This window comes from Cervus canadensis, chromosome X, assembly GCF_019320065.1.
Source record: "Cervus canadensis isolate Bull #8, Minnesota chromosome X, ASM1932006v1, whole genome shotgun sequence".
Classification (NCBI taxonomy): domain Eukaryota; kingdom Metazoa; phylum Chordata; class Mammalia; order Artiodactyla; family Cervidae; genus Cervus; species Cervus canadensis.
Window position 1 is genome coordinate 6,619,629 of NC_057419.1, and position 144,179 is coordinate 6,763,807.

Genomic DNA, 144,179 nt, shown 5'->3' on the forward strand with positions numbered 1-144,179 from the left:
GTCCACGGGGTCGCAAAGAGTCAGACACGACTGAGCGACTTTCACTTTCATAGGGAGACAGTCCTCGGAAAACATCAACCAAATTCTAGGCAAAATTTTAATAAGCACGAGATTGGGTATCCAAGCCCAAAGACCCGCAAAGGATCGAAGTGGGCAGAATGCAACAGCCTTATGTCCAAAATGCCAAAGAATTTACGGGGTTCAGAAGTCGGCAGAGAACATTGTAGAGAAGGTGGTTTGGAGAGGCTGCAAGAAAAGACCCAGCACAGGTTGAACACGCAGACTCCCAAAGGCTAGACCAGTGGTGTTTTCTGGTGCTGTGACACTGGGTCTTTGTCGCTTTGAGCAGGCTTTCTCTAGCTGTGGCAAGCGGCGGCTACCCTCTAGTTGCGATGCTCAGGCTTCTCTCTGCAATGGCTTCTCTGGTCGTGCAGCATGGGCTCCAGGCACACGGGCTTCACTTTTGGGACGTGGGCTCAGGAGTTCCCGCTTCTGGGCGCTAGAGAGTGGGCTCAGCAGCCGTGCTGCTCGGGCGGAGTTGCTCGGCAGCATGTGGAATCTTCCTCGGCCAGGGATCAAACCCGTGTCCCCTGCACTGGCCGATGGATTCTTATCTGCTGGACCACCGGGGAAGTCCCTAGAATAGCGGTATGTACTTTCTGGGTGAAGACAGCACAAAGAAAGCTCCCTCCGCAACCAATTTCTGTAAACACAGGAAGGAAAAAAAAACAAAACAAAAAACTCCCCATCCAAAGGAGGAGGGGGTGCTGAAGGACTTCAGAAGGTGAGAAGAATTGGTCATTTCTGGAACACACCTACAGGAAAAGCATGAGAAATGTTCTGAGAACAGGGTGGAGCGCATGCACGCATGCCAAGTCACTTCAGTCGCGTCCGACTCTGCGCGACCCCATAGACGGCAGCCCGCCAGGCTCCCGTGTTTGCAGGATTCTCCAGGCAAGAATACTGCAGTGGGTTGCCACATGACAACCCAGACCCATGAAAATGAGTGACCGCAGAGTGGAACACATCTCAGATCACATCCCACAGAAAATCACCTCCGAGAGGCTGAAGACAAACTCAGACGGAACTGTAGAGCCCAGAGGAAATGTTTAATGCAGAGAAAATGGCAAGAGATGTGTTGTTGTTTTTGTTTGAATATAGAGAAGAGATTGAGCACCTCTGTGTAAGAGGAATCACTCAAGAAGACAAGCCTATTCAACCAAAAGACAGTCCAGGAAGCATAATCCAAGAAAACCTTCCTGAGCTGGCAGACATGAACCCACAGATGAAAGATGTCCACTGAATCTAAAGAAGTGAGAAATAAGTTACCCATTAATTCTGCCCCACATCAGACAGCTGTCCAGCCCGAAATGTCAGGAGTGCTGAGGCTGAGAAACTGTGACTGACCATGAAGTCAAGATTTTATCCATCTAATCCATCCATCCATCCATCCATCCATGTCTATTATGTATCCATTCATCCATCACCTATCCATCCATCTATCCATCCATGTCTACTATCTATGCATCATCTATCACTACTATCTATCTATGTAGCTATCTGTACTATCAATCCATCATCTATCAATATACCTGGCTCTACTATCATCTATCCGTCCATCATTTCTATCAACCCACCCACCCATCATGTATCTATCCATCCATCCACCCATGTCTACTATCCATGCATCATCTATCTCTACTATCTGTGTATCTGCCTATCTATCTATATCATCTATCAATCTCTATTATCTATCCATAATAACAACCAATCTACCATCTGTCAAGCTATTTAGCTATACTATCTATCATCAATCTATCATTTTCATCAATCCATCCACCCATCATCTATCTATCGATCCACCCATGTCTACTATCTACCCAATGTCTGTCTCCACGATCATCTATGAATCAATCTCTATCCACCATCTACCAACCTACCATTTCTATCAATCCATCCACCCATAATCTATCCATTCATTTATCTCTACTATCTATCTGTTCACCCATCATCTACCTATCATCTCTCATCTCTATACAACCACAATCAATCTATCCATCTATCTATGTCTACTCCCTGTCAATCCATTATCTAACTCAACTATTTATCCATCACCTATCTCTACTATCAACATATCTATCAATAGGTCTGTCTGTACTCTCTATCACCGACCAACCTATCTGCACTATCTGTCATCCATCAATCTACCATTTCTATCTATCAGTGCAGCCACCCATCATCTATCTATCCATACATCTATCCCTCCATTGAACCATCCTCTGTCTATCATGTCTATCTATCCACCCATTCAACCATCATCTATCATGTCTCTCTATCCATCTGTCTCTACTACCTACCTATCATCTATTTCTACTATCAGTCTATGAAGTCTACCATCTATCCATTTATCTGTCTCTACAACCTACCCATCTGTATGTCATCTACCTATCTGTATCAATCTATGTATCTACCTATCATCTATCCACGTGCCTACCTCTCCTATCTGTCTATCTTTTTATCTATCCATGCATCTACAGCTGCGGTTCTCAACTGGGGACGACCGTGCCCCTCAGAGTATGTACGATAAGGCATGGAGACATTTTTTGCTGTCAGAACTAGGGCAGGGGGGTGCTCCTGACACCTCATGGGAGGAGACCAGAGATGCTGCTCCACAACCCACAACACACAGGACAGACCTTCCCCCCCCTCCCCACAAAGAACTACCCAGCCCCTAAACATTAGAGGTTCCAAGGTGAAGACACTCTGAACTAGATCTCTCATGTTCTCTTAACCTCCAACCTCTTTTCTGCCTCCATTCTGAGCTGACTTGGCCAAATGCCAGTTATGCATATATTTTTGTGGTTGTCATCAGCTGGACCACAGTGTCAAGAGATAAATGACTGTCCTTTAAAACTGGCATCACCCAGGATGGAGATTCCTCAAAAGACTCGAAATAAAACTATCTTATGAATCAGCAATCCCATTACTGGGCACACACCCTGAGGAAACTGCTAATAAAGACATATACAATCCAATGAAAAAGACATTGGGTTGAAAGAGACATATATAATCCGATGTTCACTGCAGCACTATTTACAATAGCTAGGACAGGCTGCTGCTGCTAAGTCGCTAGGACATGGAAGCAACCTAAATGTCCACTGAGAGATGAATGGATAAATAAGATGTGGTTCATATATACAATGGAATATCACTCAGCCATGAAAAGGGACACATTTGAGTCACCTCTGATGAGATGGATGAACTGAGAGCTTATTGTAAAAAGTGAAGCAAGCCAGAAAGAGAAGAACAAATACTGTATATTAACGCATATATACGGAATCTAGAAAGATGGTACTGACGACCCTATTTGCAGAGAAGCAGTGCAGACGCAGACAGAGACCAGACTTCTGGACATGCTGGGGGAAGGAGGGTGGGATGAATAGAGAGACTAGCATGGAAACACAGACATATGGCATATATAAAACAGACAGCCGGTTGGAAATTCCTGTGTGACTGCAGGGACTCAAAGCAGAGCTCCGTGACAAGCTACAGACGTGGGATGGGCCGGGAGGTGGGAAGGGGGTTCAAGAAGGAGGGGACGTGTGTACACCTGTGGCTGATTCATGTGGATGCATGGCAGAAACCAACACAGTTTTGCAAAGCAATTAGTTACGCTTCAAGCCAAAGCAAGTAAAATTTAAAATCGGCCGCCACCCACGGCAGGATCACTCCCTTCCTGACGTGTCTTCAACCTTCACCTGATCCCTGCTCTCAGCCCCCACAGCCTGCATTTCGCCCCCCTTCCCTTGCAGTCTGCTTGACACATGTCTTCCACGACGCCTGTGGCTTGTCAACCCCATCACGGCGCTCTGCGAGGACGTGGTTCTCATTTCTATAAATAGGACGGTGCAGTAAATCTCACCCTGTTTTCTAAACGCCTCTCACTCAGCAAAATGCTTTTAGGGCCTCATCATGGAGCCGAGCCTCCATCTGCGGGGCTCGACGTCCGTCTGCAGCGTCCGGCTCACACGGCCTGCGAGGGTTCACGGGGTGAGGACCACCCTCAGGCAGCCTGGAGTTCCCGAAGCCCGGGAGAGACCTGAGATGTGTCTGTTAAAAACTCCTGCACACACATCTGTGAAGAATTCCTCTGGGCTTTAGACCTACACAGGGTATGGCTGGGTCACGAGACAGTCCACTGGGGGAAAAACTCTAAAGTCTGGCCGGAATGCTCTCCACGAGGGCAGCCACAATACTGACCGTCACCCTCGCCGTAGGGGTGTTCTCAGCTTCTCAGACCCTTGAGAAGGTCAGGTGTGTTTCCATCATGCACATTCTGCAACATCAAGGCGCACAAAAATCTCTCTCGATGTTGCTTTCCGTCTCCAATCCTCTGCGCATTAACTCATCATTGAATAGGGCTTATTCTTTTCTGCAATGGAAACAGTGACAGACTTTTATTTTCTTGGGCTCCAAAACCACTGTGGGTGGTGACTGCAGCCATGGAATTCAAAGACGCTTGCTCCTTGGAAGAAAAGCTATGACCAAACCTAGACAGCATGTTAAAAAGCAGAGACGTTACTTTGCCAACAAAGGTCCGTCTAGCCAAAGCTGCGGTTTTTCCAGTAGTCACGTATGGATGTGAGAGTTGGACTCTAAAGAAAGCTGAGTGCCAAAGAATTGGTGGCTTTGAACTGTGGTGTTGGAGAAGACTCTTGAGAGTCCCTTGGACTGCAAGGAGATCCAACCAGTCCATCCTAAAGGAAATCAGACCTGAATATTCATTGGAAGGGCTGACGCTGAAGCTGAAGCTCCAATCCTTTGGCCCCCTGATGAGAAGAGCTGACTCACTGGGAAAGACCCCGACACTGGGAGGGATTGGGGGCAGGAGGAGAAGGGGACAACAGAGGATGAGATGGTTGGATGGCATCACCGCCTCGATGGACATGAGTTTGAACAAGCTCCAGGAGATGGTGAAGGACGGGAAGCCTGGTGTGCTGCAGTCCACGGGGTCGCAGAGAGTCGGATATGACCAAGTGACTAAACAGTGACAATTCCTTTGTTCATTGTCTGTTCCTATATTTCACCTGTTTCTTTCTTTTCTTTTTAAATAGGGCTTCCGGTGTTCTTCCCCCATTAATTTGCAGCAGTCTCGTGTCTTCTAGATAAGAATCTCTTTTTTTCATTTTTTGAGCTCAAAAGAAAGCCCTAATTAATTTCATGGCTGCAGTCATCATCTTCAGTGATTTTGGAGCCCAAGAAAATAAAGCCTCTCACTGTTTCCATTGTTTCCCCATCTATTTGCCATGAAGTGATGGGAACGCATGCCATGATCTTCGTTTTCTGAATGTTGAGTTTGATTAAGTGAAATGCCTCTAGTTTTTTGTTTACTCATAACCTGCATTTTTAGGATTTTTTTTTTAAGAAATCTTCACCGAGGGACTTCCCTGGTGGTCCAGTGACTAAGACTCTGAGCTCTCAATGCAGGGGGCCCAGGGTTCAATCACCTGGTCAGGGAACTAGACCCCAATTGCTACAGGTAAAGGGTCCTGCATGTCAATATAAGTACATATAGAAAGTGAAAGTGAAGTCGCTCAGTCGTGTCTGACTCTTTGCGACCCCAAGCACTGTAGCCCACCAGGCTCCTCTGTGCATGGGGTTCTCCAGGCAAGAATCCTGGAGTGGGTTGCCACTTCCTTCTCCAGGGTGTCTTCCCGACCCAGCGGTGCAACCTGCATCTCCTGCATTGGCAGGCGGGTTTATTTTTAACCACTGTGTCACATGGGAAGACCCAGACCCTGAATACCTCTCACCAATATTTATCTCCTTTCCATTCCTTTTATAAAGAGCGGGAAGGTGGGCAGACAGACAATGGGGAGGTGCATACTACTGTTTGGCTTCCCTGCTTCCTAGAATCTCCATCAAAGTGTGGTTGTCTCCAGAGTCCCGTGGATACACACGTTTTTATCTGTTGCAATGATGTTGACTACAAAGCAAACTATACACAGGTAACCTACACAATTTAACAACAAGTACCTAGTGGGTTTCTACATTTGCAACAATATGACAGTTGGATCATAAAGAAGGCTGAGCACCAAGGAACTGATGCTTTTTCACACTGTGGTGCTGGAGAAGACTCTTGAGAGTCCCTTGGACTGCAGGGACATCGAACCAGTCCATCCTAAAGGAAATGAGTCCTGAATATTCATGGGAAGGACTGATGCAGAAGCTGAAGCTCCAATCCTTTGGCTACCTGATGTGAAGAGCTGATTCTTTTGAAAAGACCCTGATGCTGGGAAAGATTGAAGACGGGAGGAGAAGGGGACGACAGAGGATGAGATGGTTGGATGGCACCACCGACTCGATGGACATGACTCTGAGCAAAGTCTGGGAGACGGTGAAGGAGAGGGAAGCCTGGCGTGCTGCAGTCCACGGGGTCGCAAAGTATCAGGAGATGACCTGTGCGCCTCTGTGTTTGCAGAGACGGCGCAAGGTACCGCTTTCAAGACAAAGTGATAAAACCCCGTGACTCAGCGTAGACTTTTGCCTTCGAGGTCGCTGCTTCATGAAAATAAAATGTCTCAGAAGATGGAAAACCATCGCATGTGTTCATTCAAAACGTTTTCCTTTGCCTGGAGAAACAACTCCCATCTGTGTAAATATCAGATGGCCAGGACAGGACTGTTTACTTATCATTAGAGAGTCTTCAGGACTCCAGGAAGAAGGATGCTGCGTTTATTTTTCAGCACAAAGAAACACTTGAAAGCCGCTGCCATGGCAGGATGAGACGGGATAGGAATAGTCACAAAACTGGTACAAGAGCCCAGATGTATCATCTGGTCGTTACTCTTTATGATGTTGAAACCACTTACGGTTTCTCCTGGGTAGGACGATGTCCGGCTCAGAGAACAGCCGGCCGGCCCTGACACAAACTGAAGCCCCGTGTATTTTTCTTTCTGCTCTCCGGCATTCAGAGTGTTGCCGACCGGGGTAAACGCCAACCCCGGTCAGCCAAGATTGGAGATTGTCAGCCAAGAACCATGAGGATATCTTGGGTGGACCGACAATGTCATTTCAAGCTATTTTAAAGGACTCTTTCTTTCTCTGCCAGCCCCCTCTCCTGCGATGAATGGGAGCCTTGTTCTCTTACTTGGAAGGATTGTTTTCTTTAAGCCAATCCTATTGAGAGCTCCTTCTGAGTAAAAGCATCTGGGGACGGTGACATGATTATGCATCTCGTCACGGACGATTTGCAGTAGCAGCGCCCTTTACCGACGGCGGCTGGTTTAGCGAACTAAATTACAGGACGCCCACGAGGACAAGTCTGTCGCCGACATTGCGTGTAGGACACATCTGAATTTACCAGCAGCGGTGACCACCAGTTAAATGTGAAGATGAGATAAACAGTGAACACTTTTTCTTAAGCACGTATGTCAATCGGGGACAAACTTAGGATTTAAAAATTCATTCAAAGAGATATGGAACTTGAGATGGACATGGACACACGGCTGTGTGTAACATGGGGAACCAGCAAGGACCTGCTGGACAGCACGGGGAATTCTGCTCAGTACTCTGTAATAACCTTATGGTCACCAGGGGGAAGGATGGGGGAAGGGATAGTCAGGGAGTCTGGGATGGACGTGGACACACTGCTGTATTTACCATGGAGAACCAGCAAGGACCTGCTGTCCAGCCCAGGGAACTCTGCTCAATACTCTGTAATAACCTGATGGTCACCAGGGGGAAGGATGGGGGGAAGGGATAGTCAGGGAGCTTGGGATGGACATGGACACACGGCTGTGTTTAACATGGAGAACCAGCAAGGACCTGCTGGACAGCACAGGGAAGTCTGCTCAATACTCTGTAATAACCTGATGGTCACCAGGGGGAAGGATGGGGGAAGGGATAGTCAGGGAGTCTGGGATGGACATGGACACACTGCTGTGTTTAAGATGGAGAACCAGCAAGGACCTGCTGGACAGAACAGGGAAGTCTGCTCAATGTCACGTGGCAGCCTGGATGGGAGGGGAGCTTGGGGGAGAGTGGGAACGTGTGTATGTGTGGCTGAGTCCCTTCCTGTCTATCGGAAACTATCACACTGATAATCAGCTATACTCCAAAACAAAGTAACAAGTTTAAAGATAAAAAAATCATTCACCATTTACCCCAGCTTGAAACGTAAGCACGTCTCTTGTATTGTTATTGGGCTCCCCTACTTCTATGAGCTGAAAAAATACCTTTTTCTTTTTCTGGTAAGTAGATTTGCTGTTCAGCCGTTCAGCCGTGTCCACCTGTTTGTGACCCCATGGACTCCAGCAGGCCAGGCGCCTCTGCCCTTCACCATCTCCTGGAGTTTGTTCAGATCCATGTCCATTGAGTCGGTGATGCTACCGAACCATCTCATCTTCTATCATCCCCTTCTCCTCCTGCCTTCAATCTTTCCCAGCATCAGGGTCTTTTCCAGTGAGTCAGCTCTTTGCATCAGGTGGCCAAAGGATTGGAGTTTCAGCTTCAGCATCAGTCCTTCCAATGAATATTCAGGACTGATTTCCTTTAGGATAGACTGGTTGGATCTCCTTACAGTCCAAGGGACTCTGAGCTAGATTCAAATACACATATTGTGGTCCAGGGGCTAAGACACCACGCCCCCAATGCAGGGGACCTGGGTTCCATCCCTAGTCAGGGAACTAGATGCCACATGCCTTAACTAAGAGCTCATAAATCTATCTGCCAGTGCAGGAGACGTGGGTTCGATCCCTGGGTCGGGAAGATCCCCTGGAGGAGGGCATGGCAACCCACTCCAGTATTCCTGTCTGGAGAATCCCCTGGACAGAGGAGCCTGGCGGGCTACAGTCCATGGGGTCGCAGAGAGTCAGACACGACTGACCCCCTCAACACAACACACGCTGGAACTAAAGGTCTCACGAGGTGCAACTGAGATCCAGTACGGCCAAATAAACAAATGAATTATCTTAAAATTAAGAAAAAAAAAAGCCAAATACACATCTGATGGCAGTCCCCACTGCAGAGGTTCCTGGAGGAGGTGCAGAGGTGATGGAAGTATAAAGAACTGAGAAGATGCCTTGTCCCCTTGAGGCTGGTTGCCGTGGCAACCCATTCATAGCAGAGGAATAAAAGAGGACCAAGGCCGGCTTGACGGGGACAAGAGAAAACAGACTCACATCAGTTGATCTGCGTTCTCTTCTTGGACCCAAACACATTAAACCACTTTGCTTCTGGGTATGGATGTGAGAGCTGGACTCTAAAGAAAGCCGAGCGCCGAAGAATTGATGCTTTTGAACTGTGGTGTTGGAGAAGACTCTTGAGAGTCCCCTGGACTGCAAGGAGATCCAACTAGTCCATCCTAAAGGAAATCAGTCCTGGGTGTTCATTGGAAGGACTGATGCTGAAGCTGAAACTCCAGTACTTTGGCCATCTCATGAGAAGAGTTGACTCATTGGAAAAGACACTGATGCCGGGAAAGATTGAAGGTGGGAGGAGAAGGGGACAACAGAGGATGAGATGGTTGGATGGCATCACCAACTCGATGGACATGGGTTTGAGTAAACTCTGGGAGTTGGTGATGGACAGGGAGGCCTGGCGTGCTGCGGTTCATGGGGCCACAAAGAGTCGGACACGACTGAGCAACTGAACTGAACTGAACTGAGTAATATCAAATAAATGGAACAGAGATACTTCTAATAAGCTTCTCATTCTAAACGGGGAAAACCTGCTTTGGGCCTTCCAGGGGCAAGCTTTCTAGAATTGGATCTGATGAGAAATAGCAGATTTTTTAATAAAACAGGGGAGAAATGAGGCTTTGGGTCCCACCTTATATTGTTATATAAGACATGGGCGAGACGCTGGGTACGTGCGTCCTGCCACGACCAGCTAACCATCCAGTCCCGAATGGAAGAAATATGCCTCGGGGCTTTTCTGGATTCCCCAAAGTGCTGGAAAACCCAGCATTTTGCCCACATTTATAAATAATGATAGGGTGTACTGGTGATGTTGAAATTATTTATTTACATGTTGTCCCTAGCAGCCTAGGGGCGTTTCTTCAATAAGTCCATTCCTGGACACGGCTAATCCTTTTGAAATTAGCTACACAGACCTCTTGGGATCAGCCCTGTCCGTGAACCCCACAAATAGTACACTGCTGTTTTATTTTTCAATAAGTGTGATTCTGGTCTCTCTGACTGATGTTTGATCTTTATTCTCTTTTTTGGCTATGATGGGTTTTCACTGCTGTGCATGACTCGTTGTAGAGAGCGGAGGCTACTCTTGAGTTGTGGGGGTACTCTGTATTTGCGGGGGCTACTCTCTAGGTGCAGAGCATGGGCTTCTCATTGCAGGGGCTTCTCTTGTTGCAGCACGCGGGCTCCGAAGTCGTGCACAGGTTTAGTTGCTCGGTAGCATGTGGAATCTTCCTGGACGAGGGATCGAACCCACGTTCCTTCCACCGGCAGGAGAATTGTTATCCACTGGAACGCCAGGGAAGCCCTGTCTTTGTTCTTTTGTATCCAGTTTTCCAGTGAATGGGGCAGAAGAGAATTGTGGTTAGGAAGGTTCTTTTGCCTAATGAAAGATGATAAACTCGATCATGGAAAGGTCTGCATGTTCCTTTGGCTGGTAACGGCTCCCCGATAGGTCAGTTGGTAAAGAATCTGTCTGCAATGCAGGCGACTTGATTCCTGGGTCGGGAAGATCCCCTGGAGAAGGGTTAGGCTACCCACTCCAATATTCTCGGGCTTCCCGGGTGGCTCAGCTGGTAAAGAATCCGCCTGCAATGTGGGAGACCTGGGTTCCATCCCTGGGTTGGGAAGATCCCCTGGAGAAGGGAAAGGCTGCCCACTCCACTACTCTGGCCTGGAGAATTCAGTCCACAGGGTCGCAAAGAATCAGACATGACTGAGCAGCTTGCACTTTTACTTGGCTGGTAAATATTCTTTTGAAGTTGTCCTCGTTATCTACTGACTGTTAAATTGCTCAGCCGGGCTTGGCTTAAAAATAAAGGCTTTTCACCGTTTCCAACAGCCAAGACAATCTAAATGTCCACTGACAGAGGAATGGATAAATAAGACACGGTACCTATATACATCAGAATATTACTTGATCATTAAAAAGAATGAAATAACGCCATTTGCAGCAACATGCTTGGATCTAGAGGTTGTCACGTTGAGTGAAGTCAGTCAGACAGAGAAAGGAGAAATATCCTAAGGTATCCCTTAGATGCAGAATGGAAGAAGAAATGACACAAATGAACTCATTTGCAAAACAGAAACACAGTCACAGACTTAGAGAATGAAACTTTGGTTACCAGAGGAGAAGGATGGGAGGCAGGGATAGTTAGGGAGTCTGGGAGGGACATGGACACACTGGTGTATTTACCATGGAGAACCAGCAAGGACCTGCTGGACAGCCCAGGGAACTCTGCTCAATACTCTGTAATAACCTGATGGTCACCAGGGGTGAGGCTGGGGGAAGGGATAGCCAGGGAGTCTGGGATGGACACGGACACACTGCTGTATTTACCATGGAGAACCAGCAAGGACCTGCTGGACAGCACAGGGAAGTCTGCTCAATGTCACACGGCAGCCGGGATGGGAGGGGAGTTTGGGAGAGAATGGATACATGTACATGTGTGGCTGAGTGCCTCCACTGTCCACCTGAAACTAAGACAACATTGTTAATCAGCTACAATATAAAACAACACTTAAAAAAAAAAATAAAGGCTTTTCTATCCAATTCCCTAATGAGAGATACTGTGGAGCAATTACATATTGATACCTGCAAATTTCACTCCCTTTCTCCAGGTAACAGTAACTTAGAAAGTGATCGCACATATTTTGGTTTTTTACACCGAGACCGTGTATGCCCTCCTCAGCTGCAAAAAAAGGGTGGAATTCAGAATACACTCAAGCCCAGGCCCACGTCAATTTTTCACTCACATCTCAGAGGGCTGGCTCAACCACCGCAAAGAGAAAACCACATCTTCCAACCACATGAGTGAAGACTTGAGATGCAGTCAAATGTATTTCAGAAATATACGATGCCTTGGAGTTCTAGAATTTTCCAAAATAAATTAAAACATGCGACGTGTCTCACATGCCACAGAGACCACACTATAACCTCTAAATAGATCCTACAATGGTCTGGGCAAGAGGCACTTATGAAATAATGAGCAGACTTTAGATCTGATGGCCCCATAAAAAAAATCAGAAATTGTAAAAACCTATAATAATAATTCTCTCTTTCGTGAGCCAAAAATCAGAGTGGAATCACTCCCCACCGCCGATAATTTGTAATAAGCACGTTGCAAACCGTCTCTTCTTACGTGAAATCTGTCATCATTTGGACTGAAATTTTTAATAATAGTCATTTTCCTATTATTCTGATTGAAGCGGGGTCCAATGCCTATTTTTAAGGATTGTAATTTATCTTTTTTTAAAAAAAAATTTCTCTGTGCATGCATGATTATAATGCCTAACACATGTGCATCTCTCAAACCTCCCCCCCCACCCGCCCCCAGAGAAGATGACAGGTCTGTAAAAACAAAGTAGGTATTCAGCTCAACTCTGCTAACACCGAACAAAAAACAAGTCATCAAATAAGGTCACAGGGTATTTTTAGAACGCACAAGGGGTTCACAGCACGAGGCAGGGGCCACACAGGAGGGAAGGGTGTGATATCTTCCAGGAAGAATCTTTCGATCTCAGACAAAGAGCCCTCAACCCAACTCTTGAGAGAGAGAGAGAGAGAGAGAGCCCATCAGGGTCGTGGGGAAGGAGCTGCTGAAGGCGAGGGGGGGATATTTCAACGCAAAGGGAGGCTTCACGGAAAAACGCGACCGAATTGGAAAGCAACTAGACTTCAAGAAAAGAATCTGGAAAGGTGGAAGGGATGAACCTACTTGTAGGGCCACCGGGGGAGATGCAGACATAGAGAACACACGTGTGGACCCTCTGTGGGAAGGAGAGGGTGGGATGGATCCAGACAGCAGCATGGGAAGGTATGCAGGACCGCGTGCAAGAGAGATAGCCAGTGGGCATTTGCTGCGAGACTCAAACTGGGGGCGCCCTGTGACCACCCAGAGGGGCGGGATGGGGTGGGAGGTGGGAGGGGGGCTCAAGAGGGCGGGGAGACCCGTGTCTACCTGTGGCTGATTCATGCTGGGGCGTGGCAGAAAGCGACACCATATTATAAAGCAAGCATCCTCCAATTAAAAACAAAGACACTCAAATTAAAAGGCAAGGAAAACGCTGTACCAAGAAAGGTTATCTACTCTTGGGAGATGATCAGGGACCAGCCGAGCTGCACGCTGGAATCCTACGTGCCAGGAGAAACGAATCCGCCAGAGAAAAACAAGGGACGTGAAAACAGGCCCTTCGAATGCTACGGCGGTGTAAATTCTGGTGGGCATATTTGAATATGGGGTTTGGTTTCCAAACTGAAGCCACAGAGGCATAGAAGGGAGTAAGCCGAAGTTTCTGTTTACGATCGACTTCAATTTTCCCCTAGCTCGAAGTGTATCTTCCTAGATCTTCCCTACCGATCTGGGTCTACAGACACATTTTGTTTGTTTAATTTTCAGTCGATAACTCATGGCTGACTCCCTTGCGACCCCATGCATGACGGTAGCCCGCCAGGCTCCTCTGTCCACGGGATGCTCCAGGCAAGAAGACTGGAGTGGGTTGCCAGGCCCTCCTCCAGGGGATCTTCCCCACCCAGGGGTGGAACCCACGTCTTCTCCACTGCTGGCAGATTCTCTACCGCTGGGCCACCAGCAAAGTAAAGTCCCGCCGTTGTGTCCGACTCTTTGTGACGACATTAACTGTAGTTCACGGGGTTCTCCAGGCAAGAATACCGGAGTGGGTAGCCTATCCCTTCAACCAGGGGATCTTCCTGACCCGGGGATTGAACCGGAGACTCCTGCATGGCAGGTGGATTCTTTACCAACAGAGGTATCAGGGAAACTCAAGCTACCAGGAAAACCCCCCTCCCCAATAAATGTATGAAGATGCTGAAAAATGTGTCGTTTCCCAAGACACATCACTGTCACTCCCACACAGCGTAGTCATTATTCTGCAAGTTGCTTTTCGACATACCAATATGTCTTAGAAATCTGCCCTCAAAATACAGGGCTTCCACCAATTTTTTTTTTTTTTAGACTCTTGAAGTTTATTCTGTAGATTGGTTACACTCTGATTTATTTTCAAATCCCACCTGAATTGGGTGATTACTTCTCAGGACACTTTTCTCCTGTTTTGCTTGCTAGTCTATTTCTCAGTACGCTTCATAGAAAAGAGTCACACAGCTCAAGCTCTATGGCAACCGCATCACAGAGAAATTTCTGCTGCCGTTGTTGAAAGTAAGTCATGCATGCCCCTGGCCAGAAAACTCCAACTGTATGGAATTCCTTCTTTATCATATGTTGCGCATACATCAATTATTAGGAAAAGATAATTAATGGAAAGAGCAGATGGCTTTCTACCCCTTTTAAAAGCCACATGAACAAAATAATACGTTACAGATGGGCAGTGCGGTTCATCTAAAAATGTACATTGCGGAGGAGGAAATGGCAACCCACTCCAGTATTCCTGCCTGGAGAATCCTACGGACAGAGGAGCCTGGCGGGCTATACAGTCCATGGGTTCAAAAAGAGTTAAGACCTAAGTCAGTACACACACACAACAGAAGACAGGATCACAGAACATATGGGACAGGACGTTAGAAGATATGGAAACTGAATAACAGATAAAATGGATAAATGGGAAAGACAATGCAAGAATGCACAGACAAATAAATCCCCCCCCCAAAAAAAAGGACATCAGTGACTTGGAGGACACTGTGCTGAATGAAATAAGTCGCAAACCAGAGTCCCTTGGCCAGCAAGGAGATCCAACCAGTCCATCCTAAAGGAAATCAGTCCTGAATATTCATTGGAAGGACTGATGCTGAAGCTGAAACTCCAATACTCTGGCCACCTGATGCAAAGAGCTGACTCATTGGAAAAGACCCCGATGCTGGGAAAGATTGAAGGTGGGAGGAGAAGGGGACGACAGAGGATGAGATGGTTGGATGGCATCAGCGACTCGATGGACATGAGTTTGGGTAAACTCCGGGAGTTGGTGATGGACAGGGAGGCCTGGCGTGCTGTGATTCACGGGGCTGCAAAGAGTTGGACACGACTGAGCGATTGAACTGACTGACCATGTATATGTGGAATCTAAGAAACACAAGGCACTCATGAACAGAACAGAAAAGAAGCAGTCTCAGAGATAGAGAGCAGAAACTAGCCGTGACCAGTGAGGAGAAGGAAGGGGCAGAAGCGACACGGCATGAAGGGACTCAGAGGCACAAGTTACCATGTGTAAACAAGGATATCCTATGTATATACAAGGATATACATTGTATATCACGGGAAATACAGGTGAGACACATGTGCATCCCAGGAAACGTAGCCAATACTCTGAAATAACTGTAAGTGGGGTATAACCTTTAAAAGTTGTATAAAATGTAAAAACTCACACAGAAAGCAGTTGAGAGAAAAATAAAAACTGCTTTAAATGCCCATCAAGGGAATTTCCTGGGAGTCCTGTGGTTAGGACTCTTGTGATTTTGCTGCCAAGGGCCGAGGTTCCATCTCTGGTTGGGGAACTTAGACCAGTCCTGGAACGGAAGATTGCTGTTCTTGTTCAATCCCTCAGCCGTGTCCGACTCTCTGCGACCCCATGGACCACAGCACGCCAGGCCTCCTCTGTCCATCACCATCTCCTGGAGCTTGCTCTAAGTCATGTCCATCGAGTCGGTGATGCCATCCAACCATCTCATCCTCTGTCGTCCCCTTCTCCTCCTGCCTTCAATCTTTCCCAGCATCGGGGTCTTTTCCAATGAGTCACTTCTTTGCATCAGGTGGCCAACGTATTAGAGCTTCAGCATCAGTCCTTGCAATAAATATTCAGGACTGACTTCCTTTAGGATGGACTGGTTGGATCTCCTTGCAGTCCAAGGGACTCAAGAGTCTTCCCCAACACCACAGTTCAAAGGCATCAACTCATGATTAACTGTACCTAAAACAATCAAGATGACATTGGTCCGACCGCCGATGACCGATTTCAAGATGCCTGTCGGAGCTGACCATGTTGTTTCTGCAAGGAGCCCCCTACCTCCGCCCATGGCCCCCCTGAAACTCCCCCTCAAAAGTTCCTGTCCACTGCTGGGCAGAGGGGGAGATGGCTTTTGGACTTGAGTCTGTTTTCTCCCCCAGGTGGCCAGCATCCAAAATAAAGCAAACTTTCCTTCCAACCAACACGTACGTCTTGAGAACTGCATTTTGACCCGTGAGCCTGACTTCAGTAACACTGCTGCTGGGTTCTCAAGAGAACCCAGAATAGTTATTGGGGGGGAGGGTAGTATTTATGGCGTTCCTTATGCCTGGAAAGCCACTTAGATGGTTTTCTAAACGTGATCAGGATGCGGCTGATGGTGGGGACCGATGGAAAAAATAAACGAGGAACAGAACTCCGGAAGGCTTCCAGGAAACACTCTTGAGTTTGTTGAAATTCGGAAACCAAAGTAGAAGACCCAAGACCTTCCATGTAAATTCAGGAGGCAGCTGCCTCCCATGGGCAGCTTTCAGGTCAACGGGAAACAGAAGAGTCAACTCGAGAACAGGAATCGTCTCAATATGGAAAGAGGACACAGCGGAAACTCCATTGTTCAGAACAATCGGCAGGAACAACAACCACCCATCTGAAAACATCTGCCATATGACTTTCACATGTTATAGAAAGATCTTAGACCTACATCTGCTCCCGTGTATTCAAACGCTGCCCATGGACTGTAAGAAGCTTAAAGTGGGTGCTAATAATAAAAATAAATAAATAAATTTAATACAAGTCTTATGCGGCATTACTAACCTAAAGTAACAAGAAAGCTCCTTTCCATGGGATCATTTACCAAGTTCAGAAGTGGAAGAAAGAGTGAAGGGTGACTTTTAATGATTTCTTTAGAAGTTTTCGCTCCAGCGGAGAAGGGGATGGCAACCCACTCCAGTACTCTTGCCTGGAGAATTCCATGGACAGAGGAGCCTGGTGGGCTACAGTCCATGGGATCGCAGAGTTAGACACGACTGTTGCAACTTGCACTTTGATTAATTAAACTGATTTTTACTATACTTTCTTTTATGAATAACCGACTATCTCATGGTGTACCCTAAATTGGTAAATACATATTTTCTTTTCCCTTAAGGGAAAAAAAGTCATATACTTACATTCAACCATATGAAAATATGGTTTTGTGTGTGAAATGTTGGCTGTCTTTAAACTGGGCAAGCTATGTATCTTATGTTGAATAAACTTAAATGTAATTTCAAAAAAATAAAAAAATTTTGCTCCAAAACTGGACTCCATTTGAATGCAACTATTTCAAGGAAAGAGAAACAAACTCTCAGATTTGTTATAGGCACACACTACAGACAGACTCATGGAAGCAAATACAGAGACTTAAATACATCAAGAAGCTGGAATGTGGGAAAAGTTGGTTCCTTACTCGACAGAGAAAAGATGGGACTATTTAATAAATGGATTGGGAAAAGCCATCCATCAAAAAAAAAAAAAAAAAAATCCCTACCATACTTCACCGTATCAATAAATGACAAAGGCTTTAGCATTTTGATGTAAAAATAAATAAAACCAGAAAACATATTGCACAAAAAATAATCTGGATGAAACCCTAAGCAACACCCAAGTGTGAGAAAAGTTAAATTTGATGAAGTTACATTTTTTTAGAATTATATATATCTTGTTACACACATGCAGAGATACATAAAGATACATAAATATTTAGAGAAAAAATATGTATATATATATGCTGTTGTTTAGTCTCTCAGTTGTGTCTGACTCTTTGTGACCCCATGGACCATAGCCCGCCAGGTTCTTCTGTCCATGGGATTCTCCAGGCAAGAATACTGGAGTGGGTTGCCATGCCCTCCTCCAGGGGATCTTCCCAACCCAGGGATCGAACCCGTGGCCCATGCATTGGCAGGTAGATTCTTTACCACTTACTACCACCTGAAGAAGTGAAGTGAAAGTCATTCAGTCGTGTCCGACTCTTGGCAAGCCCATGGACTATATGGTCCATGGAATTCTCCAGGCCAGAAGACTGGAGTAGGTAGCCTTTCCCTTCTCCAGGGCATCTTCCCAACCCAGGAATCGAACCCACGTCTCCCGCATGGCAGGTGGATTCTTTACCAGCTGATCCACCAGGGAAGCCCAAGAATACTGGAGTGGGTAGCCTATCCCTTCTCCAGGGGATCTTCCCGACCCAGGAATCGAATCGGGGTCTCCTGCATTGCAGGCGGATTCTTTACCAACTGAGCTATGAGGGACGCCTAGTACCACCTACAATGTATAAAATAATGAATGAGAACCTACGTTTAGCACGGAGAACTCTAATCAATGCTCTGTGACCACCTAAACGGGAAGGGAATCCGAAAAAAAGAGGGAACATACGATTACACACAGCTGACTTGCTCTGCCATACAACAGACACTAACAGAGCGTCGTAACGCAACTACATACTCCAGTAAAAATTAATTTAAAAAAAGAAGAAATGAAAAGAGAGCCCTCCCAGGCACACAGTACTCCGAGGTCTGCACAGACCTTCAGTGAGAGCCGGAGACCTCTCGTGGAGGGGCTGGCTGCCTCGTCCCCGGCCGCCAAGAGCTGACAAAGACCTTCCACCATCGTAAGGAAGGCAAATCCGGCCAGCCAGGATCCCAGAGCGGGTCGTAAAAATTTAACGGCCGCAGGCGACGGCCCTGGCAATTTTGACCCAACAGTTATAAAAGAAGAAAAAGAAAAAGAACTAATCAAAAAAAAAAAGAAGAAGAAAATCAACGCTGGACTAACTTTTGGTCAAAGTACAGATGTTGCGAGATTGTGAATATAGGCTGGAGAAAACCATGACTCCCCACAAAGACAGCGCGGTCATAAACGTGCTCCAAAACTCATAGATGACCGGTGCGTTGTCACGGTGAACAATGTGAATGAAGAGAAGAAAAGGATCACGTTTTTAATGCACAGATGTGCTGGGAAAAGAGATCCACGGCTGTCTTCCGCACGTGTGCTAGGCTGCCAGAGTCGTGTCTGACTCTGGACGGTAGCCCACCAGGCTCCTCCGTCCATGGGGTCTTCCAGGCGAGAAACACTGGAGTGGGTTGCCATGCCCTCCTCCGGGGGATGTTCCCGACCCAGGCATCAAACCCACGTCTCCTGCATTGGCAGGCGGGGTCTTAACCACGGAGCCACCCGGGGGAGCCCACAGCCTTCTTCAAGCCCCTGCCTAACACTCGGGCCCTGGTGAAATCGGAAACGCAGAGCTCGGAGTTTATGTGGAAAAAGAAATCGATTTGGAGCAGTCAGGTAGAGCGTTCGCACAAACACGAAGCTAGGTCCACGCCTGCGTCCGGAACGGTTCTGCCAAATATGCCAACGCGGTCTCTCACCGGGACCACAGTCAGAGGTCTGGAAAGCACGAATTAAGGGGTCTCTGATAAAAGGGATGACAGAGGATGAGACGGTCAGATGGCATCACCGACTCAATGGACATGAGTCTGAGCAAGCTCCGGGAGTTGGTGACGGACAGGGAGGCCTGGCGTGCTGCAGTCCGTGGGGTCGCAGAGAGTCCGACACAACTGAGGGACTGAACTGAACTGATAAAGCCCTGATTCTGAGAAAACAGCATAAAATTCTCACTGTTAGGATACCAGAGGCCCCCTTCCTCAGGGGTAGCAGGAAAAGACATGAAATCCCAAGAAAAGAAAGCCAAGGACCTAAACATCTGGCTACCGGGAAAGGGAGAGTTCTCGGGTATCAGGATGTCCTCTGCACGAAGTGAATCCTACTTTCCTGCCTTTCAGGCATCTGGGCCGAGATTCTCTACGTGGACAATAAAAAAGGCACAGTGGCCAAGAACTGCCAGAATTCAGACCTCACTGGGCCAAATTAGTCTTTGTTCCTCCCTCACTTACTGGAATGACATCATTTAAAAAGCGCTGCCTTTTCTGGATTTCTTCCCCACCACCCCCCACCTTCCTCCAAGACACTGCTGTTTAAACAGCCTGCACACACAGACTCTGATTCATGAGGAAGAAAGATTGTTCAGCCAGTGGCTTTCCAAGACACGGCCCACCCCCCTCCACCCAGGGGAACCGTAAACGCTAAATCTGCAACCGGCTCCAAGCCAGACCTTTGTAACCCAGATACCAAAAGCTGGAGCCTATTCTCCGCGAAGTTCTTGAGAAGCGAAAAAAGGTTTCTGGGGAAATGAGAAACCCAGCCCCAGGGTCAGCGGGTAGAGGGGAATGGGGCGGGGAGGGAATGGGTCACTCACTGCTTGACGGGTATAAGGTTTCAGTTCTCTGAGTACAATGGATCCTCAAGAGATGCTGGCCAACACACAGTCTATGAAACCGGGAAGAGCAAATCGGATTCCATAATAAATCTGTTCTTTAACTTTTGTGTTTCCTCTGCTTACTCAGGCAGTCTCTGCACCTTCTGTGAAAGAATGCTGTCCCTAGCCTGATATATATACATTGTAGCGCATCCTCCTTTCAGAGTCTAACTGTTTTCCATTCCTCTAGAGATAAAACCTTGCAGAACAGACAGTAACATTTGTCCCTATTAGAGGTTTACAAGAACTTGGGGCCTGCTGTGGACAGCTCTGAGAACAAAGGATTCCAGCTCCGACAATTTTGCAACAACTCAGCACACTTTCCCTCCTCCTGCTTTTAAAAGTGCTTTGCTGACACCATTCCCAGAGTTAGGGGGATTTTTTTGAGCACAAGCTACTGGTCTCCTTGCTTGGCCCTGCAATAAAATCCTTCTCAACTCCAAAGTCTGAATTATTTTTTTTCCGTTTGTTTCGCCTCACTACGCCTCGGGCACATAAACTTGTGTTCAGTAACATCTATACGTAACAACAGTCAATCCCAAAGGAAATCCAACCCTGAATATCCACTGGAAGGACTGATGCTGAAGCTCCAATGCGTTGGCCACCTGATGTGAAGAGCTGACTCATTAGAAAAGACCGTGATTGATGTTGGGAACGATTGAGGGCAGGAGAAGAAGGGGGTAACAGAGGATGAGATGGTTGGATGGCATTACCAACTTGGTGGACAGGAGCTTGAGTAAGCGCCGGGAGATAGTGAAGGGCAGGGAAGGCTGGCGTGCTGCAGTCCATGGGGTCACAGAGACGGACACGACTTAACGGCTGAACAACAACAAAAGTTAACAAGACTGTACTTCTTGCACTTAACATTTTATTGAGGGTAGATCTCATGTGATGTGGTCCTTACCGATTCTTTCCTCAAACCGTAGGAACACTTCAGGTAATTTTAACTAGAAATAAGCAAAAACAAAAAAACTAGGACATATTCAGACAGAGAAAGAGAAATATTCTAAGAACTCCTTATATGTGGAATCTAAAAAGAAACGATACAAACGAACTTATTTACAAAACAGGAACAGACTCACAGACTTAGAGAAAGAACTTCTGGTTATGGGGAAGGATGGGGGAAGGGATAGTCAGGGAGTCTGGGATGGACATGGACACACTGCTGTATTTAACACGGAGAACCAGCAAGGACCCGCTGGACAGCTCAGGGAACTGTGCTTAATAGAAAATAAGAAGCCTAATTTCAAAAGTTTAATCATATACACATTACTAAACATAACACAGGCAATCAGGGGCCTACTGTATAGCCCAGGGAACTGTACTCAATACTCTGTAATGACCTCTATGGAAAAAGAACTTTAAGAAGAGTGGAGATATGCTGAACAAAATGTAAATACTAAAGTGTGGGCTGATGGAAAATCCGTGGGCCGAGCACAAAATAACTGTTTCTGTCCTTACCAGCCTCTCCTATTCTCACATCAAAAGCAGTTTCCATTAAAGCCTGAGGTGTTAGAGAAGGGTTAAAACCATCATTGAAAATGTAAAGGAACAGGGGCTATTAATTCCCTGCAAAAGTCCCTACAACACTCCTATTTTGGGGTGTAAAGAACTCAAATGATAAATGGAGAGTTGCTGAAGATACACGAATAAGTAGTGTCTAATCCTTATACTTTATTGTCTGAAATTCCTGGACGAGCCAAATATTTTTCAGCCGTTGATTTGAAGTTTGCTTTCCAGAGTTGAACCTATACTAAATCATCCTCTACCTAAGACTTTTAAGACAATTGAGAGGATTCTTGGCCATTATAGGCTATGGCCTCATTTGGATTCCGGGTTATGGGGAACTAGCCCGGCCTTTATGTAAACTTCTAATGGAGACTCAGCAGCTCCAAACGCAAACCGGTTTGGTCCCCAGAGAGACGCAAAAGGCTTTTAAGGATCTTCAAACCACTCTCTTGCAACATCCTGCTTTCAGCTGGCCCACAGGATCAGAGTTTAGTTTGTTATTGAAAAAAAAAAAAAAAAGGACTATGGCCACAGGGCTCAAGGGTAATTGCCGCTATTGTTTTGCTAATGACTAAAGCTCCGAAGTTTACCGTTGAGCAAAGTCTTACAGTACTGACTTCTCAGGATGAAAAGTGGGATCTTAAAACTCTAGCTCCACCTTTAAAGCTACTGTTAACTCAAGGGGTGTCAGAACTCAAGGGGTGTCAGAATAGAAAATCCCTTACACTGGTCCCAGAGACCCCAATCTTCAGGAAAAGCTAAAAAGGCCGATTACATTATTAAGAGGCATCTGTGTAAGCTAACTCAGGAAACGCAAGATAGTTTCAAGTTTTACCCGTAGTTTTAATGAGGGCTCAGATTGTCCCTAAGAAGGGGCTGTCTTTATGACAGAACGTTTTCGTGAGTAGTTACTGTCACAGATCCTGAAGCCTTAAAATTAACTATGTGACTCAGCTTGGGGCTTTTCAACCACCCCATCAATCGACGGCTTCCCGTGGTGGGTTTCTCTGCTTCAAGGAAAGGACTTTCCTCAACTCCGTGATGACATCTAGCAATCCTAGGATGGGACTGGTATAACATATTGTACCTTAACTATGGACATAATGTCACTTTTAATTCTGATTATGCTTTAACGTGGCTTAATGATTATTTTGCCTTACCTCTGTAACTATAACATGGTTTGTCTGTAACTGTTTGAAAGCTGTGAAGTCACAAATGGTCTGTCCAGGCTCCTTGGAGGACCGCAACCTCCTCCAAATTACCATCTTGGGGCCCCTGGATCAGAGACCCTCAGCGTGAGGGTGAGGAGAATATGTTGCCTCAACGATTTAGGGACGACGCCCCTCAACAGCAGGAAGCAGTTACAGAAGGAAAATGACTCCCCTTTCCCTTGACAATATAATTCTCCTAAAGAGAAAAGGAGGGGTTGAGAGAGTCAATTCCTAGGCAGATTGATAAGTCTGGGGTCCCCAAGAAGGAGATGGGTTCTGGGGCTCTTGAAGAGGAGATAGGGGTCTGAATTCTCAGCGGGGAGGAAAGGACAAACGCCTTTTTTATTTCTACATTCCTTAGCCTTAGTCACATAAAATGTTTTTTTTTTTTTTCTCTCTCTCTAAGCCCAGAACTGATGGTTTACACAACAAACAACTCAGTTTAATTCGGCAGTAAGGGATTATATAACCACCATGTATGTATCCTGCTTGAGGACAGTTTCTCCTTCCTGAAAACCTTCTGACAAACCCTGATATCTCAGAATGTGTATAATGGGAGTGGGTCTGGTAAGATCTTTCAATTGCTAAACGCTAATCCTCTCATCTTGCAATGTAAACTGTGGGAGTGGGTCTGGTAAGATTTCGATTGCTAAGCTCTAATCCTCTCATCCTGAAATGTAAACTGTGGGAGTGGGTCTGGTAAATTTTTTTTACAACCTTGAGACATTCTTTTGATTTATTGTAATACCCTATTAAAAAAGTACATCACTCCCTTGCTAACACTAGCAAGGTGGGGCACTCTCCCTCCCCCTTGTAATTTCTACATCAGAAGCTTTCTCAGTCACTTTTCATAGTTTAATAAAAACTCTGCTGCACACACACACACACACACAGAGTGGATAAATGTATATATATAACTGATTCACTCTGCTATGCACCTGAAACTACTACAATATTGTAACTCAACTATACTCCGATTTTTAAAAAAAAATTGTTTTTAATGTTTATCCAAACTTGTAGCCTCACAAGTTTATAACACAGCCTCTGGTCTGTATTTTTGGAAGGTAATTTGCCGGTGATGAATCTGACTCTCAAAAGCATTGACGGACCCGGGTTCAAGTAGATCAGAGCTTTTTGCCTTCAGTTCAGTTCAGTTGCTCAGTCGTGTCTGACTCTTTGCGACCCCATGGACTGCAGCACGCCAGGCCTCCCTGTCCATCCGCAGCTCCCTAACCCTAACCCAAACCTACGTCCATTGGGTCGGTGATGCCATCCAACCATCTCATCTTAAGACACACCAAAGCATCCAATTGTCCGTATCAATACAGTGACTGGAGATCTTTAGCCTCCAATGCTTTCATCTGAATACAGAGAACTTAGCTCTTCACTTCTTCAACGACTGTCCTAACATTTTTATTATTGCGATGCGTGGTACAATGGAATGAGCAGGGATCAGAGAAGCGTTTGAATCTCAGCTCCACGATTTATTAACTGCGAGACGTTGCATGACTAACTTAGTCTTTCTCAGCCTCAATTTCTTTGAAGGAGACAGGGGGAGGAGAATATCCTATTTCTAAATGTTAAATCATAGCGTCCGCACCGGAGTGGAACTGCTGGATCTCATGGTCGTTCTTGATCGCCTGGAGAAGGGAACGGCAGCCCACTCCAGTGTTCTTGCCTGGAGAATCCCGTGGACAGAGGAGCCTGGCGGGCTGCAGTCCATGGGCTCACAGAGAGTGGGACATGAATCAGCACCACAACAACGGCACTTCTACTTTTAATTTTTGAGGCGCCTCCACGCTGTTTCCCACAGACGTTGGACCAGTCTACATTCCCACCCGAGGCTCACGAGGGTTCCCTTTTCTCCACGTGGTCACCAACATTTGTCACTTCCCGTCTCGTCGAGAAAAGCCACTCTGACAGGTGTGAGTTAATATCTCACGGTGGGTTTGATTTCCATTTGGAAAAAGATATCTGGAGTCGCGTGCTCACTGCGGCATGATTCATAACAGCCAAGATATGGAAACACCCTCAGCGTCTGTACGTAGATGGATGGATAAAGAAGGTGCAGAAGATACATACCATGGAATATTACTCGGCCATAAAAAAGGAGATCCGGCCATTTTTCCACAACGGAAATGGACCTGGAGGGTATTAAGCTAAGGGAAATAAGTTAGACAGAGAGAGAGAGACAAATACAGTATGATCTCATTTATACGTGGAATCTAAAAAGGCTAATTAAAAAAAAAGAGTAAAATAGTGGTTATCAAGGGTTCTGTGTGTGCTGACTCAGTCGTGTCTGACTCTCTGCGGATCCCATGGACTGTAGCCCGCCAGGCTCCTCTGTCCATGCGATTCTCCAGGCAAGAACACTGGAGTGGGATGCCATTCCCTTCTCCCGGGGATCTTACCAACAGCGAGACAAACGGACGATTCCTGCAATGCAGGCAGATTCTTTACCGTCTGAGCCATCAGGGAAGCCCTGTGATGTTTGACACTCAGCTGCGACAACGTGATTCAAGTATTAAAAAAATCACACATGGGTTTGATTTACAGTGAGAAAGGCAACAATTTTTTTCTTTTTTTTAACCAAACTGCAAAGGTGACTTGGAAAGTCGGCTGTCAAGCCAAGCTATGTGAGCGAGTGAGGAGAATGAAATTTTAAAATATTTTTGTGATGACAATGACGAAGCCACACTTGGAACCAGCTCCAAAGGCGACTTGGTAAAGACACCACAGGGCCGCAGATGAGAGGCCGGCAAACCCGGCGGCCCCCCAGCCTGCGTGTATAAATAAAACTTTATTTCAACACAGCCACACCCCTTCGTTGTACACATTGCCTGAGGCTGGTTTTGCACACTACACAGGTAATGCCCAAAAATACTGGCCATCTGGCCCTCTGCCGGAGAAATTACAAGGCTGTATCATATACCTGCCACTTGTTTCAAAGGAGCAGAGTGTGCAAGTTCTCAGCACAAGAAAAACACTTTGTCACTATGTAAGGGGATGGATGTTACTGAGATGCACAGGAGGGTTTTTTCCTTTTGTTTGTTTTGCTTTATATACATATGTAAATCCGAAACGAAGATAATTTTGTGGTCACTTACATCTCAGCAAAACATAGAAATTTAAAAAGACTGCTGACACTCGGGGCTAGATGAAAGCAGAGAAGCCTATAGCTTTTCCCATGACCAAAGAATCAAACCGGAGTCAGACTTCTATCTTAAAAGATACAAAGTTTTATTAAAGGAACCTGGAATCAATGGTATCATTCCATAAATTAGACAGCAGTAAAATCTTCCCAGGGTGTATATATATATATATGTATATACAAATCACAGTGATTTTCATTGTGCAAGGAATGGAGAGGTGTAGAAACAGGGTTTTTTTTTTTTCTTTCTTTCTTTTTTAAACCACTTGAGAAGCTGAAACGATCAGGGTGGGGCTCCCCGTATGACTTGAGCAGGAAGGAGGAACACCAGCCCTGGATGCTTCATCCCTGGAGCAAAGAAGGAACCTCTGACCGCCCCGCAGAGCCAGAGAAAGCGTCTCGGGGAGCCAGGAAAGGCAGCCGGTGAGTGGAAACGGTTCTGATCCCAGTTGCAAAAAAAAAAAAAAACAAACACACGTGCCATGAGTTTTATTTAAATAACACAGGAGTCCACCACGGAAGATCAAAGAGAGTGTCAACAGAAAACGAATGCAGACACAATAACTTAGAGGGAATGGTTCCAGAATATTTCCTTTCTGATTATCAAGGGTAGCGTGTGCTGGTGACCACACGGGGTCAGCAGGAACAAGCTTGGTATGAAAACGTGACGCTTGGTGGAAGCATCGCCCACCACTCAACCTCCACCAAGACACAGACGGACACACACACAGACTCAAATATATTATTTAAGACAATCGTACAATCGCTTTTTCTCTTTTGTTCTTGGTGAGTCAGCAACGCCCACTCAAGCTGAGCTGATTAGTCAGAATCTGATAAAGGAGTGTACAGTATACACGATGTTTCAGCAGGTACAGAATACGCGCCAGGCAGAGGGGCCACGGGAAGAAAAAAAAAAAAGAACAAGACAGGCACCTCATTTTAATCTCAATCGGGAGCGACGGAAAGACTTACATGATGCAGTCAATTTTGTGATGCAAAATCAAAGGGCTAGGGACCAAAAAAAAAAAATACAATTCCAATCCTTCCTGCAGCTGAAGCTACACCAAAGATTCTGTTGTTACGATGAGGAGTAAATGCAGCCTTCAGGGCTCCCCCGGAGGGGGGTGCCTATCATATCACTCAACCGCCTGGTGCTTCTGCTGACTCGGACGGGTGGCAGGTTGGTCTTGATGTACAGGTGGAGAGAAGGAAAGAGACGGTGAAAAATAGGTGATGCCAAACCTGCTCCAGGAGCAAGACTGGGAGGAGTTTTAAAGCATCGTGATGGGGTGACGTGCACGCCGGTTATCTGTTACTGGTTTTTTTTGTTGTTTTTTTTTTTCCTTTGCATATTTTGACAAATCGCCAGCAGAAATCATGGTTTTTGTGTTTTTTATTTGTTTTTCCACTGCTGGCCAATGATACATCACTGCTGAGTGGGATATCCCAACTGCCGGGACCACGGGTCATATGCCGTGACGACTGGCTAGCATTTTATCTCCTTCTGCATTTTCACAGATGGCTCTCCAAAGCAGGCTGGCTTTATTTTTTCCCTGAGGAAACCAAGACCCACCCCGATCCACCTCTTGAAATCAATGCATTTCCTAAAGACTTTATAAGAATTTTTTTTCGGGAGGGGGGGACGATAAGGGCCATTTTTAAAGTCTTAACTGAATTTGTGACATTGCTTCTGCTTTATATTTTTGGCTTTCTGACAGTAAGGCATGTGGCATCTCAGCTCCCCCGACCAGGGATTGAACTCACACCCCGCCCCCCTCAACATTGGAAGGTGAAGTCTTAACCACTTGTCCACCAGGGATGGGGTGGGGGGAGTCCCAAGACTTCTTATAGAGTATTGTCATTTAAGGAGATATTGCCAACTTGTCAAATGGCAGCAAACAAAAAACAGATCTCTCCTTTTCCGGTTCGGAATGTTGTCACGGTGGCCGTGAACTTTCTTCAAAACCTAGCACACCCTGATTACTTTTGATCCAAGACTCCAACATCACAGAATGCCTCCAGGGAGTGAACGATTTTCTGGTTGTATACGGCGAGCCGTCCATGTCTTTAAGACTCATTTTGATCACGCCCAGCATTGCATGATGTCAGACCATTTAATTTACGGCCCAGGCACCAGCACATGAAGCTCTCGACGACTAAATGGGCACCAGGGGTGTCAAAGGTGAGGTAAACCCCATCTGGCAGTGTTGGAATTCCTCTTCCTTTCCAATCTGCTTTGCATGGCTGAGGGTCAACGACCATGGTTTTATAAAGCAGCGAGCCATCCATGGTATTTGAACCTTTGTTTGCCCTGCATAGTTCTTCAAAATTAAGGCAACGCATTTTCATGCGTTCTTGTGCTATTTTCATCTCATAAATTACAACCTGGACAGGAAGAAGCAAGCCAAAAAAATATGCATCGGGATCAATGTCTGTATTTACAACTTTTGTATTGTGTTCAAGAAAGGTGTTTCATTTATTTTGTATTTTCTTAAGCATAAGGCTCCAAATAACAGTCATTTATTTTTACAGTCAGAGGACACAAGACTTAATGCTTTTCCTCATGGGTCTCTATCTCTGTGCAGGTTCCCGCTGCTCATTTAACCTTCTAACATTCAACGACGTAATAGCTCAGAAATGGCATGATAAAATTTTAGTCCCAGCTGGCTCACCGTTGAATCCAAAGAGCGCGGTGATGGGCAAGCACAGACTCAAAATAACAGCTCTCCGGGAACATCTGTCCAAGTGCACCGTTTGAAAGTAAATTTTTAATGAGTTGCCCATTGTAAGGTTTATTTTACTTAAATCTTGGACTCACTCTTGCCTACGGAATGGACTGCTCTTTGAAGACGAGGTCATTTACGAGAAGGGGGTGATTTAGCACCTTCGGCTCAAAGCTTTTATAGGTGTCATTTCCCTTCGTATCTCCTTCAAGCACACACACCCCTTGTCTTCTGATCCAGGAGTTGCTTCTTGCTGTTCAGTCGCTCGGTTGTGTCCGACTCTTTGCGACCCTGTGGACCGCGGCACGCCAGGCCTCCCTGTCCATCACCAATTCCTGGAGCTTACTCAGACTCATGTCCATTGAGTCGGTGATGCCATCCAACCATCTCATCCTCTGTCGTCCCCTTCTCCTCCTGCCTTCAATCTTTCCCAGCATCAAGGTCTCCAATGACTCAGCTCTGCGCCATCAGGTGGCCAAAGTATTGGAGCTTCAGCTTCAGCATCAGTCCTTCCAATGAATATTCAGGGTTGGATTCCTTTAGGATGGACTGGTTGGATCTCCTTGCAAGTCCAGGGGACTCTCAAGAGTCTTTTCCAACACCACAGTTCAAAAGCATCCATTCTTCAGGGTGCAACTGGTCAAATCTGACATACACGTGTATGTCCCCTGACATTTGTGCTACGTTAAAAAAAAACTGTTATGACTTTCCCAAACAGCAGCTCTCCACACCCCTAGGTGTGCCTGCAGAAGCGTGGGAAGGAAAAGCTGAGAAAGACACAGCGTTCCGGCCCCCAGCACAGGAAAAAACAGTGTCGACAGCAAAGAACTGACCAGGTCACCCAAGGATACCTGAGTTGCAGAGACCTGAGCAGCTGAGAGCTGAGGGCGCACCCAACGCTTTGCAGCAACACATCCCGAGGGCACACTCCGCCTGCAACCCTGTGGGCCGAGGAACGGAACCTCTCCGCACGGGGAAAGCGAGGGTGCAGGGCCTCGGGGGACGGGGGGTCTCGGAGGTCCAGTGGGCGATCCCCCGCAGCCACTGAAGGCTCGAGAACCGACTGCTTAAACGCACAGACCTCCGCCGGGCAAGGGCCTGGCTGGACCCTACGACCGGATTTTACACAACGGGTCCGAGCCACGCTTGTCTTTCCAGCTGAGTCGACAGAAGAAGCACGGCCCACTTAGGTGTCTTTCACAGCAAAGCTCAGCATCAGAAAGCATAAGGAAAAGAGGAGGGTTAAGAAGGCATGGAGTGAGGCGCCTCTGACCAAGCCCTGCTCCTGGGGGGACGCAAACGTCAACAGCAACCCTCGCCCACAGCAACACGCTCAATACCTAGCGTTCGTGATCCACAGGGTCCACGGTCGCACCCCCCCCCCCCCGGCCCCTTGGGTCCAAAGGGAAAAGGAAAGCTTCCCCCAGGCTTGTTCGGCACAGGCCCGGTGTATCTGTGAAACCAGAAACACAGCGAACGCTGAGGAGGAGAAGTGAAAGCAAGCAGAACTGAGGAAGGGTCAAACGGCTCCATCGTGTCCCTGCCGTTCCTTGCTTTTCCCAAAACCAAAGGGGAAAAGGAAAACATGTGCTTTAAGTTCCTCGAGCCAATGCTGAAAAGAGACTCTTCCATGTCAGGAGATGCACGTTTGGTCCAGGAATTGAACCTGGAATACGAACAGCTAGCCATCTCCCTACAGAGTCTGAAATTTTTTTTAACGCCACAGACAAAATTCCTCGAAAAGCATTTGCGGTCAGTGGCTTAGTCTTGCAGTAAAATTCAAACTCACATCTCCTTCCTTTGCATTCTGGTTTCAAGACCCCAGGCTGCCAAACATAAACCACTAAACATACTGGATACAGACCGTTACAGGATATAACCATAAAATGCATATAAGATGATACAAAATGCATATATCATAACTTTTAAAATTGTGTCCGGCAAGAGAACAGATTCATTAAAAAAAAAAGAAAGAAAAAATCTGAAACATAAATATTATCTCTGGAAAGTAGGAACATGTACATCACTACACAATTTCTGAGCTCCAAGCATACCGCCTTTTTTATACACAGACATGAGCAAACGCACACACACACACACACACACAATTTGTGGTTAAATCTGAACAAGTTCAGCTCAAACATAAAAAGTCAAGTCTATGAGGGAAAAACAAAAAAAAAACGAAACCAAGATATTCCAGTAGGAACACACAGGGCTAAAAAGCAGAAAACCTACAACCAAATGAAATGTTCAAAGTGTCCTACTGTGCAGTCGATTTCCAGTAGATTAAATAATTCCAGGGCCACGAACGTCAACAGCTCTGCAATCTCTTTATACACATCCGGGCATATACAAAGGTGGAAATATCCTTCCTCCAAGAAGAAGATGCTTCCTCGGGCTGGCCATGGGGGCCGACCCTGACCCATGGCGGGGGCCACTGTGTGTCCCGGCAGGCTCAGATCACCCTGTGTCTGGCATGAAATAAAACAAAGGGCTTGGTTACTTTTATTCTAAATGTTTATTCTTTTTTATCTTCTGCTTACCCTGTGTAGCACAGGGGGTCTTCTTTCCCCAATCAAGGATCGAACGTGCATCACTGGAAGCAGGGAGTCTTAACCCACGGGACTGCCAGGGAAGTCTGGATTTTGTTAAGTTTCCAAAACACCCGGGGAACATCTGTCATCTCAACAGTAACAACAAACAACGGTAGCGCAGAAGAAGCCAAAGATGCCTTTCACGCTCTTATGGCAAAGACCCCCAAGCCTGAATTCTACGGAACGAGAACGCCGGATGAAGTAAAATTGAAAGGGTTTTTTTAAAGGTGGGCTCTCGAGGTTCCATAGAACTAGCCCGAGTTCGTCCACAATTTGAAAAGAGATTCATGACAGAAACAAAAGTGGGTCCCAGTTTCCTGGTACCTTGCCATAGGACCTCACCATCAGACAAAACATTCTGTGACGAAGAAAATCTACAGGGGCCCAGACTCACAATCTAAGTGTGCTTCAACCCACCAAGACCCACTGTTCTAGCACAGGGAACTCTGGTCAGTACTTGCTAATAACCTATATGGGAAAGGAATTTGAGAAAGAAGAAATACATGTATATGTAAAAAAAAAAAAAAAAAAACTATATAAGAAATTTAAAAATAAACAGAATTCAACTGATACAGGGCTTCCTGGGTGGCTCAGATGGTAAGGAATCCGCCTGCCAATGCAGGAGATGCAGGTTCGATCCCTGGGTTGGGAAGATTCCCCTGGAGGAGGAAATGACAACCCACCCCAGTATTCTTGCTGGAGAATCCCACGGATGGAGGAGCGTGGTGGGCTACGGTCCACGGGGCCACACAGAGTCAGACACAACTGATCGACTTACACTTTGACATACTTTCAAGTGATAGAATGAGTGAATGAAATAAAAGAGGCCTTGATATTGCAAAAATCAATACATAAAATACAGATCTACCTTCCAGGCGGGGGAGTCCCGAGCTCAGAAATTCTTGAAGACATCCAGCTCTTTCTCTGACACGGGCGGGGCAGAAGCCCAGTCGTTCTCGGGATACGCTTCGAAGTTGGAAGTATCGTCTTCACCGCACAGCTTGGGGACGATGGGGGGCTGAGGGACCAGCAAAGACACAGCGCCGTGGTCAGAGGGGAACTGTGCTCACCAGGTGATCTTACATTCAGCCACGCTTCAGTGTGACTGCACTTTGCAGATACTGTTTTTTTTTTTTTAAACAAATCAAAGCTTTGCAGAAACATTGCCAGTCTGTACCAGGAAGTTGTTAACGTCCAGGCAAGCCCGAGTTTTTTTATGGCACTTTTAACATACTATATTTGTTTTGTTTTGTTTTTAATCAAAGCTTTGCAGAAACCTTTGCATGGATCAAGCCTGCACCAGGAAGTTGTTACATTCAGGCACGCCTAGTTTTATTGCACTATACAGATACTATGTATGTTTGCTTTTTTTTTTGAATAAATCAAAGTTTTGCAGAAACCTTGCAAGGAGACAGCCTGCACCAGGAAGCTTGCTACGTTCAGGCACGCCTAGTTTTATTGCACTTTATAGCTCAGCTAGTAAAGAATCCGCCTGCAATGCAAGAGATGCTGGTTCGATTCCTGGGTCGGGAAAAACCCCAGGAGAAAGCATAGGCTACCCACTCCAGTGTTCTTGGGATTCCCAGTGGCTCACCCTGTAAAGAATCCACCTGCCATACGGGAGACGTGGGTTCCATCCCTGGATCAGGAAGATCCCCCGGAGGAGGAAATGGCAACCCACTCCAGTATTCTCGCCTGGAGAATCCCCATGGACAGAGGAGCCTGGTGGGCTACAGTCCATGGGGTTGCAAAGAGTCGGACAGGACTCAGTGATTAAGCTTGCGCACACACACACGCCCACACACACACATACATACTCCCTTTTTTTAAAAAAATGTAATCAAAGTTTTGCAGAAATCTAGCATGGGGCAAGTCTGCCCCAGGAAGTTGTTACATTTCGGCACGCCTCATTCCATTGCACTTTGCACATACTGCGTCTTTTGCAAGTTGAAGCTTTGCAGAAACTGAACATCGAGCAAGTCTATCTGCGTCCTGTCTCCAACAACACTGTCGCACTTCTTGCTCTGTTAATTCTGATAATTCTCACATTTCAAACTTTATGATTAGACTTGTTGGGTTGAACTGGGACCACTGATCTTTACTGTAACCACTGACCTTGGTATATCTTTTGTTTTGTAATTTTTCAATTAAGGTAGAGATGGTTCTTTTAAGACTCTTCGCCACTCCATGGACTGCAGCCCGCCAGGCTCCTCTGTCCATGGGATTCTCCAGGCAAGAAGACTGGAGTGGTTTATCAGTCCCTTCTCCAGGGGAATCTTCCTGACCCAGGGATTGAACCCGGGACTTATGCATCACAGGAGGTCTCTTTACCAACTGAGCCTCCAGGGAAGCCCGCGACTCTTCAGCCAAGGTCTTCCCTCAACAGTGTGAACTTAGTAACGATTTGAATCACTCCATTAGGTATTCATCCCAAGGAATTGAGCCACAGACTCAGAGCCCGAGTTTGCACTCAGGAGAGCCTGAGGCCTCCCCGGGTACCAGCCGGCCGACTGACGTCTGGTCGTACCTTCAGCTTCCTTTCGGGGACCGCGCCCCAGTCCACGAGCCGGAACCACCGGTGCTGTTTGACGTCTCGGCTCCGTTCTGCAAAAGGAACACCCGTCATCAGCGCAGAGAAGGCCGGCAGGACAGGAAAGCCCGTGTCACAGAGAGGCGCCGTACGATTCCACACAGAGGGAAACACGGGTTCGCTAGGGCTTGAGCCACTGTCCCCGGAGAAAACTGCCAGTGAAGGCATCTGAGCGTCATTATATGCTTTTCTTCATTACAGACAGAAATTCAGTCATGGTGTTCAAGGCTTACCTGCTGGCTCAGTAAAAGAACCCGCCTGCCAACGCAGGACACGTGGGTTCCATCCCTGGGTCGGGAAGCTCCCCTGGAGAAGGAAATGGCAACCCACTCCAGTATTCCTGCCTGGAGAACCCCACGGACAGAGGAGCCTGGCGGGCCACAGTCCACGGGGTTGCAAAGAGTCGGACACGACTGAGCAATTAAACGACAACATGGTGTTCACGCGTATAGAGCTCTGGACCACAAAGACCAAAGCGTAACTATGGTCCAGGCCCTCCCAACGTGAAGTGGGATTTTCACCTTGACATTTCCTTCAGCTGAAGCTGTGGCTCATTATGTGTGTGTGTGTGTGTGTTAGGCCCTCAACCGTATCTGACTCTTTGTGACCCCATGGACTGTAGCCCTGCCAGGCTCCTCTGTCCATAGGGATTGTGTAGGCAAGAACACTGGAGTGGGTTGCCATTTCCTCCTCCAGGGGATCCTCCTGACCCAGGGATCGAACCCGGGTCTCCTGCATTGGCAGGCAGAAGCTTCACCACCTGAGCTACTTTTCCAAACACATAAAATGAGGTTCATAAAGTAATGTCATCTGCTCACCACTGCCCAGAGATTAAGCCACGTGACTACGATGCAAACTGAGGATGTCTCACTTGAGAGATGGGTTTTTTTTTTTTTTTCCTCAAGACCTTGCAGCGTGTGGGATTTTGATTCCCCAGCCAAGGGGTTGGAAGCGGGCTGCCTGCAGCGGAAGCCTGGAGTCTTAACCACCGGACCATCAGGGAAGTCTGCAAACCTCAGAGAAGTGGCAGCTACAGGGTACTGGCTTCTTTTGGAAGCAACGAGCCTGCTCTTTAAAACGGTGGTGACTGGTGCACCATTTTGCAAACACAGCACAAAAGCCGTCCGACTTGTCGGATATAAAGGGGTAAACCATGTGCTATGTGAATCACAAGAGGGAGATTCAAGGGGGAGGGGACATAGGTATCCCCATGGCGGCCTCGGGCTGGTGTGTGGCAGAAAAACCAACGTGATATCGTAAAGCAATTATCCATCAATGAAAATTAAAAAAGAAAAAATAAACATAAGTAAATAAAGAAAGCGATGATTAGTTAGCTTATAGATCACTGCTGAGCCACTGGCTTCTTTGCAGGGATGTGGAGACCTGATTCTGGGTGAATCAAATCTGAAATCTGGCCAAGGAACGGGCAAGACTGTTCTGCCGTTGTTGACATGTCTGAAGTCAGATGAGAGGCATTTAAAGTGAGTACCACTTAATGCGTGCTGAGATGCTCAGCCATGTCCGACTCTCCGCAACCCCCGAGGACTGCAGCCCGCCAGGCTCCTGTGTCCGTGGGGAGTCTCCAGGCAAGAATACTGGAGTGAGTTGCCATTTCCTGCTCCAGCGGCTCTTCCCAACCCAGGGATGGAACCCGCGTCTCTTACGTCTCCTGCAGTGGCAGGCAGACTTTTCACTACAAATATCGAGTAGGAAGCCCCTACCGTTCCACATATGCGGACGCAAATACTGACCTTCATGTTTCCCAGTCTTTTTGTCCTGTCGGTAACAAGCAGTTTCTTGATGAGGTCTCTGTTTCAGAGGGGAAGGAGACAGACACAGAGAAACATTGAAATGTGGGAACACAGCAGGTCAATAGCAATAAAATCCAGTTTGGCAGGGACACCCGCCCAGCGGGTCGGTCTGCACGTTGGCTAAACATCTTCTGGCGCTCCTTTCTCACCACTCTTGACTGCTAAGTCACTTCAGTCGTGTCTGACTCTCTGCGACCCCGTGGACTGCAGCCCGCCAGGCCCCTCCGTCCGTGGGAGTCTCCAGGCAAGAACACTGGAGTGGGTTGCCATTCCCTTCTCCAGGGGATCTTCCCCAACTCAGGGGTCGAACCCGCGTCTCTTGTGTCTCGTGAATGGGCAGGCGGGTTCTTTACCGCTAGCTCCACCTGCGAAGCCCCTTTCTCACCATTATCTGTTCCTAGACAACCTAAACAATTTATGCGATGCAGAGCTGCAACCCAGCTAAGGTACAGAGGTTGATCAAATCAACGTAGAGACAAACAGCCTTTGAACATGAGCAGAAGAAACTCTGTCTGCCCTGGGGATGTCTGACCTTCATTTCAAATATACCTGCCAGGCCAACCCCGGCCAACTACACAACATGTGATTTTACCAAAATCAGTCATCACGCTTTGCCTGGTGGGTCTACTTATCTGTGGGATTCCTGTCTGGACGTCCTTGCCTTCCCAGAAGCAACGGAAGTATTTTTGTGTGTGCTGGGTCACAGAGATTTTCCTTCTAAATAGCCGATGATATCAGAATACTGACTCACTGGACATCAACCCTGAATATTCACCGGAAGGACTGATGCTGAAGCTGAATCGCCAATATTTTGACCACCTGATGCAAAGAGCTGACTCATTAGAAAAGACCCTGATGCTGGGAAAGATTGAAGGCAGGAGGAGAAGGGGACGACAGAGGATGAGATGGTTGGATGGCATCACCGACTCGACGGACATGAGTTTGGGTGGACTCTGGGAGTTGGTGATGGACAGGGAGGCCTGGTGTGCTGCGGTTCATGGGGTCCCAACGAGTCGGACACGACGGAGCAAGTGAACAACAACAACAAAAAATCAGAACCCAGAAGGACAGAGAAGCCTGTATTCACACAGCAGACGAGGATTCAACACAGTTACGTCACAGCGTGTTTCAAGAAATCATTTCCTTCTATTTCCCCCTTAAAAATTCTATTTAAGTAACGTAATCACTCACAGTACTTACACATCATACAAGGGCTTCCCCGGCGGCTCAGCAGTATAAAATCTGCCCGCCAGTGCAGGAGATGCAGAGACCCGGGTTCGATCCCTGGATCGGGAAGACCCCCTGGAGGAAGGCATGAAAACCCACTCCAGTATTCTCGCCGGGAGAAAGAATCCCACGGACAGAGGAGCCTGGCGGGCTGCAGTCCATGGGGTCGCCAAGAGTCGGACGCGACTACAGCGACTTAGCAGGCAAAGTCGTGGACGCCTGCACCAGCCGCCAAGCTTGCTGGGAGGAACAAGGCCCTTCTTCTCGAATAACAGAACTGCTTCCTTATTCAATATGATGATGAACGACCTTTATTTGCTAATGATACACACACCCGTTATCTCAAAAGATGTAAAATACGGCTGCGACTCATGGAGAGGTGAGGTGTCATCCCTCCAAGGACGCCTCCACTGGGCCGTTTCTCAGGGGCTTTAGAAATAAACGCCCCCACTGACCGGAGAAGACGGCTGACTTACTTGACAGTGAACTCCAAATGTCTGGGGAAGTCTATCTTGCCAGCAAGAATCTTCTGATAAATGCCAAAGGCGTTGTCATCGAAAAACGGAGGAAACCTGTTAGAAACATAGAAACGGCTTATTTTTAGCGGCCAGTGGGGGGAACAGCCCCAGGCTTTATATGGATGGCTCCTTCCACCTGGCATGGGCAGAAGAGAATTCTATTTTTCCGTGTGCACTTTCCTCTCTCACCCGGGAGTCACGGATGACTCAGGGCCAGCTATGAAGGCATGGTTCCCAGGGGCCAAGCGCGGAGCACTCTGTCCCAACAGCAGAGGGCAGGCAAATGTAGAAAATGCAATGACCACGATGAGCCTTTGTGACCAGCTGTGTGGCCACTCGCTGACGGCTGTTTGGTCACTGAGGTGCGTCCGCCTCTCTGCAACCCCGTGGACTGTAGGCCCACCAGGCTCCTCTGTCCATGGGATGCTCCAGGCCAGAACACCAGAGTGGGCTGCCATTTCCTCCTCCGGGGGAATCTTCCCAAGCCCAGGGATCCAACCTGCGTCTCCTCTCTTGGCAGGCAAGGTCCTCACCCCTGAGCCCACCTGGGAAGCCCACGACGGTCTCTTAACTACAACTAGCCCGGCCAGCTGCGCTTCTAGAGTAAGCAGCTTCCGTGGATCTCGAACCTACTCAGGCCCAGAGACACCCAGTCCTCGCTGAGTGTGAACGCCTTTGAGTGAACAAACCCCTGAGTCGGGCCTCCGCCCGTGAGCCAGAAGCCGGTTCCAACAGTGGCCGGGGGGGTTGGTGTTCCTGCCCTGAGTGGAGGCTCTGAATGAGCACACGCCGCGGGACGGTCTCCATGAAGAAGCGGGCCCGGGAGAAAACGCGTCATATATTCCTCCACGGGCTCCCGGAGAACGCGGCATACGGAGCTCCGAGGGAGCTGGCGTGACACGCCACCGTCATGGGAGAGGTATTCTAGCAGTAGCTTTAATGAGCGGAAAAAACTCATCACGAGGGAGCGCCCACAGATCCAGCCGGAGAGAAAAAGCAGAAGGAACGCATATCTGAGACGTCGGAGTGCAGAAAGCGGCCAAAGACGGTGCCCAGATCCAACGTGTGTGTTTATTCACTCGGTCGTGTCCAACTCTTTGTGACCCCAAGGACTACTACAGTCCATGGGATTCTCCAGGCCAGAATACTGGAGTGGGTATCCTTTCCCTTCTCCACGGGATCGTCCCGACCCAGGGATGGAACCCAGGTCTCCTGCATTGCAGGCGGATTCTTTACCAACTGAGCAATCAGGGACGCCCGCCCAGATTTGAAAGTATCTTCAAACGTCTATCTTTAACCCAACAGAAACCTTCCAATTTTTTTTCGCCAATTTTCTTTACTTACTGGCTGCACGACATGGGATACGGGGTAACACTTCCCTGACCGGGGATCAAACCCACGTATCTCACAGTGGAAGCTCGGCGTCTTAACCACTGGACTGCCAGGGAAGCCTCCTTCTAAGTATTTTTTTTTAATTGACTATAACTGGAGGATAGTTACTTGACAACATGGCGAAGGTCTTAATAAAGCGGGCAGGGAGTCAGCTGTGGCGAGCTGTAGACAGAGGGACCGCCTGTACTGCCCCACGAAGGCAGGCTCCAGCAGTTCATCTTAGAAAAATGCACGGCCAGGAACTTTGCTGGCGGTCCAGTGGTTGAGAATCTGCCTCACGACACGGACGACGCCGGTTCCATCTCTGGTCGAGGATCTAAGACCATGATGAAGTGAGCCTGATGTGCTGGATCCACAGTGTCCAAGCAACACAACTTGAGGGTCTGCAGGCCACCATGAAAGAGCCGGCGGGCTGCAACTGACAGCTGACCCCCAATTCAGCCAAACAAACGTTCTTTTTAAAAAATGCACATCAGGGCCTCCCTGGTGGGTCAGCGGTAAACACTCTGCCTGCCAACTCAGGAGACACGGGTCCGAGCCCTGACCCGGGAACATCCCACATGCCTCAGAGTATCTAACCACCTCCCCCCGCCACACACAAAAAAATACATGCCAATTTTGCCGTTTTCTTCCCCCCATCATCTATCCATGATCTTTTTTTTTATAGACATCTTTGACCTACCTCAACGTTCCTGGTGGCTACAGACCCCATGGACTGTAGCCCGCCAGGCTCCTATGTCCGTGGGATTCTCCGGGCAGGAATACTGGAGTGGGGTTGCCATTCCCTTCTCCAGGGGATCTTCCTGACCCAGGGATCGAACCCCGGTCTCCCACATGGCAGGCAGATTCTTTACCGTCTGAACCACCAGGGAAGCCCCATATGTTGTAATAATATGCCATTATCTTCCAACAACATACGTTCCAATCGTATACTATATTCCAACATGATCTTTGCTACGACGTTCCATATTATTATATTCCGTGAAACGACAGTATTTTTTTTCCCCCATAATAATAGAGACAAAAGAGAAGACACAGCAAGTCATTTCTAGTAAAAGTGCTCCGGCCGCTGGGATTCAACGGTTGGGCAACGCTACCCTCTGCTGGTCAGAAACAGTCAAGAAGGAACACACCCACCCGCTGCTGGGACACGGGTGGAACACCGATCACGCACAGGTGCAGAAAGATGTACCATTTTACATTTCTTTTTACATTTCACGTTTCTTTAACATCTTGCATTTCTGGTAGCGTAGGGAATGCCTTTCAGCCTTCTGTTTCTGACCGGGACTTCCTGGGCTGCGGTGCACGGAAGGGCTTTTTTTGGTCTATGTGATTGACTACAGAGGCGTCTGAGCAGAGAGAGAGAGAAAGAAGAACTGGGGAAGGGCAAGGGGATGGAGGAGGGGCAGGCGGGGAGGAGAGACCTGGGCGGGCCGCCCCACCTGCCCGCCAAGCACAGCGTCCAACAAAAGAGCCTGGTGAGCGCAGGATGCCAGGAAGCATCGGGTCCACGGACATCTGCGGGGAAGATGCTTGTGCTGTCTGCCCTGTGGGGAAACGGTGTGCGTGCGGGCTCAGTCGTATCTGACTCTTTGTGACCCCATGGACTGTAGCCCCGCCAGGCTCCGCTGTCCATGGGATTCTCCAGGCCAGAATACTGGAGCAGGCTGCCATTCCCCTTCCCCAAGGGGATCTTCCCGACCCAGGGATCGAACCCATCTCTTTCTTCTCCTGCCCTGGCAGGCAGATTCTTTACCGCCTCATGGAATTCCTAGCAACACCTCACAGCAATGCCAGACTTGAGTGGTTAATCATGCTGATATAGGGTGCCTCTCTCCGGAATCTGGACCGGGGAGGTCAATGGAATTCCAAACATCCCCCGAGGCACATTTGGGGTTTTCAGGAAAGAACACACTCTTTCCTTTCTGGAACACTGTTCCTTCCGAACGTCCTGAAGAGGATTTCTTTATCCACACGCCCGCTACCCAGCTCGGGGCTTCCCTGCTAGCTCAGATGGCAAAGAATCTGCGTGCAATGCAGGAGACTTGGGTTCCATCCCTGGGTCGGGAAGACCCCCTGGAGGAGGCACGGCAACCCACTCCAGTGTTCTTGCCTGGGGAATCCCAAGACAGAGGAGCCTGGCGGGCAGCAGTCCATGGGGTTTCCAAGAGTTGGACACGACTGAGCGGCTAACATCACACCCAGCTCTGGGGATCACTCCACAGTGATGGGTGGGTAATGAATCACATGTTCACGGCAGACAGGGACACTTTGAGACAAAAGATCGCACCAGACGTGCCCTGCTGGTCCTCCCAGCTCCTGCTGTTTCCTCTTTTGAAAGCAAGCCGAATGGTCATTCATAGCATCATCACCCACAGTGGGAAACTGTCGGAAGACGCCACTCCAAGTATGTCCGTCCGCTGACCCCCTTGCATCAAATCCCGGGGGCTGAGCCCCCCCAGAACAAGCGAACAGGGCAGGGAGCCGCAGGCATCTTCCCCACGCAAGCGGTACTCACCCCGACAGCATCTCGAATATCAGGATGCCGAGCGCCCACCAGTCCACCGCTCGGCCGTGGCCCTTGCTCTGAATGACCTCGGGGGCCAGGTACTCGGGGGTCCCGCAGAGGGTCCACGTCCTGTGGGAAGAGAAGAGGGAGGTGGGTGTCCACAGAACTCAGCTGTGATTGGCCGACGCGTGCATCTCAGGAGCGGGGAGGTTACGTCACTGAAGTAACCTACGCAGAGACCTAAGACCCCAGCCCCGGAGATAAACATGGCAACACTGTTCTCTGTGACTTCTTTCCTTTTATAAACACTTCTTTTCCAATTGAAGGTTTTTAACTTTCACTTTGTGTTGGCATATAGCCTATGAACAATGCTGTCTGTGATGGTTTCAGGTGGGCAGTGAATGGACTCGGCCACACATACACATACATGTATCCCCTCTCCCCCAAACTCCCCTTCCATCCCGGCTGCCACGTGACATTGAGCAGAGTTCCCTGTGCTGTCCAGCAGGTCCTTGTCTTTATCCTACCCCATACATAAAGACAGTAACCTTGTCTCCCCTGACTATCTCTTCCTTTTATGATCATGACGAAATGATGAATGTCACTCAGTCGCGTCCAACTCTTTGTGACCCTGTGGACTGTAGCCCACCAGGCGCCCCTGTCCCTGGAAATCTCCAGGTAGGAATACTGGAGTAGGTGGCTGTTCCCTTCCCCAGGGGATCTTCCTGACCCAGGGATCAAACCCAGGTCTCCTGCATTGGCAGGTATTCTTCACAGTCTGAGCCACCAGGAAAGCCCTGCTTCCTTTTATAAACACTCATTAAGCAAAACAGACTCGAAGTCACAGTCCTGTTATCACAGCCGTGTGTTGTTCTTGGTGATCCCCTTCACTGCTCAGAAGCAAAACCCTCACAGTCCTGATTCCCCATAAAACGATATGAAAAAAGATTCAAGCCACCGACTCATGAAGCCCGCTGTGCCTGGAAGTGACTGTCAGGAACCCGTATGTCTGCTTTATAAATAAACGACCTGGCTCTCTTCTCCGAGAGGAAAAGCAAAACATCAGTGAAGTATCTTTTCTGCCCTCTCTGCAAAAGGTCTGAAGTGTGTGCTGACCTTTTGTGGGTTCACTGTCCCGCCAGTATCGGCAGCGGCTTTTAAAAATCCTCAGGTTAAGGGGCTCTGGGATGTTTGCGGTAGAAACGGGGCTGAGAACTTTAGAAAGGATTTTCTCCCCCAGATGAGCTGAGATCTGCAGAAAAGTTAGCTTTTGGCCCCACCTAGAGGACAGCAGGGAGAAGACCCTGATGCTGGGAAAGACTGAAGGCGGGAGGAGAAGGGGACAGCAGAGGATGAGATGGCTGGATGGCATCACCGACTCGATGGACATGAGTTTGAGTAAACTCTGGGAGTTGGTGATGGACAGGGAGGCCTGGCGTGCTGCAGTCCGTGGGGTCACAAAGAGTCGGACAAGACTCAGCGGCTGAACAACAACACAGCACATTGGGCTGAAAGCTGGAGATCCAACCAGCAAAGACAGACCCAGCAGAGAAACGGTCTCCTAAATTCTCCTGCACCAGCAAGCTTTTTTTTAAAAAAAAAAAAACAAAAAACCCACTATCATCACCTTGTCGCTTTGACTCACTGAATTCTTTAGTTCTGCTGTCCAATCCCATTTGTGCTCTATTTCCAGCCTGGGGGGCACATCCAAGGTTGCCTGAATACAGCTGCAAGCCCGGGGCTCAGCTGTGAGGTCCAGAGCAGCTGGAGGCGGTAGCAGGTAAGTATACCCGTGTCTCCGCTTACAGGCGGAAAGCTGAGTCTCTGTCTGGCGGCAACCTCAGGTGAGGGGCCCACACATCGAAGGCTGTATGACTTAGCAGTTTTCCAAGTAGACTCAGGTAGCCTGACACCTTTTTCCTTTTTTTAGTTCTAACAGTTTATTGCTACCAACCCATCTCCCTCCAACCTCAGGCACACATGCTCAGTCATGTAACCCCACGAACTGCAGCCCGCCAGGCTTCCCCGTCCATGGACTTTTCCAGGCAAGAATACTGGAGTGGGTTACCATTTCCTTCTCCATATCTGTTTGAAGCAAAACCTTTTTCCAAAAAGGCTCCAAGCTTCCTGGGAGCTAGAGAGGCATACATTTTCTTTAAAGAGCTCCAAAATGCAGCAAAATTTCTTAAAACTTTACATCTCGAAGCAGTATTGCAGTTCCGTGAAACGTTACAACAGAATTTCCAAAAGGCCCAGAAATGTCAGTCTTCAGTTAATATCCCTAAGGAAAACAGAAACCTGGGAGTTGAACAGACTTGCGTACACCCACGTTCGTAGCAGTTACTGAAAAGCAGGAAGATTTGTCTTCTTAAGAGAATTCTCTTTATACTTAAAAACTTTTCCCAATCCTCTTGGGCACAGACGCATACACCGATAGAAACAAGCTTCTGACTGCAGGAAATATGGAAAGCCAACGACAGAAACAGCTTTCGATGCTGGTGGAAAAGTGCTGGTCCAGGCTGTGAATTATCGATGCTCTGGTGTTCTCTTTTTCACTCACTCAGCTCGTGGAGAGAAGGCAAGGTGATACCCACCGGTGTTACTTTTCTCTGTGTTAGCATTTCCACTACGACAGGGGGCTTCCTGGGCGGCTCAAACATTAAAGAATCTGCCTGCAATGCAGGAGACCCGGGTTCGATCCCTGGGTGAGGAAGATGCCCTGGAGGAGGGCATGGCAACCCACTCCAGTATTCTTGCCTGGAGAATCCCACGGACAGAGGAGCCTGGCGGGCTACAGTCCATGGGGAATGAAATGACAACACACTCTAGTATTCTTGCCTGGAGAATCCCATGGACAGAGGAGCCTGGCGGGGCTACAGTCCGCGGGGTCTCAAAGAGTCGGACACGAATAAGCGCTAACACATTCACGGGGTAGGAGGCTGTTATCCAAGGAGAGAGACGTTGCCCTGGAAAACAGATGTCCAGCTGGTGCTACGTTCATATTCCCAAGTGCCCACCATGGCAGCCATACTGGGATGAGCTGTGTTCAACCACAAAGTCCTAACGAAAGCCTGGTACCCGTGAATGTGATCTTGCTTGGAACAGGGTCTTGCAAGATGTAATCAAGAGAAGACTGGGACTAAGCCCGTGACTCATGTCCCTGTTAGAAGAGGGAGGCGGACAGAGATTTCTCTTTACCACGGGAGGACACGGTGAGGATGAGCCGGAAAGAGACCAGCCTCAGGAACTCAGGTCAGCCAGCAGGCTGATCGTGGACTTCCAGAACTGGGGGTGGTAATAAACATCTCACAGGGTCACACGTCCTGTAGTTTTAAGACCGCACTGCCGTGACGTCACCTGACCTTAATTTCCCTGGCAACAAGACTATCTCCAAATAAAGCCACAATGGGGGTGGGGATAGAGCTTTAAGACAGGAATTCTGGAGGAACATAAATGCAGTCCACAGCAAAGGAGAGTGATCACGATGGTGGTCATGATGACGGGGGTGACGATATTGATGGTGGTGATGTTGATGGTGATGGTGGTGGTGACCTTGATGGTGATGATGGCGGTGATATTGATATGATGGTGGTGATGTTGATGGTGGTGATCCTGACATGATGGTGGTGGTGTTGATGCTGATCCTGACATGATGGTGGTGATGTTGATGCTGATACTGACATGATGGTGGTGATGTTGATGCTGATACTGACATGATGGTGGTGATGTTGATGCTGATACTGACATGATGGTGGTGATGTTGATGCTGATACTGACATGATGGTGGTGATGTTGATGCTGATACTGACATGATGGTGGTGATGTTGATGCTGATACTGACATGATGGTGGTGATGTTGATGCTGATACTGACATGATGGTGGTGATGTTGATGCTGATACTGACATGATGGTGGTGATGTTGATGCTGATATTGACATGATGGTGGTGATGTAGACAGTGATGACGGTGGTGATATTGATGTGATGATGGTGGTGACGATGGTGGTGGTGGTGATGTTGATGGTGATATTAATGATGATGCTGCTAATATTGACATGATGGTGGTGATATTGACATGATGATGGTTATACTGATATAACCATGTTGGTGGTTGACATGATGGTGGTGATGTTGACGGTGACGATGGTGGTAATATTGATGCGATGGTGGTGACGATAATGATGGTGGTGATGTTGATGGTGATATTGATATGATGATGGTGATGATATTGACATGATGGTGGTGATGTTGACGGTGATGATGGTGGTGATATTGACATGATGGTGGTGATGTTGATGGTGATGATGGTGGTGATATTGATAATGGTACTGATGCTGATGATGCTGGGAACAGTGATGAAAGTGACGGTGACAATTATGGAGATGATGTTGGTGTCGTGAGGGTGGACGTGATAAACTCAGAAGCACTGGCTTTCTAGTTGATGTTCACTACCTGATTGGAACTGTTTTTAGGAAAGACTTTCCAATGAGCAGATCCATCCATCCTTACCTGTCACCCTACACAGTAGGAATAACTCTCATTTCACAAATGAGATAAGCAACGCAAGGGAACACAGGGGTGACCACAACCTAACCTACAGCACACTCAATCCGATCTGCTAGAAATGGGCAAAAACACAAGTCCAAGGCATACGAGTGGTCCCCGTAGCAGCACTTCATGCCTCACTGCCCCTCTGAGGTGCTTCCATTAACAGAGGCTCTTGGTAAGGGAAATAAACTTAACCAGAAACTCATAAAGCACTCTCGCTTGGCAACTGTGGGGATGTGGGCAGACCGTCTCACCTCTCAGAACCACAGATTTCTCAGCTGGGAACCGGTGATGGTCGGGCAAAGTTATCACCCAGCACATCTGTGAAGCATTTTACTGACAGTTTGTTGGCATCAGGCGTCCAAACAAACAAAATGACTTTGGAAAAAAAAAAAAGGACATTCGTGTGGATGTTTGGTAGACACCAACACAAGACTATAGAGTATTATCCTTCAACTAAAAATACATAAATTTAGAAGAACGAAATTCTGTAAAGCAATTGTCCTTCAATTAAAAAATCAATTGTGGAGAAGGAAATGGGCTCCCGCTCCAGTAATCCTGCCTGGAAAAGTCCACGGACAAAGGAGCCTGGCGGGCTGCAGTCCATGGGGTTACCTGACTAAGCGTGCGTGCATGGCGATTCAGGGAGATGGGCTGGTATCAATAAACTGGTAGAAGCAAAAACAAATAAATTAATTAAAATTTTAAAGGTAAAATTAATTAATTGATTTAAAAAAAAAAAAACTGGCCTTCCCTGGAAGTTCAGAGATTGGGAATCCACCAGTGGGGGTGGTCACAGGTAATCATCACCCCTGATTCCTTGCTTTGTCCCCTGGGTCCCATCCCTGGTCCAGGAAGATCGCACATCACTCAGGGCAGTGAAAAGCCCGTGTGCCATCGTGAGCCAGCCCGCTCTAGAGCCCGCCCTCCACTACGGGAGAAGCCACTGCAGGAGAAGCCCACGGATCACAACCAGAGAGGGGCCCTGCTCGCCACTAGAGAAAGACCTGTGTAATCTGCTCAGTCGTGTCCGACTCTTTGCGACCCCATGGACTGCAGCCCGCCAGGCTCCTTCTGTCCATGGGATTCTGCAGGCAAGGACACTGGAGTGGGTTGCCATGCTCTCCTCCAGGAGATCTTCCTGATCCAGAGATGGAACCCAGTTCTCCCGCATGGCAGGTGGATTCTCTACCAGCTGAGCGACCAGGGAAGCCCAAGAATACTGGTGGGTAACCTATCCCTTCTCCAGCAGAAGTTCCCGACCCAGGAATTGAACCGGGGTCTCCTGCATTGCAGGCAGATTCTTTACCAGCTGAACCACCTAAGTACAGCAATGGAGGCCCAGTACAGCCAAAAAGAATAATTTTTTTTTTTAAAGGGTGGACTTTATACCCAACACTGCCAATAGGTGGCATCACCACTATCATAGAATAAAACCAGTGTTTAAAGCTACCTGCACGCTTCTACATAAACTGAAAGTGAAAATCACTCAGCTGTGTCCAACTTTGTGACCCCGTGGACTATACAGTCCATGGGATTCTCCAGGCCAGAATACTGGAGTGGGTAGCCTTTTCCTTCTCCAGGGGATCTTCCCAACCCAGGGATTGAACCCAGGTCTCCCGCACTGCAGGCGGATTCTTTCCCAGCTGAGACACAAACCACCCCATTTTATTCTTAGCCATGTTAGGTGATTAAATTCTATAGGGGAAGATGACATTGACTTTTAACTGCATCAGAAAAAGTAACCCCAGGATGGCCCCCGTCTAAAAGCCATCAGATGTGAGTTATTTAATGTAAATCAGCTCAGTTCAGTCGCTCAGTCGTGTCCGACTCTTTGCGATCCCATGGACTGCAGCACTCCAGGCTTCCCTGTCCCTCACCAACTCCTAAGCTTGCCCAAACTCATGTCATCGAGTGGGAGATGCCATCCGACCATCTCATCCTCTGTCGTCCGCTTCTCCTCCTGCCCTCAATCTTTCCCAGCATCAGCGTCTTCTCCAGTGAGTCAGTTCTTCACATCATGTGGCCAGAGCATTGGAGTTTCAGCTTCAGCATCAGTCCTTCCAATGAACATACAGGACTCATCTCCAATGACTATTCAGGATTAATTTCCTCTAGGACTGATTTCGTTTAATGTAAAACTGCTCCCCCAACTGTTTGCCATAAAATGTTTCTGCGACGTGAGGAACAGTTCTCACATGAACCAACCCCAATTCGTCACAGGAATGGACACCATGGGTGTTTGTTCCAGATCTAGCTTCTGATACGGGAGTCACCAGCTGCACTTTCACCGTACAGAGTGAAATTCTAACCCAGTTTTAATTTGAATTTACATGTAACAACCCACACTCAATGCACCGACTGAAAAACGGACGTGAATCTGCTTTCTTTCCAACCGTTTCAAACGTCACGGGCAATAAACACACATCTAGAGTTTCTGATGGGAAATATCAGTGCCCTCCTTAAAGATACACCAAAGGAGAAAAAGTGTTTGGAACTTCAAAACCTGAGTACCAACGATTCATGGAGAACTTCCCTGGAGGTCGAGCGGTTCAGACCCCACGCTTCCAAAGCAGGGGGCACGCAGGTTCCATCCTTGATCGGAGAACTAAGATCGCACATGCCGTGTGGTGTGGACAAAAAATATTCACGGAGAGTCTCTCAACGCGGATATGGACAATATGCTGAAATGGTCCCATTTGGGACATCCTGAATTAAACCAGCTTGTGAATGAAATCATGTACACCTGGTTTGACTTTTTGAAACACAGCTCCTTAAAAATGTGGAATAATACAAGAGGTCTGTGTCAAACTTGTTTTGGACAGCAATGCTCTCGATAGCAACCTTAGGAATTTAAATTAGTAAGATCGTGCAGAGGAAGGGAACACACATCTTTGTCCTCGGAAATACAGTACTGCATGCTCCTCTGCGTGCTAAGCTGTGTCCGACTCTGTGACCCCCAAGGACTGTCAGAAGGACTCGGTCCTGAGGCTCTCTGTAAGATTGGGGGGACCCTCCAGACACTGGGGCTGTCTGTAAGATTGTCCTGGGCTTGTGGGGGCACACCTCTACCTCTTAAAACTTCATCATCCTTACTACAGACAACAGCCAAGGCGTGGAAACTTCCACATTGTCCATCAGTAGAGGAAAGAATAAAGGAGATGTGGTACATATGCGCGATGGAATATTACTCAGCCATGAAAGAGAAAGAAAGAATGCCATCTGCAGCTATATGGATGGGCGTACAGACGGAAGTCTGTCAGATAAAGACAAATACTATACGATAACATTTATAAGGGTGAGGGTTAGTTGCTCAGTCATGGCCAACTCTCTGCCATGAATTGTGGCCCGCCAGGCTCCTCTGTCCATGGGTTTCTCCAGGCAAGAATACTGGAGTGGGTAGCCATGCCCTCCTGCAGGGGATCTTCCCCACCCAGGGATCACACCCAGGTCTCCCGCATTGCAGGCGGATTCTTTACCAGCTGAACCACCAGGGAAGCCCAAGAATACTGGAGTGGATAGCCTTTCCCTTCTCCAGGGGGTCTTCCTGACCCAGGGATGGAACCCGGGTCTCCCACATTGCAGGTGGATTCTTTACTCTCTGAGCCACCAGAGAAGCCGCCCATCACTTCTGCCGAGATGCGGAATCTCATCAGAAAGGAGCTCCCCGCAGAGAGGACGCAGTGGAGGCTGCCCCAGGCAGAGGGCGGGGAGAGGGGGGGACACGGGGGAGAGCAGCGGTCACTCACTTGTCCACCAGCTTCTTGGCGAACCCAAAGTCGGTGAGCTTGACGTGGCCGTCCCTGTCTAGCAGGATGTTCTCCGGCTTCAGGTCCCTGTAGACGATGTCCCGGGAGTGCAGGTACTCGATGGCGCAGACAATCTCGGCCGCGTAGAACAGCCCGGTGTTGCTGGTGAAGCGGCCGCGGTTCCGCAGGTAGCTGAAGAGCTCGCCGCCCGGCACGAACTCCATCAGCATGTAGAGGAAGCGGTCGTCGTGGCCCGTCCAGAACCTGCACCGGGGGAGGCGCGGGGGGATCACAGTGAGACCAAGCGCAGCGCCTCGGCCGGCCGGACGGACAGAGCTGAGGTGGGGAGAGGACGGAGGTCTGCTGCGTGAACAGGTCACGTGAAGATACAGCCACAGGGGCTGTCCAGCTGTCCAGACCCAGACATTCAGGGTCTGAATGTGAGAGCTGGACCAGACAGAAGGCTGAGCATCTGAGAATGGATGCTCTCCAACTGTGGTGCTGGAGAAAACTCCTGAGAGTCCCTTGGACTGCAAGGAGACCCAACCAGTCCATCCTAAAGGAAATCGGTCCTGAATATTCATTGGAAGGACTGATGCTGAAGCTGAAGCATCAGCCAATACTTTGGCCACCTGATGCAAAGAGCTGACTCCTTGGAAAAGACCCTGATGCTGGGAAAGATTGAGGGCGGGAGGAGAAGGGGACCACAGAGGATAAGATGGTTGGATGGCATCACTGACTGGATGGACGAGTTTGAGCAAGCTCCGGGAGTTGGTGATGGAGAGGGAAACCTGGGGTGCTGCAGACCATGGGGTTGCAAAGACTCAGACACGGCTGAGCAACTGAACAACAACTTCCTTGGTTCTGCAAGTCCTGTTTTCATCACATAGGAGGGTGACGGACTCTAAGCAGAGGTGACAGAGGTGTTGGAGAAAGGGAGAGAAGAACAGAACAGCCTGGCAGATTCAGCAGCCGGCGCAAGGCCCTCAGTCATGGGAAAGTGGGTGCTGCAGTCCCTGGGTTCACAAAGCGCTGGACAACACACATAGTCACAGACATGTATTCGCGTCTGTGTATACACATGATGAAAAGTGAAGTCGCTCAGACGTGTCCGACTCTTTGCAACCCCATGGACTGTATGTAGCCTGCCAGGCTCCTCCGTCCATGGGGTTTTCCAGGCAAGAATACTGGAGTGGGCTGCCATTCCCTTCTCCATATACTGGAATAAATACAATTGTATAAGATACGGCCCTGGAAAAGGTACCCATAAGAAAGAGATGATCCTACTAAGTGAAGCCAGACAGAATCACAGAAATACTATATGATCTTATATGCGGAATCTAAAAAACAATGACAAAGCCCCCTAAACAAAACTTTTAGACACACTGGGAAACCTAAAACTTCTTGTGACTTGCTTTACTGCACTCATCTGCTTTACTGACGGGTTCTGCCACTAAACCCACTGTATCTCTGAGGTCTGCCTATAGTAAACAGTGATCAATATATAGACGAAGCACTGGAGATCGCTTGCAATGACCCAAAACATAACTGGAAGGAAAATCACAAGTAATCAAGTGCAGTGGTCAGGAAAGTATGTGTGCTAAGTCACTCAGTCATGTCTGACTCTTTGTGACCCCATGGACTGCAGCCCGCCAGGCTCCTCTGTCCATGGGATTCTCCAGGCAGGAATACTGGAGTGGGTTGCCATGCCCTCCTCCAGGGGATCTTCCCGACCCAGGGATCAAACCCAGGTCTCCTGCACTGCAAGCAGATTCTTTATCGTGTGAGCAACAGGGAAGTATAAGTTTAAGCAAAAAAAGATGAGGGAATTCACCGGCGGTCTAGCGGTTAGGACTCTGCTTTCACTGTTGAGGACGTGGGTTTAAAGCCTGGTGTGACAACTAAGATCCCACAAGCTGCACAAGGTAGGCAAGTTAAAAAAGATGGGCTGCAGAGAGGAAAAACTTTTCTATGTCCAAGGAAAGCCTTTCAAAAAGGAAAAACAACATACTGTTCTGATGTTCAAATGAATGTCTATTTCGCTCATCACCATGGTTATCCGTTAGAGGAAAGTATGGGTCCTGCATACAAGAGGCTTTCTCTAAATGTGCATTTAAATGTGTAGACTCTGTGAGGCTAGGCTCAGATGCGTAGTCGCTCAGTCCTGTCTCACTTTTGGCAACCCTGTGGACTGTAGCCCTCTAGGCTCCTCTGTCCACGGGACTTCCCAGGCAAGGACACTGGAGTGGGTTGCCATTCCCTTCTGCAAGTGGATCTTCCAGACCCAGGGATTGAACCTGCGTCTCCTGCATCGGCAAGCGGCATTCTTTACCATCTGGGTCACTTGGGGAACCCGCTACGCTCAGATGGAGCTGCTGTTACCGTAAACGCAAGATAATTTGCCTGATACCCAGTGAGACCAAACAATACTAGAATACTGGAGTCCGGAACACAGAAAAGTTTGTTACAGGGCTGTGCAAGGAGAAGGGTGCTTCGTGCCTTAAGAAACCCAAAGTTACTGCCAGCTTTCAGCAAAGCCCTTTTGTATGGAAGGTGAAGGGTGGACGTGCTTAGCTCTTGCCAACTTCTTCACGTCAGAATCTTTACTCAGGCTTCCTAAGTGGTTCAGGGGTGAAGAATCTGCCTGCGATGCAGGAGACACAGATTGATCCCTGGGTCACGGGGTCAGGAAGATCCCTCGGAGGAGGGCGTGGCAACCCACTCCAGATTTTTGCCTGGAGAATCCCATGGACAGAGGAGCCTGGCAGGGTGACAGTCCACGGGGCCGCAAAGAGTCAGACATAACTGAGCACATTCACACGCACACACATCCTTCGCTCTTGAGGTCACGTCATGGTCAGTGGACAATGTTCCGCTAAATCTCTACCAGACACATTATATTCTCTGTTCTGAAAAGAAAGGGCCAGGTCCCCAGGCACAGGTTTCACCCTCCAGGGTCCCAGGCCTGGCTCAGAAGGGTCAGAACTCAGCGGGCAGCTCCCTGAGGGCCAGGTCCCCAGACCCTGCCCAGCTGTCATCACTGAACTGACCCTCGGACCTCTCAGGGAGCCCAGATGGGGGGAGACGAGGTCCCATGGAGGTCCCTGACTGCACGGTAGCCAGGACAGACGCCCGCTATAGTTAGATCATGGACGCAGGGATGGGCGGAGACCCCCAGGCTTCTCAGGCCCAGATGGGGGAGACGGCTCCCATTGGGGTCCCTGACTGCAGGGTAGCTAGGACAGACACCCGCTGTAGTTAGATCACGGACCAAGGATGGGCAGAGAACCCCAGGCTTCTCAGGGTGCCCAGATGGAGACGGGTCCCATGGCGGTCCCTGACTGCAGGGTAGCTAGGACAGACGCCCATTGTAGCTACATCACAGACCCAAGGATGGAGGAGAGGGTCACCGCGGCCTAAAGCCACGGGTCCAGCCAGTGGGTGGCCGTGGCAAGCACCCTGGAAGGCCCCCTCCTCCCAAGTCAAATCCCACAGCCTGTTCTCTGGGTGCTCCGGGCTCTCCCGCTGGACCAAGGCTGGGTGAGCTGGAGGGCCCCCGGGGGAAGGCCAGGACCCGCGTCTGTGCTCTCTGTCCACCCGATGACCACCAGTCCACACACCTTTGGATGAAGGCCCTCACTAAAGGCAGATCACTGAATGACAGCTGCTGGCCTGTGGGCGGGGCCCCCTGCAGCACTGTCCAATGGCTGAGCAGCATCGCTAAGCTGTTCTTTGATGCTTGCTTGCCATGGGTGGGGCCCACTCGGTTCTGTCCAATGGCTGAGCAGAACCACCAAAGGTCACTCATTGGCAGTTGGCTGCTTGTGGGCGGGGCCCACTGCGGTACCGTCCAATGACTAAGCAGCATAACTAAGGGCTGTTTATTGATGCTTGCTTCGCAGGCCACTGCTATGCCGACCAATGGCTGGCCAGGACCACTAAGGATTGCTCATTGGCAGCTGGCTGCTTCTGGGCGGGGCCCACTGCAGAGTCAACCAATGGCTGACTGGATCCATGAAGCGTTGCTCATTGCCAGAAGCTTGTGGGCGGGGCTCACTCAGGCGCTGTCCACTAGATGAGCAGGACCACTAAGGGTTGCTCATTGGCAGTTGGTTGTCAGTGGGCGGAGCTCACCAAAGCATCAACCAATGGCTGGGCAGGGCCACTAAGGGTCGCTTATTGACGATTGTTTCTGGGCGGGTCTTTCTGCAGCACCGACCAATGGCTGAGCGGGACCACTGATGGGCGCTCATTCATAGTTGGTCGCCAGTGGGCCAAGCCCCCTGAGGCCTCAACCCATGGCTGAGCAGGACCACTAAGCGTCGCTCATGGACAGTTGGTTGCTTGTAGGCAGGGCCGCTGCAGAGCTGACCAATGGCTGAGTGGGACCTGTTGCCTAGTAACGGTGTAGAGTAGTGATACACATTGAGGGCTGCATGCTAAGTGATATACTAACGTCACTTTGCTGCACTCCTACAAATGCCTTTCTTTCTGCATTGCTAGATTTCTGCCTCTTGCGGCCAGAGCTACCCAGGGACCCGCGTCTTTAGGAAGCACAGTGGCAGCCACTTCCAGGGGTTTCTCTTTCCCCAGTTCCTGTGTATCTTTGTCCCGCTCCCAGTATCAAGGCTTGAGATCTGCAGTGTTGAGATGTGACGGAAGGCAGGGGGCAGGAAGAGGGCTTGGGGTGGGGTGGGGGTGGTTTGTGGCTTTTGTTACTGGAAAAGGAACAAAACCTGCCCTCCCCCAGTATCTCTCTAGCATGCAGATTATCTCCAGCTGAAAACAATCAAGAGAAAGTCAAGCAGACTCCCGAGAAAACTTGGAGCTTCTCGCTGAACTGCCTAAAAGAACGTAGATAGAGGAGTTGGTCCTGGAATCTCTAGTTTCAGCAGAGATGTCTGCATAGGATACGGGCCCCCCTGTGGTGGGGCGAACAGAGCCTGGAGGCCAGAGTTCATGCTAGGTCTCTACGTCTCTCCTGGCCCAGCAAACATTTATTTATAAAACTCTTGTTTTTTATCTGTTTCTATGTCAACTGCCCTTCCTCCTCTTTGATATCTCAAACCACTACCCCCAACATCCTCTTTTGTCTTCAGCTGAAGACGGTATTTAAGGGGAGGGTTAGGGCCATGTGGGGAGTCCCAGCTGGCTCAATAGTAAAGAGTCCACCCGCCGATGCAGGAGACGCATGAGACGCAGCTTTGATCCCTGGGTTGTGAAGATCCCCTGGAGGAGGAAATGACAACCCACTCCAGGATTCTTGCCTGGGAAATCCCATGGACAGAGGAGCCTGGTGAGGCTACAGTCCATGGGGGTCATGAAGAGTCGGGACACAACTGAACATGCAGGCTACACGTTGGGCCATTTTCATACCTCTCTCCCATGTATATGTGAGATTAAATTTTTGTGTGCATGTTCTCCTGGTTCATCTGTCTCACGTCCATGTCATTCCTAGACCAGCCAGAAGAGCCTGGAAGGATCAGGAACATGTCTCCCTCCCTGGCATCACTGTCTAGAGAAACCAGGTGACCAGACGCCCGTCTTTTTTCCATCACTTATAATCGAGACAAGTCTCTTTCTCTGGGCTGCATGCACTCCTTCTCTGGGTCACATCATGACATGTCTCAGTCTAGCCAGCCTGTTCCTTGCCGTGAGGCTCAAACAGAAGCACACAGTATCCCAAAGGCATGACAGCCTCGCTGTTCTTTTATGGGAGAGCTTAGCACTCAGAGAGGGCTTTTCTGATGGGGAAATGTCTTCGAGGGTCCCAATGATACGTGACTGATGACCCTGCACAATGAACCTCTATGGAAACTCGTGAGAAATGGAATTATTTCCAGCCTTATCAGTAAACCAAGGATGTCACAGTCATGAGTGATAGTTCCTAAGGGAACTCAGGAAAGAGCACCTGCCTTCTAGCAGCCAGCAGACTACAGCCACTCCCCACGGGGAGCCCTGAGGAAACTCAGGAGGTGAACACACAGGACGCTGGCCCCAGGTAGCTGAGATGCAGAATAAAAGAATGTCTTCAGCAAGTCCAGATTCTTAGCATCTTCCTACACATCAGTTCAGTTCAGCTCAGCTCAGTCGTGTCCGACTCTGCAACCCCATGGACTGCAGCATACCAGGCCTCCCTGTCCATCACCAACTCCCAGAGCTTGCTCAAACTCATGTCCACCGAGTCGGTGATGCCATCCAACCATCTCATCCTCTCTCATCCCTTTCTCCTCCCGCCTTCAATCTTTCCCAGCATCAGGGTCTTTTCCAATGAGTCAGCTCTTCTCATCAGGTGGCCAAAGGATTGGAGTTTCAGCTTCAGCATCAGTCCTTCCAATGAATATTGAGGATTGATTTCCTTTAGGATGGACTGATTGGATCTCCCTGCAGCCCAAGGGACTCTCAAGAGTCTCTCTGACACCACAGTTCAAAAGCAGCAACTCTTCAGCGCTCAGCTTTGTTTATAGTCCAACTCTCACATCCATACATAGAAAAGCACTAAATTCCTTAACTTCGGATATCTGATTTCTTTCATTAACAACCACCTTCTGATGTTGACACGACCTGCTCTCTGTTGCAAAACTTCTATATAACCTTGCTCCGTCCTGCTTCCTAAGAGCAATTCTCAGGATTAAGAGAGATGCTGCCTCCTGGGCTTAAGTCCTAAAAATGTCAGCAGTGCTGAGAACACCTGTCCTGGTGCCACTCTTGAAAGAACAGGGAAGTGTTTGTCACTCAGCCGTGTCTGACTCTTTGCGACCCCATGGACTGTAGCCCACCAGGCTGCTCTGACCATGGGATTCTCCAGGCAAGGATACTGGAGTGGGTTGCCATGCCCTTTTCCAGGTCCCACTCTTTGATGCCAGCAATGTCTATATGGCAGAAAGGGCAGAAAGCAGACACAGGGTTGCGTTCTTCAGACAGGACCAAAGCCTTCCCTGGGAGATCTTGACAGCGTCACAATCCTTCTACACCCTGGACACTGAGTTACTCGGCTCTTCTAAAATTATCTCTCCGCAGGCCGCACTGACCTTCGGAATGGCTTTATCCCAGAACAGAGAAGTGTTGTCTGACTATCTATGTAATGAACCTCCTGGCTGGTCTTCAGAAAAATGCAACCAGTAGCACTTCAAATCACAAACTTGCTGATAACACCCCGAGCAAATGTGCCAAACCACTCAAGAGAAAGTTCAAACTGGAGTCTTTCTTCAGCATGATCTTCCGTGCTCCACGCAGCTTCATGTAAATGCAAGGAAAACCCTACTAGGGGTTTCTGGACAGTGTTTGAAAAGGCAGATGTTGGGAGAAGTGACTCCTTCCAAGAGAAAACTGCGCATCTGGGAGGATTCAACACCTGCTGGCCTCCTGGTTTCTTCCCACTCAACTGGGTGCTCCACCCTGTGGGCCCTGGGCGTCCCCTGCCGTCTGTTCCCAGGGCTGGTCACACAGATCCCTCTCGCCGCAGCTCTGTATAGGGGTGCACCCAGAACCTGCTGGCCCTGGATCAATGCAATCACAGTTTTCAAATACAACCTGGTCTCTGAAGTGATAAGCCATGGAAAACATCCCAAGCCTCAAGGACCTTATGACAACACCCTCATGGGCCAAAAGACCTGCACTTAGCAAGTCAGTAAGCTGGTGTTCTGGGCTGGATGGTGAAAGTGTCAGTCGCTGGGTCATGTCCGACTCTTTGGGACCCCATGGACTGCAGCCCACCAGACTCCTCTGTCCACGGGACTCTCCAGGCAAGAATACTGGAGTGGGTTGCCATTTCCTCCTCCAGGGGATCTTCCCAAGCAAGGGATGGAACCTCGCATCTCCTGCCATTTCAGGCAGATTTTTTTTTTTTTTTTAACCGTCTGCATCATCCCAAATCTGTATGTTGAACTGCTAACCCCTCCAGGACCTGATGATATCGCTGTATTAGGAGATGGGTCTTCAAAGAGAGCATGAAGGCCGAATGAGGTCACTAGCGAGGGTCTCGATCGCATGGGACTGGGGTCCATACAGGAGGAGGAGGTCAGGACACAGACACACACTGAGGGACAGCTGTGTAGACTGAATCACAGGGAAAAGTTCCCACTGCCTTCTCCTGGGGATCTTCCCGAGCTAGGCCTCTTGGTATAAGGCCACCCATCAAATTGGATGAACAACACATTTCTACAGCACCTCAACAGCTTAATTCTTACCTGCAATGACCCAATTTCCAAACAAGGTCACTTTCACGGGGACTTACGGCATCTTTCTGGGCTTGGGTGCTACTTGACCAGTCATGTGTATCTCTTTGTGACCCCACGGACTGTTGCCCGCCAGGCTCCTCTGTCCATGGGGATTCTCCAGGCAAGAGTACTGGAGTGGGTTGACATTCCGTCCTCCTGGGATCATCCCGACCCAGAGATCAAACCCAGGTCCTCTGCATTACAGGCAGATTCTTTACCATCTGAGCCACCAGGGAAGACCCATCTTTGGGGGAGGCAGACACAATTAAACCCACAAAGAGGTGGAATATCCAGAGCTGGAATCCCCCCCACCCAAGATTCACAAGAGCATCACCCTAATGTTTCCTGAGCCCAGAACACACACAACGAGGTCAACTCAGCATCTGCACCCCGCCACCCCCAGCCCTGAAAAGAGCTTCTCCAGCCGGCTTCTTGCCTCTTTTGCAAACTCTTGTCTGCTCAACAACATCACCTCGGACTTTTCCTATTCACCATCAAGTCTATCTGCTTCTCTTCCGTGTAAGCGTTAAGTCACTCAGTCCTGTCCGACTCTCTGCGACCACATGGACCACAGCCCGCCGGGCTCCTCTGTCCATGGGATTCTCCAGGCAAGAACACTGGAGTGGGTTGCCTTTCCTTCTCTTGTTCCCGACCCAGGGATTGAACCCGAGTCTCCTGCATCGCAGGCAGATTCTCTAACCATCACATAAGCTACCACAGCAGCTCAACAGACCACTAGGTCTCCAGAACAAACAGGAATCCGGCCACCGGGAGGCCTGTCTTCCTGGGAAAACTGGGTCACAAAGCATCCTTAGGGACACACCCTGGGGTTCTGGTTTGAGGACTTCCTGTATTTGGTTAAAAAAAAAAAAAAAAAAGGCTCAAGCCGGTTCTCCTAAATCATGTGAGAATGCCTTGGCCACAGACAGAACATGAGACTCTAGTGACCCGGCCACACGGACCCCAGACTGCCCTCTGGCTCCGTAAAAGGAAAGTCAGACACACTAAAAAAGCCAGTTGCTCCCTTCTGTCTCCCATCAAACATGCCCCGACTCGTCTCGAGACGCTGGTCCACTGGTTTTGACTTTACGGGTGTTTTCGTCCGTGCGTGGCGGCGGAGAGGGGGGGAGACACACAAGAAGCTCTGAGACCACAGTAAATAGTCCTATGTCTGCATGCCCGGGCGGTGGATCGTGGAAGAAAGGCAGGTGTGGGTGGCTGAGGCGGGAGGGGGTGAGGGGCAGGGCAGCGGAGGCAAGCACCGCAGCGGAGGGGTGATCCTGGGCTGACCACGTGGGTGGCACCCCATCTTCCACTGCGGGTCACTGTGCTGGGATGATGGAGGGAAGGGCATCTCAAAACAGTCACCGTGCCCGCGGGCTCAGTCGCTTCCGTTGTGTCCGACTCTCTGCAACCCCATGGACTGTAGCCCGCCCCACCCCAGGCTCCTCTGTCCATGTGGATGCTCCAGGCAAGAATACAGGAGTGGGTTGTCATGCCCTCCTCCAGGGGATCTTTGCAGAGCGGGGATAGAACCCACGTCTCCTGCATTGGCGGCTGGGTTCTTTACCCACTGAGCCACCTGGGAAGCCCGAAAAAAGAGTCAAAGCCAAGGTCAAAGCCACAGCCCGTGACCAGCGGTCTCGAGGACATGATTAAATAAAACCCCTGGGGTCATTCTCTACAGAACTGCAAGTAGAAACGCAGATGGCCTGCAGGGCACGTTGTGGGTGGGTGGACCCCGACGGCTGCAGGAAAGCGAAGGATGCCTTGAAAGCAGGCAAGTCGGGGAGGCCAGAACAGGTGTTTACTCGGAGTCTCAAGGAGGAGGCTGGGCTGGGGAAGAAGCCGGGTTGAGAGGAATACAGTGGAGGTAGGAGGTGGGAATCGGGAATGAAGCCCCTTCCGCCCCCCGCCCGGGAGGGGGACAGAAAGCCTCCCGTGGATGCTGACACCTCTGGGCCGTGGGCCAGGGGCGTACCTTTCAATAGCAAAGAGCGCGGGAGAGCCGCTTTCCTGCTGGCTCAGCGGTCAAGACTCCACCGGCCCGTGCAGGGGAGTGAGTGAGTGAGTCAAAGTCACTCCGTCGTGTCCGACTCTTTGCGACCCCGTGGACTGTAGCCCACCAGGCTCCTCTGTCCGTGGGGATCCTCCAGGCCAGAATACTGGAGTGGGTCACCATGCCCTTCTCCAGGGGACCTTCCCAACCCAGGGACTGAACCTGGGTCTCCCGCATTGCAGGCAGATTCTGCACCCTATAAGCTGCCAGAGAAGCCCAAGAATACTGGAGTGGGTTTCCATGCCCTCTCCAGGGGATCTTCCCAACCCAGTGATTGAACCTGTGTCTCTCGGCTCTCCTGCACTGGCAGGCGCGTTCTTCACCACTAGCAACACCTGGGAAGCCCAACAAAGACGCACCAAATCATGAGTCAACTAATAAATCAAACTTTAAAGAGCCTGGGAGAGAGAGGAATGTATCCACCGCATGATGGGCACCATCAACTGGATGAGGCCAGGATCTATCGGAGGAGAGGACACTCGGAGAGTCCACGAGACACCCCAGAGAGGATGGGAGTGAGCAGATGTGAGCGGGTGACTGAGGTCCCAGGAAAACCCAGGAGATGAGCGCTCTGGCGATGGGAGGCGGGGAGCCCACGTGGATGTCTTGCTGGGGCCAGCCAGGCATCGCTTCTCCCCGCCGACCTTGGGCAGGCACTTGGTGGGAACAGCACCCTTCCTCGGGTAAGATGGGGAGCTTGAGGTGTGTCAGGGCCCGCCGGGAACACGCTCCATCCCCGGCACACACAGGAGAACCCCACGGTGCGGGCTCTGGGCGGGCGGGCGGGAGGGGGACCCGGAGCAAAGGACTCACAGTTTGACCAGGAACGGGTGGTTGACTTCCTTGAGCACCGACTTCTCATTGTGGACGTGCTGTTCCTGCTTCAGGCGGATGATGTCGGGGATGGTCATCACCTTCAGGGCGAAGAAATGCTTGCTCGTCTTCTCCTGGACTAGCTGCACGCGCCCGAACGTCCCTGTCCCTGCATGCGGACGGCAGAGAAGGGGGAGAGGCGTGCTCAGCGACCACGGATCCCCCGCACCGGGAACATCAGACAGCCCGGCAGGTTGGACGACTCGATACCCTACGAGACGCCAGGCAACAGACACTCCTCTGGAATGGTCAAGTTAAATTCGCGCGCACACACAGCATCACTTCACTCTACGACAAAGCTACATACAGTCACAGCTGTGGTTCTTCCAGGAGTGACGCACGGACCTGAAAACTGGACCATAAAGAAGGCTGAGCGCATCTAGGCATTGATGCTTTCAAACCGTGGGGCTGGAAAACACTCTTGAGAGTCCCTTGGACCCCAAGGAGATCCAACCAGTCCAGCCTAAAGGAAATCAGTCCTGAATTATTCATTGGAAGGACTGATGTTGAAGCTGGAACTCCAATCCTTTGGCCACCTGATGCGAAGAGCTGACTCACTGGAAAAGACCCTGATGCTGGGAAAGATTGAGGGCAGGAGGAGAAGGGGACAACAGGGGATGAGATGGTTGGATGGCATCACCGACTCAATGGACATGAGTTTGAGCAAGCTCCGGGAGTTGTTGATGGACAGGGAGGCCTGGCATGCTGCAGTCCACAGCGTCGCAAAGAGTCGGAGACGACTCGGCAACTTAATGACAAGAAGCGTAACCTGCCCCTGAATTGTCCTTCGACGAGCATGACTGACCATCGTTCCTGGAAATGAGTCACCCCAGAGAAAACACACACACACACACACACACACACACACGCAGGTGAAGGCAGAATGGAAAAGCGTGCCAAAATACATTCCTTCGACGCGTCTTTTTCCTGACGCTTTTCCAAATCAGGATGAGGCACAGATAACAAACTTAGGGTGACCGAAGGGGAAAGGGTTGGGGGAGGGTTAAATGAGGAGTTTGGGATGAACAGACACACAAGACTAGATGGAAAACATTAGACAAGCAAGGAGCTGCTACGGTACGGCCCAGGGAAATCGAGTCCACATCTTGTAACAAGCGTATATGGGGAAAGAATGTGAAAAAGCGCAGACACGTAACTGACTCACTCTGTCGTACACGTGAAACTAACGCCACGCTGCAATTAACGCCTGCTGCCGTAAACTCGCTCAGCAGTGACGGACTCTTTGTGACCCCACGGACTGCGGCCCGCCGGGCTCCTCTGCCCGTGGGGATTCTCCAGGCAAGATTACTGGAGTGGGTTGCCGTGCCCTCTCTCCAGGGGATCTTCCCGACCCAGAGATCGAACCCCAGCCTCCTGCATTGCAGGCGGACTCTTTACTGAGTCACCGGCGGTGGCCCTAAACCCAGGGACAGAGTCCTTATAAGACACAGAGGAGAAGCCGCGTGGAGACGGAGGCAGAGACGGGAGGGAGGCGGCCACCAGCCCAGGGACGGACGCCTGGAGCCCCCAGAAGCTGGAAGAGGCGGGAAGGACCCTCCCCTGGAGACTCTGCAGGGAACTCAGCCCAGGGACCCCTTGACCTCAGACGTCTTGTCCCCGGGATTCAGAGAAGATGAATGTCTATGGTTTCAAGCTTCCCAGTTTGGTGGAAATTTATTATGGCTGCACCAGGGGGTATGAATTCAACCCAACAGTGCTCAGGAATTCTCCGAGCATCCTTGTTGTTTAATCACTTAATACCACACATTCATGTTTTTGCATATAGAACCTAACACAACTTTAATCTTCCTCTGGTTTGAGAACAGGTCTGGACATGGAAACATACATGTTTCAAGTGCCCCAGCAGATCTCCGCTCAGGTCTTCTGATAACGCTGGCATGGTCTGGGAAAATTAAAGGCCAACAGTGAGGACACCACGCTCAACTGTCTTTGTCCAGATTAATGCTGATGAGGACAAATTCAAAAGAAAGACAATCAGAAATCATTAAAAAGAGAAGCCAGCCTGTTCTGGAAAAGTGATGAACTTTCCAAAAGCTTATCAAAAGAAGCAGGCACAAGCAGTGTGTCTGCTTCTGGCTAATAATAGCAACATTTTCTTGGCAAAGGAAATGGTGCTGAGTTTCTGCTACCCGTGGGGTAAGCCCCTGGGCGGTCCTCACTGGGAACACGCGCTGGCTAGAAAGGGGAATTACTCTCAGACTTCCTAGAAGAGGAAGTTTCTCCAAAAAGGCTGCCACAGTCCACATTCCTTTTCACGAACTTCACTCGCCCTGTTCTTTTTAATTATTGGAAGGGAAAGGATTCCTCATCTTATTAAAAAATGTTTCTACACGTGTCTCTGCAGGGTGAATCATGCAGAAAATGGACACAGTAACACTTCTCTTAAGACATAAAGTCTTGCTTCCCCAAAACTGTATTTTTTATCCTTGAGACTGCACGAATGAAATGTGTGATGACATTGTATCTTTTTTTTTTTTTTTGATACCTCTGACACAATTTGGAAGAAATCGCATTGGTTTTCATTGTTCCACATCATGGAGACGATCAGGGGCATTTTCTTACATGCTTACACCTTGTGTTACATTTTTTACCCTTGAGACTGCAGGAATCAAATAAAATATGCGATGCCTCTGTATCTTTATCCAGATACCTCTGGGACAATTTAACTTGGAAGAATCACAGAGCTTTTTTTTTTTTTAATACCTTTAACATCAAGGAGGCCAGTAGTAGCATTTTCTGACATATTTCTCTCTTTGTTTAAGAACGAAAAGACCCCGTGATGAAGGACATATTCACTCTTTCATGAAGAAAGGAAAATGAGAGTAATCAAAGAGTTATCCGATCAGTTGTGCCCAACTGTTTACCACCCCCGTGGACTGCAGCCCACCAGGCTCCTCTGTCCATGGAATTCTCCAGGCAAGCGTTCTGGAGCGGGTTCTGATGAGGAAAGGGGCAGAAACAAACCATCTGAAGACACGTTTAAAAAGAAACGTTATTTCACCAATAAAGGAAAAGACAACGGGAAACAACAGGATGAGGATAACAACTGGTGAATTTAGAATCAACAGAAACCCCATCAAGGCAGACATTTACCAAAGCCTGGTTAAACGTACAAGAAGACCCTACACACAGGAATTTCATCTCCCGTGATCTGCTGAAAAACAGGGAACTCAACTATTAGTTTCACCCGATGAGAAATCACCTTTTCTTCCTGTTTCAGAAATTCAGAAGCAGTGGGTGGGCCAAAAAGTTCATCCAGGTTTGAGTAAAACATTTTTCATTTTCACACCAAGAATTTTACAGAACAATGGAGTCGCTAGGCAAACGAACTTTTTTGGGCAAGCCAATAGCACTGGTTCCTTGAAGATGACCGAGATCATGCTTTAAAGGGGCTTCTCCGGTGGTTCAGACAGTCAAGAATCTGTCTTCAATGCTGGAGACCCAGGTTCGATCCCTGGGTTGGGAAGATCCCCTGGAGGAGGGCATGGGAACACAGCCCAGTATTCTTGCCTGGACAATCCCATGGACAGAGGAGCCTGGTGGGCTACAGCGCACGGGGCGGCAAAGAGTCAGACACGACTGAATGGCTGAATGCACACACACACACAAGATACAGAAGACAGATAATGAACAAGGACCTACTACATAGCACAGGGAACTCTCTTCAATACTCTGTAACGACCTATATGTGAAAGAATCTAAAACAAGGGGGAGAGATGTATGTATAACTGACTCACTTTGTTATATACCTGAAACTAATAATACAACATTGCATATCAACAATACAAAAATGAACTTACATACAAAACAGAGAGAGACTCACAAGACTTAGAAAACGAACTCATGACTGCCAGGGAGAAGAGATAGTCAGGGAGTCTGGGATGGACGTGGACACACTGCTGTCTTTACCATGGAGAATCAACAAGGACCTGTTGTCCAGCCCAGGGAACTCTGCTCAATACTCTGTAATAACCTGATGGTTCCCAGGGGGAAGGACGGGGGAAGGGATAGTTAGGGAGTCTGGGATGGACATGGGCACACTGCTGTATTTAACATGGAGAACCAGCAAGGACCTGCTGGCCAGCACAGGGAAGTCTGCTCAATGTCACGCGGCAGCCTGGATGGGAGAGGAGTCTGGGGGAGAATGGATGCGTGTACATGTATAGCTGAGGCCCTCTGCGTCCGCCTGAAGCCACCACAACATTGTTAAGTGGCTATACTCCAGCATAAAATAAAAAAGATTAACACAGAACAAAATTTGGCTTCTGGAAATTATGGCTACAAAGCAGTACAAAACTCCTGTTTCATTCGGGCCGGGGGGAACCTTCAAGTGTTCTGTAAAGAATGTGCGCTAACTTTGATTAAATTTAAAATCACGGAACTGGACCCTTCCAACAGGTGAATTTTATTGATTTGGGAATTCTCTCTTAATAAGCAAAATCTACCCTCAAAAAAATGTGTGCTTTGGATAAAGTGATGAAGGTTTTTTTATTTTTTTAAGCTTGGAATCTTCAGCTTCAAAGATCAGCTGAATAAGCTGGACACAGTTCAGCTGGGCGCTGGGTGGGGCAGACCGCCCTTGTGAGTCCACTCGTCTAGACAGGCTTTCTAAAACAAAAACCAGTCATTCCCTCAAAATGCAGCAGAGTCAAGCCACATTCCAGTTGCACAGTGCCCTCCTTGCTTCTATAAGATATTTACTTTTAAAGGATAAAAATAGAACAGATACTTCAGCGCCCACCCAATTCCTCTAGTTGCAGGCTATTTAAGTTATGCTGTCTCCTATCAAAGATACAAAGTATATAATCACAAAAGAAAACCAGGAACACAGGAAGTCAGCCAGGCTAACTCCCACTTGCTAACAAATGTTACACAAGGAGATGCCTGGAATTCCTGGTCTTGCACTGGGCTCCCTGCAAGGAGATATGAGGTGCTCTGAACCTCACCTGGTAACTCTTGACCCAGAAGCAAAGGTTGGTCTCTGTAATTTGATAACACGAGCTGGCCACTTTCAAACTCAAAGCAGTCAACTGCATCCAGGGTGGGAGGTGACGATGTCGTATGGTCCGTGCTTAGTCGTGTCCGACTCTTTACAACCCCAGGGATTGCAGCCCGCCAGGCTCCTCTGTCCATGGGATTGTCCAGGCAAGAAAACTGGAGTGGGTTGCCATTTCCCCCTCCAGGGGATCTTCCCGACGCAGGGATGGAACCCGAGTCTCCCGCACTGCAGGCAGATTCTTTACCGACTGGGTCACCAGGGAAGCCCTCCCGGAGGCTAGACTGATATTTAGCTGTTCTGTATCACAGTTTCAGCACGCAGTACGTTCAGTCGTGGCGTGCGGGATGTAGTTAGCTGACCAGGGCTGGAACCTGCGTCCCCCTTACACTGGCAGCATGGAGTCTGTAACACTGAAGCACCAGGGAAGTCCCAAGACACTGTCTTTGGAGGAAGCCAGTCCTAAAGCAAATGAGTCCTGAATATTCACTGAAAGGACTGATGCTGAAACTCCAATCCTTTGGCCTCCTGATGCAAAGAACAAGACCCTAATGCTGGGAAAGATTGAAGGCGGGAGGGGAAGGGGACGACAGAGGATGAGATTTTTGCATGGCATCACCGACTCAATGGACATGGGTTTGGGTGGACTCCGGGAGCTGGTGATGGACAGGGAGGCCTGGCGTGCTGTGGTTCATGGGGACGCAGAGAGTCGGACACGTCTGAGCGACTCAAGTTTGCGGTACAAACCGGGGAGGAGGGAGAAGACTGGAGCTTGCAGTCTCGTTGAAATCAACGCGGGGTGCCGGCCACAGACAACAGCTGAGATTCAAGAGGGCGGGGGAAACGGGGCTGGAGAAGGGCCGGGCCTTCTGAAAGCCTTCCGTCGCATTCTGTGCAAGAGACGGGTTCCAGGAAGTCACGAGGCACAGAGGAGGGAAGTGGCCCGGCTGATCCGAGCTCTGGCGTGCTTTCCGTTTGTTTCAGAGATTTCCCTGTGGCCGCAGGGAAGAACCGAAAAAGAGGGCCTTGCAGACTCAAAGAGAAAATGCTGCTTTGGGGACGGGCGGGGATGGGGCTGGCAGAGGGAGGCAGGGCAAGGAGGACCACACGGTGTGGCTGAAGCATCTGAGAAGGTCCTGACGGTCCCCTCGCAGACAGAGGAACCCTGGCGGGTGTCCAGAGGGGTCTGCGGAGTTGCTTTGTTCTGGGGGAGAAATGGCGACAAGTTCCGTGCGGAGGCTTCGGACAAGCGGAGGATGTGGGATACAGTGGACGGAAGGATGTTCGTCCCCGAAACAAGATACACATCCGCCTGAAACCTTTTTTTTTTTTTTAATATTTATTGAATTTGGTTCAGCTGGTAGAGAATCCACCTGCCATGCAGGAGACCCAGGTTCGATCCCTGGGTCAGGAAGAGTCCCCCGGAGAAGGGACATGGCTACCCACTCCAGTATTCTTGCCTGGAGAAGAGGGGCCTGGTGGGCTACAGTCCAGGGGGTCGCAGAGAGTTGGACGGGACTGAGCGACTGACACACACTATTTTCCCTTACCTGGCTGCAAATGGTCTTACTAGCTGCATGTGGCAACTACTTCCCGGACCATGGATCGAACCCAGGCCCCCTCTGCTGGGAGCGTCGGATCTTAACCACTGGACCACCTGGCAAGTGCCCACCCAGAACTTTAGAATGGGGAGTTACTTGGAAAGAAGGTGTTTGCAGACATTGTGAAGAGAAGGGTCTGAGATGAGGCCCTCCTGGATGGGGGTGGCCCTAAACCCAGGGACAGGGTCCTTATCAGACACAGAAGAGGAGAGACAGGGACACAGAGGAGAAGCCGCGTGGAGACGGAGGCGGAGACGGGAGAGAGGCGGCCACCAGCCCAGGGACGGATGCCTGTAGCCCCCAGAAGCTGGAAGAGGCAGGGAGGACCCTCCCCTGAAGAGGCTGCAGGGAGCCCAGCCCAGGGATGGACGCCTGGAGCCCCCAGAGGCTGGAAGAGGCGGGAAGGACCCTCCCCTGAAGACGCTGCAGGGAGCCCAGCCCTGGGACCCCTTGAACTCAGACGTCTGGTCTCCAGGGCTGGGGGAGGGGGGATGGGTGTGGTTTTAAGCCACCTGGTTAGTAATGGTTTGTAACAACAGCTCCAGGAAGCTAACACAAGGGGATCCCTGGATGTTCACAGACAGAGACGGACCCCCAACAAACACCGCCTTGGGGACAGCCCCTCAAGCCCACAAGAGAAAGCTGTGGATGCAAGTGGTGCCTTTGGGAGCCCCCAGCCCCAGAACGATAACAAAATTCACCAGGATGAATAAGCCCCTTCTCCTCTGTCATGTCCGTGCAGCCTGTCAAAAACTCTGTGACTTACTGCCACTTCCTACTTTTGTTCATGAACACAGCATCTTGTCAAACTGCTCTGAAAATATTAGTCAAAGTGAGACTTGTTTAAAAAAAAAAAAAAAAATTCCTCTCTGGTTCCCCTCTTGGTTCTTATCGTCTCTTAGGTTCCCTGAATTCTTTGTCTGTTCTGGGATCTCAAGCCTTCTGCTATCTCGAAGCCTTGGACAGTTGTCAGCGTACCGGTCACAGTGAGGTTGCTGGCCTTTTCCTGTTAAGAAGGAGAGAAAAAGGACTTCCCTGGTGTTTCAGCGGGTGAGACGTCACCTTCTCACACGCAGTTTTGATTCCCGGTCAGGGAACTAAGAGTGAAAAAGCTGGCTTAAAACCCAACATTCAAAAAACTAAGATCACGGCATCTGGTCCCACCACTTCATGGCAAATAGACGGGGAAACAATGGAAATAGCGGCTGATTTTATTTTCTTGGGGCCTGAAACCACTGTGGACGCTGACTGCAGCCATGAAATTAAAAGATGCTTGCTCCTTGGAAGGAAAGTTATGACCAACCTTGACAGCATATTAAAAAGCAGAGACATTCCTTTGCCAACAAAGGTCCGTCTAGTCAAGGCTATGGTTTTTCCAGTGGTCATGTATGGATGGGAGAGTTGGACTCTAAAGAAAGCTGAGCGCCGAAGAATGGATGCTTTTGAACTGTGGTGTTAGGGAAGACTCTTGAGAGTCCCTTGGACTGCAAGGAGATCCAACCAGTCCATCCTAAAGGAGATCAGTCCTGGGTGTTCATTGGAAGGACTGATGCTGAAGCTGAAACTCCAATCCTTTGGCCACCTGATGCAAAGAACTGACTCCTTGGAAAAGACCCTGATGCTGGGAAACATTGAAGGCAGGAGGAGAAGGGGAAGACAGAGGATGAGATGGTTGGATGGCATCACCGACTCAGTGGACATGAGTTTGAGCAAACTCCACGAGTTGGTGATGGACAGAAAGGCCTGGCGTGCTGCAGATCATGGGGTCGCAAAGTGTCAGATACTCATTAACAACTAAAGAGCAGGAACCAGATGCCACATGACTAGGAGCTCGCATGCCAGAACTAAGACCTGGTGCAGTCAGATAAATACATAAATGAATAATTTTTTTAAAAGATGCTGCAGCACATTGAACAAAAAAGACCCCCTAGTCTGTGACCCCGGACTAGGGTAAGCACCCACCGTTCATATTTGCATGATGCACTCAAACCGTGTTCTGGGCAAGCCCACGGGATCCACACGTCTATGAGGAAAAACAAACAGCGGTATGTCTCCAAACGCCGCCGGCCTGAGACTGGCCCGGCAGGAGGCAGAGAGCACAGTCATTACCCAGGGCACACACCATTCTGCAAGCCCAGGCACGGCAGATCGGAGCAGAGTCTGGACACGCCAGAGATCTGTCTTCAAAGGGCGACGCCACGCCAAGCCACCTGGGGAAGTCAAGTTCAACACCGGCAACAAATAAAAAGCCACCGAAAGACCACGTCTCCATTCCTCAAGTGGACCGAAAATACTCGCTCATTTGCTCAGTCGTGTCTGGCTCTCTGCGACCCCCTGGACTTAGCCCTCCAGGCTCCTCTGTCCGTGGGGATTCTCCAGGCAAGACACTGGAGTGGGTTGCCATTCCCTTCTCCAGGGGATCCTCCCGACCCAGGGATGGAACCCAGGTCTCCTGCGTGGCAGGCGGGTCTGTTACTCCTAGGACCACCCCAGCCGTTCCTCAAGAGCCCTAATAAAAGCTGGTCGCTCCGTCTCCACGGCCCGCCTGTCAATCTGCCTTCCTTCAAGAATCCACCTGCCCTCAGTGGTGCTGGGTAGCTCCCGGGCTGGGCTGACATCCTGATTTTACACGATGCCTTCCTTCAAGAATCCACCTGCCCTCAGTGGTGCTGGGTAGCTCCTGGGCTGGGCTGACATCCTGATTTTACATGAATGCAGTCTTCCGCTCTCCTATCCCTGTGAGATGTTGGTCACCATCCACTGTCTTTTCTGGGCTGGGAACGCAGCCGCCTGGAGCCCCGACCGTCAGAGGTCACGCTGCTTCCCACCTAAGACGTTCTAAGGGGACAAGCACAAACCACCTCCGGGGCAGGTTTGGGACTGTCTGCCTGGGAACTTCCGTGGGGGCTCAGCTGGTAAAGAATCCGCCTGCGATGTAGGAGACCTGGGTTCGATCCCTGGGTTGGGAAGATCCCCCTGGAGGAGGGAAAGCCTACCCACTCCAGGATTCTGGCCTGAAGAATCCCATGGACTAAACAGTCTACGGGGTTGCAAAGAGTCGGACACGACCGGGCGACTTTCACACACACACACACACCTGGGAACTACCTGCCCATGTAGGAATGACCTGCGTCCTGACTCAACAGGCAGGCCAGGCTCTGAGTCCCAGAGCAGAGGATGGCTTTTCCCGTCCCAAGAGGCAGCGGGTCTCAGGTTTCGTCCAGAGTTATTTGTCAACATGCAAAGAACCGGAGTGTTTTCAACAGCCAGAAGGGTTCTCCCCCGCCCCTTGGGCAGAAACCTTCCTACGTATACGGGTGTGTGCCCTGACTCGTGTGGGCAGAAAGAAAAGCACACGAAGTCGCTGGACAATTAAAAGAAGTTGGATTCCTCTTGTCCAAAGGCAGACCTTACCCAGGAGGTCGAGAGCCAGGTCCACCCAACCTCACACCCAACCGTGAGCAGCATCCCAGGTGCTAGACGGCGATCCTTAAGGTGATGTTGAAAGCTGTCAGCCCCTGCATTTTTACTTTTAAGGAAGCCAAACAACTGTCCCGAAATGGATACCTCTCAGAAACAGGCTTCTGGGAGAACACTATGGAGAGTCCTTAAAAAAAAAAACTAGGAATAAAATAGGAATAAAGCTACTGAGTCAACACAACAAATACCCCAGAATCTGTTACCAAAAAAAAAAAAAAAGGCTAACTAATCTTTCTGAGGATCAACCAAATGAACATCTTCGTGAGTAAAATCACATCCCAACAGGAACTATCTCCATTCAAGGATCCACATAATCCTCTGATTCCTTGGTGGGTTTGTTTTTTTATAATGGGTAAATTTGCTTTTTTTTTTTTTTTATGAATGTGTTAAGGATAAGTGGAAACTATCACTCAAGCAAGCAGAATTTCCGAAAGATGAAATTTGAGATAGTGTCCCATTTTAAATACAGCAGTGTGTCCATGTCCATCCCAGACTCCCTGACTATCCCTTCCCCCATCCTTCCCCCTGGTGACCATAATGTTATTACAGAGTATTGAGCAGAGTTCCCTGTATTATACAATAGGCCCTGGTGGGAAGAGCTGACTCATTGGAAAAGAGCCTGATGCCGGGAAAGATTGAAGGCGGGAGGAGAAGGGGACAACAGAGGATGAGATGGTTGGATGGCATCACCGACTCAATGGACGTGAGTTTCAGCAAGCTCCGGGAGCTGGTGATGGACAGGGAGGCCTGGCGTGCTGCAGTCCATGGGGTCGCAGAGAGTCGGACACGATTGAGTGAGTAACACTTGAGTTTACTTTAGACTCCAAGCTCCAGTTTTCAACCTGAACTAAACGATTTTTTTTTGAGGGGGGGAAGGAATTGCCCCCAAACATCAGCTGGTTCCCTGTCCACCTCTTCCCCGATTCCTGCAAGCCCCAGGGCTAAGCGTGCATGCACGGGCGCGCACACACGCAGAGACACACACCCAGGGTCACAGAGCCCTGCTTCCGTCTGTCCCTCCACACTCAGACTCCGGGCGCCCTCACCTCCAGACTCAGAGTCCGGGTGCCCTCACCACGACAAAGGGTGGCTTTCTATGCAGCCAGAGCCCCGCTGGCCACACCCAGCCTCAGATGTGCTGGCTCTTTCGTTCCGAGAAGAGGCTCCCCAGAGAAGGAGCCAGCAGGGGGAAGCCATCCGTTCAAGTCATCGTCCGCCTCGTCACAGGAACCCCAGGGAGGCTTCCCTCCAAACCCCGCCGCCTGCGACGAGCTGCCTCATCAAGCAAGTGTCCACACGAACCATCTGGAGAGAATTCAGAGACCAGCAGAAACCTAGCTACGTTCAGCAACACCATTTCTCACCAAAGCTAAAAACACTTTGTATTTCCTTCCTGACCACCTGCCCAGTCCCCATGTCTTGGAAAGAGATACGCTTCAACTGAATTATTTCATCTGATTGATGACTCGCAATCATGACTTTATTGCTACTTTTCTCTCAGGTCTTTCTTTGGAAAAGGGGTGTTGCACTCACGTATTCAAATGTACTGTTTACAGATTATAAGATAAAGTCAAGCATGTACCTGCTGATCCTTCCTCACCTCATACTTAGAAATGTCTCTTCAGTTCAGTTCAGTTGTATCCGACTCTTTGCGACCCCATGAACCGCAGCACGCCAGGCCTCCCTGTCCATCACCAATGCCCGGAGTTTACCCAAACCCACGTCCATGGAGTTGGTGATGCCATCCAACCATCTCATACTCGGTCATCCCCTTCTCCTCCTGCCTTCAATCTTTCCCAGCAACAGGGTCTTTTCCAATGAGTCAGTTCTTCACATCAGGTGGCTGAAGTATTGGAGCTTCAGCTTCAGTTTAGCAAAAGATGCAGCATCCCGTCTACCCAATCCACCACAGCATTGGCGATCCCAGCCATGAAAGGTGGGGAAGGCTATTTCTGCAATCAGGAGTAGCTTACAAGCATTCATTAATTTCCCTGGTGGCTCAAACCATAAAGAATCCGCCTGCAAAGGCCGGAGACTGGGGTTCGATCCCTGGGTAGGAAAGATCCCATAGGGAAGGGAATGCCTGGAGAATCCCATGGACAGAGGAGCCTGGTGGGCTACGGTCCATGAGGTCGCAAAGAGTGGGACACGACTGAGCAATTGACACAAAGGCAGAAGTATCTGTAGTGTTGGTCTTGTTATTCTTCAAAGGGTAACCTCAGAAAAAGTAAAACAGCCTGCCAAGTTTACCGATGGACATGAGTTTAAGTAAACTCGGGGAGACGGTGAAGCACCGGGAAGCCTGGCGTGCTGCAGTCCACGACGGGGTAACAAAGAGTCAGGAGTTCCCGACTGAACAAAGCTTACCAAAAAAAGGGAGGTAAATGGACTCGTGATGTCAAATCAGGCGACACTCTAAAGGCTCCTTGCAAACAAGCCTCCCCTCCATCACCCGCGTCTCCCTCGCCCGGGTGGATACGAGCTTGGTTTCCGGGATTCCACGCGGCTGCCCGCCCGACGTCTGTACTCCGAGACCCGTGGCTCAGAGCTGCGTGTCTAAGGGTGCATGCCGGAGCCAGAAGCTCCTCCTCAGAAGGGAAGCTTTTGCAGCTTATCCAGGAGCAGCCCTGGGCCTGGGGCCATCCTGTAACACCCAGAACTGGTTCTGCCCGTCCGGCGTCAGGGAGGGGCAGGCCTGGTGGAGGTGGTGATTAGTGGTGGACACTCCTGAACCGCCTGACAGCCTCAAGTGGTCATGGATACCTTCCCCACTGCGCACACACGCCCACCTCCAGCCCCATCTGTTGCTCATCGTGTTTCCCATTTGTAGTAAGGAAGAACTTTTTTTTTTTTCCCAGTATTTATTTGGCTGCTACGGGTCTTAAATTGTCCCAAGGCATTCCCCGGTGGCTCAGATGGTAAAGAATCCACCTGCAATGCGGGAGACCCAGGTTTGATCCCGGGGTTGGGAAGATCCCCTGCAGAAGGGATAGGCTACCCACTCCAGTATTCTTGGGCTTCACTTCTGGCTCAGCTGGTAAAGAATCCGCCCGCAATGTGGGAGACCTGGGTTCCACCCCTGGGTCGGGAAGATCCCCTGGAGGAGGGCATGGCGACCCACTCCAGTATTCTTGCCTGGAGAATCCCACGGACAGAGGAGCCTGGTGGGCTACAGTCTATGAGGTCGAAAAAGAGTCTGACACGACCCAGCGTCCTGGTGGGACAGTAAGTGGAGATGAAACCTCTTAAGGAGTAAGGATGTCTTAAGGACCCTGATCCAAGAGGGCCCATCCACGTGTCCTCAGAAGAGGAAACCCCAGAGATGACACCTCCTTCTTCTCTCTCTCTCTCTCTCTCTGCGGACACGCAGCCAACAGAGGACCTGTGGACACAGCTGTCTGCCAAACCAGGAGCCACGTGCTGTCACCGCAAACCCTTATCAGCTCACATCCTGAGCGTCCGGGGAGGACACCCCAAAACGCCCCAGTCGGACCCCTTTCCTCCCAGAGACCTCCGTGAAAATCCAGGGAGATGCCCGTGGTCTTCCCCGGGACCGGAGCTCCCAGAACAGTGAACCTTGCTTTTTCCCGGTATTGCCTGATTCCTCCCGGCAAGAAAAAGTACTTGCAGTGTCAACAAAAAGAGGACAAAGGGAAACGTTTCCGAATGGTGTGAGGGTGGTGACATGTGGGTGTCTAAAAAAAGAAAACTTGGGGAAAATTCAGGAAAGACCCACAGAGTCAAGCCCAAAGCGAATGAGGAAGGTTTCTTGAGAGTGGTGAATGAGGCTTTTTTTTTTTTCCCCTCCCCCCTACAGGAAGGACAAGGTGGTTACAAGGGTCAAGTGCGCCCAGGGAGGGGATGGTCACGTCTGTGCCACCTGCTGTTCTGGCCCTTTCCTTAGAGAAGGACGCGACCTCCTGGGTGGTACCCAGGCGAGAAGCAAGGCTGACTCCAGCATCACACGGCCGTGTCCTGGTCCACACGGATGACCCAGGAGGGGCTCCCAGCCCCAGGAGAGATGCTCTCCTGTGAGGATTCTAGGACGTGGCCAGGGGCTGGTGCTCCTGGAGACGGCCCCCTGTAGCCCCAAAGGCAGGTCAACCTTTGACCTCAAGAGGAGGTAGGTCAACACGTCAGGAGACGTCAACCCTGGTCTCATGGACTGAACGTGCGTGCCCCTTCAAAACGCTCAGGTGGAAGTCCAAACACCACACACACACACACACACACACACAACGAGATGGTGTCTGGAGGTGGCTCTCTGGGATGGGATGAGGCTGAGAATTCACGAGGATGGGATGAGCATCCTCAGGAGCATTTCCTACTATCCAGCACCCTTAAGGACACCGCTAGAAGCCCACCCAGGAAACCTCTCGGGGGACCAAAATCCAACCACCCTGACTTTGAACTTCCAGCCTCCAGAACCGTGTGAAGCTGGTCTGTGTTGCAGACAAGATACCCCATGGATGGTGGTCTTGGCGGGCCCACGCCCACCAAGACATCGAGGTTGGGATGGATTCAAGATGGTACCCGCTGGCCTAACCACACGGGAAGCTGGTGGAGACTCTGCCCCAAGGAGCTCTGCCAAGCAGTGAATGAGGGAACGCCTCATCCTCTGAAGGGGTTTCCCCAGGGGGCACTCGTGGTAAAGACTCCACCTGCCCACACGGGAGACGTCAGGGATGCGGGTTCGATCCCTGGGTCAGGAAGATCCCCCTGGAGAAGGAAATAGCAGCCCCCTCCAGTATTCTTGCCATGGACAGAGGTAGCCTGTTGGGCTACAGTCCATGGGCTGGTGGCCGCCTCCCTCCCGTCTCCATCTCCACATGGCTTCTCCTCTGTGTCCATATTTCTCCTCTTCTGAGTCTTATAAGGACCCTGTCCCTGGGTTTAGGGCCACCCCCGTCCAGGAGGAACTCATCTCAGACCCTTCACTCCATCACGTCTGCAGAGAGCCTGTTTCAAAGTAAGGCTCCCCACTGTAAGCTTATGAGAGGACATGATTTTGTGTGTCCGTGGCCAGGGGTCTAGCCTACCCAGGACCACGGGTTTTGTGTGGACGTACCTGTGGCTTGTTCACGCATCCCGGTGTCCCTCTTTCCCCAAGGGAGAATGAGAATGCAATTGTTTTCCGATGCACATTTCTACTCCTGCATGGTCCTGCCCCTCCTGTAATTTTCCTTCCTCAGGTTAATTTTCCTCTCCTTTCTCCCGAGCAGGGAACTTCCACCTCTGCACCTCCCAAGCTTCTCTTGAAGCGAAGGGAAGCATCACTCGCTCAGTCATGTCCGACTCTTGGCAACCCCATGGACTGTAACCCACTGGGCTCCTCCATCCGTGGGATGCTCCAGGCAAGAATCCTGGAGTGGGTTGCCATGCCCTCCTCCAGGGGAATCTTCCCCACCCAGGGATCGAACCCGGGTCTCCTGCATTGCGGATTCTTTATCCGCTGAGCTCCGAGGGAAGCCCAACCCTTGGAGATGAAAGTTTACAAAGGCTCTAGCCCCCCAGACATGGAACGTAAGGAAACAGAGGCTATATGAAGACGACGACACGGAACAGGCAAAACCATGGAGACAGACAGCAGACAGGGGATTCTTAGCGGTTGCAAGAGCAAGAAATGGCTGGGGTGGGGGGCGGGGATGACTGGGAGAGAGTCTCCTTTGCGGGGGACAAAAATGTTCTGCAACCTCACAGACGGGAGGGCCACGCAACTCTGTGAATATGCAAAAGGCCAGCGGACGGTTTCCTTGAAAACAGTTCCTTTTACGTTACATCAATGTCACTGCAATCTTTAAAAAACTGACAAGTGACAGGGATTTCTCTGGTGGTCCAGGGGTCAAGACTCCACACTTCCAACATAGGGAGTGCAGGTTCAACCCTGGCTCAAGGAACTAAGATCCCACAAGCCACACAGCATGGCCGTAAAGTAAAAAATAAAGTTGTTGTTTTTTTTTTAAATGAGGACAAACAGCCTGCAGAACTTGTGTAAGAAGCAATATTCTTTTCTGGTCTTTAACCCAACTTGCGAAGTTGCCGTGACGCTCTCAGGATGAAACTATCCTTTGCACCCACGCAAGGTGAGTAGGATTAAAAGGTGAACACAAACAGATTTTTCTGGGTATCCTTGCACAAGAAACCACATTCCCTGCTAATGGCGGCTCCTGTCAACACCGCCCGGACAAGGAGTCAATTCAGCAGCGTGGGAGATCTCGCCCGTCGGGATCCCGCCTGCCACGGAGGTTATGTCTGTGTTGTGTTTTGGGAGCAGAAGCTCGCCCACGTGGGAGCGAGCAAGATTAGGGTCGATTCTGGGGAACCAAGAGGCGGAGCAGCTGCGAGGAAAACAATCGTAAGAGAGAACAGTACGGGTTTAATTATTCACTACGGAAGGCCTCCCAGGTCGTGTAAGAACACACGGCTTTCTGACACCGTGACGCGACGCTAAAAAACAAAAAGTCAGACGTGAGCACATTTCCTGGTCAGGGAAGGAGTTTTGTGCCTTGATCTCGATCTCGGCCACGGAGGGGCTGGCCAGACACACAGGATAAAACTGCACAGAATTATACACACACATACCCTTCTCACACACTCAAAAAAGCTTCCATGAAAAGTGGGCACAGTGATTGGGGCTATCCTCTCTTAACAGGATATGGATCCCATTCCAACATCCTGGTTCGTTTTCTAAAAAAAATAGAAGATAAAAAGCTTTTTATCTTATACTGGGGCATACCCAATTAACAATGTTGTGATGGTCCCAAGTGGACAGCAGGGGGACTCAGCCATAGCACACTCGCATCCCTTCTCCCCCAAACTCCCCTCCCATCCCGGCTGCCACGTGACATTGAGCAGAGTTCCCTGTGCCGTCCAGCAGGCCCTTGCTGGTTCTCCGTGTTAAACACAGCCATAGGTATAGCCGACCTCCTGGTTTGGATAGCGTGTGACAGCTAAAGAAGATGTCACAGGAAGGAAAGCTTTGTGATTGATACACGAGACTAGGTGAGGGTTTCGGAATCCCCTGCGCATCTATTGTAATTCCCAAACATTTCTTCTTAACAGGACCACTGTCTGTGCTCATGGCAAGAAATCCAGCGTGGCTGCCATCCATTCCTGCTGTAACTGAGCCTGAGTTTCCCAATCCAGGAAATCAGTTTAGCCAAGATGGTACCCCACCCCACCCCACCCCACCCCCGCCGCCTCACGCCCTTTGAAAAATGCCCTTCATGGACTTCCGTGGTGGTCCAGCGGATAAGACACCACACTCCCAATGCAGCGGTGCCCAGGTTCGCTCCCTGGTCGGGGGACCTGGTCCCACGTGCCACAGCTAAGACTTGGCGGTGCCCAATAAATACACATTTTAAAAATGAATAAAGAAAAATGCCCTTTCTGAGATTTTTCACCAACACAAGCAGAGCGTTCTTCCCAGCTGTTTGAATTCGTGGAGAACTAGTCAACAATTCCAGACAGTTTTCCCAGAGAGGGTTTATCCAGGAGCACAGGACAAGAGCATCTGATCACTTACTGCTCACTGACTTTCCTTAGTCTAGCCCTCCAAGGTGTCGTGGCCTCCCCACGAACTGGGCCGTCTGCTTCCAGCCGGCTTCTGAGGTCATGGTCCCTCCGCCCAACAGCGGGGAGGCTGAGGGGCGGAGGCGGGTGTCCCACCATCTGCGAAGCCCTGGCCCCTTTTTTTTTGCTAAATCAGGCAGAGGCACACCTGTGCCCACCTGCGCTAAGAGATCAAACGTCATCACAACCATCCCTGGAGGACGGTGAGTCAGCAAATGGATCCCACAGGTCACTCCCCCTGGGGCTCAACTCACAGGCAAAAGGAAATGATGAAAGAAAAAAAAAAATGTGTGTTGGTAAGAAAACAGAAGAGCTCACCCACTACAGTGGACGCGGGACCCGTAGGCCAGGGCTCTACGACAGCTTTCAGGGTGCTGGCTCCGTTGGTCAAGAATCCGCCTGCCAATGCAGGAGAGCCAGGTTCGATCCCTGGGTCGGGAAGATACCCCTGGAGAAGGGAGTGGCAACTCACTGCAGTATTCTGGCCTGGAGAATCCCCACGGACAGAGAGGCCTGGTGGGGCTACAGTCCATGGGGTTGCAGAGTCGGACACAACAGGGCGAGTGACACATTCAGGCTGGGGGACAGGTCCGGCCACCCTGACTCATTCTGGAAGTTTCCGAGGGGGTGGGGCCTGCAATAAGAAAGGCTGAGAGGCTTGCGGGAGCAGTTACTTTGCTTTGTGCTTTGCGTGTGGGTTCCTTTAACATCATGCAGAAAGGCCTTCCTCAGCTGGAAGAGTGCGTACAGACAGTTTACAGACACCGGGGGTGCCTGTCTGTGATGGGGGCTGGTGAGGCGCGGGTCCGTAAGCAGTGAAAAGGAAAACTGCAGTTTCCCCGAGTGGAACCTTAGGATGAAGAGACAGCAGGCTAGCCTGGACTGCATGCTAACAGCAGGCAGCCTCTCGCTCTTGCTCGGGACACCTTATGATATAAAGTTACTGGAAACTGTGACACCTCCGGAGGCTTTGGGACTTCTTCAAGCCTATTCTGAGTTTCTTAGCATCTCGGGCAGTGCAGTTTGCCTGATTTTAATGTTAAAAGATTCTCACACGAATCTTTTAACAGTAAAGAAAAAGGTCTTGGCAAAAGGTGATTTCAAAACAAATGTGATTTAAAAAGAAAAAGTCAGCTGTATACCAATGGCTGATTCATGTTGAGGTTTGACAGAAAAGAACGAAATTCTGTCAAGCAATTATCCTTCAATAAAAAAATAAATAAAAGTCAGCAAAGCTCCAAAGCCACACACACACACAGAGACATACACACACACACACACACACACCCCCGCCTTGGTCCCACCCCTGACCTAGTCCAACATCCTAAATATGGATGACCTGGCTCTCCCTTCATACCCTTGGAGCCCACAGGAAGTTATCCTTCAAGCGTAAGCATCTTCTTCATTAAAGAAAGGCAGAGAGCTCGTCTTACCCTACCTGGCCCCGCTCCGTCCCCAGAGGCAGTGAGGCTCTATTTTTAAGGACCAGATGACTCACCGGGGCTCCCCATGCCCACCAGGCAAGCACCCAGAGTGTCCCCAGGGTGCTGCAGACACCAGGTGACGTCACGCCCGCAACCCACCCTTCTGACCGCCCCCCCGGGGGGGGGGGCCCCGCCCAACGCCCTGGCATCTTTCAGGAGAGACTGGCTTCAGTGCCCCCAAACAGATCCAATTGCCAGAGCTGTGTGCCAAGGGGCCGGCGGGGCCTCCACCAACTTTCCATTGCTGGCTGATGTGCATTTTACAGCTGGGGGGGTGGGGAGGGGCGGTGGCTGCCCCGGGTCTGGGGTTTCTCACCTCCTCTGCTGCCCTACAAAACAAAACAAAAAAAAAAACACGCAAAAACCCGGGCAGCTTCTTAAATCAGCCCAGTGGAGTGCCCCAGAGGGACGAAGAGAGAGACAGAGAAGCTGAGAGACAGAGAGAGAGAGAAACGGGAGAGATGAAATTGAGAAGGAGGGACAGAAAGAGACAGGAAAGGGAAGAGACAGACAGAGACAGAGTGGATGGAAGGAGGAAGAGGAGAACTGGGCAGACAAGGAGAGGAGGTGAACGGCAGGACAGACGGAGGATGCCATCCATTCACTCTGCCCCAAATCAGGCTTCTTGGGGACCCTTCCCTCACTGCTGACTACACACGGCCAAGAGGTTACAGAAGAAAAGAGGAAGTTTCAAGGCCACCCTGGCTGTGCCCTTTGGTCTTATGATGCCTCAAGCATGATCCTGAACTCCATGCTTCCTCCCTTGAAAGAAGAGGGTAGTGATGGTAGTTGCTAAGTCATGTCTGACTCTTTGGGACCCCACGGACTGCAGCACACCCGGCTCCCCTGTCCTTCACTGGCCAACCACTCCGGTATTCTTGTCTCTCCACAACCCCACAAGAGTATGAAAAAGGCAAAAGACGGACAGGCTGGCACAAGGCCCTCAGCAACAAAGAGTGGTCAAGAAGTCACAGGCTGGCTTGAGCCCCAGGGGCTGGATGAAGCGCCCTTGTGGGGTTGGGACATTCTAACCACTCGGGGGCGGACTCCAGAAACCAACCCAGGCGCCCAGGGACCGGGACACTTTACCTATTCAGTTGCGTAGGAGTGGTCAGGTACAAAGGTGGAGGTGGAAAGTTAGTGTTGCATTAAAAAAAAAAAAAAAAAAAAAGCCAAGTTTCAAATGCACACAGGAAAAGTAGTGGGATGCAACGAAACGTGTAGTCTGCTGTCATCTACCTCCAATGCCGTCCACTGCCCCCCAAAACTCCATGGGCCACCCCAGATGTTCAAACGCACACAGGAAAAGAACTGCGATGTAAGGAACCTCCCCCCAGAACGCCACGGGACATCCCAGAATTCTAAAGTCCAAGCGGGAGCATCCTGCCCCTGGGCAGGGGAAGGGGAGACTGACCAAGGTGAAGTCGGCAGGTGTCTCCACGGAAGCTGCCTGTGCGCCCAAGAGTCCCGGCCCGGGTAGGGGGCGGGGGTGGGGAGGGCCCGCGCGAGCCCACCAGTGTGAAGTGATCCTCGGCAGGCTTTGTGACGTCGGGGTCGGGGTTGGGGGCGGCCAGACAAGGAGATGGTTGCTGGGGAAGACCGCGCGGTGCGGGGGGACTCAATAAAGAGACTTTGAAAGATCTAGAAAGAGTGCCCGCAGGTGGGGAGACGAGATCTCAGGGGCCGGGGTTGGGGGGGGGGGGGAAGCCTTCCAAATCTAGGAGCGCTGGGGAGGGGTGGGGGGCGACAGTCCAGAGAAAGGGATGGTTGCTGGGGGGGGGGGGGGGAGGGCGGCGCGGGGTGTACCGGCCGGGAAATCGCAATAAAGAGACTTTGAAAGATCCGGAGAGGTTTTCAGGTGGGGTGGCTCTTAAGGACCGGGGCGGGGTGGGGGGAGAGAGGGGGAGGTCTTCTAAATCAAGGAGCGCTCGGGAAGTGGGGGGCAGTCCAGACAAGGGGAAGGTTGCTGGGGGACTCTGGGGGATGGGGAGAGATGTAAATAAAGAGAGTTTGGACGATCGGGAGAGAGGGAAGGCTCTCCAGGACCAGAGGAGTCGCGGGAGAAGCCCTCCAAGTGTAGGGGCGCTCGGGGACTCCCGCGTAGGCAGGCGGGGAGGGACCGCGCCAGCAGGGCGCGCCCCGGGAGCTGGCGCTGGGGAGGCGAGCGCACGCGACCCCTTTGTGTGCGGGCCCGAGTACCCTCCGGGGGCGGCGGCGGCGCACGGAACTCACCCACGGTGGCCCGCATGTGGAAATCTTCCGGCCGGTAGGTGAGCAGCTCGGGCTCGGGCGCGTCCGCGGTGGGCTCCGCGGGTCTTTCTCGGGGGCCGGCGGCGTCCGCCTCGGCCAGCGCGCGCGCCTCCATGTGGGGCGCGCAGAGGTCCCGGGGGGGCGCGGGGCGCGGGGAGGGGTCCGCGCGGGGCCGGGCTCCTGCGGACGCAGCCTCGGAGGGCGGCGCGGAGGCGGCGGCATCAGCCGGGCCCCGCCATGCGCATCCCGGGGGGCGGCCGAGCGCGCCGGGGACAAAGGCGCGGCGCGGCGCTCAGTGCAGGGACGGCTGGAGAGAGCAGCCCGCGGCCTGCGGAGGCGCGGCTCGGGTGCGCGGCGGCGGCGGCGAGGCGGGGTCCCGGAGGCCACGGGCGCCGGGCTGCGCGTGCATTCCTCGGGGCCCGCGTGCGCCGCCCCTAACGCCGACCGCTGCGAGCGCGCTGCTCCGAGGGAGGGAACAGCCGGCGGAAGCGGGCTGGGCGGGGCCGCGAGCGCGCTCCCTGCGCCAGCCCCGGGCGCCGGCCCCGACCCTGCGCGCGCGGCTCGGGCGTGGGCCCGCCTCCGCTGGCCGCTCCTCCGCTGGCCACGCCCCTTCCTACTCTAAGTTCGGCTACGCCCCGCCTCAGCTGGTACCGCTCCCGCTGGCCGCGCCTCCGCTGGCCACGCCCCTTCGTACGCTACGTTCGGCTACGCCCCGCCTCCGCGTGTGCCTCCCTCGCTGGCCACGCCCCCACTGGTCCCTCCTCCGCTGACAACGCCCTTCTAAGCCCCGCCCCCTGTGCGCTCGGTTACGGCCCGTCTCTGCTAGCCCCGTCTCCGACGGCCACGCCCCTGCTGGCAACGCCTCCTCTAAGCCCCGCCCCTCCTTACTGTACGCTCGGCTATGGCCCGCCTCCTCTAGCCCCGCCTCCCACACCTCCGCTAAGCCACGCCTCTGCTAAGCCACGACCCCTCTGCGTTCCGCTACCGACCTTCACCGACCACCCTCCGCGTCGCCGTCCCTGTGCGCGCGGCTCGGGCGTGACCCCGCCTCCGCTAGCCACGCCCCTTCCTACTCTACATTCGGCTATGGCCCGCCTCCGCCCCGCCCCACCACCGCCGGCCACGCTTCTGCTAGCCCCGCCCGCTAAGCCCCGCCTCCCTCTGCGTTCCGTCTCGGCCCGTCTCTGCGAGCCACGCCTCCGTTAGCCACGCCCCTTCCTACTCTACGTTCGACTATGGCCCGCCGCCCCACCTCCTCTGGCCACGCCTCTGCTAGCCCCGCCCGCTAAGCCCCGCCTCCCTCTGCGTTCCGTCACGGCCCGTCTCTGCTAGCCACGCGTCCATTAGCCACGCCCCTTCCTACTCTACGTTCGGCTTTGGCCCGCCTCCGCCCCGCCCCACCTCGGCTAGCCCCGCCTTCGCTAGCCCCTATCCCTAGGGCCCGTCTCCGCCACGCCTCCGCTAAGCCACGCCTCCGCCGAGCCCCGTACCCTGTCTGCGCTCCGCTATGCTCCGCCTCCGCCACGCCACGCCTCCGCTAGGCCGCCACTACTCCCCGCCTCCGGCGAGTCTCCGCTAAGCCCCGCCTACGCCACGCCCCTCTTCCTCCACGCCCCTTCCTCTGCGCTCTGCTAAGCCCCGCCTCCGCCGCTGCTCGCGTCCGCTGCGCCCCGCCTCCGCTACGCCCCGCCTCCGCCCCGCCCACAAGCTGGGGTGCCACGCCCTCATCCCCTACCCGCGCGAACCCTGGCCGCCAGGCCTCCCTGTCCATCACAAACTCCCGGAGTTTACTCAAACTCATGTCCATCGAGTCGGTGATGCCATCCGACCATCTGATCCTCTGTTGTCCCTTCTCCTCCCGCCTTCAATCTTTCCCAGCATCAGGCTCTTTTCAACTGAGTCAGCTCTTCGCATCAGGTGGCCAGAGGATTGGAGTTTCAGCCTCAACATCAGTCCTTCCAATGAACACCCAGGACTGATCTCCTTTAGGATGGGCTGGTTGGATCTCCTTGCAGTCCAAGGGACTGTCGGGAGTCTTCTCCAGCACAACTCCAAAGCATCAATTGTTTGTTGCTCAGCCCTTTTTTATCGTCCAGCTCCCACATCTGTACATGACTACTGAAGACACCATAGCTTTGACTGTAATGTCTCTGCTTTTGGCTACATGTCTAGGTTTTGTCATTGCTTTTCTCCCAAGGAGCAAGTGAGAGCAAGTGCTCATAGGGGGAGGTGCGCACTCAGCCTCCACATCCCGGGGCACCCCAAGGGTGGAGTCCCTGCCAAGCTCCTCTGGGAGACTGGGCGTGAGAGGTGTCACCGACCCAGGAGCCCGAGGGCGTGGTTCACAGTTTAAAAAATAACTTTTTCTAAGAGCTTCCCTGGTTGGTCCCTTGGCATTTCCTTATAGCTCAGTTGGTAAAGAATCTGTCTGCATTGCAGGAGACATGGGTTTGATTCCTGCATGGAAACGATCCCCTGGAGAAGGGAATGGCAACCCACTCCAGTATTCTTGCCTGGAAAAGCCCACGGACAGAGGAGCCTGGCGGCAAAGAGTCCATGGGCTGGCAAAGAGTCGGCCACGACTGAATGACTGGTGGCTCAGATGTTAAAGAATCCACCTGCAAGCTGGGAAACTACGGTTCGATCCCTGGGTTGGGAAGATCCCCTGGAAAAGGGAATGACAGCCCACTCTGGTATTCTTGCCTGGAGAATTCAATGGACAGAGGGGCCTAGTGGGCTATAGTCCATGGGCTCTCAAAGAGTTGGACACGACTGAGCGACTATCACTTTACACTGAAAAATAAAACTGGAGTTGACCAGGTGCTCAGCTGACTGCACCATGCCCATTAATCCACAGCAGTAATCAGGCGATTACTGATTACTGATCTGGTGAGTAATCAGCGGGACCGGGTGACTTCCAGCCCAGCCTTGTTGGACAAAAGTGATGTTATAAAGATGTGCACAGTGCGGAAGGTGTGGACCTGCACTGGGGACCTCCCTTGAGGGTGTCTTGGCAGCTTCAGATAAATGTCTTTTTTTTTTTTTTTTAATTTATTAGGCTGCTGCAGGTCCTAGTTGCAGCGTGTGGGATCTAGTTTCATGACCAGGGATCGAACCCTGGTCCCCTGCATTGGGAGCACAGAGTCTTGACCACAGGACCACCAGGGAAATCCCTGGTAAATCTTTAATTACTTCAAAAGAACTATTTTTAAAAATACTAAGAGGCAGATGATAGAACAAGCCAATGAAGTGCATGGGAGCTGATGGGCCGCTGGTTTAAACACACCAGGGAAGATTTGGGGAAAGAAACTCAAGATGATTCAGATACGTTCAAATTTCAGACACACAAGGATACTTTTTGTTTTCTTTTTCCCTAGTGGAAGTGTGTCTCAGGCCACCTATGATTATAGCTATACCACTTATACCAGCCAGGCACTGCTTCTCAGGTTGTTGGTCAGTCGTCCAGTCGTGTCCGACTCTTTGCCACCCCATGGACTGCAGCACACCAGGCCTCCCTGTCCATCACCGACTCCCGGAGTTTACTCAAACTCATGTCCATTAAGTCGCTGATGCCATCCAACCGTCTCATCCCGTCGTTCCCTTCTCCTCACGCCTTTAATCTCTCCCAGCATCAGGGTCTTTTCAGATGAGTCAGCTCTTCGAGTCAGGTAGCCAAAGTACTGGAGTTTCAGCTTCAGCATCAGTCCTTCCAAGGAACATTCAGGACTGATTTCCTTTAGGATGGACTGGTTGGATCTCGTTGCAGTCCAGGGACTCTCAGGAGTCTTCTCCAGCTGCAGCTCGGCTGGCCCAACTAGAATCGCCTCTAATGAACTTTTCTGAGCCGTCCCCGCCCGCCCCCACCCCCACGACCCCGCAACCAGGCTCACCGGGCCACACAATCTGAGCCCACAATCTGAGCACCGTGCCAGCCAATAGTTTGGCGGATTTCCAGCCCTTCCGCCCTTGGAAGGGTGTGTCCGGCCCCTGCGTCCTGGGGGTCGGGGTGGGGACCGCCTACCGCAGCGGGAAGAACTTCAGAAAGGAGGCGTGGGCCCGCTGGGAGGGGGTGGCAGGAAATCGGAACCAACCCTGGGTGTGGCTTTGCAGCCAGCCTCACCCCAGCCCAGTCGAGGCCTTGTGGGTGGCTTTCAGCCCCGGGCGCGTGACGCCTGCTCTCGGCAGGTTGCCAGGCAGTGGGCTGGAATGCGAAGAATGCGCTCCGGGAGCGGGCGGGGCGGGGGGCGGGGGACGGGGGAGGTGGGGAGGGCCGCTCGCCCCAGCGGCTGGTTTAGACAAAGGCCAGTGCCCAGAGCTCGGGCCAGCCGCCAGGTTCTATCCCGCAGAGGGCTCGCCTGGGGGTCTGACGGGCTGATGAAGGTCGATGGTCAAGGCTGGGGTTTTACACCCAGGGAGAGGCACGCCTTCCCTTTCTGAGTCCAAGCTCTCTCTGTTTGCTGCTGCTGCTGCTGCGTCGCTTCAGTCGTGTCCGACTCTGTGCGACCCCATAGACGGCAGCCCGCCAGGCTCCTCTGTCCCTGGGATTCTCCAGGCAAGAACACTGGAGTGGGTTGCCATTTCCTTCTCCGGCTCAACGGCCGGACAGGCCAGTGAATCCGAGCGAGGAGGTGTTGAGGCAAGGAAGAGACTTTAAATCGGGGAGCTGGGACACTGAGAGGAGGGCAGGCTAGCGCCTCCAAATAAGCATCTTATTGGCATCTGGATGCTAGGTTCTTTTATAGATCCGAGAGAAATAAACAATCAGGACCTAAAGTCAAAATGAAGCCTAGAGAGGGAGAGGAACTGGGGAAGTAAACTGAAAGGGCCTTCAGTCTTGCAAAAACATCTCCAAGGGAGGGGTGTGTTAATCTCATCAATCGAGAGTCCCTTGGACTGCAAGGAGATCCAACCAGTCCATCCTAAAGAAATTAGCCCTGAATATTCACCGGAAGGACTGATGCTGAAGCTGAAACTCCAATACTTTGTCCACCTGATTCAAACAACTGACTCATTGGAAAAGACCCTGATGCTGGGAAAGATTGAGGGCAGGAGGAGAAAGGGGCCGACAGAGGATGAGATGGTTGGATGGCATCACTGACTCAATGGACATGAGTTTGAGCAAGCTCCAGGAGTTGGTGATGGACAGGGAGGCCTGGCGTGCTGCAGTCCATGGGGTCGCAAAGAGTCGGACACGACTGAGCGACTGAACTGAACTGAACTGAATCTCATCTATTCACAGGTGGGCAGAGACAAACCAAGTCTCGTTGAGCTGAACAAAGACACTTTAGTTTTCAGTCCAGCACAGGGGCAGGGTCCTCCAGGCAAGCCACTGAGTATGATTATAATAATTAAAGCAAGTCAGACAAACAAGTTTCCAACATGGAGTCAGAGTTGGCTTTCTCCCTGCAACAATGATATCCCAGGAGGAAAACTGTTAACAGAGACACTTTGAGACTTCAAGTCTGGGTTGCGGGGTGGATCTGACCCTTGCTGTCTAGTCCAGGGGAGTGATCTTGTACCTACCTGTTGCTATAAATATCCTGGGCAGGTCTCACCACACCTTGAAAACAAAGCAGCTTTCATCTGCAAGGTTCATAAAAAGTCTTCAGCAACCACAGCATATTTCTTGAAAGGCAAAAGAGAGGGGTGGGGGGGAAGCCTTTTAAGCAAGACATTATATAGTCATAACCGCCTTTGTGATAAGCTTGAGGTTGTGATGGGAGACAGAGAGTTCTGTAATCAAGAAGGAATGACAACCACCTCTACCAAAGATGAGGTGTCAATTCAACGCCATAACAGGTGTAGGCAGAGAGGAGAGAGGCAAAGGGTGGTCTGGGAGTGCAGCTGGACACTTCTTTTAGGATTGCCTGCGTGCTAAGTTGCTCAGTCTTGTCCGACACTTGGCAGCCCCATGAACTGCAGCCCTGAGACAGAGTGAGCTTCCCTGATGGCCCAGATGGTAAAGAATCTGCCTGCAGTGACCTGGGTTCCATCCCTGCCTTGGGAAGATCCCCTGGAGGAGGGAATGGCAACCCAGTCCAGTGTTCTTGCCTGGAGAATCCCCATGGACAGAGGAGCCTGGTGGGCTACAGTCCACGGGATTGAAAAGAGTTGGACGCGACTGAAGCAGATTGGCATGGACTGCAGCCCACCAGGCTCCTCTGTCCATGGGATTCTCCAGGCAAAAATGCTGGCGTGGGTTCCCATTGCCTTCCCCAGGAGATCTTCCCGACCCAGGGATCGAACCCAGGTCACCTGCATTGCAGGCAGATTCTTTACTGCCTGAGCCACCAGGGAAACCCATGAAGTATTATAGTCATCCACATTTTCTAACAGACTCTGATCTTCATTATGTAACGAGATGGCCCACCCACCCAAAAAGTAGGAAAATATCCAAAAAGTTTTATCTGGATTAGAAAATACCTTTACAGTAAATTTTCTATTGTGCAGATTTTCTGATCCTGAGAACACAGGTTTTGGAATACACAGGATTTCACAGGAGACACAGATGGAAAGGCTTGGAAACCTGCTTTTTTTATATTTTTAAATAGTGATGGATTAGATTAGAGTTATCTCGAGGTCTTGCTCAGAAGCTGTGGTTCTGTAGTTTATCTTAACTTCCAGGAGGGACAGCAAGAACGTTTAATAATCCTTATCTGAGAAAGATTGTTGTCATTGGTCATCAGTACTTATGGGTACAAAGAGGAAAGTTGAAAACTCCTGAAGGACATGAGGAAGATGTGACTGAGTAGAAACAGTCCCCCAGACCTTGGAGGAAGGCGTCTGTGGCTAGAATTCTCCCTTCATGTGTGATTCAGGCCAGCACCTCAGAGCACCACCGTAACATTCCCTCAGAGGTTTGGAGGTTAAATGAAAATGAAGAGTCAGTTGCTCAGTCGTGTCCCACTCTTGCAGACCCCGTGGCCTGTAGCCCGCCAGGCTCCTCTGTCCATGGGATTCTCCAGGCAAGAAGGCTGGAGTGGGTTGCCATTCTCTCTTCTCCAGGGGATCTTCCTCACCAGGGATCAAACCCGGGTCTCCCACATTGCAGGCAGATTCTTCACCAACTGAGTCACCGGGGAAGTCCATGAAATGAAACTATTTCCTGCTGTATCGGTGAGCAAGAGATGTCACAGCCATGAGCGATTCCTGGCCTCCAAATGTGAATGAGGGCTCCCCAAATGGGACACAATGCCTTCGACCAAACAAATGCTGTCCCCACCCCACCTCCGCCCGCCCCAAGGTGATTGCTCATGAGCTGGGGGAGGGTGGGATGCAAGAAGCAGTCATCTGCCATCTCTGCCACTCCTTAAGGTGAACTAGGGGCTTCCCAGGTGGCGCTAGTGGTAAAGAACCTGCCTGCCAATGCAGGAGATGTCAGAGACTCCGGTTCCATCCCTGGGTTGGGAAGGTCCCCTGGAGCAGGAAATGGCAACTCACTCTCAGTGGGAATTTGCCGTGTAACACAGGGAGCTCAGCCCGGTGCTCTCTGACAGCCTAGAGGGGTCTGACTGAATGGCAGGTGGGAGGGAGGTTCAAGAGTGACTTAGCAAGGGGAACAAGGAACAGCATTTGGCCCCAGATAACCAAGGTGCTTTTGAACTGCGGTGTTGAAGAAGACTCTTGAGAGTCCCTTGGACTGCAAGGAGATCCAACCAGCCCATCCTAAAGGAAATCAGTCCTGAATTATTCATTGGAAGGACTGATGCTGAAGCTGAAACTCCAATCCTTTGGCCATCTGATACAAAGAGCTGACTCCTTGGAAAAGACCCTGATGCTGGGAAAGATTGGCGGTGGGATGAGATGGCTGGATGGCATCACCGACTCCATGGAGATGAGTCTGAGTAAACTTTGGGAGTTGGTGATAGACAGGGAGGCCTGGCGTGCTGTGGTCCATGGGGTCGCAAAGAGTCAGCCACGACTGAGTGACTGAACTGAACTGAGGTGCGTGGGAAAGGAATGAATTCAGTGAGCCCAGAAGCTTGCATCCTCCCGTTCATAGAATGCTAGATTCCTTAACCTGATACCTGATTTTCTATGTTGGGACTACCTGCTCTCTTTATAGCAAACGTGTATACAGTCTGACTTCCCTTCCCATGAGTCCCCTCTGGTGGCTAAGCCAGTCAAGAGTCTACCTGCGATGCAGGAGACCCGGCTTCAATCCCTGGGTTGGGAAGATCCCCTGGAAGAGGAAATGGCAACACACTCCAGTATTCTTGCCTGGAGGATCCCATGGACAGAGGAGCCTGGTGGGTTATAGTTCTTGGGGTCACAAAGAGTCGGACACGACTGAACTCTAACACTTTCCCCTCCCGCCTCCTTGGAGCAGTTTTCTCAGAGCTACTGAGATGCTGTCTCCCCGCCTCCAAGTCCTAAACATGCCCACCAAATAAAATAACTCTCTACTTTCAGGTTGTGACTAAGTTTTAGTCAACAGTTTGAACCAGAGAAAACAAAGTGACACTTATCTTGAAGGACACTTGCGAGAGATGACGCTCTACAATGCGGAAAATTAAGTTTGGTCGAGAGGTGGCAGCTAGCTTTGCTCATGATAAAGCCATGATTTTGAAAATCATCTTGGGATTAGAGAGGAAAGAAAATCTTGAGAACTGCACCTGACAAGACTCTGGAACGCAAATGCCATTTTCACAACGCAGAGAATGGGGGTCATGCAGGAAATCTTATTCAGAGAAAATGTCATACATTTACACATGTATGGGGAAATCTATGGGTGTTTCTGGTGTGTCAGATAGTTAAGAATCTGCCTGCAATGCGGGAGACCCTGGTTTGATCCCTGGGTCGGCAAGATCCCCTGGAGAAGGGAATGGCAACCCACTCCAGTATTCTTGCCTGGAGAATCCCCTGGACAGAGGAGCCTGGCGGGCTGCAGTCCATAGAGTCACAAAAAAAATGAAACATGACTGAAGTGACTGAGCACCCATGGCATTCACAATATATACAACTTATGTCTATATATATGATATATATACATTGTATATGTACAACTGAATCACAGGTGTCCAACAAAAATGCAACATTGTAAATCAAATATACTTCAGTTTAAAAAATAGAATATGAAGAATGTAAACTTTCAAATTGTGGTGTTGGAGAAGACTCTTGAGAGTCCCTTGGACTGCAAGGAGATCCAACCAGTCCATCCTAATGGAAATCAGTCCGGAATGTTCATTGGAAGGACTGAGGCTGAAGCTGAAACTCTACTTTGGCTACCTGATGCGAAGAACTGACTCCCTGGAAAAGACCCTGATGCTGGGAAAGATTGAGGGCAGGAGGAGAAGGGGACGACAGAGGATGAGATGGTTGGATGAGATCACTGACGCAATGGACGTGAGTTTGAGTAAACTCCGGGAGTTGGTGATGGACAGGGAGGCCTGGCGTGCGGCCGTCCATGGGGTCACAAACAGTCGGACATAACTTAGTGACTGAACAACAACAAGAAAACTACATCTAGATCCTTTTGTAGTTCATGAGCATGGTGATTGGGTGTTCACGCTGCTGCGTGATATGTGCCTCCCTCCAAAGCTTGTTACGACATTGGCACATTACCTGTCTGACGTGAAAAAAAAAAGAAAACTACATCTAGACCCATAATTAGGATGATTTGTGTTGTTCCTACGATTTGGTCTGTGTTTATAAAGTAGATGGAGGCAAAGACAAAAAACACCTAAAATAAAGACAGGGTAGAATACCATCTAGTCCATACTGGATTCGTTTAATGATCTCGTGGTCCTCATTTTTTATTTTTTATGGTTTACCCTGTATAATTAGACCAACCCACTTGAGGCCCAAAATGATGGGCTATGAAAAATCACGCCACTAATTGCTGTTTATTTATTTTTTTAATTTATAAGCATCGTTCTCATCAAAAGATGCCTTGCGATGGAGGATAGAGAGCAGACACTCAGAGAAATAAATAAACTGGGCTCTTAACGTCTTTCTAAGGAAAATACACGGCTGGTTTTTAAGGTAATACCCAACTCTGCACTTGGGAAAGAGAGCCAAAGAGTTGAACCTTTTGCTTCTTCTCTGGGATTTGGACCTGAGCCGAGAAGATTCTGGGACACCTTTGAAGGCATCAAGTCTTTTGTTCATTTAGAACGGGGCTTTGCTGGCTTCCCGGAAGCTGCCAGATAAGAAATGCGTTAGTCGCTCAGTTGTGTCTACCTCTTTGCAACCCCATGGACTGTAGCCCACCAGGCTCCTCCGTCCATGGGATTCTCCAGGCAAGAATATTGGAGTGGGTTGCCATGCCCTCCTCCAGGGGATCTTGCCGACCCAGGGATCGAACCCGCATCTCTTGCATTTTGCAGGCAGGTTCTTCACCCACACGACTGAGCGACTGAACGTCAACTCTCAGTTGAACACAGAGATGAGGCAAGTGTGGCAGATAAGCCCGAGGGTAAATACAGAGAGAAAACGACCTTGGTGGGATAGGGACCTCGAGGGGTGTGGAAGCTTTGAGGGACACGGAACCGAAAACAACTTCCAAATGAATCTGATGTGCTGTGACCTCGGCTGACCTGGAGTTCACTGAATTTCAGAGTGCCTTAGCTTTTACATATACCTATACGAGTTTGTTATTTTTTTACTCGAAGGATAATCGCTTTATAATCGGTTATACATATATGTTATTTTTGAGATTGTTTTCCACTATAGATTATTATGGGCTTCCCTGGTGGCTCTGAGGGTAAAGAATCCACCTGTCAAAACAGGAGACGCAGGTTAGACCTCTAGGTCGGGAAGATCCCCTGGAGAAGGAAATGGCAACCCACTCCAGTATTCTTGCCTGGAGAATCCCATGGACAGAGGAGCCTGGCGGGGTACAGTCCCTGGGGTCTCAAAGACTTGGACACAACTCAGTGATGAAGGCTTTCACTTTCCCTTCAAGCAAACAGCTTAAAATGAGGTTGAAGCCAGGCGATCACGACTCTTAAAAAATACTCAGACACTGGTGCTGACTTTTGAGGCGTTTTAAAATGTTTCAAGGACTTCCCTGGAAGTTCAGTGGTCAGAACTTCACCTCCCAGTGCAAGGGGTGTGGGGTGGATTCTAGGCCAAAACACAAAAGTGTGAAATTTTGGAGCCGACCACCCCTAAGGCATCTGTAGACACGCCCATATTCTTTTGGTCTGTGGTGTTTGGTTTAAATGGAACCCTGGAGACTTAGAGGGGAAAGGGGTGATCTGTCTAAGGAATTCTAATCTTATCTGTCTGATGAGTCTCTGCCTTTCCTGGGGGTTGAGAGGGTTTATGTCAGGTGACCTTACTGTTCCTAACTTTAGGGCTTATCTCATAGTGACTCAGAAGAGAAAATCTAGGGTCAGGAGTCTGACTCATGGGTTGTTGATTGACCTGGAGATTCTTTTAACAATGGACAAAAAAAAAAAAAAATGGAGAAAGCCTAGTTGTATGAACAGAGAGATGTTGCTGAATTCATTTAAAATGAATGCCTTTAATCTTTTATTAAATGAATAATATTCATTTAATTTAATGTTTATTAAAGATCCATTGGAGAAGGGTTAGGCTCCCCACTCCAGTTTTCTTGGGCTTTCTTGGTGGCTCAGCTGGTAAAGAATCTGCCTGCAATGTGGGAGACCTGGATTTGATCCCTGGGTTGGGAAGATCCCCAGGAGAAGGGACAGGCTACCCATTCCACTTTTCTGGCCTGGAGAATTCCATGGACTGTATAGTCTTTCTGACTCTTTGGACTGTAGCCCGCCAGGCTCCTCTGTCCTCCAGGCAAGAATACTGCAGTGGGTTGCCACGCCCTTCTCCAGGCGATTTTCCCAACCCAGGGAATGAACTGGGGTCTGCTGAATTACAGGCAGATTCTTTATCTGTCTGAGCCACCAGGAAGAATGCCACTAGTTATCTCTTTGATACATGGTAATGTATTTAGTTTTTAAAAGGAAGGAGAATCAGATATGTTACGTTGATTGTTTTAATAAAGGATTTTTAAAAATGTGAAACAATGTATCAGTACATCTGTGCTATTTAAGTGGAATTCTGCGAAGACACAGGTGAGCTGGATGTCTTCCTAAGCATTGTTAACTGTCATTCAGTCAATAAGTCATGTCCAACTCTTTGCAACCCCATGGACCGCAGCACGCCCGGCTTCCCTGTCCATCACCAACTCCCCGAGCTTGCTCAAACTCATGTCCATCCAACCATCTCATCCTCTGTCGTCCCCTTCTCCTCCTGCCTTCCATCTTTCCCAGCATCAGGGTCTTTTCCAGTGAGTCAGTTCTTCACATCAGGTGGCCAAAGTAGAATTAGCAACTAAGATGAAACCTCCTTTATTGATTTAAGTTGGAATTGAAAGACGCTGTCATTTCAATGCTGAGTTTCGCTTTCATCCTCTCAAATTTCCTGAGATACCTGAGACTGCTGTGTTTATTCCATCGTGTCAAAATAGCCTCTGATTCTCCTAAGAGGTCTGATCTTCTATTTTTACCTAGAGAAATACAGTCGTGAGCTCTACCCCTGAGGCATTTAACCTGTATTACAAAAACACACTGGCAAACCAAAATGCATTTCCTAAAATATAGTTTGGATATTGGAGTGGAATAAAATGCTTCAAACAAATGAAGCCAAAAAGAATTTTAAAAGGTCCAAAGTGTAAAGGACAGGGAAGCCTGCAGTCCATGGGGTCATAAAGACTCGGACACGACTGAGCGACTGAACTGAACTAAACTGGAAGGATGGATGCACCCTTAAGAACTGAAATGTGAAGTCTGCTTGTATGGTCCTTTTGAAAGGTGTTTTAGGATTCTGTGTTTGCTCTCTGGCAAGCGATAGAGAAAATTTCGCAAATGTTTTATTTCTGGACAAGAAGATCTAAAACACAGCGCTTGCTTAAGAGATGAGACATGAGCACAGAGAAACTGCACATGGCTCATCCCCACCCCACCCCTGACCCCCAACTCAAATACACTGATATTTATCAATAACCTTAGATATGCAGATGACACCACCCTTATGGCAGAAAGTCTAGAGGAACTAAAAAGCCTCTTGATGAAAGTGGAGGAGAGTGAAAAAGTTGGCTTAAAGCTCAACATTCAGAAAACTAAGATCATGGCATCTGGTCCCATCACTTCATGGGAAATAGATGGGGAAACAGTGGAAACAGTGGATGACTTTATTTTTCTGGGCTCCAAAATCACAGCAGATGGTGATTGCAGCCATGAAATGAAAAGACGCTTACTCCTTGGAAGGAGAGTTATGACCAACCTAGACAGCATATTAAAAAGCAGAGACATTACTTTGCCAACAAAGGTCCGTCTAGTCCAGGCTGTGGTTTTTCCAGTGGTCATGTATGGATGTGAGAGTTGGACTATAAAGAAAGCTGAGTGCTGAAGAATTGATGCTTTTGAACTGTGGTGTTGGAGAAGACTCTTGAGAGTTTCTTGGACTGCAAGGAGATACAACCAGTCCATCCTAAAGGAAATCAGTCCTGAATATTCATTGGAAGGACTGATGCTGAAACTGAAACTCCAATCCTTTGGCCACCTGATGCGAAGAGCAGACTCATTGGAAAAGACTCTGATGCTGGGAGAGATTGGGGGCAGGATGAGAAGGGGACGCCAGAGGATGAGATGGCTGGGTGGCATCACTGACTCGATGGACATGGGTTTGGGTGGACTGTGGGAGTTGGTGATGGACAGGGAGGCCTGGCATGCTGCGATTCATGGGGTCGCAAAGAGTTGGACACGACTGAGCGACTGAACTGAACTGATCTACTGTGTGTGAAATCACTCTTTGCTAACCTCAGCATGTCTGACACCTGAGGCTGGACGAGTCTCTGATGTGGGTCGTCCTGGGCACTGTGTGGGGTGTTGAGGAGTGTCCCTGGTCTCCACTCACCAGGTGTCAGGAGCACCCCGTCCCCCAGTTTTGGCAGCTAAAAATGCCTCCAGATATTGTCATATGTTCCCTCAGGGCAAAGTTGTCCCTGGTTGAGAACCGCAACCATAGCAGATAAATGGATGGGTGGATGGATAGATACATAGATGGATGGATATATAGATAGATAGATAGATGGATAGATAGACTCAGTGGATAGATAATTTGACAGTCTCTTATGCTAGTTCAGGATTTTTCAGCCTCACTCTGATGGATGGATGGACAGATAGATGGATAGATAGATGGATGGCTAGATGTATATATATAGATAGCTGGATGGAAAGATAGACTCAATAGACAGATAATTAGACAATCTCTTGTGCTAGTTCGGGATTCTCAGCCTCACTCTGATGGATGGAAAGATGGATAGATAGATGGATAGAATAAGTAGATAGATGAGACAGTCTCTTATGCTAACTCCAGATTTCTCAACCTCATTCTGATGGATGGATGGATAGATAGATGGATAGATGGATGAATGGGTGGATGGACAGATGGATAGATAGATAGATGGATAGATGGATGAATGGGTGGATGGATGGGTGGGTGGATGGGTGGGTGGATGGATAGATATATGGATGGATGGATGCATGGATGGATGGATAGATAGATAAATGGTTAGATGGATGGATGGATAGAATAAATGCTTTGCTTAGTCGTTCAGTCATGTTTGATTCTTTGCAACCCCATGGACAGTAGCCTGCCAGGCTCCTCTGTCCATGGGGCCTCTCCAGACAAGAATACTGGAGTGGGTTGCCAGGCCCTCCTCCAGGGGATCTTCCCAACTCAGGGATCAAACCCAGGTCTCCCACATTGCAGGTGGATTCTTTACTGTCTGAGCCACCAGAATAACTAGATAGATAATTCGACAGTCTCTCATGCTGTGTCAGGGTTTTTCAGCCTCACTCTGAAGGATGGATGGATAAATGGATGGATGGATAGAGTTGGGCATGCGTTAGTGACAGAACAACAACATCTTTTACCAAGAAAGGCAACTCTGAGCTGCATTTCAATTCTTTTTAAATAGCTGGTTTTTTTTTTTTTTTAAAGAAACAGCCATGCTTGAAAAGGACTTTTTAAGGACATGGGGGGAGAATTGATTTAACATGTATGTTTTTCAAGGAACATCGGCTCTGTGTTGTATCACCCAGCCCCACCAAGCAATTACATGGTTTTGATACAGACTGAACCGGTTGCTATAATTATGCTAACCATCTAATCCAATGCATAATAAAAGTGCCATTACAAGCCTAATTACTATACAGTTAAGTATAATCTGAAGTTTTCCAGCTAATGGGACCACATTCTTTGCAAGGACAGGAATGTGTGTGTGTCTGTGTGTGTGTGTTTGCATTAGTAATTATAGTGTTATTACAGTGGTTTGGAAAAAAAAGGTGGGTTTTGTTTTACTTTGCGTGCGTGCTAAGTTGCTTCAGCTGTGTCCAGCTCTTTGTGACCCCCATGGACTGTAGCCCGCCAGGCTCCTCTGTCCATGGGATTCTCCAGGCAAGAATCCTGGAGTGGGTTGCCATGCCCTCCTCCAGGGGATCTTCCCCACCCAGGGATCAAACTGTGTCTCTCATGTCTCTTGCATTGGCATGGGGGTTCTTTACCACTCCTGCCATCTGGAAAGCCCTTTATTTTACTTTAGGTACCTTTTATTAAAAGGTGTTAGCAGTAAACAAGTTGACTGCTAGTGCAGGAGACATAAGAGACGTGGGTTAGCTTCCTGGGTTGGGAAGATCCCCTGGAGGAGGGCATGGCAACTCACTCCAGTATTCTTGCCTGGAGAATCCCACAGACAGAGGAGCCTGGCAGGCTACAGTCCATGGGGTCACAAAAGACTTGGACACAACTTAGCGACTTTCACTTCACTTCACATTGTACACCTGACAGATTGTACATTAACTATTTTGTTGATGTTCAGCCACTCAGTCGTGTCTGATTCTTTGCAACCCCATGGACTGCAGCACGCCAGGCTTCCCTGTCCTTCACCATCTCCCTGAGTTTGCCCAAGTTCATGTCCATTGAATCCTCCATCCAACATTAACTATACCTCCATAATATATATATATATAAAAGACAAGATTCAAGGGGGCTTGGGTGGGGAGGAACAGTCTCTCCATCACCCTCCCTCTTCAAAATCAGCACAAACAAGCCACCATCTCTTGCACCCGGAAGATGTTCAGAAGCTTGTAGCATCTTTCATGAGTCATGCCATCTACGTTCAGAGACACAGGCGTGAAAGCGAATTCCCTTCCGTGCTTTCCCTCTGGGTCTTGTTTGTGCTATTTTGGGTCACCCAGTCACACGGTCACAGATGCTTTTAGCACGGGCAAAAGGAACGGACATCTGCCTGCCTGCTTCTTTTGTTCAAACGACACAAGTCTCCCCTAAGGGGCTCAAGGAATGTTGTCGCTTCAAAGTGTGGTGCTGGAGAAGACTCTTGCGAGTCCCTTGGACTGCAAGGAGATCAAGCCAGTCAATCCGAAAGGAAATCAGTCCTGAATGTTCATGGGAAGGACTGAGGCTGCAGCTGAAGCTCCAATACTCTGACCACCTAGTTCAAACAGTCGATTCATTGGAAAAGACCGTGATGCTGGGGAGGATTGAAGGCAAGAGGAGAAGGGGACGGCAGAGGATGAGATGGTTGGATGGCATCAAAGACTCGATGGACAGGAGTTTGTGCAAACTCCGGGAGATGGTGAATGACCAGGAAGCCTGGCATGCTGCAGTCCACGGGGTCGCAAAGAGTTGGGACACGATTGAGCAACTGAACAACCACACATCTCTTATAGTGATGCCTTTCTACTATAGAAACGAAAAAAAAGTATCTGTTCTTTCCAAACTCACTGCCGAGAAGAGAGAAGAGAGTGACCCTCACGAGGGGCAAATGTTTGTCTTTGAAACTCAACTGCGCCCATCTACGTACCAGGACAATCTCGTCTTCCTGAGAAAACGTTTGGGAGTTCCATTTTCGGCAGCTTGGTGCCCACGTGAGCAGTTTAGAAGCCGTGGAAGACGCACAGAGGTCCCGTGGAAAGGTCCAGGGTTTGTGCCAGGGAGGGAGAACTGGCATCAGAAAGAAAAAAAGAGAAGAGTCTGACCTGTGAGGTTTGCAAAGAGTACAACAGAACACACACCACGGGAGCAGAAAGGAAAGTAGACAGCAGTGTACATTACACTACGTGTGAAATAGGTAACTAACGGGAGTGTGCTGTTTGACAGAGGGACCTCAAACAGGAGCTCTGCGACCACCTCGAGGGCTGGGATGGGGTGGGAGGTGGGAGGGAGGCTCAAGACACAGAAGACACACATGTAGCTGTGGCTGACGCATCTGGTGTGTGTCAGAGGCCAGCAGAACACTGTGGAGCAATTATTCTTCAGTGATGAATAAGTAAATTTAAGCAATAACCAAACAAAAGATCCACGTGGTCCACATCAAAAGCGTTTAAAAATTTTTACTGAAGTCCATTGAAAGTGAGCATCGAATTTTGCTAAAATTACTGTTATATAAGAATGCACTTGTAACACATTCGTTTCAAGTTTTATCTATATTTATATATTATTTTGCTGGCACCACACGACTTGCAGGATCTTAGTTCCCCAAGAAAGGATTGAGCCTGAGACCCCTGCATTGGAAGCACAGAGTCCTAACCACTGGGGATACTAGAGAAGTCCCTCCAATAAAATTAAAAAAAATAATAATAAGGGCAATCTCGGATAATGCAAATCAATAAATGAAACAGGCACATGTATTTTAAAGTCAGCATGATTTGTTAAATTCTGATTCCTTCCTTGTGAAAGACCGGGGTCTAGAGTAAGGATCACAAGAATAGCAAGTAGAATTCATTTCTACTGCACACCCCGCCCCGCTCCACCATTCAAGCTGGTAGTTCCCTTTTCTCAATATTAAAAATAAATAAACACACGTTTCCTTTCAATCATGCCGGGTCCTAAAGGGGACGTTATCTGAGCCTTTGTTCTCTTTTTTCTGAATGCGGGTCACGGCCACATCCTGTTGACTGTGGCCTTATCAGGTCCTTCAGATGGAAACCTTTCTCCCCTAATCTCGGCCATCAGCCTCCCATCCAGGGCCGTGAGGGGCCTGTACCTGTGTGCTGGCCACAGCCGTCCTCTGAGGCTCTGTTTGGACTATCACACGCCCTGATGAAGCAGACTGAATGATTTTTCTTAGATAGTACTATTCCATCCACAGATGAAGAAATGCTCGTCCATCCATCCACCAACCAATGCATCCATCTCTCCAGCAACTCATCCATCCACCTGTCCATCCATCCATCCATCCATCCACCTATCCATCCATCCACCTTTTCACCCAACCACCAACCCAGTCATCCATCCATTCATCCATCCATCCACCCACTTATCCATCTAGCAACCCATCCATCCATCCACCTATCCACTCATCCACCCATCCATCCATCCCTCCACACATCCACCCATCCATCCATCCATCATCCATCCATCCACCCATCCACCCACTCATCCATCCACCCATTCATCCATCCACCCATCCATTGATCCATCCATCTATCCACCCATCCATCATCCACCCTTCCACCCATCCACCCATCCATCCATCCATCATCCATCCATCATCCACCCACCCATCCATCCATCCACTCATCCATCCATCTATCCACCCATCCATCCACCCATCATCCATCCATCATCCACCCACCCATCCATCCATCCACTCATCCATCCATCTATCCACCCATCCATCCACCCATCATCCATCCATCATTCTATCCATCTTTTATTCTCTGTTTGTCTTTGTGTATCTTGAAGCCAAAATTGAATTTAATACTCCTTTTTTTCTACTGACCAGGGAAGATGGAGATAGTTTATGATGGAGAAACGCAAACACTTTTTCACCCAGGTAAAGCTTCCTGTTTGTAAACGTATCCTCTGGCTTCCTGAAAGTTCTTCTCCCTTCCCACTGATTCTGAAAATTTACCCTGCTCTACCCAAGCCACATATTCAGTCCCTCATAAGACCCAGAATAACATCAAGATTTCTGTTTAGGGAGAGTCCCTCTTCTTTGACCACCTCATGGGAAGAGCTGACTCCCTGGAAAAGACCCTGATGCTGGGAAAGATGGAAGGCAGGAGGAGAAGGGGGCGACAGAGGATGAGGTGGTTGGATGGCATCACCGACTCTATGGACATGAGTTTGAGTAAGCCCTGGGAGCTGGTGATGGACAGAGAAGTCTGGCATGCTGCAGCCCATGGGGTCACAAAGAGTCAGACGTGACTGAGAGACTGAACAGCCTCTTAAAATAGGTGTAGTTATAAATGCATGTGTGTGTGTGTGTGTGTGTGTGTGTGTGTACTCAGTCGTGTCTGACTCTTTGCGACCCCATAGACTGCAGCCCAACCAGGCTCCTCTGTCCGTGGGATTCTCCAGGCAAGAATACTGGAGTGGGTTGCCATTTCCTTCTCCAGCGGATCTTCTTGATGCAGGGATCAAACTCAGGATAAATAGCAGCGTTTTTTTCTATCTTTTTAAAATCTTTTGACATGCAGGATGTTAGTTTCCTGAGCAGGGATCGAACCCGTGGCCCCTGTATTGACAGCTCAGAGTCTAAACCACTGGACTGTCAGGGAAGTCCCACATAGCAGCATGTTTTGCATTGAGTGTTTATGTTCTTATCAGACTGTCAAGGTTAAGAAAACTGGCCTTCAAGTCCAACCACCCTGACGTTGCATCCTGGCTACGCCTATGTAACAAACCCATGTGATGAAAACAGCACAAGATATTTCCTGTAAGGAGCTTATGATAACGTCTGACGTCTGGTGAGTAACCAAAAATAAACACTGCTTAACAATAACAATAACAATCAGTTTTGTGGTGCTTTGCATACTGAATAATAATAATAATCCTTATCATAAATTTCATGTTTGGCACTCTGCTTGATGGGCTTTCCTGGTGGCTCAGTGGGAAAGAATCCACCTGCCAATGCAGGAGATGTGGGTTTGATCCCTGGGTTCGGGAAGATTCCCGTGGAAGAGGAAATGGCAATCCACTCCAGTATTCTTGCCTGGAGAATCCCACGGCCAGAGGAGCCTGGTGGGCTAGAGTCCATGGGGTCGCAAAGAGTCGGACACGACAGAGTGACTGAACAACAATATAGGGTGAAAGAAGCCTGGCAAAGAGACTTATCTGCTCGGGGTGATCATCGTAGAAAGGGGACAGGGAGCTGCTCATTTGGCACCGCAGATCTTGATGGTTAAGGTCCAAGGTTCTGGAACGCAGAACAGCTATAAGAGCAGCCAAGAGCTGTTGAAGGGAAGAGTAACCTCCGTTTGCTGAGTGACGAAGTTCAAGGAGAGAGAGAGGGGGTTTAATCTGGAGGGTTCTGACCTGCTGGCAGAACCGGGAAGTGGGGGGGCGGTGGACGGGTTGGGCTGATAACTTGCTTTCAGCACAAGCCAGAAAGAAGGGCCTCATGGATGATTCCTTTAAGGGAGCTAAGATGAATTGTCCATTTGTCCATTTGAAATTTTTCCTCTTACCCTGGCTTTATAGCTATGTCTTGGAATCCGAAACTAACTTTTTCCTTTTTATTTTTTTTAAAGGCATCATTCCATAGTGGCTTTGTGATAGGAAAAAAAAAAAAAAGGGAGAGAGAGAGAGACTGAGGCAAATCAGACTGGAAGAATCAGACAGTTTTATCTGGGAATTTCCTAGAGGCTGGTTAGCTGAGACCTCTGCAGTTGGTTCCCCCGTGGCTCAGACGGTAAAACGTCTGCATACAATGAGGGAGACCCGGGTTCGATCCCTGGGTTGGGAAGATCCCCTGGAGGAGGAAATGGCAACCCACTCCGGTATTCTTGCCTGGAGAATCCCAGGGACAGAAGAGCCTGGTGGGCTACAGTCCACGGGGTCACAGAGTCTCAGATACGACCGAGCAGCTAAGCTCACATGCACATTGCCTTGGTTCAGACTGTGTATGTGTTTTTTTAGTTTAGTTTTTATTTCACATCGGAGCAGAGTTTGATGTACAATGTTTTGCCGGTTTCAGGTGTATAGCAAAGTGAATCAGTTATGCATCTACCTATATTCATTCTTTCTGTATGTATTTTAAGAAGCAGAGTCCAAAGGACTTCCCCGGCAGCCCAGTGGTTAAGACTGTGCTGTCCAAGGCAGGGGGTGAGGGTTCTATCCCCGGCCCGGGGAATAAGATCCCACAGGCATTGCAGTCAAAACACCAAAACGTGAAACAGAAGCATTATTGTAACAAATGCCATAAGTGGTGGTGGTTTAGTTGCTAAGTTCTGTCGGACTCTTGCAACTTAATGGACTGTAGCCTTCCAGGCTCCTCTGTCCATGGGATTTCCCAGGCAAGGATACTGGAGTGGGTTGCCATTCTCTTCTCCAGGGGATCTTCCCCACCCAGGGATTGAACCCAGATCTCTTGTATTGCAGGCAGATTCTTTACCATCTGAGCCACCTGGGAAGCCCCAACAAATTCAATATAGACTTAAAAAAAAAAAAAAAAAGTCCACATCTTAAAAGTAATAATTGGAAGTAGACCTGAGCACAGGCAAGGTGCCCTTTGATGGGTTTTACTTTAATTGCTCAGTACGAAAAGCTTAGAGCTGGAAAGTTCAATTGCTGGTGATGATCAGGGCGTTGTCCTGGAAGACCTCTGTGGTCACTAATGCAGAAGGCAAAGAGAACAGCAAAGTGCTTCCCTGAGAGTCTCTAAAATTTTCCATATTAAGAATTTAAATGGATTTGCGATCAAGCTCTGGTGTGCAGGCAGAGATTCGTAGTTTGAAAATAAAATGGAAAAGGTAACTGAGTGTCTGGGAAACAGATGCTCTACATGAAGTTCACATATCAGCTGTGAGCTCTCAGCAAACTCTTAGAAGTGGTTTCATTGCTCTATGTCAAGCATCCGTAGGCGACGAACCCTGGGCCAAGTCCGGCCCTTGGTCTGCTTTTATAAATAAAGTTTTATTAGGACACAGCTGCATACATTCATTTGTATATGGGCATGCAATAACCTGTATGCAGGTCAGGAAGCAACAGTTAGAACTGGACATGGAACAACAGACTGGTTCCAAATAGGAAAAGGAGTACGTCAAGGCTGTATATTGTCACCCTGCTTATTTAACTTATATGCAGAGGACATCATGAGAAACGCTGGGCTGGATGAAGCACAGGCTGGAATCAAGATTGCTGGGAGAAATATCAGTAACCTCAGATATACAGATGACACCACCCTTATGGCAGAAAGTGAAGAGGAACTCAAGAGCCTCTTGATGAAAGTGAAGGAGGAGAGTGAAAAAGTTGGCTTAAAGCTCAACATTCAGAAAACTAAGATCATGGCATTTGGCCCATCACCTCATGGGAAATAGATGGGGAGACAGTGGAAATAGTGTCAGACCTTATTTTGGGGGGCTCCAAAATCACTGCAGATGGTGATTGCAGCCATGAAATGAAAAGATGCTTATTCCTTGGAAGGAAAGTTATGACCAACCTAGACAGCATATTAAAAAGCAGAGACATTACTTTGCCAACAAAGGTCCATCTAGTCAAGGCTATGGTTTTTCCAGTGGTCATGTATGGATGTGAGAGTTGGACTGTGAAGAAAGCTGAGTGCTGAAAAATTGATGCTTTTGAACTGTGGTGTTGGAGAAGACTCTTGAGAGTCTCGTTTATTCTTTTTTTTTTTTTTGTCACTGTTTTGTTGTGGCTGTTTTTGCAGAAAACATCTGCTGGGACTTCCTTGGGGGTCGACTAGTTGAGGATTCACCCTCCAAAGCAGGGGGTATGGGTTTGATCCCTGGTCAGAGAGCTAAGATCTCACAGTCCTCACCACCCAGAAAACCAGAACATAAACAGAAGCAGTATTATAATAAGCTCAATAAAGACTTAAATAAAAAGAAAAAAGAAAGAAAGAAAACATTTGCCAACATTTCTCTATTTGATCTAATTTCACTGCCTTTCAGACAGAGCCCTCTGTGTCCACGGCTTTGGAGGTAAAAATGAGCAGTTGGGAAGTCTTCACTTTCTGTGTGTAAAGCTTGAACAGGTGTATTCACCTTCCCCACTCCACTCCCAATATTTCCCACGCCTATTTGACTGCAATGAGATGCTGTTATAACGCAGTGGTTAAATGCCAAGAAACAGGGAAAGCGCAACTGAAGGACTGAGTCGTTTTACTCATTCATTCCAGCCGGAAATACCTGAAATATCCATTAATTTTTGCACACATGCAAGGCTTCCTTTCCCAAATCAGCCTCTTTCAGTAGCAGCTTCGCTACAAAAGGATGTTAAGGAGTCAACATCCTTGGGATGCTTCAGTTTGCACGAATTTCTCCAGTCTGAAATATCTCATGATACAGTAAGAGTTCTCCTAGGTACCGTTGGCTGGGTTCCAAAGTTTCCAGTCCTGGGACTTCCCTGGTGGTCCCGTAGCTAAGACTTTGCTTTCCAATGCAGGGGGGTGTGGGTTTCATCCCTGGTCAGGGAACTAAGATCTGATATTCCTCGTTGCCAAAAAACCGAAACATACCCTTGAAGCAATGTGGTAACCAATTCAATAAAAACTTTAAAAATGATCCACTTAAAAAAAAAAAAAGAGTTGCAGCTCCCTGCCCGTGACCCATTGGTCTTAAAAACCAAAGTACCTTACGAGAGCATGACTGTGGAAATTGTTCTTGATTTCCTGCAGTGAGCGTTATACTATCAGTTCTATTCATAATTACAGGTTTCACACAGCATGTAAATAATGCACGGGGCTGTCCGCGTCCATCAGACCTTAAGTCCTTTTCTCTTCGAGAGTCTCCCGTGAGTCATTTGAAATCCGCTCTGCAAACACCATCTCAAATCACCTAACGGCGTTTCTGTGGTCGTTGAGATAAGCAGAAAGAAACCACGGTCAACAGGCCCACCCACAAACAGGGCAGAACATGAACATGTTGACAGCAGGTGGGTTTCATGTTACGGGGTTATGGTCACGTGAGGCACTCCACGTCTAAACACGGGAGCCAGCCAGCCAGCAAGTTTTCTTCCAAACGTGGGGGACACTTAAGCGGGTGGTCCCGGGTGGGGATACACGGGAGCCTTGAGTTTTGTGATGGGTGGTGAACAGGAAACTCATTTCAAAAGTCTGGGAAAGACACAGGCAAGAACACAGGAGACTTCCCTGGTGGTCCGGAGGTTACAAATCTGCCTTGCAGCCCACGGGACGCGGGTTCAATCCCTGGTCGGAGAGCTAAGATCCCGCGGGCTCTGGAACAACGAAGTCTGTGGACCACAACTAGAGAACTACACACCACAAGCAAAGACCCCACCTGTGATGCCATGGAGACTCCACGAGGTGCAAATAAGACCCAGAAAGCCAAATAAATTAAAAGAAAAAACAACAATTCACAGTATAAGGAAGGACTGGCGTAGATAATCCAACCTGAGTGTGGCTTTGAAAGGAGTTATGAGACCTGTAAAAGAAAAAGGTAAATGTATATCAGGGAATAACCAACTATTTAAAAAAAAAAAAAAAAGAATGCCAAAGTCTGCGTCACGAAGGACTTTGTCTTCCTGGGAGGGAGAAGGGTTCCCAGAACCTGGAGGCTTAGAGGGCTGTGTGGTCAGCCCCCGCCCCCACCCACTGCAATCTGCCCTCACCTTCCTCTCTTCTGCTGGGAAACCCCTCCCTTCTGACTCACGGGAAACCAGAGGGCAGGAAATCTCTCCAAGCTATCCACCCAGGTCACTCTCAGTTGCTGCTCAGTCGCTCAGTCGTGTCTGACTCTTTGCGACCCCATGGACTGCAGCACGCCAGGCCTCCCTGTCCATCACCATCTCCCGGAGCTTGTTCAAACTCACGTCCATCGAGTCGGTGATGCCATCCAACCATCTCATCCTCTGTCGCCCCCTTCTCCTCCCACCTTCAATCTTTCCCAGCATCGGGGTCTTCTCCAGTGAGTCAGCTCTTCGCATGAGGTGGCCAAAGGATTGGAGTTTCAGCTTCAGCATCAGTCCTTCCAATGAACATTCAGGACTGATTTCCTTTAGGATGGACTGGTTGGATCTCCTTGCAGTCCAAGGGACTCACAAGAGTCTTCTCCAACACCACAGTTCAAAATCATCAGTTCTTTGGTGCTCAGCTTTCTTTATGGTCCAACTCTCACATCCATACATGACTACTGGAAAAACCATACCTTTGACTAGATGGACCTTTGTTGCAAAGTAATCTGTCTGCTTTTTATTACGCTGTCTAGGTTGGTCATGAGTTGACTCCATTTAGCATACTGTCCTCCAGGTTCATTCAAGTTGTTGGAAATGTCTGAACTTTTCTTCTTTTTTAAGACTGAATGATACTGCATTGGGCTTCCCTGGTGGCTCAGAGGTTAAAGCGTCTGCATGCGATGCAGGAGACCTGTGTTCGATCCCTGAGTCGGAAAGATCCCCCGGAGAAGGAAATGGCCACGCACTCCAGTATTCTTGCCTGGAGAATCCCACGGAGGGAGGAGCTTGGTAGGCTACAGTCCACGGGGTCGCAAAGAGTCGGACACGACTGAGCGATTTCACTCACTCACTAATACTGCATTGCATATATTTATATGTATATACACACACATACATACACCAAAATTTCTTTATTGATTCATCCAGCAGCAGACACTTAGATTGTTCCATGTGTTAATGACTTATGTTGATAATGCAATGGGGACTTCCCTGCTGGGACAGTGGATAAGAATTTGCCCACCAGTGCAGGGGATCCCTGGTCTGGGAAGATTCCACCTGCCACGGAACAGCTAAGCCCGAGAGCCACAATGCATGTTCACAGATCTAGAGCCTGTGATCTGCAGCACGAGAAGCCACTTCAAGGAACAGCTAGAGAAACTAGAATACTAGAGAGAGCCCAAGGGCGGCAAGGAAGACCCAGGGCAGCCAAAAAATAAACCAAGAAATGATGCCGAAGCGGATATCAGAGGGCAGAAATCTCTTTGAGACACACGTTTCATTTTCCTTGGGGATGTGCGTGTGCGTGTTAGGCGCTCAGTCGTGTCCGACTCTCTGCGACCCCGTGGACTGTAGCCCCGCCAGGCTCCTCTGTCCTTGGAACTCTCCAGGCAAGAAGACTGGAGTGGGTTGCCATTTCCATCTCCAGGGAGTCTTCGTGACCCAGGGATGGAACCCAGGTCTCCCGTATGAGCAGGCAGATTCTTTACCGTCTGAGCCACCAAGGGGGCCCTTCCCTGGGGACGTATGGGCTTTTATTCATTTAAAATGAGGGACAGTCACCCACTGTCAAGTTAGAATAACCACACCAGGTGACGTATAAAGGAGGTCGTATCCGTGACCGTACCTGATAACCCTCCACCCTCCAAACCCCTCATAGGCAAGTTCAAGGCAAACATGTCATTTTCAAGATGATGCTCTGTACCGCAAAGGCAATTTCTCTTGTCCCAGGATTAGAGACAAGCTCGTCCATCTTTGCCTAAATGCCCTGTCTGGCAGGGCAGCCTGTGTTTTTTTTTTTTGTTGTTGTTGTTTTTTTCCCTCGTCTCATTAGACACACAGACGTCTGAGCCATTATCTCCAGAACGGCTTCTGCTCATTGTGGTTTTGGCTGTGTTGGGACAGTAATGTGATTCCGGAAACCAGACACCAAATATGATCTGAAACTACTTTACGAGAAAGGGACGCCAGACGCGGTGGGTCTTGAACGTCAGGGTGGTTCAGAAAGACGCAGGACTTAATTATTTGATTCTTGGCTGTGTACTGATTTATTTCGTTTTGGCTGTGCTATGCCTTGGTTGCTGGGTACAAGCTTTTCTCTAGTTGCAGTGAGCTGGGGATCATTGTTATGGGTTAATTGTTCATAGCTGTGGTTCCTCATTGCGGTGGCTTCTGTCACTGCAGACCACAGATTCAGTAGCTGTGACCCCCAGACTCTATAGGACAGGCTCAATAATCGTGGCATACGGGCTGAGTTACTCCAAGGCAAGTGGGATCTTTCCGGCCCAGGGATCGGACCTGTGTCTCCTGCGTGGCTACGCAGATTCTTTGCCACTGAGCCGCCAGGGAAACCCTGAAAACAGTTTTTATTTCAGCGGGTCTTGCAGGGTGGTTTGTATTTGGCTTGAGGACTTGCATTTGGATCAAGTTTCTAGGTTGCCTTGATGCTGCTGGGACAAGAACTGGCTTTGGAAACTGCTTAGAAGGGTTTCTGATTCTTTTTATTTTTTTTTTTAGTTCTACCAGTTTATTGCTACCAACCCATCTCCCTCCACCCTCATGCACACATGCTCAGTCATGTGACCCCATGGACTTCAGCACGCCAGGCCTCCCTGTCCATCACCATCTCCCGGAGCTTGCTCAAACTCATGTCCATCAAGTTCATGATGCCGTCCAACCATCTCATCCTCTGTCGTCCCCTTCTCCTCCTGCCCTCAATCTTTCCCAGCATCAGGGTCTTTTCCAATGAGTCAGCTCTTCACATCAGGTGGCCAAAGTACTGGAGTTTCACCTTCAGCATCAGTCCTTCCAGTGAATATTCAGGGTTGATTTCCTTTAGGATGGACTGGGGTGGGTTTTGGTTCTCACCAGTAATGAAAATACACCCATCTCTGACAGCAAAGTTTCCCAGACGACAGTGTTTGATGGTACTGACATTGTGTTTCCCTTCTGGTATGTTGTCTATAGCGCTGGGTACAACAAACTCACATTTAGAACCTGAGATTTGGTGGGAGGGGGGGATCGGGATGGGGAACACATGTAAATCCATGGCTGATTTATGTCAATGTATGGCAAAAACCACTACAATATTGTCAAGTAATTAGCCTCCAACTAATAAAAAAAAAAAATTTAAAAAAAGGAAAATAAAAAAGAACCTGAGCTTTAATTTCTTTAACTTTTTATTTTTTATTGGGGTATAGCTGATTAAAAATGTTGTGATAGTTTCAGGCAGACAGCCAAGGGACTCAGACATATGTGGACACGTATCCACTCTCCCCCGAACTCCCCTCCCATCCCGGCTGCCACATGACATTGAACAGACTTCCCCGTGCTGTCCAGCAGGTCCTTGCTGGTTCTCCACGTTAAATCCAGCAGTGTGTCCATGTCCATCCCAAACTCCCTGACTGTCCCTTCCCGCATCCTTCCCCCCTGGGAACCATAAGGTTATTACAGAGTATTGAGCAGAGTTCCCCGTGCTGTCCAGCAGGTCCTTGCTGGTTCTCCACGTTAAATCCAGCAGTGTGTCCATGTCCATCCCAAACTCCCTGACTGTCCCTTCCCGCATCCTTCCCCCCTGGGAACCATAAGGTTATTACAGAGTATTGAGCAGAGTTCCCCGTGCTGTCCAGCAGGTCCTTGCTGGTTCTCCACGTTAAATCCAGCAGTGTGTCCATGTCCATCCCAAACTCCCTGACTGTCCCTTCCCGCATCCTTCCCCCCTGGGAACCATAAGGTTATTACAGAGTATTGAGCAGAGTTCCCCGTGCTGTCCAGCAGGTCCTTGCTGGTTCTCCACGTTAAATCCAGCAGTGTGTCCATGTCCATCCCAAACTCCCTGACTGTCCCTTCCCGCATCCTTCCCCCCTGGGAACCATAAGGTTATTACAGAGTATTGAGCAGAGTTCCCTGGGCTGTCCAGCAGGTCCTTGCTGGTTCTCCATGGTAAATCCAGCAGTGTGTCCATGTCCATCCCAGACTCCCTGACTATCCCTTCCCCCATCCTTCCCCCTGGGAACCATAAGGTTATCACAGAGTATCGAGCAGAGTTCCCTGGGCTGTCCAGCAGGTCCTTGCTGCTTCTCCATGTTAAAACAGCAGCGTGTCCATGTCCATCCCAGACTCCCTATCACTTCCATCATCCTTCCCCCTGGTGACCATAAGCTCCTTCTCTAAGTCTGCGAGTCTCTTTCTGCTTGTAAATCAGTTCATTTGTATCATGTTGGATGGAAGCTTCATCTTGTGACCGGCACAGCTGGGGGTATGTAACACCCCAAACTGTGCAAGGGGAGTGGTCTGCAGGCGACAATGTAACTGCTTCCTGGGAGGGGTCCATCGTGGAGCTCCCTCCGTGGTTATGTTTCACGGTGGAAGCAGGTTACGAGCTGATGCAGTGCGTTCAGACAACGTGGTTCGCCCGTGTCATCTATTTCCCGGAGGTCAGAAGAGGAGGAATGATGAACGGATGAGAGCAGGTGGAGGAAATACAGGAATCTGACCCTGCATATACCTGTCTTCTCATTTATCTTTACCAATAATATTTCATTTTTTTTTCACAGACATCTTATGTATCTGTTTGTAATTATTCCCATGAATGTAATTTTTTGGGGTGCTATTTTATTTTTTATTTATTTATTTTTATTTTAGATTTATTTGGCCGTGCTGCATAGCGTGTGGGATCTTAATTCCCTGACAAGGGATTGAACCCACTGCCCCCTGCATTGGAAGTACAAAGTTCTAACCACTGGATCACCCAGGAAGTTCCTTTGATGCTATTTTAAATTGCAATTTTTTTTTCTGTTTGTAATTATTATTTTTTTTGCTAAATAGATACCGGGTCATCTGTTGGCTTTATTCTGAGAGGCTCAGCCATGTCAACTATGGTGACGTTTAGAAAACGTTTCTCTTTTTATGCACTCTTTTTTCACTTTTAAGACTTGTTCTTTATGGGCGTGTATGTGATTCAGTGTTCCGCTGTGAACATTTGGGTGAAATAAAAAGATTTCTCAGGGATTTTCCTTGGTGGTCCAGTAAGGGTTAGACTCTGTGCTTCCAATGCAGGAGGTTGGGGGGGGTCCCATCCCTTGTCAGGGAGCTAAGATGGAGCTTGGCTTGGGGCTAAAAAGCCAAAATGTAAAAGAGAAGCAATATTGTAACAAATTCAGTAAAGACTTTGCAAATGGTCCACATCAAAAACAAGACCAAAAAAAAAGAAATCTTAAAAAAAAAATAAAGGATTTCTCAACAACTGATACTGGTGTGTAGACATCAAGGAAGGTAGACTTCCAAATGTTTCCCTGTGAACTTGTGGGTGAATTAAAATGGTTTCTGAGGCACTTGCCTGGTGATTCAGTGGTTAAGACTTCAGCTTCCAATGCCAGGGGTATGGGTTTGATCCCTGGTCGGGGAACCTAAGATCCCACAGGCCTTGAGGACACAGAACCAAAAGGTAAAACAGAATCAATATTGTTACAAATTCAATAAAGACTTTAGAAATGGTCCACATTAAAAAAAAAAAAGATTTCTCAGCAACTCATACTGGTGTGTAGATATCAAAGAATGCAAAGCAGAGAATGTGCCCCGTGGACACATTTCATTCCGGAGCTGATGGCTGTTGGAGGAAGTTCTTGTCCTAAGCAAGCGAAAGCTTGCCTGAACTGAGAAATGACTTGCCTTGAAGAGATGGAAGAAGACAGAGGAGAGAACCTCCCTGGCTGTCCAGGGGTTAAGATTCCGGTTTCCACTGCACGAAGAGCGTGCGTTCCATCTTTGGTCTGGAAGGGAAGATACCAATGCCTCATTTCTTGGTATTTTTCAGTCCCTCAGTCATGTCGATCTCTTGATGACCCATGGAGTGCAGCACACCAAGCCTCCCTGTCCTTCACTATTTCCCAGAGCTGACTGAAACTCATCTCCATCGAGTCGGTGATGCCATCCAGCCATCTCACTGACCTCTGTGGTCCCCTTCTCCTCCTGCCCTCAATCTTTCCCAGCATCGGGGTCTTTTCCAATGAGTCGGCCCTTCCTAGCAGATGGCCAGAGTATTGGAGTTTCAGCTTCAGCATCAGTCCTTCCAATCAATATTCAGGACTGATTTCCTTTAGGTTGGACTGGTTGGATCTCCTTGCAGTCCAAGGGACTCTCAAGAGTCTCCAACACCACAGATCAAAAGCATCCACTCTTTGGCACTCAGCCTTCTTTATGGTCCAACTCTCCCATCCATACATGACTCCTGGAATAACCAAAGCTTTGACTAGACGGACCTTTGTTGGCAAGGTACTGTCTCTGCTTCTTAATACAGTCTAGGTTTGTCATGAAAAGAAAAAAATCTACTTATTAAAATAAGAAGAAATCACAACATCATGTACAGAAGACAGAAAGGGGTACTTTCATCTCTCACTCATGATTCTCCGAGGTTACAGTTCTTAGTAGGAAAAAGGCAGAACCACCCAGGGAGCATTTGTGAAACGATGTTTGCCACAAACCTCTTCCTCCTCCATTTGGTTCCGAGTATGCTCACCCACAGCACAATATGTACTAAAATCAATAAAGTGCTCCTGTGAAGGAAATCTTAGTTATCATCTGCTTCCCGTGGAGGACACTTCTTTGTCTCCACAATTCTCCCCTGGTGCCCAGGATGGCTGGACTCTACTAAACGGATGAAAAAGAATTTCTCTTGACGTGTGCTCTGAGAAACACAGGAGAAATTAAATTTCTCTCTAGAAGAAGCAGCGATAGATCAAACCGGTCTTCAACTCGATGCATCCCTGTAATTGCCAGGAAAGAGCTGTCTCTATGAAAGTGTATTATGAGTAAGTGATCATCTGGGTTTCTTCACTGTTCCAGTTATGAAGAGAGTGGCATTTGTACGAACCGGAAAGTATGCCATAGACGCAGGTTTTAAATGCAATTTTGAAAATGTGTGTTGTACTCATCTTGTATTTCTCACCAAAGTAATTGGTCCTGATTCTCTATGTCTTCTTTCCTTGACTATAAGACGTCAAGGCAAGGTTCCCAAGGACAGGGAGACCTTTATTTGGGGTTTGGGTTTCAGTGAAAACAAGAGGGAAACAATTAAACAGATACAAGTTATGCTTGAGGTTGGGCTTCCCAGTTAGTGGTAAAAGACTTGCCCGCCAATACAGGAGACATAAGAGATGTGGGTTCAACCCCTGGGTTGGGAAGATCCCTTGGAGGAGGACATGGCAACCTACTCCAGTACTTTTCACTTTCTTTTTCAAACTACTATATATATAGGATGGATAAACAACATTCTACTGTATCGTGTGAGGGCTTCCGTGGTGGATCAGTGTTCAAAAAGAATCCGCCTGCGATGCAAGAGTCGCAGGAAACACGGGGTTCGATTCCTGGGTCTGGAAGATCTTCTGGGGGAGGGCATGGCAATCCACTCCAGTGTTCTTGCCTGGAGAATCCCAAGGACAGAGGAGCCTGGAGGGCTGCAGTCCAAGGGGTCACAAAGAGCGAGTGAGGACATACACACCCGTTGTGTAGCATGGGGCTCTATCTGATATCCTATAGTAAGCCATCACGGGAACACAAACTCTCCACTACGCTCCTCCAGCATGTCCTGGGTTAGGTCTTCCAGGGTCATGGAGTGAATTCAACTGTGTTCTTTCCCCAAAGAGACAAGATGCTCAATCCATGACCACTGTCATTCAACCACTGCTTCAAATGCCATTGTTTTGAGCCTTGCTCATTTTTTTTTTTTTTTTAAAGCTACCATTCAATCCACGTGATTGTATTTTGAATAAGGGAGGGAGTCAGGGTGCTTATCCATTTGGGGATCTTGTTTCCTGCTCCTGGGGGTGGGTGAGTGTTTCAGCTCTTAACAGTTTTCTGAGGTCTTTTTTTTTTTCTTTTTTCTTCAGTTCTTAGAAATGATCTGGGGCAGAGATATCAGGGCTTCTCTCTGGGCAAAGAATGACTTTGGGACTTGCATGGGTCTGCTTTTAACTTCTGGGCAAAATGACAGGGAAAAAAAGGCTGGTTTCTGTTGAATTGCACTTAGTTTAAGAGTTTGCATTTAACATAAACACATTCAGTCAGTTCAGTCGCTCAGTCGTGTCCGACTCTTTGCGACCCCATGGATGCAGCACGCCAGGCTTCCCTGTCCATCACCAGCTCCTGCAGCTTGCTCAAAGTCATGTCCATCGAGTCGGTGATGCCATCCAGCCATCTCATCCTCTGTCGGCCCCTTCTCCTCCTGCCTTCAATCTTTCCCAGCATCAGGGTCTTTTCCAATGAGTCAGTTCTTCCCATCAGGTGGCCAGAGGATTGGAGTTTCACCTTCAGCATCAGTTCTTCCAGTGAATATTCAGGGTTGATTTCCTTTAGGATAGTCTGGTCTGATCTCCTTGCTAGTCCAAGGGAGTCTCAAGAGTCTTCTCCAACACCGCCGTTTGAAAGCATCAATTCTTTGGCGCTCAGCCTTCTTTATGGTCCAACTCTCACATCTATGCATGACTACTGAAAAAAAAAAAACCTTGACTTTGTAAGGACCTTTGTTGGCAAAGTGATGTCTCTGCTTTTTTCACACGCTGTCTAGATACGGCAGGAAATGTTCCATTTCTCAAATCCCATTTCAAGCTTAACAAGAAACAAAACCTTTTATGCAGGATTGATGTCCCGTGACAAAGCCAATTTTAAATATGGGAGCCATTTGAAAGACACTTTAGAACCGGCCAGGAAAGCACGTTCTGGTGTGTGCAATGGACGATGAGCTTGACTTTTTTTCCCCCTCTCGTCCCCTCTCGCCACGTCCATAAGTCCATTCTCTACATCTGTTTCTCCATTGCTGCCCTGTAAATAAATTCTTCAGTCCCATTATAAACGGAATCTAGAACAATGGTGCTGAACTTGACTTGGACGTTAGGAATAGGAAGGGTGAGTGAACAGAACAGGAGGCATTGGGGACCAGCGTAGCTTTGTCCGCTTCGACGTCTCCTCCTGTGCTGGAAAGCTGGCGTAATTTGCAAAGAGGGACGTGGGTGTGAGTCGCGCCTGGAATGACCCCTGGGCGAGCTGAGTGCCTCGCTGGAGGAATTTTCCACACGCGTTGGCCTGTTTCCCGTCGGAGGAGATAAACAGAAAGGAGAAAGGAACTCCAGGGTTAGCTCAGAGCTAAGGGCTCTGGAGTGAGCGGTCCCATTTGCCTGGAGTGAGCGGTCCCATTCGCCTGACTTTCGGGGGGTGGAGCGTGGCTGGTTTTGCCTTTCTTTTCCGCCCCATTTCACGAGATGAACCGGGAAGACACACCAGCCTGAGCTCCTGGTTTCCCCTAAGTGTTTTTTTTTTCACCTTCTCTTTCTCTCCAGCGCTCTGTAAATTGATTCCACGTTGGCGCCTCCCTTGGAGACCACTCCAAAGGCCTGGAAAATAAAAGAGACGGGAGGGGCTGTGGGAGAGAGACCTGCTTCCTCTGAGCCCCTTAGGAGTTCTCCCAACAAAGCTGGGGCGCCCTGGGTGCAACCCAACCTCACAGGGGTCCTGAGAAAGAGGGCCGGTGAGGCCCCCCCACCCCCACCCCCGCCGACCTTTCAGGCTGATCCTTTTGAAGCCTGACTCCAGTGCATCTGTCTGCTAAAGGCTCTGCCCCAGATGGACCCGCAGGAGGTTTTGCAGGCCGCCCCCAGCCCTGCCCCCCAGGGCTGTGAAGGGAACCCGGAGCCCCCTCTGGAAGGTGATGGGGGCGGGGCCAGCTCCCCTCCCCTACCCTCCGCCTCCCCACCCCACCCCCCCTGCAGCGCTTGTAAGGTGAGTTTTCTTTGGCTCCGAGCCATGGCTGTAAGTGGTTCTTTTTTTCAGGTGGATTTTTCCTTTAGTGGAGAAAAGGGGCCGTTTGGGGGGCAATTTGGGCTTCCCTGGCGGCTCAGCGGTACAGAAGCTGCCTGCCGATGCAGGAGACACAGTGGATCCCTGGGTCGGGGAGATCCCCTGGAGGAGGAAGTGGCAACCCACTCCAGTATTCTTAGAATTCTGGGGAATTCTATGGACAGAGGAGCCTGGTGGGCTGCAGTCCATGGGGCTGCAAAGAGTCGGACGTGGCTGAGCCGCGGAGCTCGGGGTGGGGGAAAGCATAAGGCAGGAGGCTGTGGGCTGAAAAAGTGTTCACGACCTAAAAGCTGAGAGTTATGCTCATATATAAATATATATAATTGAGGGATAGTTGACTCAGTGTTTCAGTTGCATAGCAAGGCGATTCAATTATACGTATGTTGGTGGTGTAGTCTCCAAGTCACGTCGGATTCTTGCAAGCCCATGGACTGTAGCCCCGCCAGGCTCCTCCGTCCGTGGGATTCTCCAGGCAAGAATACTGGAGTGGGCTGCCATTTCCTCCTCCAGGGAATCTTCCCGACCCAGAGATCAAACCCAGGTCTCGTGTATTGCAGGCAGATTGTTTACCTCTGAGCCTCCAGGGAAGTCCCAGTTATACATATACACAGATATTATTTTTCAGATTATTTTCCATCGCAGGCTATTACAAGAGATTGACTATATAGTTCCCTGTGCTATACAATAAACCTTTGTTGCTTGTTGCACATTTATTTTTTTTAAAGTTAGATTTCTAGCATTCTATTCATACTAAGCCAAACAAGTGGCATCAAAGTGTCAAACATTTTTTAGCTAGGTAAAAATTCAAAAATTTTCAAAAATTTCAAGGATACATGTATCATACACACTGTTTGTATGGGCTTCCCAGCCAAAAAAATGTCTGTGGAACCTCCAAGTGTCCCCATGGGGGCAGAACGAGTCCTGGTTGAGAACAGGTGCTAGACCAGCTAGGATAGTTGGTCTAGACCCCGGAGTTTGAGCAGCTTAAGGAAATGCCCTCTAAGTTAAGTGTTTCACAATCATTAGCTTGCAAAGGGGTCAGTTGCAGATTGTAATAAAGTGCACAGGCTGAGTTCAGAAGCCTGGGTGGGATGTTTCTTCTCCTAACCAGCCTGTGGGTGATGCTGGCAGCCTCGGAAGCTTGGACCACGGTCAGATTTGATGCCACGTGACATGTAATAAAGAGAGGTAGGTTAGAGGCAGAACCGAGGTAGAATCATGGGCTGTTTCCTTTCCCCCTCCTTTAGGAAAAAGACAGCAAAGTGACTGCTGATTCCCAAATGTCGTTTTCTTTTGGGTTGGGGAAATTCCCCGGGTGCTCCTTCAATGCGAGTCCTTGGGTAACTACATATTTTCATCAGGACCTCCTCTCTCCAATATGGCACAGCCAAGCTCATGTTCTTCTCCAAAAGGCAGTTTTCTTGTTGAAAGAAAGGGTGAAGGGTGAAAGAGTTCGTCACTCAGTCGTGTCCCGACTCTGCGACCCCAGGTACTGCAGCCCGCCACGCCTTGCCTGTCTCCAGGCAAGAACACCAGAGTGGGCTGCCGTTTCCTTCTCCAGGAGGGTCTTCCTCTTCCGGCCCAGGGATGGAACCCGAATCTCCTGTATTGCAGGCAGTTTCTTTTTACCGTTTGAGCCACCAAGAATGAAGAGGGGGCCCCAAGGGTTGAACCTGGATCAGCTCTTCTTAGCTTGCTTCCAGCATCATTCCGAATGCCTTTTTCTGCAGGAGGTAGAAGAGAGTGAAAATGTCCTTATGTCAAGTGGGTGCCTCCTTAAAATCTAATCATTTAACCCTTGAAGTGTTGGTTTGTGAAGTGGTTTCTGGTCACTTTTGAAAAGTACTGGGGTGCCATGTTTTCAGTCTCCCCACGTGGACCCATGTTTCTGATCACCCTTGAAGTATTAGTTGCTGCTCCGTCGCTCATTTGGGTCCAACTCTTTGCGACCCCATGGACTGCAGCATGCCAGGCTTCTCTTCTTCACCATCTCCCGGAGCTTGCTCAGACTCATGTCCATTGAGTCAGTGATGCCATCCAACCATCTCACCCTCTGTCGTCCCCTTCTCCTCCTGCCTTCCATCTTTCCCAGCATCAGGGTCTTTTCCAACGAGTCGGCTCTTCACCTGGAGGGCCATATTTTAAAGCTTTCCGCATAGAGGTTGGTTTCTGATCACCCTTGAGGTATTGGACTGACATATTTCAGATCTTCCCACGTGGTCACAGGTCTCTGATCACCCTCGAAGAATTGGGGTGCTGTGTTTTCAACCTCCCCTTATGGACACAGGTCTCTAATCACTTTTGATGTGTTAGGGTAGCATCTTTTAAATCTTCCCACGTGGTCACAGGTCTCTGATCACCCTTGAAGCATTAGGGTGCCGTGTTTTTAAGCTCTCTGCATGGAGACAGGTTCTGATATGGGAACTGTGTTTATTTCACATGTAGAGTTGGACATGACTGAAGCGACTTAGCAGCAGCAGCAGCAGGCTAATCGTGAGGTTTGCCTGGGAGCCCTGAGGGATTAAGAAGGAAAATCAAACCCGTTTCATCGTCCTGGTGGGGAGAGAGCATCCCCGCTCCCAGGAGTGACCCTCTCCTTGGAGACTCAATTATCAGGGCGACCGATGATGTAGTATCAGCCCTCTGAGTCCTGGGGTTTTGCCAGTATTGGTGCTGCCAGATAGCAGCTCCTGTTAGCTCAAGAAGGCTTTGCATCCAGCTTCAGATAGAAGCAGTTCCTTCCAGTCTCCAAACAATCTGAGTTGTATGGTCTTCCTCCAGAACACAGTTTCCTGGTTAACAAGAAGGGATGGTTGAGGCCAATAAATAATTATTTAAGGGGTTTGGGGGAAGAAGACAACATGAAGGAGGCGTGTATCACGCAGCTTGTGATGGGATCGGGGCATTGTGGTGGGGAGGTGATAAGACAGGACAGTTTCCCAGGAATGCCTGAAATCAGAGGTCAAGGATAAATCCAACTCTGCGAGTATGTGTGTTTTAATTGAGTCAAGATACACTTGACAAAAACTTCCACGTCAGCCCCCTTTGGGTGCACAGTCTGGAGGAGGCATTAAGCATATTTACATGGTGGTGCAACCATCACACCATCATCTCCAGAACTTTTTTGTCTTCACAACTAAAAGTCCATCTGCATGCCTATGTGCTCAGTCGCTCAGATGTGTCCGACTCTTTGCGACCCTGTGGACAGTCGCCCGCCAGGCTCCTCTGTCCATGGGCTTCTCCAGGCAAGAAGACTGGAGTGGGTTGCCATTTCCTCCTCCATGGGCTCTTCTCGACCCAGGGATCCAACCCACATGTTCTGCACTGGCAGGCGGGTTCCTTACCACTGAGCCACCTGGGAAGCCAATTCTGTCCTCGTCAAATACCAACTCCCCATCCCCTCTTCCCCCAACAGCTTCTGGGAACCAGAATTGTACTTTCTATGTGTATGAAGTTGCCTATCCCAGGCACCTCCTGAGTTGATTTATCTTAAACCTGTTATATGTGCATTTGCAAATACGATGCTGACATCTGCCGGGCATTTATCATGATGATGGTGATGATGATGGTGGTGATGAGTGGTTCTGGTAATGGTGATGGTGGTGATGATGATGGTGGTGATGAGTGGTTCTGGTGGTGGTGATGGTGGTGATGATGGTGGTGGTGGTTGGTGATGATGATCACGATGACGATGGTGGTGGTGAGGAGTGGTTCTGGTGATGGTGATGGTGGTGGTGATGATGGTGGTGATTGGTGATGATCACGATGACGATGGTGGAGGTGATGAGTGGTTCTGGTGATGGTGATGGTGATGATGATGGTGGTGATTGGCGATGATGATCACGATGACGATGGTGGTGGTGATGAGTGGTTCTGGTGATGGTGGTGGTGATGATGGTGGTGATTGGCGATGATCACGATGACGATGGTGGTGGTGATGAGTGGTTCTGGTGATGGTGCTGGTGGTGATGGTGATGGTGGTGGTTGGTGATGATGATCACGATGACGATGGTGGTGGTGATGGGTGGTTCTGGTAATGGTGATGGTGGTGATGATGATGGTGGTGATTGGTGATGATCACGATGAAGATGGTGGAGGTGATGAGTGGTTCTAGTGATGATGGTGATGGTGATGGTGGTGATTGGTGATGATGATCACGATGACGATGGTGGTGGTGATGAGTGGTTCTGGTGATGGTGATGGTGGTGATGATGGTGGTGATTGGCGATGATCACGATGACGATGGTGGTGGTGATGAGTGGTTCTGGTGATGGTGCTGGTGGTGATGGTGATGGTGGTGGTTGGTGATGATGATCACGATGACGATGGTGGTGGTGATGGGTGGTTCTGGTAATGGTGATGGTGGTGATGATGATGGTGGTGATTGGTGATGATCACGATGAAGATGGTGGAGGTGATGAGTGGTTCTAGTGATGATGGTGATGGTGATGGTGGTGATTGGTGATGATGATCACGATGACGATGGTGGTGGTGATGAGTGGTTCTGGTGATGGTGATGGTGGTGATGATGGTGGTGATTGGCGATGATCACGATGACGATGGTGGTGGTGATGAGTGGTTCTGGTGATGGTGCTGGTGGTGATGGTGATGGTGGTGGTTGGTGATGATGATCACGATGACGATGGTGGTGGTGAGGAGAGGTTCTAGTGATGGTGGTGGTGATGATGGTGTGATTGGTGATGATGACACGATGACGATGGTGGTGGTGATGAGTGGTTCTGGTGGTGGTGATGGTGGTGATGATGATGGTGGTGGTTGGTGATGATGATCACGATGACGATGGTGGTGGTGATGAGTGGTTCTGGTGATGGTGATGGTGGTGGTGATGGTGGTGGTGATTGGTGATGATGATAATGATGACGATGGTGGTGGTGATGAGTGGTTCTGGTGGTGGTGATGGTGGTGATGATGGTGGTGGTGATTGGTGATGATGATCATGATGACGATGGTGGTGGTGATGAGTGGTTCTGGTGATGGTGATGGTAGTGATGATGGTGGTGGTGATTGGTGATGATGATCACGATGACGATGGTGGTGGTGAGGAGTGGTTCTAGTGATGGTGGTGGTGATGATGGTGGTGATTGGTGATGATGATCACGATGACGATGGTGGTGGTGATGAGTGGTTCTGGTGGTGGTGATGGTGGTGATGATGATGGTGGTGGTTGGTGATGATGATCACGATGACGATGGTGGTGGTGATGAGTGGTTCTGGTGATGGTGATGGTGGTGGTGATGGTGGTGGTGATTGGTGATGATGATAATGATGACGATGGTGGTGGTGATGAGTGGTTCTGGTGATGGTGATGGTGGTGATGATGGTGGTGGTGATTGGTGATGATGATCACGATGACGATGGTGGTGGTGAGGAGTGGTTCTGGTGATGGTGATGGTGGTGATGATGATGGTGGTGGTGATTGGTGATGATGATCACGATGACGATGGTGGTGGTGATGAGTGGTTCTGGTGATGGTGCTGGTGGTGGTGATTGGCAATGATGATCACGATGACGATGGTGGTGGTGAGGAGTGGTTCTGGTGATGGTGATGGTGGTGATGATGATGGTGGTGAAGCTGATGGTGGTGAAGATGGCCATGATGACGGTGGTGATGATGGCCATGATGATAATGGTAACAATAACGATGGCGATGATGATACTGATGATGGCGATGATGGTGGCGGTGAAGATGATGGTGATGACGATGGTGGTGATGACGGTATTGATGAGATGATTATGAGCGTGGTGATGGTGTTCATGACAGAAGCTGCTTCTCTGCTCTCTGCTCTGGGACCTGTGTGCGCGCACACGGCTGAGTTTGCATTTGCCTGAGGCACCACCTTGCTGCTGCGTGGTGGGAAGAACACTGCTTGGCGTTCTGCTTTTCCTGTGTAGGATTCATCACGTTCTCCTGACATTCGTAAAAATGCTTCAGTAATCTCATCTCAAATGCTGGCTTCACTCCCCTTTCTCTCTGAGAAAACAATATGGGTTTTGACTACCAGAGAAGTTCTAAGACTGCAAGAAAACAAAGTCTTTAATCAGCTGCTCTCTCCACAATTGAGGAGAAAGCAATACTCTGACAATACCCCTCGGATCCCCCACAAAGGACCACTTCACTTGGTCAACATGTTTTAACTACAGAAACATAATTAACACAAAAGCAACAGATTCTCCAAAGGAGGGCTTCCTGGGTACTTCAGACAGTGAAGAATCTGCCTGCAAGGCAGGACACCGGGGTTTGATCCCTGGATCAGGATTACCCCCTGGAGAAGGGAATGGCAACCTACCCCAGTATTCTTCCCTGGAGAATCCCCTGGACAGAGGAGCCTGGTGGGCTACAGTCCATGGGGTCACAAAGAGTTGGACACGACGGAGTGACTAACCCTTTCACTTCCTTCTTTACACTTTCCTAAGCAGAAAGATCCAAATGTTCTGTCTGTATGCAAGAAAAGTTCTTGCATCCAACCTGTATGCAAGAAAAGTTCTTGCATCCAACCTGTATGCAAGGACATCCGACCAGTCCATCCTAAAGGAAATCAGTCCTGAATATTCACTGGAAGGTGTGATGCTGAAGCTGAAACTCCAATCCTTTGGCCACCTGATGCAAAGAACTGACTCATCTGAAAAGACCCTGATGCTGGGAAAGATTGAAGGTGGGAAGAGAAGGGGATGACAGAGGATGAGATGGTTGGATGGCATCACTGACTCGATGGACATGAGTTTGAGTAAACTCCGGGAGTTGGCGATGGACATGGAGGCCTGGCGTGCTGCGGTCCATGGGGTCACAAAGAGTCGGACACGGCTGAGTGACTGAACTGAACTGAACTGACTAAAGAAAGGTCCATCCACTTGAGGACGTGGAAGGGAATGCAACTTGGCAGAATTAATTTGGCTCTGTGCTTAGTCATGTCAGCCTCTCTGCGACCCCATGGACTGTAGCCTGCCAGACTTCTCAGTCCATGAGATTCTCCAGGCAAGAATACTGGAGTGGGTTGCTGTGCCCTCCTCCAGGGGATCTTCCCAATCCAGGAATCGAGCCCGGGTCTTCTGCTTTGCAGGCAGATTCTTTGCTGACTGAGCTATAAGGGAAGCCCATATTGTCTCTAAATGCCCCCCTTCCCACAACTGCCCTCATGACGAAATTTCTAAGGAATTTCTAAGGTTTTGATGTTTACCCCTTGATTCTGAAGGCTCTGTCACTTTATAAATTTTTTTTTTTTCTTCTGTCCCTGATTTGGTATTCTCTATGCAGAGGCTGCTGATGACAAAGACTCTCCTGATACTCAGGAAGCTCTGGTTAGTCTCAGTAAGGGTGTTGCTGCCAATCAGAATTAAACGTTAGTTAATGGAAACACGGAGGGAAATGCTATCGACACAATTGAATTTGTGAACCCCTCACAGCCTCCGGGGCTGTTTAGGAACAATGACATCACCAGCCCATGTAGCTGTCCATTAACTGAAGGGCCAGGGGAGAGGGCTCTATGACAAAGAGGATGGTCAGGGTCTGACACTTCTAATCAGGAAAGGACCGACTGAAGGGTGTCATATCCTTGTAAGCTGAGAAGGTGCTCACGGAGACCCGTGCTTATCTATAGGGCGTTCTCTCGCCACCATCAACAGAAAGAGTCCATTGTTTTTATTCAGTCGTGTCTGACTCTTTGCGACCCCATGGACTGCAGCATGCCAGGCCTCCATCGCCAACTCCCGGAGTTTGCGCAAACTCATGTCCATTGAGTTGGTGATGCCACCCAACCATCTCATCCTTTGTCATCCCCTTCTCCTCCTGCCTTTAGTCTTCCTAAGCTTTGGGGCCTTCCCCAATGAGGCGGCTATTCACATCAGGCGGCCAAAGCATTGGAGCTTCAGTGTTCGTCCTTCCAATGAATATTCAGGGTTGACTTTCTTTAGGATGGACTGGTTGGATCTCCTTGCAGTCCAAGGGACTCTCAAGAGTCTTCTCCAACACCACAGCTCGAAAGCATCAATTCTTTTGGTGCTCAGCCTTCTTTATGGTCCAACTCTCACATCCATATGTGACTATTGGAGAAGACTAGGTGTGATTTCAGTTTAAAAAAAAGACCAATCTGAGTTGTTTTTCAGTCTGTAAGTCATTCATGTCTGACTCTTTGCAACCTCATGGACTGCAGCACACCAGGCTTCCCTAACTGTCCTTCACTGTCTCCTGGAGTTTGCTCAGATTCATGTCCGTCGAGTCGGTGATGCCATCCAAACATCTCATCCTGTGAATTCCTGAGTTCCTCAGTTTCAATTCTTTCCTGCGTGGACTATCATACCTGGAACATTGCTCTGCAGATTGATTATAGTTTCATGACCGTCACTGCCTGCCTTGTGGGCACTCTTGCCCTGGTTAGAGAAGTTTCATCCAGAATTGTTTTGGTCCATAGTCCCAGGATTCCTTTTGAAACTGTCTACGTCAGATTGGAATGAAATGAGAGAGTTAGCATCACCGACTCAATGGACATGAGTTTGAGAAAGCTCTGGGAGTCGGTGATGGACAGGGAGGCCTGGCGTGCTGCAGTCCATGGGGTCCCAAAGAGTCAGAGATTACGGAGTGACTGAACGTACTGACCTCCGATGGGGACTTGAACCTACGTGGCTTGGGAGACAAACCCGGCCAAAACCCATGGTCTTCCAACTGAGATCACAGACATTGGTTTCAGGACGTCATGAAGCTCAGGTTGGTGATGTCTCATCGTAGAAAGAATTTAGCGAGACCCAAAGTGATAGGTAAGAAGTGGATTTATTCAGAGAGAAACTCGGTCCTCAGACAGGCTGGAGGCCATCGCCGAGGGCGCGCTCAGCGGCTGCAAAACATGGCGTGGGTAGTTTCCGTGGGCTGGGTAATTCCACAGGCTAACGAGTGGGAGGATTATTCCAACTATTCTGGGGAAGGGTGGAGATTTCCATGAAGTCGGCCACCTGCCCACTCTTTGGTCTTTTGACAGTGCCTTGGAAGTGCTTTTGAATCTGCCTGCAATACAGGTTCGATTCCTGGGTCGGGAAGATCTGCTGGAAAGGGAAATGGCTCCCCACTCCAGGATTCTTGGGTTTCCCTGTTGGCTCAGCTGGTAAAGAATCCGCCTGCAATGCGGGAGACCTGGGTTCCATCCCTGGGTTGGGAAGATCCCCCAGAGAAGGAAATGGCTAGCCACTCCAGTATTCTGGTCTGGAGAATCCCATGGACTATACGGTCCATGAGGTTGCAAAGTCGGCCACGACTGAGCGACTTTCACCTCACCTGGAAGTGTCGCGACGCCCCTGGACGTGTCATTGAGCTTGCAGACGGAGGGTCAAGGTCTAGTCACGTTGGCTTGGCTGCCATCCTGGATGCGTTAGACTCTAATCAGTTGAGGCTTTGTCCTCAGGCTGTCTCATTCTTTTCAAAGTCGCGCCCTGCCCTCTTCCTTCCTGTTTCACTTTGCATCATCTCAGGAGTCTGAGACAATGGTTTTGCATCACCCACCGGTTTCTAGGTCACGGGAAGCCCCGCCTTGCTTCTGCGGAGGGATGGCAGAGGGCAGAAAAGAAGCATGTTGGGGCTGTTGATAGTCAAAAAGCAAATCGTATCACGGCCACCAGCATTCGGAAACGACCTTCACGTCTCAGTCAGGAGGTCCCTAGAGGCCACACCCAGACAACGAGCTTCGTCAGGCAGCCCGGCTGGGGGACATCCAAGAACACACGGACCCAGGAGATATAAAGCCCTTGAACTTACTTTCTATCCAAAGAGAACGGCTTACATTTTGTATCTATGCTTCTGAAGTCAGTACTATCCTGGCTTGAAGATGTGTACTTGTGATAAAGATCAAAGTGTTAGTCCCTCCACTGTATTCGACTCTCTGCGACCCCACGGGCTGCAGCCCACCAGGCTCCTCCGTCCATGGGATTCTCCAGGCAAGAATCTTGGGGTGGGTTGCCACTTCCTTCTCCAGGGGATCTTCCCCACCCAGGGAGCGAAGCCAGGTCTCCTGCATTGGCGGGTAGATTCTTTACCATCTGAGGCAACAGGAATTGTGGATATACATCAGATGGGTCTTCCCAGGTGGTGCTCGCGGTGAAGAACCTGCCCGCCAATGCAGGAGACCAGTATTCTTGCCTGGCGAATTCCGCGGACAGAGGAGCCTGGCGGGCTGCAGTCCACGGGGTCGCAGAGAGTCAGACACGACTAACCTGATGAAACTACCACCACCCGCCTGCATTCTGCATTTGAAATTTGCAAAGATGGTAGATCTCAAGTGTTCTCACTACAGACGCAGAGAAAAGCGAACTATGTCATGGGTGTGTGAAGCAACTTGATTGGGGTTGATCCTAGCACAATCTATACATGTAGCAAAGGGTCACACTCTACACCCGAAATGTATACAATGTTACGTGTCCCCTGTACATCAGTAAAGCTGGAAGTTTTTCTTTTTTTTTAACCTCAATAAAATATATTTTTTTAATGATGGATCTTACAATTGATGTGATAGTAGATTTAATATAAAACATTATTAGTGTAATTATGCTATAGTCTTTTTATAGTAAATTATTTATTTTAATTGGAGGCTAATGACTTTACAATATTGTGGTGGTTTTTGCCATACATTGACATGAATCAGCCACGGGTGCATATGTGTTCCCCATCCTGATCCCCCCTCCCACCTCCCTCCCCATTCCATCCATCAGGGTCATCCCAGAGCACCAGCCCGGAGCACCCTGCCTCATGCACCCAACCTGGACTGGCGATCTGTTTCACATATGGTAATAGAAATGTTTCCATGCTGTTCTCTCAGATCATCCCACCCTCGCCTTCTCCCACAGAGTCCAACACTCTGTTCTTTACCTCTGTGTCTCTTTTGCTGTCTCGCATACAGGGTCATCGTTACCATCTTTCTAAATTCCATATACATCACGCTATAGTCTTTTAAACACCACTTCCACTCCAGTGTTCTTGCCTGCAGAATCCCGTGGACAGAGGAGCCTGGTGGGCTACAGTCCATGGGGTTGCAGAGAGTTAGACACGACTGAGCCACTTGTCACCCACAACACATCAGTATTAATACTCAATATTAAGATTAATACTCAATATGAATATTAATACTCCCTCCTATGTGCCTTCCGGTGTGCATGTGTAAACATTACTCTAGAATAGATTTGTAGGAGTGGAATTTCTAGACTGAAAGGACCGCACATTTAAAATTCTAACTCAGAAAAAAAAAAAAAATTAAATTAAATAAAATTCTAACTCAGGTACTGTTCTGCAAAAAGGTTATAGCAATATAAATGTGCATTAAGCATGTACTGAGATATCCATTTTCTTTCAATGGGTGATTTCTAATTAATAGATTTTTGCTCATCTGGTCCTGAAAAATGGTATCTGATTGTTTTAAAAAAAAAAAAATAGTATGGCGATTTTTGTTTTCTGTTTCACTCAGAAACTTTATTTTGGACACATCTCAGTTTCTTTCGTCTTGGTCCACGTCAGAAAAAAAAAAAACAAAACCTTAAAAAATTTTTTTCTTGCCTTCCTTCTGTTAATGGTCAAGAAATAGTTAACGGTCAAGAAATAGTTAAGTGGCGTCATACACTGCCGCTAGGTGGCGGCAAACACCAGCATTTTTTTTTTTTTTCTTTCCTGATTTCACTCAGAAGCATTATTTTGGACACATCTTAAGAATTTTTAAAAGCTCGTTGGAGACAGCGGGTAGGTGGAACCGTGCACTGGTAATAATTTGGGACGGAAAGGCTCCACCTGGTTCACGGACCCCCACCTGCGGCATGTTAATCATCCCATTAGAGGGCCCCCCCCCCCCCCGGTGGGCTTAGGATATGAGAATAGCTTTAATACCTCCGAGGGAGGTCAATCAAAGGGTGACTAAAGGCTTTTTTTAATCGCCTGTCGGGCAGGAAAGACAGGAGGAAGGTGGGAAGCTGGAAGGCACGGGTGCAATGGGTTTGCTTCCCAGGTAAAAGCTAGTGGTAGAGAACCCATCTGCCAATGCAGGAGACCTAAGGGGCCCGGGTTGGATCCCTGGGTGGACAAGATCCCCTGGAGAAGGGAACGGCAACGCGCTCCAGTATTCTTGCCTGGAGAGTCCCATGGACAGAGGAGCCTGACGGGCTACAGTCCTTGTGATCTCCGGGTCACACACAAGAATGGGTTCGCACACATGCACCGCTGTGAGCAGAATCTACACCTCTCTATGTGTTTGTGGGGGACTCTCATGGTGATCCAGCGGATAAGACTTCGCCTTCCAATTCAGGGGATGTGAGTTCAATCCCTGGTTGGGGAGCTAACATCTCAGGTGCCGTGCATTAAAAAAAAACAAAAAAACCCAAACTTCAAACAGAATCAACATTGTCATCGACTCAGTAAAGACTTTAAAAAAGCCAACAAATAAATAAAAAACGTTTTTTTGTGTGTGTGTGTGACGCCTGTGCTGACCATAGTTTGTATAACCAATTTATCTGTTTGGGTATTTGCATGAAAGTGAAAGTCTTAGTTGCTCAGTCGTGTCCTGGCTCTTTGCGACCCCAGGGACTGTAGCCCACCAGGCTCCTCTGTCCATGGGATTCTCCAGGCAGGAACACTGGAGTCGGTTGCTACTCCCTTCCCCAGCGGGTCTTCCTGACCCAGGGCCTGAGCATGAAACTGCAATAACATTAGTACAGAAATCTTCTTTTTTTTTGGTACTAAAAAATTTCTTTTTTTCCCCCAGCCATTTTTTTTTCTTGGTTCCTTACTTAGGAGTAAAATTTCTGGTTCATATGCCAGACTGCTGTTTTTCATGAGTAGTATCATTTAATATCTCACCCCGGAAGGCATGAGAATTCCACCGGGTATATACATGCGTTGCTTGTTATTGTCAGGCTTTTAAATATTGTCTATTCTAGTGTTTGGGTGGTGGGATCTCACTGTCATTTTGTCTAATTTATTTTTTCTTTTAAACTGAAGTAATATTATGTACAGTATCACATAAGTTACCAGTGTATGATATACTGATTCACAATTCTTAAAGGTTATATTTCCTCTAAAGTTATTTGAAAATACTGGCTATTTCCCCTGTGCTGTAGAGTATATCCTTGTAGCTATTTTATTGGGCTTCCCAGGTGGGTTGGTGGTAAAGAATCCGCCTGCCAATGCCGTAGATACAAGAGACTCGGTTCCCATCCCTGGGTTGAGCGGATGCCTTAGAGGTGGAAATGAAACCCACTCCAGCATTCTTGCCTGGAGAATCCCATGGACAGAGGAGCCTGGTGGGCTACAGCCCGTGGGGTCGCAAAGAGTCAGACACGACTGATCGACTAACCACAAAGCACAGATATCTTATTCCTGATAATTGTATGTCTCACTTCCATTTTAATTTGCTTCGCTCCAATGACTGATGATGTTGAGAACCTTTGTATGTCTATTGGCCCCGTGTATACACGTAAGCTCCAATCCTTTGGCCACCTGATGAGAAGAGCCGACACATTGGAAAAGACCCTGATGCTGGGAAAGATTGAGGGCGGGAGGAGAAGGGGATGACAGAGGATGAGATGGTTGGATGGCATCACCGACTCGATGGACATGAGTTTGAGCAAGCTCTGGGAGTTGGTGATGGACAGGGAGGCCTTGCGTGCTGCAGTCCATGGGGTCACAAAGAGTCAGACACAAATGAAGCCACTTAGCCCGCATGCAGGAGCTCATCTCAAGAAGCGAATTAATTTGGAGCTCTGAGAGAACGCAAGGCGTTCAATGAACCCAGCCACATGTGAGCCCTTAAAGATCCCACGGCAGCAAAACAGAAGTTTTTAAAAAAATGTTCAGCTCCCAGGCAATCATTGTGTGAACGTGTGACTAGATCTTGAGACTTAGCAAGATGCAAAGTAGGAAATGAGATGTTCTCGGAAAGGAATGCTTGTCACTGAGGGAGAAGCTTTCATGGAAAGGAATTTGGTTTGTGATGGAAGCCAGGTCAGTACTCAGAATAGATGTTCCGGGACCTTCTGCACTCACAGAAGGTGAGCTGAGACTCAAGATTAGGGCTCCCAACTATGCTTTTTCTCCCCCCTTGGGCTTTCTACACTGCATCTGTCTCCTTCCTTCCTCTCTCCCTGTTTCTCTCTCTCTCTTCCTCCATCCCTCTCTCTCTCTGTCTCCCCCTTTCTTCCTCCCTTCTTGTTTCCTTCTGACCCATTCCCCTCCCTCCCCATCCCACCCCACCCCATCACCTCTTTCTGGTAACCACCAATCTGCTTTCTGCATCTATGTATTGGGTGGTTGATTCTAGATTCCACATACAAGTGGTACCATATCAGTTCAGTTCAGTTCAGTTGCTCAGTCGTGTCCAACTCTTTGTGACCCCATGAATCGCAGCACGGCAGGCCTCCCTGTCCATCACCAACTCCCAGAGTTTACCCAAACTCATGTCCATCGAGTCGGTGATGCCATCCAACCATCTCATCCTCTGTTGTCCCCTTCTCCTCCTGCCCTCAATCTTTCCCAGCATCAGGGTCTTTTCCAATGAGTCAATTCTTCGCATCAGGTGGCCAAAGGATTGAAGTTTCAGCCTCAGCATCAGTCCTTCCAATGAATATTCAGGACTGATTTCCTTTAGGATGGACTGGTTGGATCTCCTTACAGTCCAAGGGACTCTCAAGAATCTTCTCCAACGCCACAGTACAAAAGCATCCATTCCTCGGCGCTCAGCTTTCTTTATGGTCCAAGTCTCACATCTGTACACAACCACTGAAAAAACCATAGCTTTGTATTGGTCTTTCTCTGTCTGCCTCAGCGTTCTCAGCCTAAGCCCCTCGAGTCCACCGGTGTTGTTGCAAATGGCAGGATGTCCTTCTGTTTGTGGCTCAATGATATTCCATTACACACATTGTATGCACACACACACTCCTCTCAGGCAACGTCAGGACCCTCTTCATAAGAAGATTAGACAAGGCCCACCCCAGTTCATGTCTGCATTTCATTAGGTCCCAGTGACCAGATCAGGGACCTTAATTAAAAGTTTTAAGATTTCCTTTCCCCTTGGCGTATGCTGGCTAGGCATGCTCAGTCGTGTCCGACTCTTTGCAACTCCATGGACTGCAGCCCGGCCAGCCTCCTCGGTCCGTGGATTCTCCAGGCAAGAATGCTGGAGCGGGTTGCCATGCTCTCCTCCAGGGGAATCTTCCCGACCCAGGGATCAAACCCGAGTCTCCTGCATTGCAGGTGGATTCTTTACCATCTGAGCCAGCAGGGAAGCCCCCCCTCCCCTCCTACCCTGGCATATGCTGCTGCTGCTAAGTCACTTCAGTCGTGTCCAACTCTGTGCGACCCCATAGACGGCAGCCCACCAGGCTCCCCCGTCCCTGGGATTCTCCAGGCAAGAACACTGGAGTGGGCTGCCATTTCCTTCTCCAATGCATGAAAGTGAAAGGTGAAAGTGAAGTCACTCAGTCGTGTCCGACTCTTAGCGACCCCATGGAGTGCAGCCCACCAGGCCCCTCCGTCCATGGGATTTTCCAGGCAAGATAATGTAACCCAATTAAGAGAGTGACTAGCTCATTATATATGCAAAAGGCATACATACGATACATCAAGAATTATAGAGATCATCTTAAAAAGCATGGGGCTTCTAGGGACTTCTCTAGTGGTCCCGTGGCTGAGGTGGTCCAGCTCCCACAGTGTAGGGGGCCTGGGTTCAATTCCTGATCGGGGAACATGACTCAGCCAAAGAGCCCGCGTACTGCAACGAAGACTGAAAATGCCGGATGCTGCAACTGAGACCCGTGCAGCCAAACAAGTAACTAACTAAATATTAAAGGGGCAATAAATAATAGAAAAAGTAACTATTCGAAAATAAACATTAGATAAATAAACATTAGGAAAAAAGGCTCTCAGGAGGCAGAATAAATAATAGCACAAGGAGAGTCACCTAAACCAAGTTCTCAAATAATTCAGAAATGATGAAGTTGTATCGTCTTAGGATATGATACCATTTTAATAGATGATAATAAAATTATAATACACCCAGCATATCAAGGACAGGGAAAGCTGCCATGTGAGACTGGATATTCTTGGAGCATCAGAAACTTCACGGCTGAGACAGTCTCCAGGTTGCTCATTGGTGAAGAATCCGCCTGCAATGCGGGAGACCCAGGTTCAATCCCTAGGTCAGGAAGGTCCCCTGGAGGAGGGCATGGTTACCCACTCCAGTATTCTTGCCTGGAGAATCCCACGGACAGAGGAGCCTGGCGGGCTACAGTCCACGGGGCCGCAGAGAGTGTAACGCAACGGAGCAACCAGACAACAACGTAAGAAAATGCAGTTTCAGTATCTCTTGGGCTGGAGACATTAAAATCTTTGATACAGAGGAAAGTCCTACAGCGGGCGTGAGATCGAAACTCACCCACCCTCTCTGCAGCCTGGCCCATCTGATCGGACACGTTTGTGCCTTTTCAAGGTTCCAAGAAGCGAGCGAAGCTGCCCTTTGGACAGGCTGGTTACCGTTCCTTCCGTTTCGTTCACGCTGATAAACTTCGCAACAGTAGGGGGAGCTGTGTCTCCATGGAAAACCCACGGCCAATCCGAGGAGCTCCGGACACCTCTCCTTTCTCCCTCGAACAAAGAAATGCAAAGGAAAAAGCCAGCAGGACCTCACGCCAGGAAGAGCTCTGACAGTTCGCGGGGACGCGACGAGCAGGTTCCGCGATGCTGGCCGTGGGGAGGGTTCCGAGGCTCTCCCGCCCCGAAGGCACACCCCGCTGGTAAATGCCGAAGCCGGAAGCGCCCCCGGAGGGTCTCAGGAGGGCTTGCAGTGTGTGGCTTCCGGCTCCTCCATTAGCTGCCGCTGGAAATTCAGACTCGCTTCTCGCTAGGGCCACAACGTGCGCGGAGGGCCTTCCCTGGGAGGGTGGGTCTAGTAAAGAACCCGCCCGACGGTACTGGAGTTGCAGGTTCGCTCCCCGGTCCGGGAAGACCGCACACGTCTTGGAGCGACGCAGCTCGTCCGCCACAACGACTGAGTCTGTCTTCTGCAGCCTGCGGGCCGCGACGACTGAGCCCGTGGGCTGCATCTCCTGAAACCCCAGCACCCTAGAGAAAGTGCTCTGCAAGCAGAGAAGCCACCGCAATCAGAGGCCCGCGTACCACGCCTAGAGAGTAGCCCCCGATCGCTGCAACTAGAAAAAAAAAAAAAAAAGATTGTGCGCAGCGGCGAAGACCCAGCGCAGATGTTAAGTAAATAGATCTTTAAGTAAGGGAGAAACAGCACCTCTTTGAAACAAATTAAAAAAAAAAAAAAACATGTGCAGAGAGAAGGAACAAGTGCATGGGTTACCTGTCTTGCTCAGACGCGTCTGACTCTTTGCAGCCCCATGAACCGAAGCCCGCCAGGCTCCTCTGTCCATGGGATGCTCCAGGCCAGAATACTGGAGTGAGTTGCCATGCTCCCCTGTCCAACGGAGCTGATAGAGAGGAAAAGTGCCCAGCGGACTCTTCTCATCAATGGCAAAAGTCACCCACAGAGCAGTCTTCCTAGCGACACCTTTGTCCATCCAAATATTGCCTGCTCTGTGCCGATACCTGGCCTGTAGCGTATATATCCCAGTGGGTGACAAAATGAGGCATCCATCGAGTCCCCACCCCACCCCCAGCCCCCTGCCCTGGGGAAAGCATTTGTTTCAAGCCACTCGAAAGATGTGTTAAGACAGCTCTTCTTGCCCATCGCTCAAAGCTTCTTGCCTCTTCGGCTGCCGAGGCATGGGGCCCAGGTTCGATCCCTGCTTGCTGCAGCCAGAGAAAGCTGGTACAGCAATGAAGACCCGGCAGAGCCAAAAATCAATTTAAAAAAAATTTTTTTTTTTTTTTTTTTAAAACGTCCTGCCCAGCAACAGGGTCCCAGGCTAGCACCGGTAAGGATGTGCTGGTTTTGTTTAGCAGCTCAACAACAACAGAGCATCTAAGAGAGGTTTTTTTGTTTGTTTGTTTTTTTCTCTCCTTCACGGCTCCTTTGCTATTCCAGCTGCGTAGCTTCAGAACTCAAAAGACTTTTTGTTCCCCCCCCATGAGGCATTTATCTTCCTTTTAAGACATTTCGCGACCTCGGATGGGGAGAGGGCTGTCGACGGCACGGGTGGACGCTGTCGGTTTTCAAACAAAGTGGCTTTCGGTTTGGGGGAGACCTGGAGGCCAGCGTGGTGTTGACGTGTGTCCTTCGGCATCAAAGAAACCCAGGGTAACATTCAAAGTGCGATAGCATGGCTCCTTGATCTACTGCAGAAAGCCAGACCCACGGCCTGAGCAAAGATGATTCAGGTGAAAAATGGGAATTTGAGGCACCCCAGGCAAACATAAAGTTGGGACCCGTCCGTGTCTTTTTTTCAACTAGTAAAAGGCCTTTATCCACTGAAGATATTGAATCTAATTTAAAATGTTAGCAAGGACACTTGGTTTTTTCTTGTTGCTGTTCAGTCATGAAGTGATGTTTCACTGTTTGCAACCCCATGGACTGCAGCCTGCCAGGCCTCCCTGTCCATCACCAACTCCCGGAGCTCACTCAAACCCATGTCCATGGAGTTGGTGATGCCATCCAACCATCTCATCCTCTGTCGTCCCCTTCTCCTCCCGCCCTCAATCTTTCCCGGCATCAGGGTCTTTTCCAGTGAGTCGGCTCTTCGCATCAGGTGGCCAAAGTATTGGAGTTTCAGCGCCAGTCCTTCCAATGAATACTCAAGACTGACATTTACCAGTGGTTTTTACAAAACCATTAAGAAGAAGAAATAACATCAATCTTATACACTTTTCCACAAAACAGAAAAAGAGAGGATGTTTTTCCAACTCATTATATGAAGGCAGTGTACATGTTTAATAAAAGTCTGAGAAGGACCTTATAAGAATAAAATTACAGGCTAACTGTTATCATGAACATCGAAGCAAAATTCTAAAGGTTGCATTATTAGAGTAAACTATGATGAGTTGGTTGGGGGAGAATGGATACATGTTTATGTATGGCTGAGTCCCTTTGATGTTTACCTGAAACTATGATGAGATTGTTCATTGGCTATACCCCACTACAAAACAAAAACTTTAAAAAATTATGAGCTGGAGAAAAGGAAATTTTGTTCATAATTGACATGTTTGTATATACAGAAAATTTGAAATAATTTGTATACCCTTTAAATTTATAAGTGACTGTAGTGCAGTTACTGACTACAGGGCCTGGATAAAAATCTGTTCTTTTTAAAATTTTTACTTATCCATCTATCCTTTTTATTGAACTACAGTTAACATTATATTCATTTCAAGTGTGCATCCTCTGTGATTCAACATTTATATACATAAAAATCTTAATACAGATTTGCATATCAACAAATAGAACGTGCAATGAAAATGCCATTTACGGTAGCATCAACAAAGCTGGCTTAGAATTTTAGCAAAAATTGCAAAAGGGTTCTACACTGGAGACTATAAAACGCTAAGAAAAACAAAGGATGGCTTCAATAAATAGAGGAGTATAACATGTTCGGAATTGAAAGTTTCATATTTTAAAGATGCCATTTTTGCTTAAGTTGGTCTTTAACTGATAGTTGTCTGGTTCTATTCATAGTCATAAAAGAAAAAGAAACAGTAAGTGCAGATCTATTATATGAATCCAAGCAAGATCAGGTGTAGCACATTTCCATAAGAAACATCCCGTCCGTTCTTTCTGACACAAAGTGGTTCCTTACGTACAAGAGACCGTGAAAAGTGAAACAGTCGTGAAACAGTGAAAACAGTCGTGTCTGACTCTTTGCGACCCCATGGATTGTAGCCCCGCCCAGCTCCTCCATCCATGGGATTCTCCAGGCAAGAATACTGGAGTGGGTTGCCATGCCCTCCTCCAGGGGATCTTCCCGACCCAGGGATTGAAGCCAGGTCTCCTGCATTGGAAACAAATTCTATACCATCTGACCCACCAGGGAAGCCCCTCTTCCCTCTTTATGGGTTGAAGAATTGTCAGCGTAGACACTTACCACTTAACCGAAAAGGTCTGGCAGAGTGTTTAGCAAATTTTCATTACCTGGGCAGCACCTTGGTGAGACTAAATAGACCTCATTTCTTCTTGTGGACATCCTTTCTTCGTCCTTGTTTGGAACCGTGATAGAAAATCTCGTCCAGGCAGTGACAAGGTAGAACGTCTCTGCCGGAGAAGGGTCTTCAGGCTGTGTGTTTGAGTCCCAGGCAGGGCAGGGTATCTGTCTTAGAATTCTGATTGCGGAGTTCAGGAAGCATTTTAATCTGCACGGAGCTTCTCATGTACACGACGAGGGGCTTAAAAAAGATGTTATCAGAGAGAGTGCTTCCAAAGCTTTGCCTTGTGGTATTTCATGTAGCTCACCTGGTAAAGAATCTGCCTGCAATGCAGGAGACCCTGGTTCGATTCCTGGGTTTGGGACGATCCCCTGGAGAAGGGATAGGCTACCCACTCCAGTATTCTTGGGCTTCAATTCCTGGGTTGGGAAAATCCCCTGGAGAAGGGATAGGCTACCCACTCCAGTATTCTTGGGCTTCCCTTGTGGCTCAGCTGGTAAAGAATCCACCTGCAATGGGGGAGACCTGGGTTCCGTCCCTGGGTTGGGAAGATTCCCCTGGAGAAGGGAAAGGCTACCCACTCCAGTGTTCTGGCCTGGAGAATTCCATGGGGTGGAAAAGAGTTGGACACAACTGAGCGACTTTCACTTTTCATCAAAGCATGGTCCTCAGAACTTCCTTAGGGCTACGATGAATAGCCCCCTTTCAAGTTGGGGAATATTCTGGACTGCTTCCCAGCCTGGTCTGTGTGAGGGGCTTGGGGCTGCCAGCACCTGCTGTCAGGGTGATTGGCTGGAAGATGATTCCCCCTGCTTTGTTCTTGGCCTCATCAGTGTCTGAGGAGGGGTAGGCGTCTCTTCCCCAAGGTGTCAAAAAGGACAGATGTTCAGGACTTTCTGCTGTCTTTAATCAGCCGCATCTGACGCCCCTCTAATCAAAGGCGTGATCTCAAGCATATTTTTGTCGGCTTGGTACTCCCGACACAGGTGGACTCACACAGCCCAAAATAAAGTGATTAACGTTTCTTGCTGAACACGTTCAAACTCACTGTTCCACACAGGCATGCAAATCAGATACAGCGTCTGCTTTCTGCTCTCGGCCCACCAGGCTCCTCTGTCCATGGGCTGCTCCAGGCAAGAGTCCTGGGGAGGGTTGTCATGCCCTCCTCATGTAGATCATATTTGTATTTTATTATATATATTTATACAAGTAAAATGTTTACTATCGCTATATTTATATATTAATAGAAATACAGTCCTTTAGTACTATAGAGTGCATTTTATTATATCTATATTATATGCATGTATTATTACAGGTAGACTACTACACGTAAAGATATTGCATCGTATGTATACATCACATGTATAATTACACGTTACACACAGTATAATACAATTAAAATTATATTCACATCAATTTTTGCATTTATATTAATATAGTCATGTTACATGGTGCTTTAGAGTGCATATGTTATTATATGTATATTATATGCATATGTTATTACACATAGAGTGCTACATGGAAAGATACTGTATCATATGTCCATATCACATGTATAATTACACATTACACACGATATAACCCAATTTAAATTATATTTGTATCAATTTTGTATGTATATCAGTATAGTTTTGTATAGACAAATACAGAGTGCTATAGAGTGCATATATTATTATATGTATATTATATGCATATTATTACATGTATAATAATGTACACGTAAAAGATATATGTAAAGATATTGTATCATATGCTTATATCACATGTATAATTATACATGATATATTATACACAATATATTACATCACACAAAATATAATACAATATAAGTTATAGTTGTATCAGTTTTTGTATTTACATTAATAAAGTTTTTTTTTTCATTAATAAAGTTTTGAATAGACGAATATCGCATTGTATCACATACGTGGAAACTAAAAATATGATACACATGAACTTATCCATAAAACAGAAACAGATTCATAGACATAGAAAGCAAACTTACGGTTACTAAAGAGGCGAGGTGAGGTGGGATGCATTAAGAGTTTGGGATTAGCATACAGACACAACTCTGTATAAAATAGATTTAAAAAAAAAAAAGGTCCTACTCTATAGCCGAGGGAACCATATTCAGCATCTTGCAATATGTACAATGGGAAAGGATATGAAAGATGGGTGGAGCTAGAGACTGTCATACTGAGTGACGTTAAGTCAGACACAGAAACGCAGATATCATACAATGTCCCTTACCCCTGAAATCTCAAAAGTGATACAGGTGGACTTATCCACAAAGGAGAAACAGGCTCACAGATGCAGAACAGATTTGTGGGTGCCAAGGGGAGGCAGTGTGGGGAGGGAAGGTGCGGGAGTTTGGAGTGAGAATATGTGAACTGTAACATATAGGACGGATAAACATCAAGATGGTACTGCGCAGTATAGGAAGCTATAGTCAATATCCTGTGATAAACCATCAAGGAAAGGCATAGGAAAAGGAATTATATATATATATAAAACTGAGACACTTTGACGTACAGCAGAGATGAACTTGACATTGTAAATCAACTACACTTCAGCAAAAAAAAAAAAAAAGATCACATCATACTTAAGCAGGGAAATCTGGTCTCAAGTACTTTTGAGGACACGCTAGTTACTTTTGTCTGAAGGATTTCAATAGCGGATGTTATTATTATTTTTTTTTTGAAGATTTTCAAATACAGATGTTGAAGCGACTGAAAGTAACTCAATAAGCCTCAAATGCTTCAGGACATGTGACATTGAAAGGGGTTCACGATAGGCAACAGGTTTTCTGTTTCAATGAGATTGTAAAGAAATGCAAGAATGAGTCCTCAGTGATGCATTTGTTAAACAAAATGCCTTAAAGAGGCTCCAATTTTTTTTTTAAGGATAGTTCCCTGAATTAACCCTTCATCCTTCTGTAGGTGAGATTTGACTCCATGGACAGTATTTAATGAATCACAATGGGACAAGACAGTGGAACAAATTGATTCCATAACAATCCCGTGTTACCTGGTGGTAAAGATCTTACAGAAACAAAGGAAAACAATCACAAACGCAGGACTATAACTCTGAAAACAGTCTTCCTGAATGATGTTTATAACTTGGCTTGCTCCTATACAAACTCATTCATTTGAGCGATACTCACACACAAGGACAGTGTTGATTTTTATAAATGAAATTGAAAATGTTAGTCGCTCAGTCTTGTCTGACTCTGCAACCCCATGGACTCTATAGTCAGCCAGGCTTCTCTGTCTGTGGGATTTTCCAGTCAAGAATACTGGAGTGGGTTGCCATTGCCTTCTCCAGGGAAGCGTCCCAACCCAGGGATGGAACCTGGATCTCCTGCATTGCAGGCAGATTCTTTACCATCTCAGCCACCAGAGGAGCCCAAAGCAATCAAACACAGTCATGCTAGGACTTCCCTGATGGTCCAGTGACTAAGACTCCTTGCTCCCAGTATGGGGGACCCAGGTTCGATCCCTGGTCGAGGGGCTAGACCCCATATGCCAAAACTTAAGTGTTTACATGCCTCGCCTGAGACCCAATACAGCCCAATAAACACATAAATATTTAAACACATACATGCACAATAACTCCTGTTGTAAATACAGAAAAACAACTCCTAGGTTCCTCCTCCTGAAAGACCTCGCTGTCCAGGGTCCTGATCTTCTTTCCGGAGGCAGTCCGTGTCCAATGATGGGATCTAGGCTCTAAAGGATTGGCCGCTATGGCTCCACTCAGATGAGGGGAGCTGGCTGCAGAAACCAGTGTTACCCTGGCAAAGCTAGATTGGACCTGCTCTGTTGTTCTTGAGCTCACAAACACCTTGCTCCACCCCCACTCCCCCAAAGATCCATCTCCGTGTCCAGTTGTGCAGAGGTCCAGCTGGAAAAATTTGTACCTGGAGAGGTCTGAGAGAAGATGCTCTTAGGAAGCTAGTGTTTAGGGAGGGAGGTTCAAGACGGAAGAGGCATACATATACCTATGGCTGACTCACGTTGATGGATGGCAGAAACCAACACCATATCGGAAAGCAACTATTCTCTAATTAAAAATAAACACACTTAAGTTAAAAGATAAATATATACATAGCTTAACTAATGAATTAGACCTCAGTAGAGCTGGGGAAAAAAAATGTTGAGGATCCCAAAGAACTTTTGTCTATTTGAATTGTGTCTATTGATGTTGACCATGGAGGAAATGGAAGCAGATATTTTTTTCAGTATTGACGAGCTGCGTGAATGATAATTTGCTGCAGTCGTGACCGACTCTTTGAGACCCTATGGACCATAGCCCAATGGGTTCCTGTCTCCATGGAATTCTCCAGGAAAGAAGACTGGAGTGGGGTGCCGTGCCCTTTTCCAGGGGATCTTCCCCACCCAGGGGCTGAACTCACATCTCTTACATCTCCTGCATTGGCAGCTGGATTCCTGACCACTGAGCCAGCGGGGAAGTGCATTTATGTGTTAATTCATCTTAAAATAACAATAAAATCACTACATGTTAATACAGATAATGCTATGTTATAGTATCGTCTGTCTATAAATAGATAATTTTATGGAAAACAACTCTATTTCCCAAACTAAAAGAATTCATGAGAAGGGGAAAAAAAAAAAAGAAGATACTGTTTAGAAACCTGTGAGCGTGGTGGGTGGCCATGTCCTTCTCAGACACCAGGAAAAAGGCTCAGGTGAAATCTGAGTCAATAATAGATATTTCTTCCAGGATGGATTTACATATTGCTGTATATGGCGTACATGGCTGAAGGGAGGGGTAAAAAAATTTTGTTCATCCAGTAGGAGTTTTTTTTGTAATTGATAAAAAGTGCCACTCTTTTAAAATATATATATTTTTGCTATTTATTCACTTATTTGGCTGTGCCAGATTTTAATTGCAGCAAGCCAAATCTTCAGTCTTCCTCGGAGCATGCAAACTCTTAACTGTGGCTGTGTGGGATATAGTGCAGTAACCAGGGATGGAACCCAGACCCCCCTGCCTTGGAGCTCGGAGCCTTAGCCACTAGACCACTAGGGAAATCTGTCGTCTGGTAGCCCTTTTGGCACTGCATGAATTCTGTGCGTTGCGTAGATACAAGGGCTTGCCACGTGGGGCTCGTGGTAAACAACCCTCCCGCCAGTGCAGGAGACACAAGAGAGGTGGGTTCGATCCCTGGGTCGGGAAGATCCCCTGGGGGAAGGCATGGCAGCCCACTCCAGTATTCTGGCCTGGAGAATCCCATGCACAGAGGAGCCTGGCGGGCTGCCATCCGTACGGTTGCAAAGACTCCAACACGGCTGGAATGACTTAGCCCACACAACCCAGTGTAGATACAGGATCCTATTTTTCCTTCTCGACGGCAATGGAGAGGCACGTTTGCGTCATCCGACACTTTTCCTGTTCTCTCTTCTGTCCTTCCAGGGCAGGGATTTGTCTTCAACTTTCATTCCGCATTATCTACACCGTTCAGCCTTTTTTATTGATGACCGCTGAGACCATTAGGCTCCAGTGACATCTATCGGGGGCTGTCATGACCGTCTGCCGCCTTTTCTGCCTCACTTATTCTCCGAGGCGCTTCTCAGCAGATTAATGGATCCGAACCCTCGTTTCAATTATTTTTATTATGCCCGGCTACTGCTCGCTCCTATTAAAAAATGAGAGTGTACAGTTCATTTAAGGATTCAATATTCCTGTGAAGCGGTAACTCATTGTCGGTCTCTCCATTACCCCGCCACCAACTCGGGGGACCTGATTTATACAAGTGGCCCCCCTGTTGGAAGAACCTCGACTCCGTCCACTGAACACGGTTCGTATCACGGGAAGTTTACCTCGAAAGGCTTAATAATTACTAATGAAGTTCTCTGCAAGTTTGTTCAGCTGCATCCACCGTGATGATCAGAGCGAACTCAAGGCAAAACTATAAAGCTTTCTGCGTTTCTAGGAGATGGGGTGATTTTGTGCTGAAAACAAATGCAGGGTAACCAAAGGTTGGGAGGGATCAGTTAGGAATTTGGGATTCATGGGTGCACAGTACTAGATATAAAACGTGGTGGCTCAGTGCGAAAGAATCTATTCGCCAAGGCAGGAGAGGCAGGTTCGACCCCTGGGTCTGGAAGATCCCCTAGAGGAGGGCATGGCAACCCACTCCAGTATTCTTGCCTGGAGAATTTCACGGACAGAGGAGCCTGGTGGGCTACAGTCCGTGGGGTCGCACAGAGTCGGACATGAGTGGGCGGTTGAGCATGCACCCATATATAAAATAGATAACCAACAAGGACCTACTGTATAGCACAAGGAAATACATTCAATATCTTGTAATAACCTATATGGAAAAAAATCTGAAAAAGAATACATATTTACATATAGGTGTGTGCTCGGTCGCTTTAGTCTTTGAGACCCCACGGACTGTAGCCCACCAGGCTACTCTGTCCATGGGATTCTCCAGGCAAGAAAACTGCAGTGGGTTGCCATTTCCTCCTCCAGGGGATCTTCCCACAACCCAGGGGTCAAACCTGCATCTCCTGCATTGGCAGGTGGCTTTTTTTCCCCACTGAGCCACCTGGGAAGCCCCATAGTTACATATATATATATAGTTATATGTGTAATTGAATAGCTTTGTTGTACACCTGAAACTAACTCAGCATTGTAAATCAGATATATTCCAATAAAAAAGATAATGTAGATTTGGTTTTGTGTGGTTTTTTTTTTTGGTTGTTGTTTCTTTTACGAACAAACCACTTGCAATGAAAATATTTGCAAGGCATCAGTTAATATGCAGAGGGCATTGTAATTAATAATCCATTAGCATGAAATTGTGTGGCACAGTTGGAGGTCTGGAGCAGGGACCCGAGCAGCTATTTATTTTGAATTAACATTTTGATGGCGTCTCCCTGTTTCTTTGTAAATTATGCGCCAAACAGGGTTGCAAATATTCTGCTACTGAGGAAGTACTGTAGAAAAACATAAATTTCCAGGAGGCTTTGCTAATGTTATTTTTGCCTCTTGAATTTTTTTTTTTTTTTTTTGCCAGATTGAATAATGGGGGCTATCATATCTCACCA

The 144,179-nt window shown here is 49.0% G+C and overlaps 1 protein-coding gene, 1 long non-coding RNA gene and 1 other non-coding gene across 5 annotated transcripts; 2 read left to right on the plus strand and 1 right to left on the minus strand.

Annotated features, from left to right (window-relative positions):
- Positions 1 to 31,065: 31,065 nt before the first annotated feature.
- On the minus strand, positions 31,066 to 82,981 carry PRKX (protein kinase X-linked). Of its 2 annotated transcripts, none has more exons than XR_006267422.1 (9): positions 82,527 to 82,972; positions 61,081 to 61,249; positions 49,990 to 50,253; positions 41,702 to 41,821; positions 37,750 to 37,845; positions 35,987 to 36,044; positions 34,173 to 34,249; positions 32,514 to 32,663; positions 31,066 to 31,522 (listed from the first exon to the last, which is right to left on the minus strand). XR_006267422.1 is itself a non-coding variant. In XM_043458141.1 (9 exons), exons 1-8 carry the CDS (start codon positions 82,657 to 82,659, stop codon positions 32,538 to 32,540), a joined length of 1,047 nt encoding a protein of 348 aa, XP_043314076.1. In that variant the 5' UTR covers positions 82,660 to 82,981; the 3' UTR covers positions 31,066 to 31,522; positions 32,514 to 32,537. The 2 variants fall into 2 exon arrangements, 1 of the variants encoding a protein (XP_043314076.1); XM_043458141.1 differs by having other exon boundaries at positions 35,983 to 36,044; positions 82,527 to 82,981.
- A 9,032-nt stretch (positions 82,982 to 92,013) lies between these two features.
- On the plus strand, positions 92,014 to 92,118 carry LOC122436225. Its single transcript, XR_006267978.1, has one exon. It is a non-coding gene; the product is annotated as a small nucleolar RNA U13 (small nucleolar RNA).
- A 7,435-nt stretch (positions 92,119 to 99,553) lies between these two features.
- LOC122434596 lies at positions 99,554 to 109,749 on the plus strand. 2 transcript variants are annotated; one of them, XR_006267424.1, is made up of 4 exons: positions 99,554 to 99,663; positions 101,320 to 101,370; positions 102,147 to 102,286; positions 109,707 to 109,749. It is a non-coding gene; the product is annotated as an uncharacterized LOC122434596 (long non-coding RNA). The 2 variants fall into 2 exon arrangements; XR_006267423.1 differs by lacking the exon at positions 109,707 to 109,749 and adding an exon at positions 106,213 to 106,427.
- The last annotated feature ends 34,430 nt before the right edge of the window (positions 109,750 to 144,179 follow it).

Coding starts and splice junctions, on each gene's coding strand:
- PRKX (XM_043458141.1), bottom strand. CDS start 82,659: ATGGAGGCGCGCGCGCTGGCCGAGGCGGACGCCGCCGGCCCCCGAGAA. Junction 50,254..61,080: donor CACCCGTTCCTGGTCAAACT/GTGAGTCCTTTG, acceptor CCCCCGGTGCAG/GTTCTGGACGGGCCACGACG. Junction 36,045..37,749: donor CATTTGGAGTTCACTGTCAA/GTAAGTCAGCCG, acceptor CCTCTGAAACAG/AGACCTCATCAAGAAACTGC.